Source organism: Lycium barbarum, chromosome 5 (genome assembly GCF_019175385.1).
Source record: "Lycium barbarum isolate Lr01 chromosome 5, ASM1917538v2, whole genome shotgun sequence".
NCBI classification, from domain to species: Eukaryota; Viridiplantae; Streptophyta; class Magnoliopsida; order Solanales; family Solanaceae; genus Lycium; species Lycium barbarum.
The window spans coordinates 8070879-8211657 of record NC_083341.1 but is presented as its reverse complement, the minus strand read 5'-3'; the positions used below and the strand labels follow the sequence as shown (position 1 = coordinate 8211657).

The window sequence follows — 140779 nt, the reverse complement described above, 5'->3', positions numbered from 1 at the left end:
ACTGGATTTAGCAAGAAACCGACAATCAAAAAAGAAAAGGATCTGGAACCAAAAATTCTCTACAAAACACAAGTTTAATCACCAAATATAGCCTGACTCTAAAAAGAACAGCCAACGATTACTCTATTTGTTGGTTGGAAACGTTGTCACTTTAATCAGGTTCTTCGAGTTCGAGTAGATTCGTGACCGTCGACACCCACTTCACTGCACCCACAAAAGGTCAGTACGTTCTTTTTCTTTCAATTCTGAAGTTTCGAATATGTTCGCGTGTTTGTTTCGCTTTGGTTGAATCCCAGTTTATGACTTGTAGTATCGAGCATGTTCATGTTTTAGTTAGTCTAATTTCGATTTAGTAATGAATAATGTTTATATGTTCGTATCTTAATTCGGTTTAATTTCTGTTCAATAGTTGAATAGCATTGTGCATGTTCCTGTTTGATCAATTTGATCTCGGTTAGGTGGTTAACAACATCTATAGGTCGATATATTAATCTGGTTTTAAGTTAATCTTGTCTTATTTGATGTTGTGGTCATTTAGCTTTATATGCGTTTGGAGGATTAGTCATATATAGACTTAAAACTCGTTTGCATATTTTGGTTAAATTATGAGTTAGCTTTAGGTTAGAAATCCTCCATTCTCTTCCATCTTTGCGATTTTACATTCCTCTATTTTTTTTTTGGTTTTGCTACATCTGCTTTTCTGTTGCCTGTCGAATTTGGTTGTCATGTTCTAGAGTAATATTTACCCTCTGCCTAGTTTAATTATCGGTTTAGTATAGTTTAGTTATCAATGTTTGGTGTAATGTGTATGTCCTATTGTCGTAGTATCATAGTCAGTTCGTTTAGCCTAGTTGTCGTATAGCCTAATATGAACTGCCATCTCTGTGTTTAATTTAGTTTTTGGTCGCGATTATGACAATGCTTGTCTCCAATGACTGGTTCAGATTTTCTCTGGATTAAGTTTGGTTCTCAGTTAGTGGGGGTTCTGTGTGGTGCAGCTGTTTAGAAGTATATGTTTTAGTAGTTATTGTTTCCCTTTTATTTTCCAGACCTTTTGACCACCCTCAATCTCAATGCTTATTTGTTGGGTAGTTTGAATTAGAATAGATTAGGGTATTGAAATAGCTAATCAGGAAAACAAAACTGTCGTTTGTACACTAATTCGATATAGCTGTTAGTATAACATGGGCCCAGTTTTGAGCAGCTCGTTAAATGATTGATACAAGTCGGAATACTGAAAGTGTCAATGTAGTTTTAAGTGTCGATTGAGAAATAGTTATTGGCACCATGGTCCTCCTCATTCCCTTTCCTCTTAAGGTGTTTATGTTATCTATACTTGATATATAAGAATACATATGAACTTTGACATAATACTCTTCTGTATTCCAGTTTACTTTGATCACTCTCGAAACTATACTAATGTATAAGTGTTGAGCATGTGTATGGTATTCTTCTGTTTTGAAATGGGATTTTCCCTGTGCAAATCTGTCTCCCTCAAATGCTTGTTCTTTCTATGAATCTGCCAATTTTAAAATCTGTTTAGTGATTCTGTTTGCAAACAAAAATAAAATATGCTGCTTTAGGTCCATCGAATATAAACTGAACATTAGTTTAAATCCTTGATTATCCAAGTTCTTTCGTTTGTTATTTAAAATCCCGAACCTTCATGTCTTTACTGTTTTCTGTTGCTGTTGGTTTGTAACGAAATGTTTCTGTTTAGATAAGATCATGCAGATGCTCGTATGAACATGTTTTACTTCTGATATGCTGATGAATCATGAAAACAGACATTAAACATTCTTTTTTTTGTCGATTCTCGTCGTTCGGGATTTAACCCATCGTTCACTGATACCACCTATTCCTTTCGGCATTTCAACTAGAATGGCATGGGTCGCATGATCTGTTTAAATTCGGTACGATTTTTAAGGCTTGGCAGATTCAGTTTAAATCGGGTTTGAGTTCCTGCAATCATGGTTTGCCTTCTTTGTGTCTAAAAAAATGTGATGGCGGTGTACTGCCCATTTTATCTTTGTTTTACCTATCATCAGTTCAGTTAGCTTCTGTTTTAGACCGAATACCATCCCTTTTCATTTTCACCACAAGTGTTCAGAATTCTATGTGCCTGCTTTATGCTACATCTATCATAGTTGCTTCTTTTCTTGTTGTTTATTTAGAAGACATTAATATACTAATCATATAGTTGAATGCCATTGGCCGGTCTTGAATTTGCATTACATATGTCCTATTTTATTTATTGGGATATACACTAATCCTTCTCTTTTATTTTATGCATGACATCTCGCATACGAGTCCAAGCGACTCGTCATCCTCCTCCGCATTCGATGTTGGGCCAAAGCCCAATAAATCTTCCTCTCTAGTAGCAGCCAATTCGCAGCCAAACAAGGAAATAAAAAATCTGGGCCGAAGCCCAATAGGTGTGACAACAGCAGCAACACATAAAAACTGTTACTGGGCCGAAGCCCAACTGCAAACGGATCTCAGCAATCCAAATGGGCCAAGCCCATTTACATTATATCTATCCCTCTATTTTTATTTCTGTGCACATTTAACATGTATTGTATGACTAACATTTATGCTTGTTAATTGAGATAAACTTTAGTAACATTAAGGGTTTTAGTTTAGTAATGGGTAGTTAATTCCACAAATTACATTCACTTCTATTTATAGTATCTATAACATTTATTTGAGTAATTGATTTTCAAAATAGCATGACTACATCTTTTGGCTAAGGGAATCATAATTTATGCTTACTATTTTAGAAGTTTAAAACGTTACAAATTTTACACTAACGTTAGCTTATATCAAGAAATAAAAAGCAAATTAGTTTCAACGGGTAACTTTTTCACTTCAGTTCCTATCCAACACTTGAAATACATATTTGTTTAAAACAACCTTCGCACAATATACGTTGAACTAATAGTCTTTCTATAAAACTTTATTAAATAACTCTTTTAAATTTGTTAGTCATTTTCTCCAAAACATATAAACATTACACATCCTGTTTCTTTTAGAACTAACTCTTTATGCAACTATTATTTTCTACAAGTTTTACGTTAAATAACTTTAGGAATACTTATAAGATATTTTCTTAAACATTTAACGTCACATTTACACTTAGCCTAACTAAATTTTAAGTCCGGTCGGTTAACCATTGTTAATGGGTCTTAAAGGATGCCTAATACCTTCCCTTTAGACTAATTGAACCCTTACCTAGAATCTTAAGTATCGCAGACCTTAAACAGAGCTAACTTTAAACATAACTTTAATAAACTTTGGGTGTCCTAATTCACCGTTAAATTAATTAGGTGCCGACTCCTTAAAATAAACAAAAGCAGGAATCTCCAATATGTCGTACTTCTAATTTAACCCGGTTAAAATAGGGTAAGACAGCAGTTTCCTTGCATATAATAGTTGATGTTGTTGTTGTTGTGGGCTGTTTTGATAAGGTTTTTGGTGGAAAATATCATGTGATTATATGGCTATTTGAGGTTGTCATTGTTATGGTTAAATTGTAGTTAGGGGTTGTTCTTGAGGAATTGGAGAACTAAGGATAGTTAAGAATTGTATTGTGACGTTATAATGGATGAGGTTGTTTTAGAACTTGTTGTAATGTTACGATAGCTTTCTTGCATATAGAGGTTGATGTTGTTGTTGTGTTGTTGCTGATGTGAATCATCAAACTTGGAGGAAAGAAGCATATAAAATATCGTATGCGAAGTGTGTAGATCTGCTTGGTATATTCTTAGATGTTCGTGAGATTATCGGTCATTGTTATGTGGTAACTAAGGGCTGTTTTGGGGCTGTTTTGTAATGAATTTCGTGGCTGTTTTGTGATGAATTTCATGGCTGTTTTGTGATGAATTTTGTGGCTGTTTTGGGGCTGCTTGTTATAAATTTCGTGGTTGTTTTGTAGTGACATTTTGGGGGCTGTTTGTTGTAATTTTCGTGGCTGCTCTTGTTGAGTCGAAATGCAGGGATTATAGTTATGATTATGTACAATATATGTAGTATATTTGCTGGAGTATGGGCTGTTCTTGATGGCTGGTCTAACATTGTTAAAGGGGCTGGATAAACATAAGGAATTAGTGTATTAATCACTTTGTTGTTGTGGTTGTTGTACTCCATGGATGTAAAGAGAAAGAATGATAGCAATGGTGTATGTAGTGCATATGGGGCTGATTTTGTTATGTCATTGAGTTGTGTCTTGTTATTGATGTTGTTGACCTCGTATGTGAGTTGTGGATGTATGCAAGTAGTGGAAGTGCTGCCCACTTGTTTTTATACAAGAACGAGTTATCGTTTACTAGCAACCACCAATTTGACGGACATGCTACCATTGTTATAGGCTGAAGTGCCAATCGAGACGAGTTTAAATTATTGAATTGGTACAGACGACAAACGGTATGTAAAGCCTACCTTTCTTTCTTTTGGCATGACCTTTATGAAATGAACAAATAACGTATATGTATGCTTCTAAAGAAAATCCTATTCTTAGGGCCACTAGGATGGCTAATATCTTTGACTTCCATAAGCTATTCCATATGGCTTGATACGTATTTATGATGTTCGAAGATTCTAGTTGTTATGTTTCCGAATGTTGTTCGAAAGAGAATCGATATGACTAAAGTCTTTTATGAATATTTTGATACGTAGATATGGTCCTAAAGTCTCTATTTGATTTGACCCATAATGTTATTTGAAAGTTCCCCTAATATGAATGTCACTTGAATTTCCGAAAAGAGCTTCTGAAATGCCTTTAGAAAGTTTTGTACTTCAAAAGTTTGTAACTTCCGTATACTAACTCCGATTGATCCGAAACTGATTTCTGAGCCTTCGGATGCCGTAAATATATTTGTTTATCGAGTTTTGAAATTTATTTATTTATATGCATATGGTTTCCGCACTACTCTGCTCGTGCCTACTACTATGATATCGCTCGCCGGATCCCGGGCCGGTTTTGTGATCGTGCGCACTATGTATATTCGGCAGTACGATGTGTTGCGGTTCCCGAGACCTCGCCATAGGGCCGGGTACCGCTTATATACGGTGTTATGATGTGATATGGCATATGATATGTTCTGATGTTTTGATATGATGTGATGATATGATATGTTCGGGGATTGTACGGAGATTTGAAACCTTCTGGAGTATGATGTGTTGTGGCGCCAGTGTCGGAGTGGCGACCACGTTCCTGAGCCTTGTGCATGATTTTATTTGCATTATTTATGTTTTTAAAACAGGTTTGATATACTAATTTTGTAACCGCTTTCCATACTCCCTATTTCAGTTCTGATTTGGATTACTGTACTTCATGCTTTACATACTCAGTACATATTTCGTACTGACCCCCTTTCTTCGGGGGCTGCGTTTCATGCCCGCAGGTACAGACGTTTTTTTCTGGTGACTCGCCCATGTAGGATACATTCTGCTACTTTGGAGTGCTCCTTTGACTCGGAGCCCATACTTTTGGTAAAGACCTTTCATTGTATATGTCTCTGTATATGTATGTATGACTATCTGGGGTACGGCGGGGCCCTGTCCCGTCATATGTTCTGTTATGGTTTGTAGAGGCCTGTAGTCATATATGTGGGTCATGGGTCGTGTTTGTTCGATTATGTCTGTGACTTGTGCCTTAAGCGGTCCCGTTTGATATTATGGCCAAAACGGCCCATATGTTTATATATGTTTGTATATCTGGGCGATGTGTATTCCGCCAACCTTCCGGATTTTATATGATGTTTCTGTACGGGCGACCGCTTAAGATGATATTTGTTTTCAGTATCTGTTTAAAATGACGTATGATAAGTTTGAATAAACCTTTGATATGTCGATATGGTACTTAAGTTCGTTTGGGTGTCCAAATAGGACACCAGTCGCGGCCCACGGGGCTGGGTCGTGACAATTTACTTGTGTTGAACCCTCGGGGATGAAAAATAAAGGCCGCTACGCCAAAGTTCCAGGGCCTGCGATGCTTGGTAGAAGAAGAAAAGCTTATATCTCATATTTTGAGACCAAAGCTAGTTGATGGTTGGGGTAAGGCTGGTATTGGCACTGTTGGGTTTTGGATTTCAAGGGGTTGATTGACGCTCTTAGAAGCCTTTTTGGAGAGCGTCTTTGAACTGCTCAAAAATAATTGTCCCGGTTTTTTATTCTGGTGAATTATTCTGAAACCTATGAGATTCTAGATAAGGGTTTTATTTACCCTGAGGGGAAGGTATTAAGCATCCCTCAGAGCCTGTCCGAAGACAATCCTTAAACTTAGTTTAACTGAACACTAGAGGGGGGTTATCTATCCGTTTATCATTATTATTACATGTTTTCAAAATGTTATAACTTCATGAAAAGCTACACTAGGTGATAATATACTAATTATATACAGTGTATAAAAATGTATTTATATCAAGTATCAAATATATATAAAGAATGTATATAAAAAAAAGGTAATGTATAAAGGAGTATAAAAATGTACCTTGTAAGTATAAAAGTGTATTTGTTGGTATAGAGAGTGTACATCTATTGGTATAATGTTAGTGTAAAGAATATAAACAACTATATAAAGAATGTATAAAAGAGTATAATAGAATATGAAAGAATGTCTGTATATTAAACATACAAAGAATGTAATGTATATTAAACATATATATATAAAAAAATGTGTAAAAGGTTGTATAATAAGTATATAAGAAGTGTATATTGTTAGTATAAAGAATGTATATTATAACAAAAGTAAAAAGTTTATGTAGAGTAATGTATCAAAGTATATAAAGATATAAAAAGTTGAATATGAGCGAATATAAATCGTATAGTGTAAAGAACTGTATTTAAGGAAAGTGTTTGAAAAATGACGAAGTTAATCGAGTTGTATCTTCCTTCATGTAAAGGGATGATTTTGTTTTAAAGGATGATCAAAGAATAGAAAAAACGTATTTGAGAATTAAAGAACACTTATGAAAGAATTACTTGTAAAAAAAAGTTAAATATTTAAGGAAAAACCAAAGATATATGTATGAAAAGTATATTGATAACGAATGGGCTTTGAAATAAAGAATGAACTAATGTTTTTGTCAGTGAGTTAATTAACCGAGTGTTTATATCGAGTCAATCTAATCAATTTATGAAAGCGTGGACGGCCTAAGTCTTGCCTAAAGCGAATAACAAACTTTAACTTAAACATGGAAGTGACAAGTAATTAAATATCCCCGCCCAACATTAAAGCAAAGTTTTCACTACTCCGTGTTTATGTTTTGTACAATTTTAAATAATGCGCGAAAGTAAATACAAACAAGGATTCGATGAAGTCTTCGGGTTCCTTCCGAGTGTCGTCTTCGGGATGCGTCTCCGGATACCTGTATAAACACTTAGTAAAAGTGTTAGTAAGAGAATAAATAACTATCGATTGAAATAAAAGAAATAATGAATAAACTTAAAAGAAAAACCCGTCTTTTGTACATGGGAGGCCTTGGAAATCGACGGAAATTTCTTCATCGGCCATTTTGGTGTAGTATTCGCCCAAATAAATTAAATAAATGTGACAAAAATGTAACAGTATAGTTGGCCGCCGGAAGTATTTTCCAGGCGCAAAACCAACAATGGTATTTGTAAAAATAATGTAAAATGTGTATAATCAATCCAAACAATTAGCAACAATGCGGCAGTAGATGAACCATTGGAAAAATGACAGAGGTTGTCCGGAAAGTGTCACAAAATAGTCAACGGAAAATAAAATCAATCCATTGTGGAGCAACCAGCAATCAAACAGAACAACAACAACCCAACATTAACACCAATAAGCAAAAACATAAATAATAGCGAAAACGAGAATGACAATGGTAATGATCGGAACAAGATAATCCCAAACAGAGCTAGAAATGAATTTTGTTGGGATTCTGGTCATTTTTTGAGATAGAACAACGCTGGGAGAGGTGGCACAGGGTGTTCGTGGTGGTGGCTGGTGGCGTGACTGATGGAGAAGAGTGGAAGGGGAAGGGTTGTACGGTGCAAAATGGGGTCGTGGTTAAGGTCAGGTCGGAGTTTATGTGGCGGCTGCTCCGGTTCACCGGAGTAGCAAAATGAAGACGAAGGGGGGACTGTTTTGGTGGCATCGTGGTGGTGAGGTTAGCGGATTTCGTCGGAGTTGGAGTTGGAGTTGGAGGGGAAGAGGGTTGGTTTTGTTGTTTGGTGGTGATGTTGTCAAGATGGAGCAGTGGTGGTTCGTATTGCTCCAATGTCGTGAGTTTGCCGGAGTTGGGCAGTGAGGGCGGTGGTCGGCGTTAATGGAGAGAAGGGTGTGAATGGTGGTGGTGGAGCTTAGTGCGTCGGCGTTAATGGAGAGAGAAAGAGGAGACGAAGTGGGGCAGTGGGGGTGGTTTGGAGCGTCGCCGGAGCTCCGAGCTTCGGCGTGGAGGCGGCGGATGTGTGGAGAAATAAGGAGAAGGAGAAAAATGTTTAGAGTTCTTGCAAAAATCTAAAAATACAAGTGTGTAAAAAAAATGAGTTCATGAAAACTAACCCCTTCTATTGTCCAAAAAATAAAAGAACTCCCCCTTTGTCCGCTTTACCCTTTTAACCCATGTTTAAAAATGTATTGACCAATGGATGAAGAACTCAACCCATCACCTCAAATGTCAACTTTTTAAAAGGTGAAGGGACCTTGACTTGATCGAATTTTTGCTCTGCGTTTAAAAATTAATTGCTCTGATTTTCTCTGTACTAACGGACTGTACTAAAATATAGTTAACTAATACATGTATAAATAATGATGTAAGTATAAAAATATAAATATTAATGTATAAGAAATAAAAATGTACTGCTATAAAATAAAGAGACGATTATTAATTACGCAAAATGTGGTAGTATTTGCTGTACATGTGCAAAAATAGTGATTCTTGAAAAAAGACAATAAATTGATAAAACTCCTAAAATGAGGACAATTATCAATAAATTGTCAAAAATGTAAATAATGTGTAAAAAGTGTACTTCGTGCTCTTTTAACGATCAGGGCTCCCCGAAACGTTAATTTTAAGCACAACGAGCCAAAATTAGGTGTCAACACATACGTCTATACATGAGAAGAGAATAAATATTCAGCAAGAACGTGAAAAGTCAAAAGTGAACAAGTAAAAGTGCATAGAGGAAATAAATATGTCGGAGAATTAAAATTGAAGTGCATACGTGTATATATGAGAAGAGAATACATATTCAGTACTATGACATATGTCCACGTGGGATAAAGAAGTAGTTGATTAAAGTGTATAATTTATATAACTTTTGGTACAAGTATTCATTGCTGTGTTAAAGTGTACAATTTTTAAAGCTTACGGTACAACTTTTCAATGTTGTGTTAGTCCTCTTAAGACACTAATATATAATAGAAAAGAATGTGAAAAGTCAAAAGTGAACAAGTAAAAGTGTACGGAAGAAATAAATTTGTGTAGGAGGATTAAAATTGAACTGCATACGTCTATACATGAGAAGATAATAAATATTCAGCAAGAACGTGAAACGTCAAAAGTGAACAAGTAAAAGTGTACAAAGAAAATAAATGTGTCGGAGAATTAAAATTGAAGTGCATACGTGTATACATGAAAAGAGAATACATATTCAGTACTATGAAATATGTCCACGTGGATAAAGAAGTAATTGATTAAAGTGTACAATTTATGTAACTTTTGGTACAATTATTCATTGTCGTGTTAAAGTGTACAATTTGTAATGCTTATGGTACAACTTTTGTATACATGAGAAGAGAATACATATTCAGTGCTATGACATATGTCCACGTGGAATAAAGAAGTAATTGATTAAAGTGTACAATTTATGTAACTTTTGGTACAAGTATTCATTGTTGTGTTAAAGTGTACAATTTGTAATGCTTATGATACAACTTTTTAATGCTGTGTTAGTCCTCATGTGACACTTATACATAATAGAAAAGTGTATGTATGTAAATATTGAATTTTAGTATTTTTCTGATTTCAATTTATTTGTCTTAGTTTAACGATATAGAGTTTAAGAACATTAAAAAAACTTTTGAATTTTGTAATTTTAAACTAAAGATATATGTGGTGTACTAAAATACACTTTAAAACTTGTGATATTAAATCAATATATATTATAAAGTTAGGCATACACGATATGACAACCTTTTATGGCCAAAAAAACCTATTTATCTTTTTTCTCCTCTTTGGCCTTTCCTCTAAATTTAAAACGAAAAACTCTAATTATATCTTAATAAGGGATAGCTGAAAAGACAGCTTATTGAATTTAAGCTTGACATCTTCCGTGTGAAAATAGGAGAGTGCGAAGGAGTACTACTTATGAATAATGTATACCTTTGAATACAATCACTAATAGATATCGTTATCTACAATAATTAATGCTACTCTGTATTATTTATGAATAACATTTTACCTGATTCGAAGGCTTACGTTACTTTTCTTCCTCTATAAAATGAGCCTGAACTTCTCAATCACCTTGAGAGCAGTGACGGAACCAAGATTTTTACTAAGAGGTTTAAAATATAAAAAAGTAACACGAAGAAACTGAAGGAGGTTCAACGTCTACTATATATACATAAAAAAAATATATAAATAGTGTAATTTTTTACCAAACCTCGAACCCCCTTGCCCTTCCTCCCTCCGCCCCTGATTGAGAAAATGACTCTTCAAAAACCATTTTATTATCAGTTTTGAAAAAAGGTGATGTGATGTTTTCATTTTTTCCATATGTATGTATTACATTAACTTTTAAATTTTTTGTTGGTGTTACAATTTATTTTCATCTCTTTTACCTCAATAGTTAAAAAAGATATATTAAAACCACTTCGTAATGCATTGATCTCTAACTGCGCGAAGCGCGGACTATTTGACTAGTGACTAATTATTTTAACGTCTTTGATAAGAGAGTAATGACAAACTTAAAGATGATAATTACGGAGAAAAATTCTCTCGAGACCAACCAACAATGATTTAATTGGAAAAAGAAGAGCACAAATGCACAAGGATTTCTTAGTCACTGATTGACAATGAATGTGAAAAGATCTTCAAATTAACCTATTTGCCCTTTGTTATATATTGTCTACTTGTGTAATTTTCTTATTTTTCATGTTTCTTAGTCATCGATTTTGTCATTGTTAGAAATCATTAACGGGGCAGAACAACGAATTATGTACCTTTCGATTGCAGCGGAAATTATTGAACTCGTCATCAAATAAAAAAATAAAAAAAAATTACCCCAAGTCGAACTTTGATTCACCAGGAAGTAAAGTTTAGTTACCACAAACTAGATGTCTTTACTTGTGTGTGTTTTGTGGGGATAATTTGAGATTGCTGGAGCAAGAAGTTTTTGGAAGAACTTCCAAAATTAATGCAGCACTCAATTGCACGTTCACACTCTAAAATAATGTAGTGGTAGTTTTTCTTTAGGAGTTAAGAAAATAACTGCCCTAGGTAACTCCCTACATATTTATCTTCTTTAAATGGGCCGGGTCAGTCCACATGGGCGACCCGCCCTAAATAAATAGCCAACATCTCCCACTTCGCACATGGTGGACTAGACCCAAGCCAACACCATGTTAGCAACACACACAATTCATACGACAAATAGTTCGTGCGACCTACGAGCATCAAGAGTTATACAAGAGTTCTTTGTAGGAATCCAATCACATGCGGAAAGAATTCACTACTAACATGAGGATCTTATTACTCGCAATACCCCAGACATCATCCGCTACACCAGTAGCTAGTTATATCCACGATTACACTTGACACCTTATGGTAAGTGTATTGGACGGCCTATGAATACAAGTTAAATTAATAATATCAATTGTCTTCCCTTTCTACTCGAATCTGTCTGTTCCAAATCAACTGCTTTTCTAGACATGCACTGCATTGCCGAATCACTCATGGCTATTAGTAACATGCTAAAGTAGCAACACTGATTGAAACTTCAAGAAACAGTCAAAGGTCAAAAGGTATTCCATTGAAAAGTTAATGTAACTTTTCGGGGTCTCACACAATGAAGAAGTAGGGATCCATTCTTCCATTAACCCATTGGCCGCTTAGCACACGTAGTATGAAACACGTGCTACAATGTTCTCACCTTATAGTGGCGTGTGCGTCTCATTCATTTACTTATTCAACACCATACAGATCTTGATCTAGACACATCCAGATGTCTAACCCGAACTTCTCTTTTCAATGATCCTCAAATCCATCTTATTAGAGAAACTCATAGCTGGCTTGCAAAACAATTCATAACATGGTGGTGGAACTCATCTCTTCATGTTACTCAGCGTAAGAGGCGATTGCTCGTGTGAGAGAGTCAATCTCGCGACTTGTTCGACACACTTTATCAATAAAATTACATCATCACATGCATATAAGATATGAACACAAATTAAAGAGTCGAATATTAATGAAAAAATTATAACAACCAAGTCATTTTACAATACAGAAATATAATCGTGTCCTATGCAAATCTAGAGCCATAATATGTTTCTCAAACAGGTCTCTAGATATCGCTTTTGTAAAAGGATCAGCTATCATTTCTCATGTAGGTATGTATTGTCAATTTACTTCTCCACTTGCTACTTTGTCTCTTACAAAGTTATAATTGATGTCAATATATTTGGTTTTGCTGTGATACTTAGGATCCTTTGTGTATGCAATAGCCTTTTGACTATCACAATGTAAAATCATTGATCCATGAGAATTCTTTGCTACGTCTAAATGCTCAAAGAATCTTTTTAACCAAACAGCTTCTTGTACTGCAGACGCACGAGCCACGAACTCAGCTTCCATAGTTGAAAGAGCCGTGCAAGTTTGTTTCTTACTTTTCCACGAAATAGCACCACTACTAAGTAAGAAAGCATAGCCGGATGTCGATTTTCTATCGTTCCGATCACCACCCCGATCAGCATCTTTATACCCTTTCAGGTGTAAGTCATTTCCACTATAACATAGTGAATAATCAACGGTTCCTTTCAGATATTGATTCTGATAAATATATGCACTATTAAGAATTTGTCAACATTTATTCTGGTAAATATATACATTGTTACGAATTCAGCAATATTGGTTCTAGTAAATTGGACTTGAGTTTTTTTATTTTATTTTATAAAATGGGGGTCACGTGCTGTTCACGTGCATCTTTTGTTACTTTTATCATTAATTCTCATATGTAAAGTTAACTTTAGACTAAACTTATAATTTATGAATGTGTTAGAATTTTTTGTTCTCGTATTAACATCTTGTTCCTTTTAATTTTCGTGAACATTGTGCCCCTCTTTAATAGTTAGCTTACCTGATAGATAATGAAAACATGAAGCTCTGGAAGAAGCTGCTAGTCCAGTACCAACTGATATACATGACCCAAACTGAAGGACCATGACGGGCACCTGACCGTACTAGTCCAGTACCAACTGACATACATCTGTGATAACAAAATAAGCATAAGTGGGCCAATAAGGTCGTCATATGACTTCCAATAAACTCATCGAAACATCATGTATCAACTGTCCTAAAAGACCCACGTGTGACAATACTGGACATACTGTATGAGCCGGTAAGGCTATCATAATCATCTGTAATGACATATGAAATCTCAAAACCTAGACCTCATCTGACTATACATAACTGTCGAGAAGCCTCTACTGGAAACATGACATACGTGGCTGGGACACGGCCCTGCCATACCCATAAACATATGCGTGTACATATCTATATGTACATAAGACCATGCTGACTCCTGGCATCTCCGAAACAAACGGAGTGCATTAACTTCATCCGCTGAGTTGACATCCTAATAGATGGATCACCAACCTGTATCTGCAAACCTGCGGGCAAGAAACGCAGCCCCCTGAACAATAGGGGAGTCAGTGCGGATAATGTACTGAGTATGTAAAGCATAAGAGTAACATATACATAAGAATCATGAAGAGAATCTGAAACTCATAAGCTCAACTGCTGTCTGAATGCATCTGTATGACTGAATATCTGAACGTATCTGTATAACTCTGTTTAGCTGAAGATGCCTCTGAGGCCGTATGATATGCATAGGTCATAATATAACTGTTAGTGTTGTGGAACGTACAGCCTGATCCATATACCATATGTTAGTGCCGAGAAACGTACGGCCCGATCTATATATCATATAATAATGTCGAGGAACGTACGACCCGATCCATATATTATAATCATCATCACTGTGCACCAGCTGATCAGGTGGTAATGCGTATATAATGTCTATCCCTTTTCCCATACCCCATATACATATAATGTACGCGTATATAACGCCTTCTGATCAAGGGTCAATATGCATATGTATAATAAATACAATGCATATGCATAATGAGTAACTAGAACTCTCAGAGTGACATAAGGTCGTACTACCTCTGATAGACATCTTTTGAGCTAACATCATCAATGTATGAAATCTTAGGACCCAAGAACAGAAGGAACAATCATAAAAAGGGTATAGGATCATCAAAGACTAAAGTACTCCTAATGTTTCTAAGAGTAGAGTAATATAGAAGCTCGCTCATTCGTTTGTTCATTCATATCATAAGGATCATGCCAAAATGAAAGAAGAGACAACCTTAACATACCTGGTCTTAGCTTAACGGCTCAAGAACTCAACTTGTATCTGCTCCACTATCTATATCTAACAACAATGATACTATTGTTAATTATACAAACGATTCTCTTAATTGTATAATGAAAATTTTAACTTATCCTAAAACAAAACGGGTAGTATCTCCCCCGTTCTTCTCATTTTCCTAAACTCCATATATCAACAACAATAACAACCAGAACAATCCAGCAAGTATATACATCAATAATGAGATACCATGTAGTAACAACAAGTCATAAACATTTCACGACGAGCGACAAGCCTAGATACGATTATCAAACATACTTCTCCAATCTTTTCTTTCCTTCAAAATACTTATCAATGACAAAACAACAATATACTCAAGTTACTCCAACAATTTCCAGCCACAACACAACTTAGAATATTACTAAACAGTCGATACAACAGTAACAACGTCAAAATATGATTTCCCTCTATTAACTCTATATATCTCATCCCACAATTTAGCTATGACCTGGATAAATTTAAATGTATTCCAAGAACTACTATTCTTACCTTATATTCCAAGAACTACTCTTCTTCCACCTTACTTTACTTTGAAGAAATCCTGAATTCAATAACGCGACAAAATGTAACAACGAGATCGAGCGGTGAGAAAAACCCGTATGTTGTATTTGTGAATTCCACTTCGATCTCCGTTTGACATGAAAGGAATGTTGCTACTGATCCCATTAATAATAATTTATGTTAAAAATGGGCCCTATCTATTTCACATTACAATACTAGGACAAGAGACACTTCCTCCTAAAAGCATTTTTCACGATAGAAACTATTTTGGTGGAAACAAATTAGTTTCGGCCCTGAAGGCCATTTTTTGGAATTCTCGGCTAAGCCCCCATTTGGAGAAGTCGAATAAACATATATGGTAAGAGACCATTAATTGTTGTCTAGTACGGGAGTTTTAGAGTTCAACGAACAAGTTCTATATATATATACATCTTTTCACACTACATCAAACTCCCGACAGCACTTGAATATGGAACTCGAGACATGTCTTCTTTTTCTTTTTTAGTCTCTGGACACATTTCAAGGCTTAAAGTCTCACCTCTTGATATAGGAGTATCCATGGGTTTGCAACTATTCATTCGAAAGCGTTTCAAAATTTTCTTTATATAAGTTTCTTGACACAGACTCAAAACTTTCTTGGAACGATCTCTTTGGATCTTAACACCTAATATATAGTCTGCTTCATCCATGTCTTTCATGTCAAATGACTTTGAAAGCCATGCCTTGATAGTTTTGACATACTTCAAATTATTTCCTGCTAATAAAATATCATCCACGTAAAGGGAGAGAATTACAAATATTCCTTTGGACTTCTTCACATAGATGCAATGGTATTCATCGATCATGGTGAAATCATATGAAATCACCTCTTTGTGAAATCTCAAATACCACTGCCTTGAAGATTGCTTCAGGCCATAAATAGATCTTTTTAATTTGTAACCTTTTTTTTCTTGGCCTTTAACGATGAAACCTACATGTTGTTCCATGTATATCTCCTAATTTAATTCTCCATTGAGAAAAGCTGTCTTCACATCCATTTGGTGTAATTCTAGATCCAAACGTGCAAAAATAGCCAAAAGTAACCGAATTGAGGTAAACTTCATAATTGGTGAAAAGGTTTCCTCATAATGTATTCCAGCTTGTTGGGTAAAACCTTTTGTGACCAATCGTACCTTGTATCTTTCTATTGACCTGTCCGCTTTGCGTTTAACTTTGAGAACCCATTTGTTCCCAATAACTCTACACCCAGAAGGAAGGTCATTCAGATCCTAGACTTTGTTGGTTCTCACGGACTCCAATTCTTTTTTCATTGCTTTCATCCATTCATCTTTTCCAGGGCTTGCCAAAGCCTCAGTAATAGAATTAGGCGTATCTAATTATGTGGGAGATACCAAGAAAACATCATCCTCAATCTCGCATGATCGTTTAGGAATACCTTTTCTAGTACTCTTACGCAATTGAAGTTCAGATTCCTCAATAGGATTTTGGGATGCAAAACTCCCACTTGGATTAGGAACCGATCATTGATCTATTTGACTATCAAATATGTCTGAAGACATTGTCTAATCATCTGAATTCAACATTTCGTAAAGAGACTCTCCTTCCTTTATTTTGCTCTTTTCGGGAAAATCATTTTCTTGAAATGTGACATCTCGTGATTCAATTTCAGTCATACTTCCATCTTCTAATTCACCAATGAACACATACCCTTTGGAGTGTTCTGAGTATCTTATAAAGTTACATTTCTTCCCTTTTGGACTCAGTTTTCCAAACTTACCAAAACGATCTTTTACATATGCAACACAACCCCAAGGTCATAGATCATCCAGGTTCGATTTATGACCAGTTCATAGCTCATAGGAAGTGGAAGTAACTGATTTAGAAGGCACTTTATTTAGTATGTTGGCCGCAGTCAATAACGCATCTCCCCAAAAGGAGATAAGTAAATTTGCATGCGGCATCATGGATCTTGTCATGTCCAATAATGTTTTATTCCTCCTTTCTGCTACACCATTCTGTTGAGGTGTGTAAGGAGTAGTTAACTTTCTCGTAATGCCTTTTTCATACATAATTCTTCGAACTATTTTGATAAATATTCACAACCTCTATGGGTTCTTAAAGTCTTTATACTTTTATCTAATTGATTCTCAACTTCATTCATATATCTTCTAAAGCATTCAAGTGCTTCAGATTTGTGAGAAATCAAATAGATGTAACTGAAGCATATGAAATCATCAATAAACGTAATGAAATACATAGCATCAGACCATACCCCCACATTCATTGGACCACAGATATCAGAATGGATTAATTGCAATGGGGAATCTGCTCTCTTAGCCTTCCCAAATGGTTTACGTGTAATCATTCCGGGAAGACAATTTTTCCAAGTTGGCATTTCGATTTTGGAGAAAGGACCTAAATGCCCTTCATTTGCCAATCTATTCATCCGATATTGCCCTATGTGACCTGATCTTGCATGCCATGTAATAACATCAACATCACTGTTACTAGAATAACATGTCATTACACAAGGGTTAACATAATAGTCATAAGTTGAAGGATTACAATATAAAATGATAAAACCATCATAACGAAGTTCAAAACCATAAAACATATTGTCTTAAGTAATTCTAACACCATTGCGACTAAACTTTAAATCGAAACCAAGTTCTAGAAGAATAGACACAGATACTAAGTTACGTCGGATCTTTGGAGCATATAGGACGTCATGCAACATCAAAGATCGGCCACCACACAAGTCTATTTTACAAGTGCTTATCCCTTTGACTTCAAGCTTTGCATTATTTCCTACATATATCCACCTTGATCCAAGTGAGACTCAATGAAACTCCACAAACCCTTCTCGATCATGACTCACATGGTCAATGGCCCCTCCACACGTGATAAGATTCAGTTAGTAAAACAGTGCTAGAAACATATGTAGCACTTAGAGATGCGTTTTGAAATGCTACAATTTCAACTCGGGACACTTATGAGCAAAATGCCCTGGAACATGGTAGTTGTAGCATTTCATCTTACTTTTGTCTTTCTTCTTGAAAAACCCATTTTCCATTCTTAGGATTTGGCTTGTTCCTTTTCTTGGAGGGTCCTTCTCCGATCTCCTAACCTTTTTCGTCATTTTTCCAATTCTTCTTGCATTTGAAGCTTGAAGACCTTGTGCTACTGGATTCTACCACATAGGCATTAGATACAGTTTTAGCAGCACCAAGTCGCTCCTCTTCAAGCTCGACATGATGGACAATATCAGAAAAAGTTTTGATGCTATCATTATGGGTTAAGTTAACCTTCAAATGTTTCCAATTATTGGGAAGAGACCGGATCACTGCCTAAACCTGCTGCTCATCAGAGAGAACATGACCAACACTTTTGAGTTGAGCAATCATATTAGACATCACCCTAAGGTGTTGCTTGACATTGTGATCATGACACTTCTTGTAAGTGTCAAGTTTGATAGTTAGTTGTCTAAGGCGAGTCACAGTGGTGCCCCTATAAGTCTCTCATAAGTGTTCCCACATAGCATGAGTAGTTGGGTATTCTTCACATTCGTGAATGAGATCATCAATAACAGAATTCACAATAATTCCACGTGCAGTAGAATCTTTATTTTTTCATGCATTGTAAGTTTTCAGATCTCTTCTGTGTTGGGCAGTGTTACCCTCTTCTGGGTGAACCAAAACATGGTTAATACCTTCCAGAGCATCTTGCTCTTCCAGTACATACCACATTTTACAACTCCAGATGTCGTAATTTTCACCGTTTAGTTTCTCACCCTTGTTTAAATCAACAATGATGCTCTTAGATGTCATATCTGTTGATTGAGACAATTAAGCAAGTTTTTACTCATCAATATTTTTCCTTAAAATAAAAGCATGTGATATACACATTCAAGTAAATCAATTTTCATAAAAGGTTTCACATCTAGTGTAAAATCGAAAGGTCACAAAAGTTTCCAATCATCATCAACGAACTAAATGTTTAACCAAAATTAAAATCATTTCTTAATGTGTATTTAATTATATTCGTGACTAGAATCACACAATTCTTTTAGTCGTATGCCCTTACAACATTCTGTTATACATATCAATTAACAATAAATAAATACTTATATGCATATATAACAGAAGAGATAAACAAACATATGTTCATAAAAGGAATTTACACAATTACAAGTCACTTACTACTCGTCTATGACTTTCTTCTCATTACACGGGTGACTAAGATCTAAAATACTTTCAGCCACGTATTTAGCCAATTTATCTATGGGAGAAAGTCTAGAAAGCTGAGATTTAGGAACTATCGGACTCAATCTGGGTCTAGAACAAGTCTTTAGTAGCCAAGATTTCTTAATCTTAGTTGTTATTTCCTTTTCCTTCCACTTGGATTCAAGTTCTATAGTGTATATGGACCAAACTTGTGAATTGACCCTTCCAATAATTGACCCTTTCAATAATCTGGTAAATATTGCTCCAATATTCCCAAGGCATCCCAATTCGAAACAATTTTAAAATGTTGAAACATTAGTTTTGATAGCTTCCCTCCCAAAAAGACGAAGATGACTTGGTATAGATCGATGCAGATGGGTCCATTTTGAATTTTTGAAATTCTAGAAATTTTCTTTCTCCTTCCCTTCGCACGACTCTATCCTCCCTAAAGATATTTTGTGTCATTCTTGAGACACTCTTGATGACTTAAGGCTCAGAGTCTGAATCATTACTGAATATAGTCCTTGGACGACGCATTCTTCTACGTTGTCCTTTTGCTCAACTTTTACCACCACTCCCACTTGGAGCATTTCGAGCATGTCCCCGTCCTGCCATGTCTGAAATGGGAACAAGGAAACAAAATGATTGCCACCATTCAATGTGACAACATATGCCATAATTACTGGTAGAAGATAAAATTACATTTAAGGGTCATCAGGACTAAACAAATACACTAAGGAGAGAGAGGTTATTCGAAAACTAAATTGCTCACGGTCAATAAAAAAAATGAAGGTCACGATTTCACAAAAAAAAAAAAAAATGGAAAACTTCTCTGCCCTCAACCTTGACACAGCACCAAAGTTTTATACCAAGAGTATAATATTTCATAAGCCAAAAGTAGTATATTTGACATGTCTAAAATAGTGGTTTCACAATTCCACTCTACAAATTTTAAAAAAGTTATAAGATATCTACTATCATGCTACAGTTATTAAAAACTGTAAACGAAAAAAAAATCTTGGTATAAACCAAAACCGTGACTTCATTTCAAAAGAAATCTATACCTCATCACATTGATAAAAGCATCCATGACTCAAATCATGATGTGTGGGTCCACTAGTTTAACAACTGTAATATATTACTGCAATGTTGTGTGAATTCTTGCACTAAAATAGCTTTAAAGATCAAAGTCACACCGGAGATAGAAGAAAAAAGAAAAAAGAAAAAAAAAGATCAACTTAATCTTAAATAGATTCTCAACCGTATGGGTGATGGCAACGTGTGCCTTTAAATGCCACAAAAATTCTTTCAACGGCGGAATATATTCTTACTATGACCAAGTGACATCATCCAGTATGAAAACATACAAAATTTCTTTTTCCACTACAAAGAAAATTTCAATTATCCTTAGTTCTCTCTTCTATCAATTCACAAAAAAAAAATTTTAAAAAAAATTGCAATTACTTTATGCAATTCGGTTCACATAAATTCAGCCAAACAATAATTCTTCCCATACTTTTCAACACATACAAGAGAAAAAATTAATTAAAACACGAACAACAGCACATATGATTGCTCTGTTTTTCACGTTACACAACATACAAGACTCACAATTGTGGTTTTCAAGAAGAAAGATCAAGACTAGGAGTCACATAACCTGGCTCCGATACCATTGTTAGACATCATTAACGGGGCAAAACAACAAATTGTGTATCTTTCGATTGCAGCAGAAATTGTTGAACTCGCCACAAAAAAAAAAAAAGTTACCCCAAGTCGAACTTTGATTCACTAGGAAACAAAGTTTATTTACCACACACTAGATGTCTTTACTTGTGTGTGTTTTGTGTGGAGAATTTGAGATTGCTGGAGCAAGAAGTTTTTGGAAGAACTTTCAAAATTAGTGCAGCACTCAATTGCACGTTCACACCCTAAAATAATTTAGTGGTAGTTTTTCTTTAGGAGTTAAAAAAATAACTGCCCTAGGTAACTCCCTACATGTTTATCTCCTTTAAATCGGCCGGATCAGTCCACATGGGCAATCCGCCCAAAAATAAATAGCCAACAGTCATGAAGATCAAGACCATCATTTAGCAAGGAGGTTTTCAATTTATTTAATTATTTGGTCGAGAAGAGATTTTCAATTGCTGTCTAATTACAAGATCCACATTATTTTCCAGATTTTTTTTTTCTCATTTTTGGATTCTTAGATTTGAAATCCTCAACATATAATATTGCTTTATTCCATTTTTTTTTTTTTTTTTTTTTTTGCAGAGGTGCGTGTGCTTGAATTACTCCATTAAGTTTGCATAGTAAGTTTTACATTCAATTGGCTCAGTTATGACAAGATTAATTTGAAGAAACACTCATACTTCAGTTAAGAAGTCTAGGACTTTTACAACATATCAACACCATCAACCATAGTGTTAATCAAGGTATGGTTTCTTAAACTGTGAAAATATTATTCTCCTATTTTTTCTGTTTTTAGGGTTACGTAAGTTATTACATGTAATTTTTAATGTTTGATGGTGAAAGAAGTATGTCATGTCCCTTGAAATGGCAGACGAACAACGAACAAAGCAGCAGAGAAGTCAAAATCAATAACCTTAACAAGTCTCAAAAGAGAGAGTCGAGGCTATGTTACTAATGATAATCAAATTTGAGGCATCTCATGAAAAATTACCTTTATTCTTTCTATTGAATGCCTTTGTATGTTTAATCATCACGAGAACACGTCACGGTTATTTAGTGAATGTAATCAATCTGTCTTTTTTATGATCTATTTTTTGATTATGTTATTCTCTTCTCTTTTTTTACTTTTAGTGATTCTTCATTAATTAGAGAACAAATGCTAAGATTCTAATGATGATCTCAAGAGTGAAAATGTTATGTTCTTATGGATAATAATAAAAATCACATCTTTAATCATTACTGGAGTAGTAGTACTGGTTTTATATGACCATTTATTTTTCCTTTTCGTTTGGTAATTGCCAGGTAATTTTCATTATTTTTATTAAATTTATTTATTTTGTCCTTGGGTTGTAATTGTTTTGGAATTTTAATTTTATTTATTTTTGTATCAAGCTGATGCTCGAGAGAGGTTTAGGCTAACAAACACTTGCCATTTTCTTTTTCACATTTTTCATTTTTCTCCATATCTTTTTCTTTCATTTTGTAAATTTACAACTTCTATACTTATTAACATGTTAGTTCTACTTTTTGATCATTTATATTGTTAAATTTCATCTCCTTGATGGAAACCAATACATGAACTATACCTTTATTCTACTTATCTACAATAATTTTTATTGTAATTTTGCTTATTCTTCCATCAAAATTTTGGAAAAAAAAAAGAAAAAAAAGTATTGTAACCGTGCGAAGCGCGGAGATATTCACCAATATAGGGAATAAGCTTAAATATCGCCTATCGAATTATTCGAAATGGCTCATTCATGTCACTCGTTAATAGTTAAGTCTATTTATGTCATCATCGTGGTCTATTTATTGAAGGTTTATGTTAAAACCCAACTTCTCAGCAACCTCATTTTCCACGATCTTTCTTCTTCTTTTATGGAAATGGAGAATTCTCCTTCGTCCTTCATTGGTGGTTCAGCTTTGGAGGAGGGAAAATTAAAGCTTCGAGGGCACGAAAATTGGGTTAAATGGGAATAGGTCGGCTTAATTTAATTTGGGTGGACCGAAAATTGATGTGGATCAATGTAATACTCCCTCCCTCGTCTGAAATCATTTGTAGTTTTAAAAGTCAAAGAACAATTAAATATTTTTCTTCATTTTATCTTTAATAGAATTTTTTCAGATGACGATCTATTTAAGCATTTAATGAAGAGCGATTATAATTTAGACATAAATAAAGATAAATATTTATTAATCTGCATATTCTCTTTCTTCCATTTTTATAGCCCTACATACTATAGTGAGATGACAAAGAAAATCAATATTAATGTCGAAACAAAGAAGTTCTACGTGCAGCGTCCCAATGACAGAGAAGTTGTAATTTTTAAGTCATATATATATGTTGGCAAAGATAAGTCAATCAAGAAGAAAGAAGTTCACAGGCAGTGGAAGATTCACCGTGAGATGGTCATATCACATATCACATATGCGTTTGATAAGTGTAAGTATTGCATTGAGTAAGTTTCCAGTTTTTATGATTTACAAATATATAGTCTATTTTTATTTATTTTTTGTTGCTTAGTTTAGTGTTTATCCAAATAGAAGATATGCACCCTCCAAGAACAATAATCCAGCACTAAAAGGTTAGAATTTTTTCTTCAAGGAAATAGGAAGTCTTCTTCTAATGATAATTTAGTTTCTAATAAAAATTAATATTTCATGATATAAATTCTTATTCTCAAGTAATAACAGATTAAGTTTTTTTTTTTTTTTTTTTGTGTACTACTCCGTAGTAGTTTTAAGATGACATTTCTTTTTGTGTACTACTCCGTAGTAGTTTTTTTTTGTGTACTACTCCGTAGTAGTTTCTTTCTCACATAAAAGAGGGATCATAAGTCCTTTGTCTAAATTAATATTGTTTACAACAACAATTACTCTTAACTTTCCTTTCAAGTAAGCTTGTAATTTGCTTTACGTTTACTTGGGCTCTTTTGCGTCTTTGGCTTAAATTTGTACCATTAATGTATTTTTGGTTGTTACATGTCAATGGTGTCGTTTCGGCTTGACTCATTTGAATTGCAAATTATTGTTGTCTATTGTGTATTATTGCTATTTTATATACAATATCCGATCAAGTAGTTCTATGCTTTCTCTACCTTCTATTATCGTCACAATCTAAATTTCTTTTGTTGTTGTTATATACAATATTGCTATACTTTTAATACTTGAATAGTCTAAAAACCTCTTAGCCTTCTTATCTTTCTGCATTTTACAAGGTAAATAAGAAGATATATCTTTGTATACACTGTACAGTTGATGTTCGGCTTAAAATGCATATATTTATTCATTAGTACCTCACATTTTAATTTTTTAATCATCTTTTGAGTACTATTATATTGCTTTGTGCTTAATATTATGTTTTTATTATGTAGTAATAATGCGGTGTAGATGAGAAATTTGGAGCAAAAATTGGATTGAAATTACAAAAGAAAAAAATGAAAGAAAAGAAAAGAAAGAAACAAGAAGTGGCAGACATCATGATGCCTAATCATTGGCTATTTATATCGCAACAGTGAATGCGGCAATGTATGCACTGGCCTGATTTCGGAATTAAAATATTTCCCAATTCACTTTGGAGTCAAGTTATTTTATTTGTGCTTTTTCTTACATCTATAAATATTCCATAAGCCACAATTTTTATATAACTTTGGATGACTTGAAACCCGTACTGCAGAACTTTGGACCTAAAGAGAGCTTGAAACCTTCGTTGAGGCCGTAGTTACAGGGTTTTAACTTCTCTTCTCTGTAATACTTATTTTTACATTTTTTTATTCGGATGATTTGTTGTTTTTCCTCCATGTCTATGTGGAGCTAAACTTTATAGTTCTAGAGTTTTGACACTAGCATGAAAGTTGACGTTTGATTATCGTTTATCTATTAAATTTCCATCTTTGGGTTATTTATTTGTTCTTAGTCTTAATTGTCTGATTACCTGATCATTAGTTAGACACTATCTGTGGTGCGTGAATTGGACTTGAGAGAGAGAATTCACGTACGTAATAAGAATAAATACAGTTTGTTCGATTTAATCGTTTCGCTACTGAGGATAGAGATATACCTTTTAGCCCTACTTAGTTGATTACGGAGAAAATACATGCGTTCTTGTTACCTCTGGCGACCATAGAGATATAGGCGTTATAGTGGCATCTACAGGCTTGTGAGTAGTTAGAGAGAATATCATAATAGTACAATTAACCCGTCAACTAGTAACCCATAGGTAGAACGATTTGAAAACTCAACTGGATTGTTAGTGGTCATAGCCCTAGATCTATCTCTTCTCCGATAAAAATTCGCTCTTTCTTGGTTGAAGTTCATTATTTGTTTTCCTCTTATTTTTAGTTAGTTGATAATTATATCTTTGGATTTTAATTCTTGTTTAGATAATTAGGATCGTTTAATTTAGTAAATAGTTAATCATAAGTCTTTGTGGGTACGATATCTAGACTTAACATTCCTATATTACTTGTACGACCGCGTATACTTGCGTGTGCGTTTGAGAGCAACAAGTTTTTGACGCCGTTGTCGGGGACTTAGAAATTAATTGTTTATCTAGATTAGACTTTTCTTTTGTCTATTCAAGTTTTATTTTTTTATGTTTATTTTTTGTTTAATATTCTGGTATTCTTCTTGACATGGCATCTTGGAACGAAAATTTATCGAATGTTGGGTGTTTTAATGATTTTTGTGCACTTTGTGGAGGATCCCACTTATGGGAAAATTGTTCTAAAATTTGGATCATACGGGATGTGATGTGTGACCCTTCGAAATTCTATGATTGGAACTTTTGTAACTAGTGTGTTGGTCTGTGGAAAGAGTGTCCTAAGTGTTGTCCTAGTCTCTCAAGTGATTTTCACAAAGTGGATATTGTGAGTGATACTTGGCTATTGATTCGATCTCAACGATTAGAGGTATGGGGGGAATATCTTGATGAAATTACAAGTGACATGACATACTTTATGGAAGAAAGAACAAAGCTCGAACATTAGGGTATTACGTTTTGTTTTTGCAGATTAGGGTAAGTTTGAGTACCCGAAGTTGACGCTGAGGAGCATGTTTGGGCTAAAGTGTGGGGTCGTCCCAACCCTTAATGTTGAGGATTATACTGCTAGCTAGGCCTTACAGGGTCTCGGGGAGTATTTCTCACCCTTGTTTTAATTTTTTTCTCTACTATACGTGCATTGAGGACAATGCATATTTTTAAGTGTGGGGTAGGTACTTCTGATTTTTAAGGTCAAGGATGATTATGCCATAGGATTTTTTTTATTTCTTAGCCTTATATATTTATAAAAAATAAAAAAAATAATGAAGGTCATGGGGCTTTCATAATGAAGGTCTCAGGTTCGAAACCCCCTGCCAACGACAGCAGAGGATTTGCCTTCTGGGTCGAGCTCGTCGCACGGGGCTTGCCTAGTGCGGGTTACCTCTCCTGTGTGGTTTGCGAGCTATTGCACAGGAGCTGGGTTTACCCTGTGCGCACCCAAACGGTAGCGGCTGCGGGTTCCCATGTCATAAAATAAAAATGAAAACCAAGATAAATTCAAAAAGATGTTGCTTTGTACTTTCTTTTATTTCTCTTATAGCTTTTTTGTCCCTCATTAGCAACATAGATCATCCACCCCTTGGGTTTTCTTATGGCTTCTTGCCCCGGCGGGAGGAGGGGGCCTTTGAACCGGATAATTTTTTTATCTTTTTTAGGATTAGTTTTTTTAGGAGTAGTAAAGGAGAGAGTAGAAATACCCTTTTTGACTTGTTTGATACTAGCATATTCGGGCCTGAGCGTGAGTAGTACTTTCCTATGAGTGCTTAAGTAATGAAAAAGACAACAGACTTTCTGACACCTAGGCTCAAAATAATGACTCTGTATATAGCTTATTCTTACTTTTAGTTTGTCATGATCCTCTTTGTCTTAGAGTAGAATTGATCCATCTTGATTGATGCTTGTGCCATGTGTGGTGAGAATTTCTACATCTAATCCATGTTTTGCATCTTAGTCTAGAACTTGTCCTACATGTTATTGAAGCGAAATAAAAAGTGCTGCTCTTTTTAGAAGATGATAATAGGCTTTCTTTGATACGTCTTATGAATGTTTAGCCTTTTCAGAAATTGTACCACTAGTTAGCCCTTTGAGCATGTAGCCTTTTATTTGTGAGCCATACTTTTGCCATGATCCTTGTTTGCATCCCTAGTTTTTGCACCCTGCTTCCTTGAGCACTGTAGCTTAGATTGTGATATAATTGTGAAATCTGAAGAAAAGGGATGGTCAAGTGAAAAAATGGTGACGAATGATAGCTGCAAAGTGATGAAAAGACCTTCTTAGAAAGAATGTGATATGAAAGAAAAGAAAAAAGAAAATACAGAAAGGAAAAATTGCCTAAAAATGATTGAAACGTTCCTAATATGAGGGAAATACTTGTGAAACAATTGATGAGGAGAGGGCTGAAAAATAAAAGCTAAGAGATGAAAATAATGGGTGATGAAGTCTAAAAGTGCAAAGTGCATAGGGAAGTGTAAGTCACTATTATATAGTTTTCCGACCTGTCCCCTAGCCAACATTACAACCCGTTAAAGTCTTATTTGATTCTATTCGAGCACACTTGATTAGTAGAGATTTACATAATGGGCAAGCCTATGGTTCTTTGTGCATACCTATGAATTTCTTTTGAGAGCGAGAGTTATGCTTTGATGCCAAGTCCTTAATTTACATTCATCCCTTAAATTGAGTGTGTGGACTATTTCTTCTTGTGAGAGCACTTGTGCCATGATAGAGAGGTGATGTTATTAGTTTTATTTGACAGAGTAGGTGAGCGAGCTTAAATTTGATGAGTTAGAGTCTGTCTCTGAGTATAGGGGGTTAGGAGTTTGTTGTTTGTCTTGGCTTGTATACCTTGCATGATGATCAGGAAGTGTATGTTTGATAATTTGAGTTGCTATAGGGCTTAATTGTTGGTATCAACAAAAGTGGTGGTGTTTCTAGGCTTGATTTATTGAGAGTGGTTTTAATGCTTGCTCGAGGTCGAGCAAGAGTTTTTAAGTGTGGGGTGGTGATGTTCGACCTAAAATGTGTATATTTATTCATTAGTTACCTCATATTTTAATATTTTTAATATCTTTTGAGTACTATTATATTAATTTGTGCGTAATATTATATTTTTATTATGTAGGAATAAAACGGTGTGTAAAGGAGAAATTTGGAGCAAAAATTGGATTGAAATTACAAAAGGAAAAAATGAAGAAAAGAAAAGATAGAAACAAGAAGTGGCAGACATCATGATGCCTAATCATTGCCTATTTATGGTGTAATGATTGGGAGTTTTAAAGAAAAAAAAAAAGAGAAAAGAAGCAGGAATTCTCTATGTCGCAACAGTGAATGCGGCAATTTACGCACTGGCCTGATTTTGGAATTAAAATATTTCCCAATTCACTTTGGATTCAGTTATTTTATTTGTGTTTTTTCCTACACCTATAAATATTTCATAAGCTACAATTTTTACATAACTTTGGATACTTGAAACTCTTAGTTCAGAACTTTGGACCTAGAGAGAGCTTGGAACCGTCTTTGAAGCCGTAGTTATAGGGTTTTACCTTTTCTTCTCTGTAATACTTATTTTTACGTTTTTTTATTCGGATGATTTGTTGTTTTTCCTCCATGTATATGTGGAGCTAAACTTTATAATTCTAGGGTTTTGACACTAGTATGAAAGTTGACGTTTGATTATCGTTTATCTATTAAATTTTCATCTTTGGGTTATTTATTTATTCTTGGTCTTAATTGTCTGATTACTTGATCAATAGTTAGACACTCTCTGTAGTGCGTGAATTGGACTTGAGAGAGAGAATTCACGTACGTAATAAGAATAAATAGAGTTTGTTCGATTTAATCGTTTCGCTACTGAGGATAGAGATATATCATTTAGCCCTACTTAATTGATTACGGAGAAATAAATGCATTCTTATTACCTCTGGCGACCATAGAGATATAGGCGTTATAGTGGCATCTACAGGCTTGTGAGTAATTAGAGAGAATATCATAATAGTACAATTAACCCGTCAACTAGTAACCCATAGGTAGAACGATTTGAAAACTCAACTGGATTGTTAGTGGTCATAGCCCTAGATCTATCTCTTCTCCGATAAAAATTCGCTCTTTCTTGGTTGAAGTTCATTATTTGTTTTCCTCATATTTTTAGTTAGTTGATAATTATATCTTTGGATTTTAATTATTGTTTAGATAATTATGATCGTTTAATTTAGTAAATAGTTAATCATAAGTCTCTGTGGGTACGATATCTGAACTTAACAATCCTATATTACTTGTACGACTGCGTATACTTGCATGTGCGTTTGGGAGCAACAACAGTATATTGTTTAAAGGACAAATGAAAAAAGAAAAAAAAAAACAGAATACATGTTGATATCTCTCTCTTTATCTTGCTAAAATCTTTTTTCCCTGAATCCTTCGAGACCTTGAATATAATCACTTTCACTTTCGTAAAGATCGTCTATCTGTGTGTGTAATTATATATAAGTTGAAAAACGGTAATATATTTTTCTGTGAGTTTTTTCTACCACCTCTGCTAGGCCAAAATAATAGTAGAAATTTATTTCAAAAATTGACCTTTTTTTTCTTTTCAAATTTCATATTTTTTGTCACACACTTAACTTTGTTTTCTCCATGCGTTTATTACTTTCAGGGATTTGAAAATGAGTTCTGAAATGAAGAATATTCCTTGAGACGAGGGATGGATACATGATGGTTTTTAGGTGCTATTTAATTCTAATTACTATACTAATAAATATTACTTCATAATTTACAATAATAGATATTGCATGTAAGTGAGCAACATCAATTTAACTAGGCAGGGAAGGCAAGAGTTTGTATTACAGTACATATTTTTTTCTGTGAAAGGGGCTAATCAGAACATTGTCTATATATAGATTTATCTGCTACTGTTCATTTTCGATTTGTAAATTTTAACTATATATATGTTTTTATTTTGCTTGAAACTGCAATATAATTATTGTATGACTTACATTACAGAATTTATTTTTTATTTTAATATTAACCTTTTTACCTAAATTTATAAAAATAGATGTTTCACCACGCGAAGCGCGGGTTGATACAAGTAATATATAAAAGCACTATTTCAGATAATTTTAGATATATGAGCTATTTCGGATAAGTATTTTCTCCTGAAATGATATTTGCCCTTTTAAATTAAAGATTCGTTGACACCTGGTACACTTTTGTCACAAGTGGAAAAATAATCATAGTGACCGTGACACTTTTTTCGCTTTTTTATTACTTCCTGTAAAGACCTGGACCGTTGAAGTGTTGAACATTTGCAGTCAATAGTACATTTCTGTCTTTTTCTGTTCTGCCCACTTCTTTGACCAGAATTGCAGGTAAATTCTTCTCTGTTTATCATTTCTTAACACAGACAAATAATCTTGTGCATACTCGTAAACCACGTCTATCTATTTTGAAAATACAGAGACATATATAGCTTATTTGCTATGTTTTTTCTTGAGAATTCATCCACCAAGATTTCAGCTCTCTGTTTGAATTTGATTCCTTTACACTCTTCAAGTACAAACAACAAGTATTTCTGGATTTCCAGCAGGTATATGTAAATTATACACATATTACTTATGGATTATACATATATTATGTATCTGCTAGCTATTTTTAATTTAAGTGGTTGGGTGGTGGATATCTAGGTGAATTTTTTTTTTTTTTTTTTTTTTTGTGGAAGATAAAAAAGTTTGTCTTTTGCTGAATTGATAGTCAATTGACTTATGGTGATGTAGCTTAAACTTTAATTAATTTTCATTTCTTTCATGTATTACTAGCATGCTGATAAGTGTTCCTTTATCGCTACTTTTATCATTGAAAAAGGATTTTATTTGGTGGTGACACTTTTGGGTTTTGAATACTTGATTTTTGCTGAATAAATTGATAGTCACTTTAATTCTGGTGATGTAGGTTAAACTTTAATATTTCATGTTGTTAGCGCAAAAACGATAAAAACACAATAATTAACGTGGTCCAGATTGAAGTGATCATAGTCCACGGAGAATGGCCGGCACTTTTATTAATGTCAAGAGAGAAAGTAAGTTACAAGATTGAATATTCTTAGGTTCTATATTCTGTCCTTAATAAATCCTAACTAACATGTATTTATACTACTAGGTCTAATCCTTCCAACAAAGAAAAAAAGTTTCCGCTTTTGAATAGGAATTGGCTTGAATATCTTCTCAACTTCACAATCTCCACCTTGAGATGAATTTTGAGCTTCCATATGAACGTCATTCAGTCTAATGTCTTTAAGCCTACGTGAGCTAACTCCGTGTAGGAAACAAGAGACACTAACTGAAACCTTGTACATACTAGTAGCTCTACCTTGCCCTGCCGTTCTCCATCCTGACACATCAATTAATGCGAACTCCTGCCAAATTCATACAATGACTGAACTTGACAAGAGGAATCACTTTGGTCAAGATATCCGCTGCGTTGTCCTTTGTGTCAACCTTCAAGACCTTAACTGTGCCTTGTTCAACAACATCACAAATAAAATGGAATCTGATATCAATGTGTTTTGTGCTATCATGAAATCTCTGATTTTTTTTGTCAGGTGAATAGTACTCTGGCTATCACATTTTATAGTTGGTTCATGTTGAACCCTACTCAATTCTGACACCAAATCTTTCAACCCTATAGCCTCCTTTACTGCTTCTGCTGCTGCCATATATTCAGTTTATGTTGTGGACAAAGCAACTATAGACTAGAGAGTTGCCTTCCAACTTATGGCACTACCTGTAAGAGTAAAGATATAGCCCGTTGTTGATCTCCTTCTATCAAGATCACCTGCAAAATCAGAATCCACATAACCAAGGGCTGAGAAGCCTTCATTTCTCATCCTACAAAAAGTTAGACCAACATTTGAAGAACCTTTAAGATATCTCAATATCCACTTAATTGCTTCCCAATGTGTCTTACCCGGATTAGACATGAATCGACTTATGATACTCACTGTTTGAGCAATATCAGGCCGAGTGCAAACCACATCACACCTAATTCTACCAACTGCACTAGAATAAGGAACTTTTGACATATACTCCACTCTTCCTTTGATTGCGGTGTCATCAAAGAAGAAAGTCTGAAATGTTTTGCTAACGAAGAAGAAAGTTTGAAATGTTTTGCTAACGGTAAATTAACCGGTTTACATTTATTCATGCCAAACCTCTGAACTACCTTCTCAATATACATTTTCTGTGAGAGATGTACCTCACTGTTCTTCCTGTGAATTTCCATTCCAAGGATTTTCTTAGCTTCACCTAAATCTTTCATATCAAATTTCTTACTTAGCAGTTTCTTCAAATCATTTATCTCTGTCATACTATTAGCAGCAATAAGCATATCATCAACATATAACAGTAAATAAATATTTGAATTACCATATACTGACATGTGATACACGCAGCTATCAAATACACTTCTCAAGAGACCTTTAGTAATCATGAGCGCACCAAATCTCTTGTACCACTGTCGTGGTGACTGTTTCAAACCATACAAAAATTTCTTCAATTAACAAATCTGGTCTTCTTTTCCTTCAATAAGGAAACCCTCGGGTTGATTCATGAAGATCATCTCTTCAAGTTCACCATGTAAGAATGCAGTCTTGATATCAAGCTGATGAAGCTTCAAGTCATAAGTGGCAACCAAAGCTAGTAACAAACGAATTGAGCTACGCTTCACGACTAGTGAGAAAATCTCATTGTAGTCGATTCCCTCTTGACAAAATCCCTTAGCAACCAATCTCTCTTTGTATCTAGCATCTTCTACACCCGGAATCTAAGTTGCGCGGACTCTTCACTTTCGTTGCCGCACTCGTGTCGGATTCTCAAAAAATGCACTACTTTTGGAGTATCCGACACGCACCCGATGATATTTTTGAAGAGTCCGTGCAACATAGCCCGGAATGCCATCTTTTTTTCTGAAGACACATTTGCAACCAAAAATTATCTTCCCCTTTAGTAGACTCACCAAATTCCATGTCTGGTTCTTGTGCAGAGACTCCATCTCTTCGGTCATGACTAAACGCCATTGATCAGCTTCACCACACATAGTAGCTTCTGTATAGCTTGAGGGTTCCAGATCCCTTTTTTCCTCCTCGACAGTAGCTAACGCATAGGCCACAAGATTAGTTTGCGAAGGCTGAGGATAGTATTTTGCATTAGGTTTCGGGGTTCGTTTGTCCCTTCCAATAGCTATACTGTATGTTTTACCTTCAGGTACTAATGTGTGAGATTTTACATTATCTGACTCCACCTGAGTCACTTGATCCTCCTGCTCGGTGAGTTTCACATTTTCCTCCATCGTTTCTGTTGTAAGAACTTTCTGTCCTGCAAACCCAATAGAAGCCTTATCAAAAGTAGCGTCTCTACTGATTACAAACTTAAGAGGGTCTAAACTCCATATTCTATATCCTTTTACCCCTTCAGCATATCCCATAAATAAACCTTTTCGAGCTCTAGATTTAGTTTTCCATCACTTACATGATAATATGCGGTGTTATACCCCATTTTAAACGGGTTAAAGTAAAGTACAACATATTGGAGATTCCTATTTTTGCTATTTTAAGGAGTCGCCACCTAATTGATTTTAAGGTGAATTAGGGCACCTAATTATTAACTAAGGTAAAGCTGACTAAACCCCGTTAATGGTCTGCTTAACTTTCAATTCTAGGTAAGGGTTCTAATTATCCTAAAGGGAAGGGGTTAGGCATCCTCTAAGATCCGTAACTACGGTTATCCGGCCAAACTTAGGTTAATTAATTAAGATTAAATATAATGCTTAAATTTTAAGAAAATAGCTTGTAGATTTTACTAAGGTTTTAAAGGAAATATAATAATGCCATTTAAACTATCTCGTAGAAAAAATATAGTAATTTGCATAAAGGAAACACTTTTAAAAATGGGATCTATAAATGCTGTTAAAACTTGAAATGAAAATAGTAATGTTATCTTAAAATAAGACTTGTAGAAAATATAATATTTTGCATAAAAGAATACTTTAGATGATATTTTGAAATAGGACTTACAAATATTGTTAAGGCTTTTAAATATAATGACACTATCTAAAATAAAGACTTATAGGAAATACAGTAATTTATACGAAAAGGGGTTAAATAAAACTTATAAATGTTGCTAAGATTTTGAAAAATATAATAATACTATTGAAAACAAGGTTCGTAAAATATAATAACTTGCTTATAATTAGTAGCTTTTAGCAAATATGGATTATATGTAAAATTTATATCAATATGGTGATGTAGAAATTCCTAGACTTATTTCTTTAAAACATGGTGTAAAGGGCATAAGTTTCTTTTCCTCTTATTACTTTTATTTAACTATATTCGGCTAAAATATGTAATTCGATAAATCTTAAAGGAAGTATATATAAGATATATTTGGACTCATATTTGCACGTTCTAAATTTCTAAAGTATCAAAATGACTCATGATTCCCTTTAGCTCAAACATATAGTCATGCCTAATTATTCTAATGAAGATAAAATATTATAGATATTATAGACAGTTTTTAACGTAAAATAAAGGTGATGGAATTAATTGGTCTTCCTTAAATTAACTACCCTTTACCAAAACTAGTTCCTTACTAATCCCCCTATAATTCATCTAAACTAAGTAAAAAAAAACACAAAATGAAGTAGCAATCAGACAATATAACTTAAATGCATAAAATAACGGAGCAAGTATGATCAAATGGGCTCAGCCCATTTTCTAGAGCTGCTGTAATTTATTGGCTACTGAGCTTCGGCCCAGAACTGCTCTTTTCTTTAATATAGGCTGCGGATGGCTGCTGCTGTTGGGCTTCGGCCCAAATTTTTTATTTTTTAGGTACCGCGGACTGGACTGGACAGAGACGACTTGAGCGAGATTACGTTGGGCTTTTAGCCCAACTCCGAATGCGGGAGAAGAACGAGTCTCTCGGACTCGTATGCAGTAGTTGATGTGCCGTGAATTTCGGCACATTTTATGCCTTTGTAACTAGAAGTGTTGCTTGTTTTTAAGTGTTTTTACATTTTTTCTTATGTTATTTTTGTGTTTTATAGGGTTGGTTAACTAAGAATCGGAAATGAGATGAAATGCTGAAAAAACGGACAAATTGGAGCTAAATGACGGTCCGTAACTCATGTTACGGACTGTAACTGGGTCCGTAACTCATGTTATGGTTCGTAACTCATGTTACGGTCCGTAACATTGAACCGTAACAGGAGCCAAATTTCCAGAAAGTTTTCATGGAAACCTCAGTGTTACGATGTCGTGTTACGGTCCGTAACTCATGTTACGGTCCGTAACATCTCACCGTAACATCAGCCAAAATTCCAGAGAGTTGCCAAGTAATTGTCACAAGTTACGCTTCAGAAGGACGGACCGTAACACAGGTTACGGTCCGTCGCATGGTGGCCGTAACAACAAGTGGACAAATGACGAAATGAAGGACGGACCGTAACCTGTGTTACGGTCCGTAACGATGCGGCGTAAGGGCATTTTTGTCCAGAAACTTGGCGCGATTTTTGGCTCTATAAATACTTAATGTAGGGTTTTAATTCAGCAGCCAGATATATTTTTGAGAGCATAAACTCTAGGTTTTTCATATTAGAAGTTTTTGGAGCATTTAAAGTAAACTACTTTACTTCCATTCCACCTTGTAATTGCATTGTAAGTATATAATGTCAACTTTTAAGCTTTCTTTGCTAGTCAAGATTATGAGTAGCTAATTTTAAAGCTAAGGTTGTGAGTCCCATGATGGATATTATGTGAATGGGTTTCTATTATTGATATATGCATAATGGTTGTTGGTATTCATTCAGTTTTTGTGATTTAGCGTTGGGTGATGATTGCAAGCATTATCCTAAGCCATTATATTAACTTTTCTTGGGAAAGAAAGTTAGTATTGGTAAGATTGAATGACAATGACTCGAGGCGTTAACCCTCGTTTAATAGACTAACTTAGGGATGAGAACAAGTCTAAATTGGCATTTTTGGTCATTCTTCGATTGCAACTCTTTTACATTCGGAAGAATCATAAAGAGGAAATACGACTTAACTGTTGGAAAACATTAAGAAGTTCTTAACAGACCAAGTGCATATTCATAGAACAACCATTAGAAGTATATCACATTGAAACCTGAAGCATAATATCTAATCAAATTGGGGAACACAACCTTAGTCTCTATTTCGCATTAAATACAATTTCAGTCAAAATACTTAATTACATTATTCAACAACTATTTCAAACTATCAGAAATAGGATTAAAGCTTTTAAAGACTAGTATTGCATACGATTAGTACTCTTTTCTCTCCATATTCCCTGTGGGATTCGACCCCAACCTTGTTGGGTTACTATATTTGACAACGTCCGCTTTACATCATTAATAGGTGTAATTTGAGCGTATCAGTAGTCATGCATAAAAGAAAGATAAGGATTAGTATATAATAAAAGACTAAAGCATATGCAATTCACATTCCAAAGTCATGCGTGTATACAGAAACAGACAGCAGGATAATAAGGCCTTAGGCCTAAATGAAAAAGGGAAATCATACCCAAACACAATGAAGCCACACCAGTCCAATTGGATACATAAGAGGCAAAAACACAACAGTGAATAAATGTAAGCAAACCCGAGGACTAACAGAAATTCTATATCAGCACACATTTAGAGATTCATACGAATGATATACCCTTGTATCCTAACACATCAAATAACGCATGCTCGTGTATATACACAGAATACATCTCACATATCAAGGTGTATTCATGAAATATACTTAATCACACAAAGGGGCAGATAACAACCAGGGGACATGGAATCTGTGGCAGGCCTTAGGCATTTCCCTTTTTAATAGGTTAACTGGTCGTAGTAATCTCAACACCCAAACAAACATCATACAAAGACACATATCTTTTAATTCCACAATCTTCTTAAGTAACCTTAAGCAGGTTCGAATTTAAAATAGAAATGACCACATGGTACGCAACTAGCAACTTTTGTCAATCAAGAACAGCATTACAGGACTCGATAGGGTGTTGGTACAGATTTGCGGATACTAAAGTTAGATTCAAAATCTTTTAAATCCTTTTGAACACATTCTGAGACTTGCGATACTACCTACGACAAACCAATTGGCAAAGACCTCCTGTTTGAAATAGATTTCATTAAGGGAGCATGCGAATGGTCTGATTCTTTTGTTAAGCCGAGTAAATGTCATTTCTAGCTTCAACAGGTACAAATCCAGTAGGCCTAAGGATTCCATTTTATCACTAGTAACATGTTTTGAGAATAATACTATGCCCAAGCAACATACCACGAGAAAAACTATGTTTAGTATATCAAACATACAGGTCATAAATTACTTTAAACTTAACTTAAACAGTTATGGGCAGGTCTCGGCTTATTCAAAATCAAGTTACACACTAGTTTTCTTTTTTTTTTCTTTTAAAAAAAAGACAGAGTTGAGTACACTAATCATGGTGTCAAACAAGAAAGTATATTTAACCATGTTGATTGAATCCAACGCCCATTTATCTCGATTTGACACCAACAGTTAATAGGGTGACTAGTCATAACAAATTTTGAACATGTTAGCAGATTTCTAGATCATAACTGAACATACATCATTAGGTGTCATAGCAGTGATCCAACAAATCCAGGTTTCGGAGAATAAGTAAGGATTAACGTCATTCTTCTAAATAATACAAAGAAGCAAGCAGCATAGGCATGCTAATAATCCTTATCAGACTTTAAACAGATCAGATTCAGACTAATTAATCATAGAAAAAGAGCTAAAGCACACAAACACGATTAATAGGTTACCTAATTTGAACTAACATATGATTAACCCAGTGACATACAAGCAAACCAAGGCCCACTTAAAGCACAAGATTAATCTAAACTTGCATATGAATCCAAAACAGTACGAAAACTAAACTAAACGGGATTAAACCTGCTTAACGCAACTAGAATAACTACAACAGGACTGAAATACAACTAAGCAAACGAAGTCACGTAGACAGTTTCAAGCGTTCAAACAAATACCAAAAATAACTTAAAGGAAGGAAATTACCTTCTTCGGGTGCAGCGAAATGGGGCTCGAGCTTCCGATTTACCTCGAAACACTTCGAAATTCGGACTTGCGTATGCCCGAATTCAAATAAACACCCAAAGCAAAAAAAACAGAACAGGATTTAATATTTTGTGACTTGCCACTGAACAATATTGCAACTGCTAACAGAAACTAATATTTTAGGGAATTCTAGGCGACTAAAAGACTTATATTTTCTAGAGATTTTCGGGGTTTCAAAACTTGTTATTTTTTAGGGATCTTATGGCGGGTAAAACCACTTTTTCTCTCTTTTTCACTTAAAAATGAACCCAGCAACGATTATTTATAGGGGAAAATCTAGGGTTTCTCTATGGTTTGAAAACTGAAAAATTGGGTGGGATCTTTTCAAGGTCAACTCTCCGTTCAAAATACCAAAAAACGTGAGAGTACTTTATGTTGCTGATCAGAAAGCCAGAAGAAGGAGACAAATTTTATTTAAAGTCTGTACTCGAAAATCAACGAAACAGACGAATGAGATGATTTTTTAATTCACAAATGGACAAAACTCATTAAATCATTTTCAGATCCAAAAGAGACAACGGAGGAAGACGACGACTCTTACCTACGGCTTAACACTGATGAACATTAATTCTTTTCCCCAAATGGCCATGCATGGACTGTAGAATCGAAAGAAGCTCTGCGATTTACTATATGTGTTGAACGGAAAATGACGGGTCTGTTAGAGTTCACAAATAGACGAGTTTTACACGGGAAGGGGAAGGGACAATCTTTGTCCATGGCTAAAGGGGAGGCTAGGGTTTGCCATTTTTGTGGATGAAGGGAAAGAGAGAGAAGAGAGGGACAATGCGTGGGGGGGGGGGGGGGGTATGCGGTGTGAAGAGGGGGAATGAACCCTAAAGGTTCATTTGTTAAAAGAGAGGGGCGGGTCGGGTCGAATTAGTGGATCGGGTGTTGGGCTTGTGGCTTATGGGCTGGTTGTTTAAAATAAGTAGTAGGCTGGTCGAATTAGTTTTAAAAATGGGCCAGCCGGGTTGCTGATTAAAAATATGGGCTGGTCATTAATGGACTGGTCTAAAAGGTTTTGTGGATTAAAATATGGGCTTCCTAGATTTGAATAAACGACCTTCCGCGAACGTGTGCCAAAACATTATTTAATATAGAAACACGTAATTATTAGTGCTCAGATAAAGACAAAATTATATGACGTTGTAATAGCCGTGCCATAATATTTTTTGAAAGTCAACAATAAACAAATGTTGTTATTTAATTATGCGAAGATGAATGCAATGCACGTGCATAGGCTGGTAAAAACGCTGAAATGATAAGAAATGCTAATTATAATAATACTGGTGACAACAATAAATAACAATAATGATAGTAATAATAATAAAAAATACTAATAATAATAATAATAATAGTAATGATAATAATAACAATAATAGTGGCGGTAATAACGGTAATAAAATAAAAGGAAATAACAGATGTGACTATAACAGGATAATGAAGTACCGGTATTTAAGAAGTGAATAATTATAGCAAACTATCAATAGTTATTTAAATTTTCCAAAATCTAGAAATGTAAATAAATATTTAGGGAAGGCAGGACAAAATTGGGTGTCAATATGCGGGACATCCAAAGATTCTTAAGTACGAGTGATCAGATGTTTTACCTGACCATACCTCCTTTGGAGTTTTGAAGTCAATCGCCGATGCTGGAGAATGATTAACAACATAACAAACATTATTTACTGCTTCCGCCCAGAACTCCTTAGGCACTTTGGCATTAGAGAGCATACATCGTGCTTTCTCAAGAAGAGTCCGGTTCATCCTTTCAGCTACTCCATTCTGTTGTGGTGTATGTCTAACAGTTCTATGTCTTAATACACCGTGAATCTTGCAGAAATTGTCAAATTCTTTATTGCAAAACTCCAAGCCATTATCTGTTCGAAGACTCTTAATCTTTCTATCACACTGATTTTCAATTAATGATTTTCAATTAATGTCTTCCAGTTTATGAAATTCTCAATGACATCACTTTTAGCCTTTAAGAAGTATACCCAAACCTTGCGTGAAAAATCATCAATGAAAATAAGAAGATACCTCTTCCACCCTTGGATGGAACCTGAGATAGACTTCATAAATCTGAATGAATGTAGTCAAGTACTCCTTCAGTTTTGTGCTTGCCCATGCTAAATCTGACCCGTTTATGCTTTCTAAGGACACAATGCTCACAAAATCAAGTGTACTAATCTTCTCACCTTTCAAAAGATTTCGGTTGCTCAAAATTACTAACCCCCTCTCGCTCATGTGACCTAATCTCATGTGCCACATCTTAGCCTTGTCATCATCTGATAACTATGAGGTTGCAGCATTCGCAGTACCTAGAATGATGTTGTCCATAAGTACATAAAGACTACCCTCCAGTTTGGCCTTTAACATGACCATGGAACCCTTGGTCACCTTGCAGATTTCACCTTCACCCGCATGCTTATATCCGAGCTTATCAAGAGTACCAAGAGAGATCAGATTCTTTTTCATATCAGGAACATGTCGAACATTAGACAATGTTCTTATGATGCTGTCATGACACCGTATATGGGCTGAACTAATGCCTGCTATTTCACATACTGCATCGTTACCCATAAGTACAGTCCCACTCGTCTGCTCGTAGCTAGTAAACCAATCTTTCCTGAAGCACATGTGAAAGGTACAAGCTGAATCTAAAATCCACTTGTGTGTCTGAATGTCATCTGTTGAAGCAGTTAGCACATAATATTCTCCAGATGTCTGAGCTACCTGAACCGTAGATGTATTGGCTGTGGTTTTGTCAATCTTCTTATTCGGTCAATCCCTCTCAAAGTGACCCCTGTTATATCTTGTATTTTCGTACGTCGGAAAGCGTGCGAGTTAAATGATATTAGTAACGGACATGAGGTTATCCCCCAAGCTTATAGGTGGTTAAAGTGATGGTACACATGTACCGTAAGGATTTGAGGTTGAACAAATTGAAGAAAATTAAATTAGTAGTATTATGTATTCATATTATAATGAGTCATATTCCTTGGAATGCAAAGTTGCACGTGAAAGCTGAAAGAGCAACATGTCAAGTGGTGGGGATTTATTATTATATGGATATAAAAGAAAGGGGAGGACAATATTAAAATCTAGCCTATATGCATCAAATTGGTGCCACATTATTGTACAAGGCTTATTCTATTAAAACGAGCATTTGCAAACCATTGTAATATTCCTTACTTTGACATAAAGCTCGTTGGAAGAGCAAAAACGTACCAGCACCCTTTTATTCATTCTAAATCTCATTTCATTCTTATGAACGACTTCAATTTAAGAGCTAAGAAAAGGAGAAAGAAAGGCACAACCATGGCTGCCATGCTCTCAGCCAGCCATGGTTGAAAGGAAAAAAATATTTTGTTGCTAATTTGATTAAGTTCCAAGTAATTTGCAAGTTCAAGTAGGTGATAGCAATATTGGATTTTGAGTTGAAGAAGAAGAAATTGCGAAATCGGAGCAATTAAATGTAGAAATTCCTCCGAGAAAAATTTGGTAAGATTTTCTTATTTTGTGGTGTAATTATGTTAATAGTATTGGAATGGAATTATTAAAATTGGATTGGACGAAACTGGAAGTAAGAAAATGCATAAAATTGATGTTATGTGAAATCGTGGGTTGAAATGGATTCAGAAAGGTTGTTGGATTGCTAGAATTGTTATGGGCTGAATTGTAGAAATTTTGTATATCTCTGTTGTTGGTATTTCTGTGATGACAGAAGAGTAATTGAATATTCGGGTTAGGCGAACATATAGGGGAAATGCTGCCCGATTTTCGTTAAGTCCTTAAATATTGAAAAACCCTTAACGAGAAAGTATAAGCCAAAGAATAAATTCTACAAGCGATGGGCTACGGATTTATGGACTAGAAAGTGTAGTTACTAACGATGACGTTACTTTATATAAATAGGCTAAAAGAGCGACGAGGCGAAAAAGATTCATGAATAGTCGCTAACAGGTATGTAAAGCGCAACCCTTCTTTCTTTTGGCATGCCTTAGTTTTCAATAGGCTAGATTATAAGCCTTGAGGAAAATTCTAAGATTCGAAATCCGAGCATGTTATGAGCCTTATAAATATTCCTTGGCACTCTTTGTATGATTTGATGAAATATGAACCATTATGTCTTTGAAATAATCGCTTTCCGAACTTTGCATAAAAAGGTTTCACTTTAAGAATTTCGTAATTTGTGAACGCCATATCTTTCACCGAAAGGCTCGGATTGCTTCAATATTTTTGTAAAAGTTTATATGGCATATAATGAGTATATTTTCCATAGGCGGGCCCTATTCGGGTCAATACCCGTCCGTGGGTCCCGCGACTTTCCTTTATGTAATTCAGACGACTTTTGAAAGAATTTGGTATGATTGTCATTTCGAATTTCAAGTATGGTCATTTACTTATATTTGAGTCTATGATAATGATTTTATGCATATGGTTACTCATGACTCTGCTCGTGCGTTCTGTTATATCTTTCGCCGGTTCTGTTATCGTGCGCACTTTGATATACTCCGGAGTTATGCTGTGTTATGGTTCACCGAGCTACTCGCAAAAGAGGGTCGGGTTCCACTTATATTTGGTGTTATGCTGTGTATGGCGTTATGCGGTGATGTGATATGTGACGGGGATACGGAGATTTGAAACTTTCTGGTGTTATGCTGTGTTATGGCGCCATCGACGGGCGGGCGACCATATTCTTCTGTACCCTATGCATGACTTACATGTTTGAAACTAAACATTTTGATATGATTGGATTTGCACTTATGTTCGGCACTTCTGTTTCGTTTATGTCTCAGGTTTGATTTCTGTATATTCTGTTTTGCATACTCAGTACATATTTCGTACTGACCCCCTTTCTTCGGGGGGTTGCGTTTCATGCCCGCAGGTACAGACGCACAGTTTTGTGATTCACCAGTTTAGGACACCTTCTTCTGCTGTTTGGAGTGCTCCTCTTATTTCGGAGCCTACATTTTGGTATATATACTTGTTCGATGCATATGTATATATTTGTTCAGGGGTACGGCGGGGCCCTGTTCTGCCATATGATTCGTTTGGTCTGTTTAGAGGTCTGTAGACGTATTTGTGGGTGTGTGTGCCTACTTCTGTTCAGATGTGTTTGTATGATCCTATTCGCTATGGCAGCCTTGTCGGCGTGCATTTGTACATGTTTTGGGCCGTTGTGCCATTTGATAGCCTTGTCGGCTTTTAATACATTCGATAGCCTTGTCGGCTTTTTGATATATGTATCTGCATATGGTTGTGTTTGAAATATGTCTAAGACAGTTTGATATAATTTGAGGCAGCGTGTGATATTTGTGCCTAAATACGTTATCTGTATGTGATTAGATTTGGATAAGTGTGTTACGTTTGATATGTTTGTCTGTCTGGGTGTCCAAGTAGGGCACCAGTCGCGGCCCACGGGGTTGGGTCGTGACAACCCCTTTGATGACAACCCTAACATTCAGCATCCTTCCTACTCACCATTTTCCTAGACTTTGACCTTGCTACTGATTTGCCTCTCCCTCTTTGGCTCGAGCAACCTCTAACCGTCAAACCCTCACCATAGTCCTCTTTCTCACCATTGTTGATATGGTTTCTTAATTCATCTGAATTCAATGCATGTCTTACCACCTGTAACGTGACCACCTCCTTACTGTATATCATTGAATTAACTACGTCTTTGTACGCTGGTGATAATGAAAACAGTAGAGTGCACGCTATTTCTTCATCTCCCACTTTAATATCAGCATGAGTAAGATCCATAGCTAATTTATTAAAAGCATCAAGATGATCCTATAAAGTTGTACCTGTCTTCATCTTGAAGGTGTGTAAACATTGCCTTAACAACATTCTAGTTTTTACTGATTTCTTCTGGTAGAGATCTTCAAGTTTCTTCCGTAAACTCGCAACTGTTTTCTCGGTACTAACTTCATATAACACGTTGTCTGATAAAGATTATTGAATTGCGCTAAACGAATCCATCTCAATCTTCTGTTTCTCGGCCTCTTTCGTATTTTCGGGATACGAGTCATCCAAAGCATAGACTGATCCTTCTCTCCATAACAACGCCATGATCTTGATCTTCCAGATGTTGAAGTTATTACTTCGCCCATCAAAATTCGCTACCTCAAACTTCATAGATGCCATAGTCTCCTCATCTCCTAGATCTCACGGCCTGTAGGTTCTGATATCAATTATTAGCGTGAAAATGATAAAAACACAGTAACTAACGTGGTTCGGATCGATGTGATCATAGTCCACGGAGAACGGCCGGCACTTCTATTAATATCAAGGGAGAAAGTAAGTTACAAGATTGAATACTCTTAGGTTCTATGTTCTGTCCTTAATTAATCCTAGCTAGCATGCATTTATACTACTAGGTCTAATTTTTTCCTAGAAAGGATCTAAATCCCAATAACACTCAAAAACCAACAAAGAAAAAAAGTTTCCTTTTATTTCTTTCCGCTTTCGAATAGGAATTAGCTTGAATATCTTCTCAACTTCACACATGTATTATTAGCATGCTGATCTGAAAAATTCTTCTTTTTTATCGCTACTTTTATCATTGACAAGGATTTTATTGCAAGTTGACTTTTTGGGGTTTTGAATACTTGATTCTTGCAGACTAGATGAAAAATGATAAAGGTTTCATGGGGCTATATGATTACGAGGCAGGACCAACAATTAAACTAGAGGATGACATTAGTACATTTCAATCTGTTGTGGAACCATGTACCGAGGACCGTTCATTTTTCCCTGATGATAATCTCAGAGTTAGTGATAATTTAGTCAACAGGAATGTTGACATTAGTCCATTTCAATCTGTTATGGAACCAAATACTGAAGCCCGTTCATTTTTCCCTGATCCGAATCTGATTAATAATCTCCGAGTTAGTGATAGTTTAGTCAACAGCAATGTTGGCATCAGTCAATTTCAATCGGATGTGGAACCAAATACGTTAGTCCCATCAACTGCAGATGACTTTCACGAGGATTATGATTTCAGTGATGTGGTGCTTAAGTGTATAAATCAAATGCTTATGGAAGAGGACATCGAAGAGAAGAATTGCATGTTTCAAGAGTCTGCAGCTCTTCAAGCTGCAGAAAAATCGTTTTATGATGTTATCGGAGAGCAGTATCCTCCTCCCCTAGATCATGAGAAACCATCCGGGTTAGGTCATTATACTACGGAACATAGCAGCTTTTACTGTAGTGGAAATGATGGTAGTGATCGCTTATTATGCCCGAATTGGATTCATGATCTCAGTGAGGATGATGTGTCACATGTGCCTCGTGTTCCCAAGGATGTGTACAGTTTGTCAAGCACTGTCACGGATGTGCCTGTGGATTCTCCTGTGAGCACACTTCCCGAAATATTTACTGACAGAGAGTCTATTATGCAGTTTAAGAAAGGGGTGGAGGAGGCTAGTAAGTTCCTTCCAACGGGCTATAGCTTGCTTGCTGATGTGAGGTATAATGTAGTGGGAAAGGAGCAGTATGAAGAGAGAAAAGACGCAGTAGTAAAGTATGGGGAAAAACAATCTCCTGAAAGGTCGAGAGGGAAGAAAAACGCCTTTCATGAATATGCAGTAGATTCAACAGGGCAGGTTGTTGTTGCAGTAGATTCAACGGAAGGGAGAAATAACAAGCAGTCTGCAGTTTCTGCTGAATCAACTGTTCGATCAGAGATGTTTGACAGGGTGCTGTTATGCAGTGCAGGAAAAAATGAATCTGCTCTTCGTGAGACCTTGCAGGCTATATCAAGGCAAAAAAATGCATTAGAGAATAGCCCTTTAAAGGGATCTAATGGTAAGAAGAAGTTACAAGGAAAGAAAAAAGGGGTTAAAAGAGATGTAGTAGACTTGACAACACTCCTGACAAATTGTGCACAAGCTGTTGCTGCAGGTAATCAAAGGATAGCAAATGAGCTTCTGAAGCAGATCAGGCAATGTTCTTCTCCTTTGGGTGATGGGATGCAGAGGCTGGCCCATTATTTCGCAGATGGACTTGAAGCCCGGATGGCTGGTTCCGGTACTCATATTTATAAAGCCCTTATTACACGGCCCGTATCAGCATCTGATGTATTGAAAGCTTACCAGCTACCGCTTGCTGCCTGCCCGTTTCGGACGATGGCTAGCTTTTTCTCGAATAAGACAATTATGAATCTAGCTGAAAAGGCTTCGACAGTACATATTATAGACATTGGCATTATGTATGGTTTTCAATGGCCTGGCCTCATACAACGTCTCTCTTCTAGATCAGGTGGACCTCCAAAGCTTCGTATAACCGGGATTGATTTTCCAAATCCTGGTTTCCGACCAGCAGAAAGGGTTGAGGAAACGGGGAGACGGTTAGCTAATTATGCTGAGAGCTTCAATGTTCCTTTCGAGTTCAATGCTATAGCGCAGAAGTGGGAAACGGTTAAACTCGAGGATCTTAAGATCAATAAGGGCGAGGTTCTTGTTGTAAACTGTCTGTACCGTTTTAAAAATCTACTTGATGAGACCGTGGTGGTAAATAGTCCAAGAGATGTTGTTCTGAATCTTATCAGGAGGTTGAATCCAGATGTTTTCATACTGGGGATTGTAAGTGGTGGTTATAATATCCCATTCTTTATCTCACGATTCCGCGAGGCTATTTTTCACTACTCGTCGTTGTTTGATATGCTTGATGCTATTATTCCCCGGGAAGTACACGAGAGAATGCTGATTGAAAAGAATATACTTGGGTGGGAGGCAATGAATGCCATCGCATGCGAAGGTGCTGAGAGAATTGACAGGCCAGAAACATACAAGCAGTGGCAAGTACGAATTCTGAAGGCTGGTTTTCGGCAGCTTCCTTTGGATGAGGAGATCATGAGAATGACAACAGAACGGTTCAAGGTGTATGACAAGAATTTTATGATTGGTGTAGATAGTGAATGGCTACTGCAGGGATGGAAGGGTCGTATCGGATTTGCACTTTCAACATGGAAGGCAGCTTATTAAATTTGTTCAGCAGCCATGATATCCCTCTGCCAAGGCCCCTTGTAAATGATGAGCTGATCAATGGTAATCACTTCTCCAAGTGCTAATTATTCATTTATCTGGCCACTTTTTTTCTAGTGCCCTGCAAACAAATTGTCACTTTTCTAGTGTTAATTCGACAAGTACAATGGTGAATGCTATGTTTATAAGACTGCTTTGCTTATAGAGGAATGACAAAAGAATTTTGAAGCAGCATCTGTTTCTGGTACCATTTGTACTGTTCGACTATCAGCACTTTTCGTTATTCAATGTTTGCATCATAGCTTTTTATTCTTGCATTTATTTCAAACCATTTTCTGAAAAACAATTTTCCTGAGTCGAGTTTCTATCAGAAACAACCTCTCTTCTCTACCCCACAAAGGTACAACCCACCTTCTCCAGACCCCACTTGCGGGACTACACTGGGTATGTTGTTGTTATAGGTATCTCTACTAATAAAAAGGCGATTGAGTTTCAACTTGCTTATTGTCCATTTACATCTTCTTTTCAATCCTGGTTAGATTTCATAAGTAGGATTTGGCATTGATGTTGATTGTTGAATTTTGCCAAAACGCTGATGGTTTTCTTATTCCTCGGAGCAGATTTTCTTGTTGAGGCTTAATTGGACAGGTGCACTAAATGTTTTTACTAGATACCCAATGTTTACTTCTATGTTGATTTCTTTTTTTATGACCAAGTACATTAAACAAGATTTGTGGCTGTATTCTCGTGAGCTAAGGAATGGGATTGTAATTACTGATCAATTCCATACTAGTACCAATATTGTTGTATTCTAGAATCTTTAGATGATGATAGAGTCAAAGGAGAATTCCGCTTCACAAAATAAAAACTCTTTTTTTAAAATCGACTGTCTTTCGTTCTACTTTTGATACTTCTCAAAAGTCTTGTATTTTCGAAAACTTTTCATTCTTTAGTACGATATGGCTTCACACTTCGCAATAGTATGCCTGGTTCACAAGGTTCCATAAGGGCTGAATTAATGAAGTCTTACAGTTTCTTTTCCTCTGCTAAGCTCATGGACTTTGTGCACTTTGTGATCTTTCAGCCGCTAAACTATTAATTTCATCATAAATAAGTATATTTTCTCATGTCAGCTGCTACGTAACAGGTACTTGATAAAATAGTCGAATTACGCGCAAGTTGGTCTGGACACAACAATCATTACAAAAATTTATAGATGGTTTTTCTAACGTAAACGATAGGTCACACTGCTTACATATTCATTGACGCAAATGAATTCTTTAATCTTTAGTCTTCAGAAATGCATGAAAACTCTGCGAATCACATGCCAAAGTCTAGTTTCTACAGCAACGGGGCCTGACTTCATGTTTTTTTTTTCTTAATTAATTATATATTTTGAAGGCTCTTTTTATGTTCGAGTTTGATCTGTGACAGATGGTACAAAGCTTTTGGTACAGTATTTTTTAAATTGGAAGTAAGAGAATTATTTTGGCAAACTTTTTGTTACATTGTTGTTTCGGCAAATAGCAAATCCTGACTCAATTTAACTAACAACAATTCATCCGGTTAAACTAAATGAAAGTCAAAAGAAGTTAGTTTGGCAAACTTTTTGTTGCATTGCTGTTTCAGCAAATAGTCAATCCTGACTAGGGTGATTAACATTAATGGATAGTTTAAATAAACAGCAATTCAGCTCATACAAATTAAATGAAAGTCAAAAGAAGTCCCTATGGAATAACCCAATAACCAAGAAGTCAAATTGTATTGTAACGTCATCAAGACTTCGAATTTCACTGGCCTCTTGATCATAATTCCCCAATTAAATCTTCAACATTTCCAATTTGAAAACTATATGTAAAAGTCGAAAGATAAGAGAATTAGAATGATCAAATGGTCAAGTACGCTTTTATAGGGTGGCTAATTCGATAACCATTGTTTAGCTAATTTAGCCTTTAGTCAAGAGTCTCATTTTGACTGATATGCACTTGCGCCTTCTAGTATTTCTTTGCGTGTTATGAGAGATGTTGATATAGTTTCATGTCATTGCCAAATTTCGAGCTAGTTTTTTTGTTGTTTTCTTTCTCTTCCAAAAGAAAAAAAAATGATAATTCCATTCCTTTTTGCTTTATGGATGAAATGGAAAGTGGACTATAAAATCATGGTTAACCAGTTTTGAATAATTTCAGCCCCAGGGATATTTTTGAAAGATTCCCCATAATAATGGGTTTAACTAATTCAATGTTCTAAAAAGTCATTAAAATTTCAATAAAAATCAAATGTTGAACACATATTTCTAAAAGTTTAATGAGTTTAGCAGTAAACACATAAATGTTGAACCATCAAATGCCAGGAATATAGGCTCAAAGTTGAGACTTAGGCAGCAGAGCATGGAGAATACAAGAACTCGATTTATATGAAACCAATATTCTCGAATAATAGGAATAATCGATTCTTACTCATAATTTTAAAAGTATAATGAGTTCAAAAGAATCTTTAAATTGGACCGCTCAATTCAAAATTTATAATCAGCCTGTCGACTTATGACTTAGAAGTAGCAATAGGACTTCAAAATAGTACCAAAATGGCTGAAGTTTGCATTGCAGAAGGATTTCAGTTGTTCAAGTTATACATATGTAAGAGACATATATTCAATTTTCTTCCTAGCCTGTCTTCTAAAAGAGGAACGCAACCTAAATAAAAGAATTATTAATTATTATGCTTCTATAACTTCAACATCTAACTCAACTTTTCTCTCCATGTACGTTTTGGAAGTTTGCAGTTTGAGTTTGACTGATATTAACAATGTTATTTATCTATCTTTAGCATTTTGCATTCACCAACATTGAAATTAATTATGCTCAAGTTTTCTTTTTTCATATTTGGAGACACATTAGCTGAGAACAGATAAAAAATTAAAAGAGAGAATAAAATATGAATATCTTGCAATGTCTATTTATGAAGAATCAAATGATCATATTATTTCACCATACAACATAATCCCATAAACAGCAAAAACAAAAGAATCAATAGAATAATGGTACTCCAATTATAATAAACTCCCAAATCAAATCCAAATCATCCAAGCAAATTTAAAAAAAAAAAAAAAAAAAAACCTTTTAGGCCTTAGTACAGCAAAGAGGGTCATGATCAAAGAAGTTCCGATCAAAGCACCGGAAACGGGCAATGAGAACCCGGCTCCGGTGCAAGACTAGGCTCCTGCCCCTGAGACGGCTTTGAGCCTGACACCGAGATATTAAAGAAGATGTCATATTTTATGTAGTTAACTTAATTACCTAATAGACGAATAAAAACATATGCAAAAAAAAATTCAATATTTCAGCCGAAAATGTCTAATTGAAATATTTTAATAGGAGGAGAGGTGTTCAATTGGAACAAGGCTTAGTACGCATGTCTAAATGAAATATTCTAACAAATCTAAGGATATGCAGGTCTGAAAAAAATTATTATGAAGGTGATCAACTTAGAAGAAATCGAGAAAAATAATGACCAAATCTTAATTAGTAAAGTTCAAGGAGCAAATATGGACTATTTTTTTTGTTTAGTTCACGTGGAAAACTTTGCTCTTCGTAAAAAAAGGTCTACGTGTTAGATTTAAAAAAATAAGAGCATTTTGTAATGATAAGAATAGTTCAGACTTCAGACCCGATTATTAACTGCGGACAAGTTTAAATCATTTCGCCCAAAATGCACCTGACAAATTTAGATATTTTGAAAAGAAAAAAAATAAACCGCAAGGTGGACTTTAGTTGCATGCCACGTCAGCATTGTTATCCACTGGACTTATCTCCATTATTATCTCACTGTCTGAATATCCATAGCATTAGTTTCAGTATCACGAACTCAGAATTGACACATAAAATATAATCTTAGATAAATTACAAGTGAATGTTCGGACTATAATTATATTCTGAATTACAAAATTCATTTTAAAATGCATTCATCATCATCTACGTCTCTATCTCTTCCTCCTACAAATTGTTCAATACTTAAAAGATCACATAAAAATCATGTCCAGCAAATATCTGTTAAGCCTTTGAATGTTCCATTTTGTGGATTACGAAAGGAGGTTTTATCGTTTTCTTTTTCGCAGCTTAAAATTCGATGTGAGACTCAGAGAGTGAGGAGTTTTTTCAGAAATAACATTGTATCAGCTTCAGTGGTTGATAATGGCAGTGCTCCTACGTCGTTTGATTATGATTTAGTTATAATTGGTGCTGGTGTTGGTGGTCATGGTGCTGCATTGCATGCTGTGGAGAAGGTATATATAAGTGCTATATATTGTTACAACTTGATCTTATCTTATACTCCTGAAGTAATTACTGAGATTAAAAAATTTGCTACTTTTCGTTTCATTTCATGTGATTCAAACCAAGTAACTTTAAGTGACTATTAAAATAATTACTCCCTCAGCTCCATATTAAGTGATGTTTTAGCTTAGGTACGCCCCTTAAGAAATCTACTCACTCCTACTAAGTACTAAGAAGTAATTTTTACTAACTTATTCTTAATTAGATAGACTCCTACCTATTTAATACTCCCTCTGTTTCAATTTGTTTGAACCTATTTTCTTTTTAGTCCGTGTCAAAATGAATAACCTCTTTCCTAATTTAGAAACAAATTCACTCTATGAATGATTTACAGCCACACAAATTTTCAAGACTTATTTTGAACCACAAGTTTCAAAAGTCTTCCTTCTTTCTTAAATATCGTGTTCAATCAAATGGGTTCATATAAATTGAAACGGAGGGAGTATAAATTTCTTGGTTACATAGAAAATCACTTATCTAAATAGGGGTAAATATGAAAGAAAACAATTAATACCTACATGAAACATCACTTATTTTGGACCAAAATGAAAAGATAAAACCATCCCTTAATATGGACAGGAGAAAGTACTTTTTTTGCTATTTGATACTAAGAGCATTGCAACTCTGCTTTGTGTAGTTTCTGAATATCTATCTTTTATTTTTTAAGAAATTAAGTTGATCTAGTTTGATTTAGCTCCGAAAGTTAGTTATTTCAAATTTCAAAATTGAGACAGACGTCGTAACAAGGTTTTCGTAGGTGAACCTACGAAAGGATCATTGTTGAAACCTGTAAAGCAGAACGACCCGCGAACTTGTCTAACCACTGGGGAGTGGCGGCTTTCCTTTGGCTCCCTTCATGCATTTCCCTCCTATCCCCGGCTAAGTTGCACGGACTCGGGTGCGGGTATCCGATACGGGTGCAGGGATCCGAGTGTCGGATTCGACAAAATCTAAATTTTAAGATTCGGGGGTGCGTATCTAGTTATGGATACGAGTGCGGGGATTCGGCTAAGAAAATTCAAAATTATATAAAAAATAGAGCTATAAAGATATTACAAATTTTGAGAGATATTCTTATGAAAAAATTACATGCATATTGTAGAATTCAATCTTTCCAAGATGGGCATTATTCTTAATTATCTTAAATATGTTTTATTACAAATCTGTCATTTTCCTTAAAATCTGTTTTATTTTTAATTTTGAGAAATCAAAATCTCAAATTCTTTCCCCAAATTTGCCGACGGACTCCGGTCAAAGTATCCGGAGTTAGTTGACCGTATCCCGGACGTTTGCTGTCCCAGCACTCGCACCCGACCCGTGTCGAGACGAGGACGGCACCTAAACTGGTGAGTCCGTGCAACTTAGATCCCCGGCGTGTCCTCATGCGCGTGCTGGGTGATTAACGAACCCCGGCGCAGAAAGCGCTAAGGAAAACTAAATTGATAGGCTCCTTCTCGCATCCCATCTAGACCTTGAGGGTGCAAGTTCTTTCCATCTCATTTTGCGTTTTCTAGATTTTTCTCACATTTGTAGAACTTTGTTCTTTGTGTATCACCAATCTTCTGCGAAGTAAATTCTTAGTAATATCCTATTTGGCATTAGGATTCTTTGGACTAGTACGGTTCATCTCATATTCTCATTAAAGCATGGCTTTCTACAGGCTAAAAGGACTGTTTTTAGGCCCTTTCAAATTGATTGTACCAACATAATCCTAACAACAATGACTTACTGTGCACTTTTTGGGTTTCAGGGTGGAGGGAATAGGAAGGGAACTAACTGGTAGAAGAAAGAGAAAAATTCTATGGATTAAAATCCACAGTGCACTTCTGTAGTTAATTTCGACAACCTCATGTCTTCGTCACTTAACATGCATTAATAGCATTATTGACCTTTGAGCATGTTGGCAATCCGCAGTTACTTGTTAATTCTATCGTAGTTCTGATGACTGGAAATTTACAACATTATTTCAGGGTCTTAAAACGGCTATCATTGAAGGAGACGTAATTGGCGGAACTTGTGTAAACAGAGGTTGTGTTCCTTCTAAAGCACTTCTTGCAGTTAGTGGTAGGATGAGGGAACTTAAGAATGAGCACCATTTGAAGGCTTTGGGTTTACAGGTGATTCCATCTGTTATGCTAAATATCTCTGCTTGACTAGGGATGTATCTGCTGCAATAAGCAGTTAAATATTTAACCTGGCTTATGTACTTTGGACAAAAATTTAATCTTTCCATTGCATTTCATATTATGGTGTTTGAATACAAACATTAATTAAGTTACTAATTTGACTTATGTGTTAGATTAGTGGTAGCAGAAGAAAATATTATAGTGGCCGAAAAAATTGATAGAGAAACATCATATCTCGTTTTAAATTTGAATATTTAGATGATATGACTTCTTGAAAGTTGTGAAGTTGTATGGAGTAAGTAATATTACTAGTGGAATGATGTCAAACTTTTTTATATGTCCCAAAATGAAAAAGTGTCATATAAATTGGAACCGGGGGAATATACACAGTTGGTCACTTATGTTTCTATGACATCCTACATGTCATTTGGCTGTCATCTTGGAGAACTTGGTATGCCATTTAAACAACTAATCTGAAAATTGGCAAATATTGTCTGTTCGCGCCTACACTTCCAACCCAACTTTTTCAGTTTGTTTAAATACCTTATTTCCCTTTTTTATAAAGAAAATCGACTTTGATTCTTGAATAATCCACATCACTTTGAGAGTACCTCATAAATGTGGCCGAGTCTGTTGATTGATGAGTGTGTGCTGATTGACCAATCTCTTCCGTGTCTAATGACAGGTTTCAGCTGCTGGCTATGACAGACAAGCAGTGGCTGATCATGCTAATAATCTTGCCTCGAAAATTCGCAATAACTTGACAAACTCACTAAAGGCACTTGGTGTGGACATTTTGACAGGAGTGGGCACTATAGTGGTAAGTCAACCTGTGCTGTGAAAACGAATATCCATTAAGAACTTATTCTAGGTTTAATCTTAATCTACATGCTGATGGTTTCAGTCTTTGAACTCCATAAATATTTCAGGGTCCTCAAAGAGTGAAGTATGGAAAAGTTGGTTTTTCTGACAATGAAGTTACTGCAAGGGATATAATCATCGCTACTGGTTCTGTCCCTTTTGTTCCTAGAGGCATTGAGGTTGATGGTACATTTTCTTCATTATTTCCCTTCTTGCTAAATTGCTGTCAAGATTCCTTGCAAATTGCCTGTGGTCTGATATTAGTCATACAATTCATATCCATTTTCAGGGAAGACTGTGATTACCAGTGACCATGCTCTTAAACTGGAGTTTGTCCCTGAATGGATAGCTATAGTAGGAAGTGGTTATATTGGACTTGAATTCAGTGATGTGTATACCGCACTTGGTAGTGAGGTAGTTTCACCTCTTGTTCATCTCTTCTCTGCAATTCATTTTCTTAAGACCGCTGTTCCTTTTCTTTTTCTTTTTTATCTGTTTTCCTTCTCTATAATTCTTTTTGCTTTCGAATGTTGTAGTTAGGAAAACTTGGCTAAATCAAACTACTAGCAATGAAAAACTCACACAAGTGGTGGAGTTTTTGTTTCTTTTTATAACTATAAACACTATTTGAGCACTAATAGTTATTTAGCCTTGAACTTTGCCTGTTTAAAATGTCCGTAGAGCTTAAATACCTCAACGATTCTGAAATTCTCTTTAAAAAGTCAGCAGCCTAAGAGTCATTTTTTCACAGGTTACCTTTATTGAAGCTCTAGATCAACTTATGCCGGGATTTGATCCTGAGATTAGTAAGTTAGCTCAAAGGATTCTGGTAAATCCAAGGAAAATTGATTATCATACTGGAGTGTTTGCAACAAAGGTATTGTTCACTCTTTTTTATGTAAGTACCACTACAAGTTTCCAAATATCTAAACTATCTTCCCTAATAATTTGTACAGATCACCCCAGCAAAGGATGGGAAACCAGTTGTTATTGAGCTAACTGATGCCAAGACAAAAGAACTAAAGGAGACTTTGGAGGTAACACAATATTGTTATGGTTGCTTTTTTGGTTTTTAATAAAACAGGTACAGGTATTTCACAGAATTTTGTCTGGAGGACATTGCTATAGGTTTATAATTGTTCGTTACAAAAAGCTAAGTAATGCAGTGACAAAATTTTCGCCTTACCACAGACAACTCTCTTCACACCTTACCATGAAAAGCATTACTGCTTGGGAGCTTGTTCTATCAATGGGTGGCTCAATTATTATTGAATGTAAGCCTAGAAGTGTAGTATGTATGTTAAAGTGTAGTCTTCGTATTCATGTATCTGACATATGGTTTCAGAAATTGGTACGTCATAGAACTAGAGGCATCCTTCCAGCATGTTCAAACTTCAAAAGAAAATATAGCATTTCAGAGATTGTGCCTCCTAACTATAGAGAGCTGAGGAGTGCAAAAGTTGGTATGCATGCCAGAGATCCTACGCTAATAAATATGACTAGTATCATTGGATGAAATGAGTTACCTACATTGCACCCCCACCCCCCCTTCTCCTGGGATGCGGCGGAGCCAGGATTCGAAGCTTGTGGGTTCGGCATGCTAATTCGTTTAAGTTATTGGGTTCGAAAGTAACAATTTATACCTATTCAATGAAGTTTTTAAGACAAATACAGGATTTGAACCAAAGTTACTGGGTTCGGCCGAACCCGCAAGCCATATGTTGTGCGGCCCCTCCCCAGTCCCTGTATGAATGCAGGATGCTTCATGTACCGGACTGCCGTTTTTATCATTGGTTGAAATGGTAACTACTAGGGCCTACTTATTTAGGGAAACAAAATGACTAACCCCAAGATTAAATGTATCTAAGCACCATATTTTCAGCAGCCTAACTCCTTCCATATCTGAGTCCAAATCACTGTTTAGAAACTCCAAGGGCACGTCCACTTGTATGGCTCACTTATTCTTATCTTAAATCATCACATCTAAACAAGAATGGTTTAGAGCTTAAAAGTGCACTCTGTGCTTAGGATTTGACCGACCTATTGCCCCTTAACTTGGCCAGAGTAGGAATCTTGCCTGTTGACCTCTGCGTGACAGACCTAGTGTTAATGGCTCATCCTTAAATCCGAAATCATTCATTTGGTTTGGGCTGTTTTCAATCATTTGGTGACCACTGTTCTTCATAAATCCTGAGGACCTAAATGGAATTTGATATTTTATTAATCTGCAGTTTGTGAATTCAAGAGTGAGTGACCACTGTTTTCTTTTTATAGGTTGATGCAGCTCTGATTGCAACTGGTAGAGCTCCCTTCACGGAAGGTCTAGGCCTGGAAAATGTATGTATTTGCATAAAAACATGTACAATAGTCTACATCTTATGTCAGGATTTTGTGCATTCTAATGGTCAACTTTTGCAGATTAACGTGTTGACACAGCGAGGTTTTATTCCTATCGATGAGCGCATGAGAGTTCTTGATGCTGATGGAAAATTGGTCTGTTGGAACGACCCTATTGTCATATGCTTCATGGCTGTTAATGTTGTTCTAATAATATTTTTACCACTAGGTCCCTCACCTTTACTGCATTGGTGATGCAAATGGTAAAATGATGCTTGCTCATGCAGCCAGTGCTCAGGGAATATCTGGTGCGTATGGAATTAGTTTGCTAGTATCTTCTATACAAGTCAAACGTTTTCCTTCAAAATCAATATCATGTTACAACTCACTATGACCTTTTCTTATGAAATAGTTGTCGAACAAGTCTCTGGAAGAGATCACGTGCTTAACCATTTGAGCATTCCTGCTGCTTGTTTTACTCATCCTGAAATCAGCATGGTGGGCTTGACAGAGGTGAAAACTAAACTTCTTTCTGGACCGCTTTACACTGAGGGACATTATTTCTAATACTCATTTCATATCAAATGCTTGTGATATTGAGTAGACATATAGGAGTCCATTTTTCTCCATTGGGGGGATTCAATGTGAATTCAAGCCATTTAAATGGGAAAAGTGTTCTTTTGAAAAGGTAAGAATTTTGTTGATGTATCACTACGGCTGTGCTGTGCAAGTATTACATGTCAAAAAGGAATAGTATGTCCCTTCCTATCCTTACAGGGATTCTGTGAGATCTATCACAGATTTTGCATCATTTACATGTTCTTCTTTACACCAAAAATGGATCACATGAATACAGTTTAGCTTGATTTTTTAGAGAAAAGTGCATTTTATACTTGCATATATGCTGCACAAATAGTTGCTATGTCATTACAGGTAAACGAAACACCATAACTTGAACCTTTCTTCTTCAGGATGTGGTTTTTCAATTTACCAAAAAATACTTTTCTCGTTTGTTAGCTCGTTGCGTCGACATTTAATTCTCTGACCACTTAGATATTGCGGTCTGTCTGTTGATAATACTCTCATTATGTTCAAGTTCCTTCACAAACTTGCCTTCATGAATTGCTTCTATTTCGTCTATGGGTGTTTAGTAATAATTATAGGATATTAAATACCTCAGCATGCTCACAAATCATTCTTTCCATGGTCGATGGGGTGAATTATGGTAACAAACTGCTTTTAATTAGTTTTTTCTTTAACTGAATTCTGCTTTTTTGCAGCCACAAGCTCGAGAGAAAGCTGAAAATGAGGGATTTGTGATAAGCATTGCAAAAACAAGCTTTAAGGCAAACACAAAGGCGCTGGCAGAAAATGAAGGGGAAGGACTTGCAAAGGTTCTACTTCTCTTGTACCTCTTTTTTGAAGTAAAACAATCTTCTAGCTCCCAATGGATTCTCTCTGTAGATGGCCAATTTATGATTCTAATTTCCTACTTATCTTGCTCCTTTTTCCTTTTACATCATATCACTAAGCAAAATTCTGCAGGCTCTTGGATAGTGTTTTCATTTCATCAGTTATCTAATAGCCTAATACTAATCAATCAATTGCATTTCAAACATCAGAAACCAAAATGCTTGAGATTCATGCATTCATCAAATGTTGAGTTCATATGGCTGGATATCTGGTTATATATACAATCTGACTTGTGGATTAATATGTCATTAATCTGTCATATACAATTGTGTTTGGGTCAAGATGTCCTAAATACTTCACTGCTTCTTTGGTACAGTTGATATACAGACCAGACAACGGGGAGATTCTTGGAGTTCATATCTTTGGTTTGCATGCTGCTGACCTCATTCATGAAGCATCTAACGCCATGGCATTGGGAACGACCATTCAGGTTATTCATTATGCAATGCTATTTATCTCAAGTTTATCAAATTTCTTCCTCGTTCAAACTCAACATAATAACATACTTTAGTTTTCTCTTTTCCCGAGAGGAAGAGATACTGTTGAAGTGTTAAGAGAGAAAAAACAGCAGAGCATTCATTATTTTTTGTTCTGATACCTGACAGGATATCAAGTTTGCGGTGCATGCACATCCAACATTGTCTGAAGTCCTTGATGAACTATTCAAATCAGCTAAGGTAACCCGTCTTAAAATCTGATCTCTTTGTTCCTGGGAACTACCGCCTTGGCACGTCTAAAATGATGCCCTTTCCCAAGCCTTTCATTCTCCATAAAAACTCTGGTAATTTAGGCACTTAAGATTTGCTTGCTCTTGCTTCCAACACCCATACTCCCCCACATAATATGTGTGACATTATAGGACAGACTAGGCAAAGAAGTAAATCAGACTAGTTGTGAATTTGCTAATTTTACAACTAAAGGAATTGGTAACATTTTCCACCAGGTAACAAGTCACGACCATCATCCACTTAGTGAACCGGTTGCTGTCTAGAATTCTGAAGCGTAGAAGTTCTGAGGGAACTACTGCATTACTGGTTTAGCTAGAGCTCATCTTCAATAAATCATTGAGATGTCACAAGGATAGATTCGGATGACTTGCTGCATATCAAGGAAGTTGCAAATTGCTTTCCATACTGATCCCAGGGTATTTTATTGAGGCCTTGGGATGATAGTGTGGTGAAGTGCAAATCAACATTCGGACTATTGCTGCACCCAGAAGCCTTTCCTCTCATATAAATTTAACGCTACATATGAAGATGAATTGTATTGTGATTACTGAATAGAGGAGGCTCATTGGCTCTGAGTGTATTTGGTTTATGCTTTGTATTGATAGTCGTGTGTAAGTGGGGATTGCTTTCCCATTCTCCCCTCTCAAGTGAAGCTCCAATAAATTACTGAAAGATTGGCACCAATTTGCAATGTGTCTACCGAAACTCTTTAGCATCATTTTATTTAGTGTAAGAGTGCAATGAAATGTTTAAAACAACATCAGCAAATACTTTTGAATCTTTCTTTCTTAAGCAAAACATGTACGACGGAGATATTCTTACCCTACTCTGTTTTCTTTTTTCCTTGTTTTTTAAGGAAGAGAAAAAAAAACACTTTGAAATGTCTAGATTACATTACAAACTTCACTTCATGAATAACTTCATCGAACTTAAAGGGGTATTGACTAATTAAAGCTAGTATTGTACCTTTTCTCCTGGCTATTAGCATTCATTTGGTTGAGAATTAGCAGAATTGTTACTCATGAAACAAGTAAATTAATATTAGAACTTATTAAGCAAAAATTGTTAGGTCAACATCTCCATTGGTGATTGAGGAGAAACCATACATAAACTAACATAACTAGGGTTGGAACATGGCCTGCTTTTGGTCACACAGTATTTAAGCAACTGCAATGCAGTAAGCGTTTCAGAATGCACTATGACACATACATCTCACAAGTATAGCAACATAAAGTAGATACAAGCTGTAATAAGGTTGTACCAGCAAACAATCAACAGGAACAATCCCATCTTCATTTCTTCATATTAGATATCTAAGTGAACATGGAGGCTTTCAACCAACAGGAAAAGCAACGGAATAAAAAACATACCGGAATAGGAGGGTAACAGGAAGCCCTAACATTAGAGTTGATTAATGCTTCCACATTAACATTTATTTAAACATACCATCTCATGCAAATTATGATCCACCTGCATCTTTTGCCTAAGCAAAGAAATGTTTGAACCTCAATATACAGCAACCAGCATGTACATAGTAGTACTACTAAAAGGCTCACAGAACTTGAGTCAGCAAATATTCACAATATAAACTGCACAGCTGACACAGGCTGGAACTCAATCAGCACACACATACATCTGATCCCGTCGCGCACAGTCACAGGCTGGAACTCAATCAGCACACATAACCCTACACAGATTCACACAACTAATCACTCGAGGAGTTCACTAATCTCACAGGGATTCAGATTTTACACAGGCAACAGCCTGGAGTGGTGGATTCTTTATTGATTCACAGCATTAGTCACCTCTCACACAGAAAAACTCGACAAATAATCACTGGCACACAATTTCACCTGACGGACAGCAATTCTCTCAGTAACTCACCTCATCTCCCTTTGTTCTCTGCACAAAGCCAATACTCGCATCACATCTCCATCTTCATCCGATAAATTACCAGCTAGTGTGTTTTTCTTTGTTTTTGCCAATTAGGCAGTTCATCACTGTGATATAACTAAGCAAAACACATCCAAATAAAGATAACCAGATTGAAAACGGGAGAAAATAGGACTAGGTGAATAATAATAAAATGAATCGAAAAGAGGTGTTCATTAAACAGTAAAACTGGTTTCCATAGTAGTAGCCACTATATCCGCAATAACAAACAAAATTAAAAAACCCAAATTTGGATAACAGTGCCAGCAACAAACAGAAAGCTAGAAATCCCTATTACTGCTAGAACATTCTACTCTTCCTTAGCAGATCCCCCACCCTGCTTGTTGTGCTTCCTAGCATACCTCTGGTTCCTCAAGAATTTGGGATCCATCTGCATTTTACCCGAATAATAACAAACTTAGAATACAAAAAAGAAAAGAAAAAAGCACTTAACATACCCATAAGATCATAACAAATCCCAAAATTATTCAACATCATAAACTATATCTTTCACTATTTTATGCTACATAATAAGTCCCAAAATTATTCAACATCTTATACTGTATTTTTCCATATTTTGAGCTACATATCCATACATCATAATAAGTCCCAAAATTATTCAAAATCTTAAACTGTATTTTTCACTATTTTGTTATGAAGACACTTCCATCTTATAGTACTTCTGGTATAATTTTCGAATATCTAAATGGGAAAATTACGCTCTATGCTTACTGGGGAAAAATATTTCTGCCACGTAGCCCATGTTTTGAGTTTGTAGCCCGATTTAGCACATATCTCCTTTTATACACTACTATTGTAACTATACACTTTTATACAAGGTTGATGCATTATGTATATTGCTACATGGCGTAATATTTTATGTTGGGCTATATATTTTTGAAAATCTCCCTAAGCAACAATAACAACAACAACATACACAGTGAAAATTTCAGTAAAGCAAAATAAGTGCGTTTTTTTTTTACCCCTTTGGTGGAGCTGTGACGGTGTGACTTGGGTTTCTTGATCCCATTTCTATGGGCCTTGTAACTCTGATTGTGTGCTGTGTGATTCTTTGACTTTGCCATTTTTCTTCTTCCTTCTCACAAACAACTGCAAACAACTAAAACAAGAATTTAGTACCTAAATAACAAATTTTCAGTCGATAAAATGCGCCAAGGTAACAAAAGAACAACATTCAACAAATTTAGAACAGAAATTACGGTTTTTTTTTTGTTAAAATATGTATGGGATACCTGGTGACGGCGTTAGGGTTTTCTGAAGTGATTATCAGAATGGATATAGGGTTTGTAGTTCGGTTTATATAAGGCATGAATTGGAAAGGAAGGCCAAGATTTCTCTCTCTGATTCGGCCTTTGGGCTTTAAATGATAGAGCCCAATCATAAAAATATGGGGGGAAATGGGCAACTTGCCACTTTTTATATCCCTAATAAAAAATTGGTAAACTTACATGAATAGCTATCTTTAGTAGATTCTTACCTTTAGTAGCTACCTTTTCAATATTACCAATCATAGCTACTATTTAATGAACTTATGTATTTTAACGGGTGTATTTGTTTGTTTTCAAATGCACATTTATGGGTTTTCGTTGTATTTGATGTCATTTCAACAAAATTTCAAATATATTGTGTACATTCAAACTACATATGAAGCCAAAAACATTTAAAAATCCATGGATTTGAAAACACTGTTCATATATTCAATGTATTTAAATGAATTTCAACAAAATGTCAAATACATTGTGTACATTCAAGCTACATATGAAGCTAAATACATTTAAATTTTTGTGTATTTGAAAACACTGTTCATATATTCAGCCAAATACACTGTTCATATATTCAGCCAAATACACTGCTAACAAAGACACTCAAAAAATACAAAAAACACTTAAATCCGCAGATCTGAGCCATTTTCTGGCCATATCTAAGCCAAATACATTGTTCATATATTCAGCCAAATACACTGTTAACAAAAAATACAAAAAACACTCAAATCCGCAGATCTGAGCCAGCTAGACTTGAGCCATTTTGCGGCCATATCTGAAACACGACGGCGACACCACCGTCGCCTTCGTTGTCACCATACAAGTCGCCGCTGCAGTAAAATTGACGGCAATAAAGTCGTCGCCGCAATCCAAGCTGTCACCACAAATCTGATCGTCATCATCTACATCAAAATCGTACAACTACAAATACTATCACAAAAAAAATCATCTAAACCCTAGTTTTATTAATCATCATCACATCATCTTCTATAAGAAAACCCTAAAATTTTCATTCTTTTAGGTTTTTTTATGGGTAAATCTGGTATAATCTGAATGAAATATTGTTATGGTGGGGGTAGCGACGGCGGCGCAGGCCGTGGCGGTGGTGGTTATGGCGGCGCAGATGAGAGAAGGGGAGAGAGAAAGTATTTTAGGGTTTTGAGAAGATGAAAAATCTAAAATGGGTAGTGCGTGGGAATAGAGAAAGATAAATGTATTTGGGTATGTATTTTTGATATAGCTACCAATTGTAATTTAAAAAAGTTAATTAGCTATTAATAATATTTAAATGAAAAGGCAGTTATTATGAATAAACAGATACTAAAAGAAGCTACAACCAGTAAATTTTCCTAAAATTTTTTGTCACAATTCCAAATTAACTAATATTTAGTCATATTTTAATGAATGATTTGCACAAATAAGATTTTTCAATGTCATTGTTTAACTTTTTGGCCTCATTAATAAAAACATGATGTCTCAATAATCATTTCGTCTGAATGAAAGGCCTGATTGTCTTTAGTTCGGTTTATTATAAGCGGGCATTCGCCCCCTTATTCGGGGTGTTCTTTCATTTTTGCCCTTCGCTTAGAATATTCTGAGGTCCTGGTTCGAATCTCAGCTCAGGCATAAAAGAAAAATCGCAAGGCAAGACTTTTAGAAAAGTCTACCTTATGCGACATAGGTTGCCTTAAGGTATAACTAAAGTTCTGTCGGATCCGACAGAGGTTGCCTTGTAAGGCAGACTTTTAGTTATGCCAAGGCAACCTCTGCCGGAGACGGCATAAGTTGTCTTAAGGCATAACTAATTGTCTTATAAGGCAGACTTTTAGTTATGCCTTACGACAACTTATGCCGCATAAGACAGACTTTTCTCAAAGTCTTGCCTTGCCAATTTTTTTTTTTAATTGAGCTGGGTTCGAACCCAAAACCTCGAGGTATTTTCAATCACTTTTTTAAGCAAATGGCAAAAAATTAAAGAATAGCAATTTGAGGGTCAATAATTAAAGACCACCTCAAAAGAAGAACAATCCGCGCAAAAAAATGATTATTAGCATTGAGTCAACATGAAAGGCCTTGATTTTTTGTCTCTGATTGGGCCTCTGTTGGGCATTTTAATACATGACAGAGCCCAATCGTAAAAAATTGGGGGTAATTTGCAGGTTGTCTTTCGCTTGGGTGGTCTATAATTTTTATCCCTCAAAATAGTGATATTTAAATTTTGTCCTTCAGGCAGAATTTGCATAGGCATAGGCAGAATTTTTGCCCACGCAAATTCTGCCATTTGCATGGACCATGGACAGATTTGCAAAATTCTGTCTTACGATTTTTTTTTTAACTGAACTGAGGTTCGAACCCACAATCTCAGGTATTTGCCGAAGGGCAACTTAAAGACCACCAATTTGAAGGGAAAAAATTAAAGACCACCCTAAATGAAGGACAATCCGCGCAAAAAAAAAAATGGGGGGAAATTGCACGCTTTGGCCTTCAAATGGGTTGTTGTTTAATTTTTGTGCTTCAAAATCGTACTTATAAGCAAGAGTTCTTTAAGAACGCAGATCATAATTTGTGAGATATTATGATGTGAAAATATAAATTTATGGCCCGCGAAAAAGTTATTATTATAAAGGGAAATAATTAAAGACCAGCATAATAGTGACAAAAGTGCAATGAACCTTTCAAAATTAATCAATATCTAGTCATATTTTAATGGAAGAGTTTTAGAGCACGCGCAAATATATTAATAGGTATACAATTCAAAAAATAAAAGAAATATTATTAAATAATTTATTCGAGTTATACAATAGTTTTTTTATATTAAGTCCTTTGAATTGATTAATGTTGAATATATTTAGCAAAATCAACAATAGAAAAGCTTCCATCACACACGAATTCTCATACAAATAATGCAAAAGAGATGTTATAAAATTCAAAAATAAAATGTTGATGAATAGCATAAATTCAGACTTTACAGACATTTAACTCTGATTCTGTTCACGATAGCTTCTTCCTTCAGGTCTCACAAGAATGACATAATTTAATTTTAATACCAATAAATATAGTCCATCAATGATTCGTCAAATATTTAAGTGGGCATGACTTTTTTCAAGGTTCACTGTGAGCTAAAATTTTATTGTGAGTACAATTAATACTCCCTCCGGATAAAAAAAAAAAAAGTCTACTTAGCCATTTGCACACCCCTTAAGAAAATACTAACTCTTAAATAAAAATAGGTGATTTGACTAAATTATCCCTAATCAAATAGGCATTGTGATTTGATCATATACCACTTAATAGGGGCAAATCTGGAAAAACAAAGTTAATTCTTTCTTGATTTGATTAGTGACATTTTTTTTTACCCAAGAAAAAAGGCTAAGTGGATAATTTTTTTAATCCGGAGGAGTATAAGATAATCTTAATTGGAGAAAAGACATCATTTCCCCTCCGAATTTGACACGAAAACTTACTTTAGCAACTAAACTTAAATTGTATTTATATACCCCCCTTAACAACTTTCATTTCAATTATTTTCACCCTGAAAAAATAATACCACTCTCACAATGTGAGGTGTATTACAATTGCGCCACGTCATTGCCACGTCGTTGCCACGTCATTGTCATGTCAAAAATTACTAACCCTTCATTTTTTGTTTTTCTTTTATTATTTTTTTCTCTTTCTTCTTCTTTCTCCTCAACCACCCCTGCCGCCGCCGCCACCGCCGCCGCCATGATTGAACATAGCCCAGTTCGTGAAATCATGGGTAGTTCGTGCAATTTCTACATTGTTGTTAAATTCCATTCCCTATGAATTTTCATGAAATTTAACAAATGGCAAGAAGAGCGGGTTGGACAATTTCCATGAAATTTAACAAACAACAATTTCCATTGTTGTTAAATTCCAGTCCATGAACATAGCCTAGAAAGGAAAAAATTGCACAGTTTGTCCTTCAAATGACAATTTCTTCAAATGGGCGGGGCAAGAGGAGCTGGGTTTTTTTTTTGGTGGGGGGGGGGGGGGGGGGGGCAACAACACGAAAATGAAGAAATTGTATGGCACAGTTTGTCCTTCAAATGGATGTCAATGGCAATTTCTTCAAATGGGTGGGGCAAGAGGAGCTGGTTTTGGTTGGGTGGGTGGGTGGGGGGGGGGGGGGGGGGCAGCAGCAACAACACAAAAATGAAGAAATTGTACGGCACAATTTGTCCTTCAAATGGGTGTTAATGGCAATTTCTTCAAATAGGTGGGGCAAGAGGAGCGGGTTTGGGGTGGGGGGGAGCAGCAACAACAACACAAAAATGAAGAAATTGCACAGCACAATTTGTCCTTCAAATGACAATTTCTTCAAATGGGTGGGGAAAGAGGAGCGGGCGGGGAGGGAGGGGTGCATTTTTTTTTAATTGTATATTATTTTTTAATTATATATATATATATATATATATATATATATATATATATATATATATATATATATATATCAGCAGGTCCACCTTTTTGTGTGTTTTACTCTCTTAATTTTTTTTGTTGCCACGTCAGCATTTGGGGTTGTATTTAATTAAGATGAAAGTTGTTAAGGAGGGGTATATAAATACAATTTAAATTTAGTTGCTAAAGTGAGTTTTCGTATCAATTTTGGGGGGAAAATGATGTCTTTTCTCTCTTAATTATTTGCCCCTCCTAATAATTACATTGAGCTTTTCGAAGACACCCTTTTATTAGTTGTGATTAATGAATTTTTATCGTCATTCACGAAAGGATTCTAACTCTGATATATATTTGAGCTAGTAGCCTATTTCTCAACCAAACTTTAAAGATTATTTCATATTCAAATTTTCGGTCTTGGACTAAACTTTTCTTTTTATAGCATCTTTTTTCTATTAATTACTATTAAATTTTTCCCCAAGTCTTCTCTTCAAATATTGAAAGTTCCCAAAAAAAATACATTTTCTTTTTCTGAAAAATACAATTTTTTTTTTTGCGTTCTTGGTTACTAAGTATTACAATAAATTTTAAAATGTTGGAGCTAATAATAATAGCGTTTAAAAAAGATTTAATTTATTTTTTGCATTACGATGTATAGGAAATTTCAATAGTTTTATACTATTTAAATCTGATCTTTTATTAGTAAATTCAAATGTACATATACACTTATTTACGGCGGGATTTTTTAGACTTTAAATCTTTTAAGTTATTTGTTGTGAAGTAGGCAGTGAATACCCTTTGAAATATTCACACCAAAAGAGTACTAATTCTACAGAATACTAAAATAGTAAAATTATAAAATAATCTAGAAAAAAAATTTAATGGGCTATAATTCTACAACAGAGAAAGGACTCCTAAACCTAAAAGGAGTATGCACGTTAGTTTCCTACTTTGATTTTGCTGCTACTTCTTTTATAAATATGGTATATCACAGTTAAGAAAAATATTAATAGAAAAAATTTAGTTGATTTTGCAGTACTAAATATTACGGAAATAGCTAAATCACTATTTTGCCTAGTGTGAAATCTATTTTAAAGGGTGAAAAAGGTGAATGACATTTCGCTAAGGGCCTTCGTGAAAATGAAAAGATACCATACATACGAAGTGTCTGCTCTCTCGACGGGTATCTTGAAATGGAGGATGATATTCCAAAGAAGGAAAATAGAAAACGAGAAACAATGTATGTTCACGAATATTATTGTTACATACTGCAAATGATAGATGATGAGGAAGATGAAATCTTACACACTGGAATAATATTTCAGCAATATACGGTTGGCGAATATATAAAACTTGAAGATTGAATTTTTATTCATTTAATCAGGATTTATTCATAATAGATGTACTACAAGGACTCATTGATATTTTGAGATTGGGTGAGAGAGATGCTTCAAATATTGGGAAGAGAATATTTCTTTCAAATTCTTTTATTGGTGGGCCTAATGATGTGCGTCAATTATACATCAAAGGAGATGATTCTTATCCAACTTATAGAAGACGAAATATAGGAGTAACAGTAAAAATAAGAGCACCACTTGGACAATTTGTGGGTTGTCCCATACAACCCTTGCTTGAAAAAATTAATTTTTCATCTGAATGTTGAAGAGTGCTTTGACATTAAAGTTGTTAAGTATCTATACAAATATATAAATAAAAGACACGATAATTTTTTATTTTTTTTGTACATGCTAATGAGAGAAATGTAGAAATAGACTAAATAAAAAAATATGAATCTGCTAGATGGGTATTACCACCGAAAGCTACATGGCGCTTCTTTGGTTTCTCTATCAGTGAAAGGTCATTAAGTGTATGTGCCCTTCAAATTCATCTTGAAGGACAACAATATGTTTCGTTTAGAAACAATGTTGATATATATGCGGTGTAAATAATATTTTGAGTAAACAAACCATGCTAACTGAATTTTTTCACATGAATAGAATTAACAAAGATGCTATAGAACTTAATTTGTTATATAGGAAATTTCCTAAATATTTTGTATGGTCTACCAAGGACAGAATGTGGACACGCCGGAGAAAAGGGCGTACTATCGCCATCCAACAGAAGGTGAACGCTATTATCTAACATTGTTGTTAATGAATGTTAAAGGACCAAAATCATGCAAAGATTTAGGAATTTTTAATGGAGAAACATGTAGTACCTTCAGAGAATTTGTTGAAAAACTAGATCTTCTACATTGTGATAACAATTTGATTGAATATACGTTAGAAGCAACAAATTATCAAATGTCACATAATTTAAGATGTTTGTTTGCTACATTATTAGTGTATTGCAATCCAGTGAACCCAAGAGAATTGTGGGAACAATTTGAACAAGCCATGTCTGAAGATTACAAGCTACTACCTAATATTGGAAGAAGCGAAATCCAATTCAAGTTTTGAATCATACTAATGATATACTGTATTTGATGACAGCTGATGTAAATGAATATAAACTATTTCAAGAAACAATCAAGCCGTCCAAAACAGCAAAAGAGCAAAGGAAGTTCATTTGAGAGAGCAATCATTGTTAGTGAAAAAAACATGTCACTGTACAAGAAGCTAAATAGAAATCAACTTAAAGCTTATAATATAATTATTGAGAGAATATTCTCACATAGTGCAGGAGCATTTTTTATTGATGGTCCAGGAGGAACAGGAAAAACATTCTTATATCGTGCTTTACTCGCAACAATACAGTCTAAAGGATATATAGCATGGGCAACATATACTTCTGGTGTAGCTGCTTCCATTCTTCCTGGTTGACGAATTGCACATTCACGCTTTAAAATTCCAATAAATGATGGTGATACTTTCAGTTGCAATATGTCACAACCCAAATTAGAGGCCATGAGGGGGACCCGGGCCCTACTTGTCGAGCACCGCTAAACATACTTTCCTATCATAATCATGAACAGAAGTGGACCTCAGGGGTCACCAGGTGAAAATCTGCTAAACATATTAGAAATATACTGAGAAATTGATGAGCCCAAGAAGACATACTATACAACTATACTGATTAAAAACTAAGCAAGCCGACAAAGCTACTGAGAAGTACTATACAACGAAAATATAGGCCAAAGGGACCATACAAAATCAAGCTAAACCATGACTGTCTACGAGCCTCTACTGGAGTACCTTACATAAAGAGGTCGGGACAGGGCCCTGCCATACCCGTATATACACAAAAGAATATCGTACCAAAACTAGACTGCAACTCCGACACTAGAGGAGTGCTCTAATGTCGGCTGGTCAGCAACCTACAGGGGCGGATTGTCAACCTGCCTACCTGAACTTGCGGGCATGAATCGCAGCGCCCCAGGAAAGGGGCGTCAGTATGGACAAAGTACTGAGTATGTAAGGCATGAAAAACAACATAATAAAGACATAAAAATAACTTGAGATAAAAGAGAGTCAACTAGTACATCTGAATGCCAATGGGGGGCGTATGACATGCATGCTTTCTTTTAAAAAAACATATACATATATATATATATATATATATATATATATATATAATAAAGACATAAAAATAACTTGAGATAAAAGAGAGTCAACTAGTACATCTGAATGCCAATGGGGGGCGTATGACATGCATGCTTTCTTTTAAAAAAAACATATACATACATATATATATATATACACACACACACATATAAGCCACAATATGGGGCTGTATCATCATCATTAAGCCACTTTTTGGGGCTATCATCATCATACCATACCCAACTGCAGTGGTGTATACAATAGGTGCCGTACCCGGCCGACTATAGCGTGGCTCGGTGTCATAATATATATATATATATATATATATATAATGCATGCATGAGAGCACAAAGAAGTGTTACGACTCTATCGGAGTGACGTAAGGTCGTTGCACCTCCGATTATCATTATGGAACCGCCATCATCAACAAAACTTTCTTTGACGAACAAAAGCTTCTAACATATCTATGAGTAGAGTCGTTATGGAATGACTTTCGTTTACGCTTTGTTTCGTTATAGATCATGTCAAAATGAAAGAAGAGTTAGCCTTAACATCCCTCAAGTCGTCCAAATAATCCAACAACAAGCTTATCACCACTAGAGCACCACTCCTATAACAAAGGAATACATATATGACTTAGATGGCGCTTGTATATCACTTATATCAATGATAACTTGATTCTAAAGTGAAATGGAAAGTCTTTCCCCTATTTCTTAATCATCACCACAAAATCCACAACCAACAATTAACATAACAACCTCATATGATCTCCTTGACCTCATATTCACAACATGTAAAGATATACCATTGAGCACCCCATATACACTTGTACACAGCACTTCCTCGACATTAACTATTATCCCTCGTAACAAGATTTTTCTTAAAACACACTAACAATCATAGCCAAGTTAAATTACAACTCAAAATATCCTCAAGTTCATGTTTGCACCTTTCCTCCAATTTCTTTCCCTCAAACCTTAGCATATGTCACACCCCGATCCTACTAGAGTGTGATGGGCACCCGACCCCATATTCGGAGCCGAGCGAACCCGCTGACTCTTATTACACATATAAACTTGTGAATCAATTAAGAAACAAATACACAGCAAACTCTCCATTTTTTTTTATAAGTAAAATCTATCATCATGTGGGACCCGTGACATGAAACATAATAACATATCGACTGGCGAAGAAGTCTACAAAGCTGACACTCTATACCCACGACTCTGTCTGCAAAGTCTCTAACCTCGAACATAGCGTCATAGTACATATACTCTGACTTGGCAGCACTCCAGGACAAATGGAGCCTACCAACTCCGCTGGAACATCTTCTATGCTAACTTCGCATCCTTTGGGTGTACCTGCGCGGCATGAACGCAGCCCCCGAAGAAGAGGGGTCAGTACGAGTAATGTACTGAGTATGTAAGGCATAAATAGGAACATAGTAAGAAATATGCGTATGAATAATAACTGCATGGAAACGTAGAACATATCATAGGATAAAAGAGTGACATGTACATATGAGTGCCGCTGAGGGCGAGTACCATGCATGCTTGTCTTTCCTTTTGTAAAAATATTTCTTTTTCATAGACATAGAAAATAGAACTTATATCATATCATGTCTTATCATATCGTATCGTATCGTATCATATCATATCATATCGTGTCATGTCATAGCATATCATGACATATCATGTCGTGTCATATCATAGCATATCATGTCATATCATAGCACCGAACAATGTCGGCTCGCCCACATAGCGCCGAAATACGTCAGCTCGCCCATATATCCCGCGTCCGGGCATCTCGCGTCCGGGATGATAAGCCAGCTGACCAGGTGGCAATGAAACATGTTTCCCTTCCCATTCCCCCATGTATCCCTTCCCCCCATCCCAGGTTCATATACATATCTTATATATATATATATATATATCTCATATACATGTGTCATATAAACATGCAGGAGAGCCCAAAGGAAATCATATATCCATCGGAGTGACGTAAGATCGATGACCTCCGATTGACATTATGGACTAATCGTGATCGCTTTGTTTCACCTTGAAGGGATGAGTATTTTAAGGTGAGACTATCAACGGAAAATAGTATTAAAAGTAAACATAGAACGAAATCATGGGCATCATAGACGTTAATTCATAGGCCTTGAAATCCTTAGAAAATAGTGTCATAGCTAAGAAATAGAAATAAGGTTCAAGAACTAGTTTATCGCCCTCATGTTCACATTGAATCCTTAGTTTAAAAATCTTAGTCATGGAATCATTATGGTCGTATTTGTCATAGGCATATTCTCTTTTCTAACATCGTCGTTATCATTATCGTCATAGAAATATTCTCGTTAGAGTAATTATAGTACTTGTCATTTGGTAACGAAATCAGGATCAAAGGTTTCCTTTGGATTCAACCTCAAGTAAGTCAAATAGAACTATAAGGAAAAATCCGGGAGCAACGGGCCCACCTCGGGCCGAATGAGGTAGCGTATACGATTTGCATATGTTACATGTCATGGCGTTACTTGTGAGGGTTTTAGGGTAGTCGGGTCCTATTTGTGCAAGTTCTAGATGTTTAGGCAATTTTTCAACATTTCATACAATATTTAATTCAATTCTACTGAATGAAAAAGGGGAAACTTTGGGTGCGGATTCCGGAGAATAGAATTGTCCCCGAGGCTTGTATCCAACTTATTACGTCTAAGACATGCCATAGAAGGAAGGGTGAAGCCTTACATACCTTTTCCGCTTCATACACGTCTCCAAAATCAAGTTTCAAGTTCGCCAAATCTACAATTTGGTCACAATTACCAAATGTTAATTGTAAGGCTTTAAGATTTCAATCTTAACCAATACTTGTCTACAAAAATTTGGGCAGCATCTCCCCTATAAATACACCATCCCCAAAATTCAACTTAGCCAATTTTTTTATCAACAACAATCCGGGAATTCAACCCGGCCAAACTATCAACACAATGACAACAACCATGACTACAAAACACAATATAACACAACTAGTCTTCTTTCCAACATAATGCAATAGCTTTCATTCCAACTTCACATTTCCAAACCAATCTCAATGTTTTTACATCCATTACTAATCAAGATCATTACAATATAATTCGGAAGCATTTCATATCATTTCTACAAAATATTCACAAGATATACAAAATATACAAACTTTCCACCAAAACCATAATCCATCCAAAACTTCTAATCTTCAATCTACATATTCATAACATATTTCCATCTTCCAATTTCATCAACCATAATCATAATTTGCACCTTAACAATTTCATTTTCATAATTACATAAATCTACCATAAAATCACAAAACTTCTCATAACCACTTAACAACCAATCTTTCATGCCAATATGGACTATTATCCTTCCAAATTCACCAACTAACATAATAATTCACATTTAAAACTCCACTTCCATAATTACATAAAAACTTCAATAAAATCACATAATTTCCTATAACTATTTCCAATAATTTTCCATGCCAACTTGAACCATTTTCTTCCATTTCCAATATAAGGTCCACCACAACTACAACTAGAATACAACATAAAATTCAACTCATCTTATTCATACAACCTTACATACACATGTACACATGCAAACCCATTTTGTAAACTTCCATATTTCCATAAATTCTACTCATTTCTACATACTACAACATAAACCAACCTTCATAACATAATAAAAAGGAATTAATTCTTACCTTTTTCTACAATCTTCTTCACTTGACCAAGTTGTCAACTTGAAGAAACAAGTGCTCTTTCTTCCAAAATAATTACACCAAGTTGTAAAGGACCCTTGAATTAGTAGGAATACCACAAGAAAATAATTTTTGGGAGAAGATTTCAAAGGGACAAAAATTGGAGAGCATGGCCTTATGCCATGTCTCCTTTGCTCTTCATTTTTTTGTTTTTCTCCTCTTCTAGTGTTCTTGAAACTTCTATATGTTTCAAGACAACTAAATGACCCCTTTTATTTAATTATCACATGGAAATTAATTAGAATCCATGGGCTTGGGCCATTGTATGGCCGGCCACCCCTCTTTTGGGCCTAATTTTTCTCTTCATTTTTTTTTTGGGCCAACCCGGTTGGTCCCGAGTTGAGCCTAGCCCACTGACCTTTCGACCTTAAAACGTCCATATCTCCTTGTACCGACGTCACCTGGGAACCCACGACCTATGGTTGGAAAGCTAATTCAATTATCTACAACCTCTATTTCTTGGTATTTTTCCAAATTCCAAACTTATAATACCGTTTTTGCCCCTAGAAGTCAGATCACCCGAAAACGTTTTCTTAAAAATATTCGTTTGGAGGGCTTCCACTTTGATTTGGCCCAAGGGTCCTTCTTGAGTTGTGTTTAACTTCACATATGTGATTCATATGACTTGTCACATGTTCCAAAAAAAATCTTGACGTGTGGGCCTCACCCCATCTTACAAATAATCCGACGTTCAAAATACGGGATGTAACAGCATAATTACCACATAAACTCATAAACATGGAAATAAGATGAAATCTTTCCTTAAGAACTCAAGAACACTTCAATTCCAAGATCACTTCACCTTGAAATATTCTTCAAAGCTTCTACAAGAAGAAGAGACAAGTTTCAACAATACTTTAAAAATCTTAGGCACTTGATTCTCACTTTGATCTTTGATTTTATGGTTGGGGAAGTGATTGAATATAACAGGAGAGGTTTCTAGAGCATATATGAACTTGGGTTGGGATTAAAATGACTTAAGAATGAAGGGAGGTCTTAATATATAAAATTAGAAAAATCCACCGCCATAAAAATACGGTCCGTAATACTGGCCATATAAAATTATACGGACTGTATTTCTCCACCTCCCAAACTGCCTTCTCTAGAAATTTCCAAATCCTTAAATACGGTCCGTATCACAGAATACGGACCATATCTTATAACATACGGTCCGTATTTTATATTTTCCAAAATCAACTTTTAACAATCTTTCTGCTTGAATTCCCTTATTCTCTAATCCTTCTGTAACTTACCAAACATGAACTTACACCCTTATAAATATAAGATAGGCATGTCCAACCTCGTATCATCTTAGAAACAACTCCGGTGTCCAAGACTATGACAACTAACATATGACGAATCTCAATGTATAAAGCTACGAGATGTAACACAATATTAACAAACAAAGCGCACTAGCATGCTCAATGAGAGATGCAAAATTAATCGAAAGGATCAATGGCAAAAAAAATTAATTGATGCTTTTAATTTACTCTTGAAAGACCTCATGGATACAAATATACGTTTTGGAGGTGATTTCAGGCAAATGCTTTCGGTTGCTCGAAACGGTAAAAAAGAAGAAGATTTCATTAATGAATGTTTATTATATTCTGACATTTGAGAAGCTTGAAAGATTGCCCTTATCCGAAAACATGAGAGCAAAAGTAGATCTTCCATCCTATGGTTATTTAATGAGAATTGGAAATGGATAGGAAAAAGCAATTCTACAAATAACATTAAAATTCTAGGTTATTTCATTATTGCCTTTACAACTGAAAGAGAATCTTTAGATAAATTGTTTACAATAACATATCCAAATATGCACACATTTTTCTCAGTATTATCCTCCACAAATTCTCGTGTCATTCTGACAAAAAAAGATGATTTCGTAAACCAGCTCATTGCAAAATTTCCAGGAATGGTGCAACAAATTCTAGTTTAGGGCTAAAAAATTTGAATTTTTTGCTTAAAGAAGATACAACGTTAATCATGAATCTTTCTGGTTCAAAATGGAGTCCCTATATATTGAGGGTCATTCTTTTTCTACTTATTCATCTTTCTTCTTCGATCTCAAAAGCATCTCCAAAACAGAATTTCTTCCATTTCAATATATAGACATTAAAAGTGATAATCTACATGGACATTGAAAGTGGCAATTCTAACATAGACACTGAAAGTGGTAATTCTACACAAAGTGAAAGCCTTAACACACTCACCTCACACTCACCTTTCATACTCCTGAAACAATACTTCTGTTGCCTCAACTTGATCAAGAAAACAATCTTCCTCCTAATTTCATCCTCAGTGATGAACCTGGTATATTAACTCTCTTTTCCTTACTTTTTTCCTCTCTCATTTTGATTGTTATTTAATTCATTTTGTTTATTTTTTTAGCTAACCCATTTGTTCACCAAATAATTGCTATCAGGCTACGTAATTTGGAGATTAAGGCTATAGAGCTCTTGAAAAAGTTTATAGCTTTGGAGAAAAGAGCCGAAGAGTTTTCAAATTCCTTGTATAACAATTCAAACTCGTTTTTAATTCTTGGAGCCATTTCTTTTTTCAACTTCAAAAATTTAACATGTGGTTTAGCATGAAAAATCTTCGGAATGTCCTATTTTTTATCAACTTTTGTAGTTCACCAAAATTAATAAAAGCAAGATTTGTTATGCTAGATAGGAGAAACGATGCTCTATTGACAACTCATGAGAATTTGGTTTATGAGGCAGGGGTACTTAGAGAAGTTGAATTAATGAAGTCAATTGTTAATATTGATCACGCGATTGGAGTTGGGCTTCATGTTGATGTTGAGGTTGCGTATGCGAGTGAGAAGTGTGCTGATGAGACGAAATGTATTTTTTCGTCGAACTCATGCTATTGTAGACTCAAAGTCTCCTACGGGATTTGATGAAAAACGACAAAAATGCAAGTGACTTGTCATATTTTGCTATGAGATTTATTTACTTTTGCATTTTGTTCATTTTACCGGGTGCTGTACTATGACATGTTTTTATTTTTTAAAATTTATTGGCAATTTTATGTTTTAGTTCTATATATTAATTAAGTGAAGATTCCAACTCTGAATATTGTTGTTTTGGTCAAGGGAGAAATGAATGTGTAACATGGAAGGATCAATGTGGCATTCTGAAATGAGTTTAACATTTTGTTTGAGGCACATCCAAAAAATTATGCTATGTCTAGTTTAAGTTTTTTGCGGTTGTTGGGGCTACTTTTGTTTGCTGGATGTAATTGTATTTCAATTTAATGAAAGTTATGTTTGGGTTGCAATTGTTTTATTAACTTCTTATAGTTTCCTAGATATATTATTTTAAATATTTTGTTATATAATAGTAGAATGCTAAATAAATAGAACATAAAATAAAGAATTAACGTGTGGTGTACCTTATTTGTACTAAATAATTATGCTCGAGAATTTCTAATGGTGAACTTTTTCATGTTTGGTTATTTGGTCACTATTAGACGTTATGCTTGAGAATTATAGGTCAACTATTTTTCATGCACTCAATATTTAAGCAAATTACAACGATACGTTTACGGTAAAGATTACCATTTTGCGTTAAGCCTAACAATGGGTTGGGTCAACCCGACCCCCTAAAAGTAAACTCCTACCGATTTTGGTTCGGCCGGTCTCATCCTTAGGGGGTCAGGTTGGGTTAGAAAAAGGTTCAGTTCATTCCCCTATCCATTAAGAATCTTATTTGGATTTTTTTCAACAACTTAAGGATTTGATTCAACGAAATGATCTAATACATAGGTATATTTAGCATACACAAGTAAATTCAACTCAAGGACATTAGATTTTCGTAGTGGATTTGTTAGCAGCTATAAAATTTATTGGTCTAACAGTAAATTTCAGTTGCACAACTTGCAATAAGTCCATTATGGAAACGATTGCCAATACGGGAGGAATTGATTCAGTCAAAGATGAACTCTGTGCAAATTAGGTTAACGGTGACTGGGATAATACCTCCAAAGATACTTCTAAAGAAAGTTAAAAAGCTTGACAGGGCTGCATTGATTGTGGAAGTTAGTCCTAGTACACACACAACTTGCAAAAAGTCTATTATGAAAGCGATTGCCAATATGGAAGGAATTGATTCAGTCAAGATGAACTCTGTGCAAAATAGGTTAACAATGACTAAGAGTATACCTCCAGAGATACTTCTAGAGAAATTTAAAAACGCTGACAGGGTCGCGTCGATTGAGGAAGTTAGTCTTAGTACACACACAACTTGCAAAAGGTCTATTATGAAAGCAATTGCCAATACGGAAGGAATTGATTCAGTCAAGATGAACTCTGTGCATAATAGGTTAACAGTAGCTGGGACGATACCTAGATATTTCTAGAGAAAGTTAAAAAGGTTGACAGGGCGGCATCGATTGTGAAAGTTAGAGATGCAACACCAACTGAAAATGCAGAACCACAACTGCCAGTGAGATGCAACCAGTGCCACAATCGAGCGCGTATATGTGGTTATTGGCCTTAGTCCTAGTTTAGACACACACACACACATGTCAAGAGCCGACCCTCTGACTTGTTAACATCTCTTTTTATTTATTTTGTTGTTTGAATACTTGTTATCGAAACTCTTTTCTCTTTACCTTACTTTTTTTCCCTCTCATTTTGATTTTTATTAATTCATTTTGTTTATTTTTTCAGCTCTTGAAAAAGTTTATAGCTTTGGAGAAAAGAGCCGAAGAATTTTTAAATTCCTTGAATAACAATTCAAACTCTTTTTTAATCCTTGGAGCCTTTTCTTTTTTCAACTTGAAAAATTTAACATGCGGTTTAGCATGAAAAATCTTCGGAATGTCCTATTTTTATCAACTTTTGTTGTTCACTAAAATTAATAAAAGCAAGATTTGTTATGTTAGATAGGAGAAACAATGCTCTATTGACAACTCCTGAGAATTTGGTTTATGAGGCAGGGGTACTTAGAGAAGTTGAATTAATGAAGGCAATTGTTAATATTGATCATGCGGTTGGAGTTGGGCTTCATGTTGATGTTGAGGTTGTGTATGCGAGTGAGAAATATGTTGATGAGACGAAATGTATTTTTTAGTCAAACTCATACTATTGTGGACTCAGAGTCTCCTACGGGATTTGATGAAAAACGACAAAAATGCAAGTGACTTGTCATATTTTGCTATGAGATTTATTTACTTTTGCATTTTGTTCATTCTTACCGGGGTGTTGTACTATGACATTTTTTTATTTTTTAAAATTTATTGGCAATTTTTATGTTTTAGTTCTATACATTAATTAATTGAAGATTCTAACTCTAAACATTGTTGTTTTGGTCAAGATTTTTGTGATGGAGAAATGAATGTGTAACATGGAAGGATCAATGCGGCATTCTGGAATGAGTTTAACATTTTGTTTGAGGCACATCCAAAAAAATTATGCTATGTCTAGTTTAAATTTTTTTGCGGCTGTTGGGGCTACTGTTGTTTGCTGGATGTAATTGTATTTCAATTTAATGAAAGTTATGTTTGGGTTACAATTGTTCTATTAACTTCTTATAGTCACCTAAATATATTATTTTAAATATTTTGTTAGTGTTGATATATTGTTATATAATAGTAGCATGTTAAATAAATAAAGCATAAAATAAAGAATTAACGTGTGGTGTACCTTATTTGTACTAAATAATTATGCTCGAGAATTCTAATGGTGAACTTTTTCATGTTTGATTATTTGGTCACTATTAGATGTTATGCTTGAGAATTCAATAGGTCAACTATTTTTCATGCACTCAATATTTAAGCAAATTACAACGATACGTTTACGGTAAAGATTACCATTTTGCGTTAAGCCTAACAATGGGGCCTGGTTGGGTCAACCCGATCCCCTAAAAGTAAACTTCTACTGATTTCGGTTGGGTCGGTCTCATCCTTAGGGGGTAAGGTTAGGGTAGAAAAAGGTTGTCCAGTTCATTCCTCTATCCGTTAAAAAATTTATTTGGATTATTTTCAACAACTAAAGGATTTGATTCAACGAAACGATCTAATACACATGGTTTCAAATTGCAATCTAATACATAGGTATATTCAGCATACACAATTTAAATCCAACTCAAGGACAATAGGTGTTCTTAGTGGATTTGTTAGCGGCTATGTCAAAATTTATTGGTCTGATAGTATAAATTTACCTGCACAACTTGCAAAAAGTCTATTATGGAAGCGATTGCCAATACAGAAGTAATTGATTCAGTCAAGATGAACTCTGTGCAAAATTGGTTAACGGTAACTGGGACAAATACACACTTTGTATTCTTCAACAAACAATCTAATAAAACCCAATAATGATATTTTTCGCATCTTATTTACTAAAACCATCAACAATAATCACAAATACGCTATAGGTCTTTAATTATTGACTACACATCTGAAGGAGAGGGAGGATGATGAGAAGGAGGAAGAGAATGGAAAATTCATGACAAATTTATCTATTTGCATAACTTTTCTTAATTGGGATAAAAATTAACACTAGCTTTTTCAAAGGCTGGCCGTGACAATTCATGACCAAAGATTGTCACAATCTCAAAATTAATAATTTAGTCACATTTTAATGAGTAATTTGCACAAATAGGATCTTTTAGTGATACCTTTAAATTTTAACCTTGTTAAAAAATGTGCCAAAAAAAACCTTTTCACCATAATTTGAGGCAAAATCTTGACGGGTCGCCAGAATTAATTCTTAATTGATATTGTGCAAGACTTGCCTTAAATCCCAATGTACCGTTGGATCTTTTCATCTACAAGAGTTGCCTTAATAACAATTCTGGTGATCGTTAATTTTTGGGCCAATTAGGATAGCTGGGATCTTTTTTAGTGTTTGTAGCTGAAATCCCAATCAAAATTGATTACAAAATTCTGATGGGTTATCATAACATGTGGTGTAAAAATTTTGCAACACGCTTTTGCTTCAAAATTGATGTAAACCAACTCCAAATTTGATATACATCCTTCTAATATCAATCCTATCGATATCTGATATACAGCCATTTTGCCATTTTTAACAAGTTTTTTCCAAGCTGAAAAAATTCAACAATGTTGTTCTTCAGTTTCTCCATCCAAACCAAAATACAAATCATTAATAATGTATAATGTAAACTAATGAAACAGTACCCGCACAATTACAATAGCAAATAAGCAATGTGAAAAAACGGGGAAAAAGAGGAGAAGAAGATGGAGAAAGAAGGGGAAGAAAGGAATTTACTTGCTAGAATCCAAATTTGTTAAACTTTTGTTAACAAGATAAAACAATTAATGTGTGTCATGAGATAGAATACCCAAAGCCCAATCAATAACTCTATATTATTGAGAATAGGAATATCTACGGTTCTTTCTACCTCTTCTTCTTTTTTCTATTACTTCCTCTGTTTCAGTTTATGTTGCACACTTGTCATCTTTCTATATTTAAAAATAGTTTAACTTTATGAGATGATTTACGATCACACAAATATTAAAAATTTATTTTGGATCACAAATTTCAAAAAACTTTTTTTTTTCTTAAATTATGTGCCGTATTATTTTACATCAAGAAGAAGATTCTCCTAAAATAAAATATTTGGCGCCTTAGTATCGTTTCCCACAGTTCGTGGGTTCCTCTATAATTAAAGGAAGTAAATAATATATTCCTTAAACCTCCATTAAAACTACATAACCCTCCAAGAACCCAAAGCAAGAACTTTGGACAAATCACTCATTTTTCTCTCTAAAAAACTTGAGAAAATGAGTACTGTGAAATTTTGCCGAGAATGGTTTATTTAATTTCCACTTGATTTCTTCTTAACATTAATTATTATTAACACCATTTTTTCTCATGAATTTGCTTGCAGTAACAACATTTTGTATCCAAAGGAAGATAATGAGCATAAGATCCTGCTTTTTGCCTGCCTTAATTGCAATCATTCTTATTTTATAACATTATGATTGCCGTGTCTTTATCTAGAACTTCTAATTTAAATTATGCATAATGGCAAGTTAAATTGCTTTAAAATGGGTCATAATGCGCCTATGTGATGTCTTAAATTGGTGAGAAAATTCGCTACAATTTAACCAAATTGCCTCAAAAATACAACTTTACAAATTTTTGCATAATTATTGGACCAAATATGCTCTTAAAGTAAGCATTTACGTCCAAAAATATGAACTTATTAGTCTTCTATTAAATTTTGTTCGACATAAAGACATTTTTTACCAATTAAGTAACAATACATATATTATTGAACCAAACTATTAATGAAAGACAAATGCGGTGAATTTCGCATAAAGAAGAAATATATAGATAGTTTTATAGATTTAAAGAAGAAATTCTTGAAAAGTCAAAAATTGGGCCCTTAGTATAATTTCCCACAGTTCATGGGTTCCTCTATAATTAAAAGAAAGTAAAGAATACATTCCTTAAACCTCCATAAAAAACCCATGAGCTTTCAAGAACCCAAAATCAAGAACTTGGAACAAATCCTCATTTTTCTCTCTAAAAAAATACAAAATTCAAAAGAAAAAAAAAAACTTGGAAAAATGAGTACTATGAAATTTTGCCGAGAATGGTTTGTTTATTTTCCACTTAATTTCTTCATTACATTAATTATTGTTAACTTAAAAAAAAAATGGTAACCATTTTTTTATATTCTTGAATTTGTTTTGCAGTAACAACATTTTGTATCCCAAAGAAGATAAGGAGCAAAAGATCCTCCTTTATGCTTGCAGAAATTGTGACCATCAGGTTTTACCCTTTATTCTTCTTTAGTTTTTTTTTTTTTTAAATTTTTTTGGTAGCTTGTGGTACCTCCTGCATGATATGGGGTACCTTGGATTTCCCACTTAGGCAATGAGAAAAAATGGCTTAGTTTTTTTGTGAGTGAAGATTGTTTATTTGATAGTGCTACAAAATAGGGCTTAGGGGTTAGTGAAGGAAATCCTAAATGTGGTGAGTTTTCTTTTGGCATTTGGACTTATTAGTAGAAATTGCAAGGAAGCTTAGGGTGTGTTTGGTACGAACGAAAATGTTTTCCTAGAAAATGTTTTCTTGGAAAACAAGTCTATTTCTTATTTATTTTCTAGTGTTTTGTAAGTAAGCAAATTTTTTTATCCCAAGAGCATTTATATGTAATTACAGTTACCAATTTTTTTTTTTTTAAAAAGAGCATTGATATGTAATCTAGCAAAACACGGGGTGGGATGGGGTGGGGAGTGGGGTTCAGGGTGGGGGTTGGGAGCGTTGAGTGGGTGGGGAGGAGACAATGAACTTGGAATTCACTTATGAACCGGAATTCACTTGGAATACGCGGGGTGGGATGGTCAAGGGGTGGGGGTGTTGGGTGGGTGAGGAGGAGACAATGAACTTGGAATTCACTTATGAATCGGAATTCACTTGGAATATGCGGGGTGGGATGGTCAAGGCGTGGGGGCGTTGGGTGGGTGGGGAGGAGACAATGAACTTGGAATTCACTTATGAACCGGAATTCACTTGGAATACGCGGGGTGGGATGGTCAAGGCGTGGGGGCTGGGGGAATTGGGTGGGTAGGGAGGAGACAATGAACTTGGAATTCAAGAACCGGAATTCACTTGGAATACTGATTAAATAATTTGAAAAAATAAATATAGCTTATTTTTTTTAGTTTTTTTACATGGTGTATTATGGTAGCTTGTGGTACCTCCAGCATTATATGGGGTACTTGCATTTCCCAAATTAGGTAATGAGAAAGAAATACGTTAGCATTTTCTGAGGGAATTTTGTATATTTGTAAATTGTATAGTAGTACAAATAGGGTTTAGGGTTGAGTGAGTTTTCTTTTTGGCATTTGGGCTTATTAGTAGAAATTGAAAGGAAGCTTTGTGGGTTTTCTTTCTAGAAAGATTGAATCTTTTGTAACAATTTCAGTTAACAACTTTTGAAATAAGTATGTAGGGGAGATTTTTTTCTTTCTATTTTATTGTTATATTTGTGGTGTTTGGGACAGCTTGCGTGCTCTAATTCATCGAGCAGCCTGTCCAACACACAAGCACAAGTTGCCATGGTAATATTTGGCCAGCAAGTGTGTGTTATAGATGGGATTCGAGTTTGGGATCTCCAAGTTGTTATTCTCATACTTAGACTACTAGGACAAGACCTTTTTTGGTTCTATTTATATGTTTTGTAGAGTTTCCAAATTGTTGGATGTATGAACTTTTAGTTGCAATGTACATGTCCTAGTGCATTTAACCAGAAATTAAAGTATGCTCCTGCAGATTTGTTTTACTCGTTAACGAACGTTATGTGTCAAAATGTGAAATAAATTTATTGCTTTAAAGTCATCAGTCTTATCCATGCATATATTAATCCAAACATCCGAAACTCTTCCCTCTTCGCACTTGGATTTCCTGAATTTTATGGTTAAGCTATTTTGTTGAAGTCGTCTTTGTAACCAATCCTTTTGGTCCTTGAGCCTCATTTGCGCAAGTCTGTGTTGGCTTAGCAAATACGTGTCTACTGTATTCCTTCGAAATCCGAGCTCAAGTCAGTGTTGTCAAAGGCATGCTTAAAGCGCGCTTAAGCCCTGAAGCGAGGCTCAAAACTCGTTGAGCGCTTCGCCTCGATTTATGTGCGCTTCAGTGTCGTCATCAAGGCTCTAAGACATACTTTTCCTTGCCATTGAGTCTCTCTTGAAGAGGTGATGCTAGATGATTGATAGTTCACTTTATCGTAATGTTTCTAGAGTTTCTTTGTCCATATATTTGTTATTCATGCTTACTATTATTAGTCTTGGACTAAACATACATATATTTGTAATTTTGCACCATTGCGCTTTTTTTCACTAAAGCTCATGCTTTATTTGCGCTTTGCGCTTAAAGCCCCAGCTAACCTTAGAGCTTTTTTGCGCTTTTCGCTTTTGATAACACTGACTCAAGTGACATAAAGAGCAAAGTGAAAAAAGGAATCAACTCATAACTATCATCTGATCGCCAAGGCCAATCTTTAGTTTTCTACACGCTATTACATTTCTCCTTTTATTTTCTTGAACTTTTTCATCTGATCGCTTGTTAGATGGGTATTGAATAAGATATTTTCTTCACCTCTAAGTCACGGGTGTGCCCTAGTGCGCAGTGAAGTGGGTGCAAACCTTATAGACCAAGGTTCAAATCTCATTAGAGACAAAACACTAGTGATTTCATCCCGCCTGCCTAAGCCTTGGTGGGCAGAGTTATCCGGTACCTATGCTGGTGGGAGGTAGCAGATACTCGGTAGAATAGTCGAGGTGTGCGCAAGCTAGCCCAAACACCATTTATCTACTATGTGAGTCGTATATTTTGAGCTGATGAACCTAATACTTAGGTTACACAAACTCTCTTTATAAAAAAAAAAAAAGAAAAGAAAAGAAAAGAAAACAAATACTTATGTTGCATGGACTCTTTATGGGAAAAAAGAAGAAATACTATGAACCCGTTTGGCTTAGCTTATAAGTTGCTGAAAACAGCTCATAAGCTGTTTTCAGCTTTTTTGAGTGTTTGGCTGGCCAACTTATAAGCCATTTTGTGCTTAAAGTAAGCCCAAAAAAATAAGTTGGGGTAGCCCAATTTTTTTTTTGGCTTATAAGCTGAAATTTTCAGCTTGTAAGCTGCTTTTTTAAAGCTAATCCAAATTGGCCCTATATGAGGAGCTTGACTCTTATGCTGAATGTTGTCAACTAAGTGTATCAGGTCCATATGTGTCCAGATTGGATTTAAATAGCTTGCAACTGTCCTTCCATTACTAGCCCGTATATCTTGTTCCTTCAATGGGGGCACCTATGTGGATATACGCAATATATGCATCATGTTTTCTTTCCCTTTGTGCTTCTTAATTTACCAAGCTTTTGCCAGCAAAGGCCGTTTCTTTCCTGATGAATACTCGTTCTCACCTAATGCTGCATAATGATTGCTCCATATAGCAGTCTATTTATCTTTACTAGATCTTTCAAGCTGCCTTGAATCGTGTTTACTAATAAAGGAAAAATTTAGTGATTATATTCCATTTCCTAATTTCGCCTGTTGAGTTCCCTTCATTCTTTAAGCTAATTAAGTATAAGATTACCTTGCTGTCCAGCTATCTTTTGTCCAAGTAGACTTCTCTATCTAATTATTAATAATTAATCATTTGATTGGAGGTTATCCAGTAGAACTTTTGCTCCTTTGCTTTCTTTACTGTACTGAAATTTTGTTTGTTCGAACTGGAATCCTTTGTCCAAGAGCGAGTGCTTCTACACATTAAATTTTTTAAATCACCTATGTTTTGACAAATAAATTTCTAATTCAAAATGGAATTCGGGTGACTTGTCTAAAAATCCTTTTACTTTGTCTGTCTTATTTGCCTCTCTTTACTTGTGCTGCTGATTCTAGCTATAGAAGTTAAATTGCTAAGGGCTAGAAACAGTACCCTAACTTTTTGACACTCATGAGTATGTTCTTCGCGTTATATTTATTTTTATCACTATATGATGTCAACTTTGAGTCCCATCTAAATACTTATTATCATACTTTTCAGGAGCCTGCTGAAAACAATTGTGTGTACAGAAATGAGATACATCATTCTGCTGCAGAACGCACACAAGTATTGCAGGATGTAGCAGCAGACCCAACTTTGCCTCGTACAAAATCTGTTCGATGTGCTCAATGTGGTCATGGAGAAGCAGTTTTCTTCCAGGTCATTGTCATTTGTCTGTGCTTTCTTTTGTATTTAAGCCACAACTTCTTGCATATTACTGCTTTCATGATTTACAAATATGCTAGAGTTTCTGGTTTCAGTGGCTGGGGAATTAAAGCTTCATATGGGGATCTTTTATCGATCTATGGTGAAAGTAAATAATTGTGGAGTTTCCCTGGCATTGGCAATTAATTGTGACTATATCCTGCTGTGTTTTGTTGAGATTTCCACTTGTATATTTTAAAGAAAACGAACTGATTGTGGTGGAAAAGTAACTTGTTGCCACAGATAAGTTAACCTGTAACCGGAGGAGCTTGGTCTATCTGTATATGTGCTTTGAGAATTTCATTGTCCTCACCTACTAGAAATTTTTTTATTGTTCCCCAACAGAATCGTCCTACAAGCTTTCTGGTCCAGTAAATCGTTCCTTCAAAAAAGTTTCGGAAGAAATCTTGAACCTCATTGGGTTGGGAATTAGGGTATCGGAACTTCCTTTTTTGGAGTTTACAGTTCTGCTACCTGAATGATATAGAAGTGAACATTCTGAGTACCTTCTAGCTTCTCTAGATAACATCATCCTTTCTGTTGTATTATTTCCTCTCATACCTCATTAGATTGTGGTCTGTCAGGAGCTTCCATTTGCTTATTTATTTGGAAGACAAATTATGACCGATGATCAAGGCTCTTATCTTCCTTTTTTGGATAAATCAGCTGAAGGCACTTATCTATGCAATGATCCGTATTTGCTTGCTCGTTATGCAGTATCTGTTTGGTGGATATTGTTATACAGTGATCTGAAATAGTTTATATATGTGCAGGCAACTGCAAGGGGAGAAGAAGGTATGACACTCTTCTTTGTTTGCTGCAACCCGAACTGTGGGCACCGGTGGAGGGATTGAGATCACATTTGAGTTATGGTGGGTGCACTGTTAGTTCTTGATGTCTTCAAAAAACTAATTCTGAACAAAAGGAAAATACTGCAACTGTTCGTCATGTAGTGCGTGTACACTGTAATGAATCCTTTCCTGTGTTGGATTGGAACACATGTTAATTATTTAGGCGAAATTCTGAAACTTGCGCAAAGTTTCTGTTATCCAATAGCCATACTGTGAGTAGTACTAATGTTTCTGGCTTTAAAACATAACTCAACTATGTTGTTTCTATATTTTGAAGAACTTAACCTGTTAATTCATTTGGTTATTTTGCATTATTAGTTGTATATCCAGATATGCCCCTGCCAAAAGACTTGTCGGTGATTGAAAACTGAACCAACACATTATGGGGTAAACTTCAATGGTTACCACTTAATTATATGCCTTGATAATAAATTTAGTTGCAAACTGCAATGGTGTAAATGGTACGAAATAACCAGTTACAATTTGAATGGAAAAAAATGACCTTGCAATGATGGTCTTACATTTTATGTTACCAATCGTCTACGTCTTAATATAAATAATCGTTTGAAATGAACTGGTATATAATTAAAAGAACATTTCTAACGAGTCATATAACTAACGAACCACTTGGACATCATCAACTTTCTTGTTTTCCTTCATCAACTTAAACATGAAACAAAATGATCTCATATGGTTGCAATACAGTTTGAATAGAAAGAAAATAAACCTACAAAGATTGTTCGGCATCAATTGCCAAATATTATTGGTAGTGTCGCTAGAAAGACACCAACTTTTCTTTACTCCTTTTTGATGAACAATCGACTTGAGTATGCTACACTTTTCCCTGATCGATTGTGTAAGGATTTTATAGGAACTTAAAGAGTCCTAGGCTTAAGTTTTTCGGTTGGATGCTCAGGTTCTTTTAAGGCCAAACCCATCGATAAATACATGTGGTCGTTCACTTCTTTCCACTTAGACACTTTTTGCACCGTTATCGGAACAAAACCAACACCAGTCCTCTCCTATGTGAATTAAGTGGCCAATTAAATTGTGCCAGCTCATTTAAATTGTGTCAACTCATTTTAATTGTAAATTCACTAATTTATAAATTCGTGGAGTTTTGACTATTAAAAATTGGGGCTTTTGGGCTTGTTGGATGTGCAATGAGGTGGCGCCTCCTTTGGTGTTGGTTTTACTCCGATAACGGTGCAAAAAGTCTCTAAGTGGAATAGGAATGACCCACCTAAAGTGTCTAAATGAAATAAGGGTCACTTTAGGTGCTCAAGTGAAAAAAGTGCACGACCACAGGTGTCTGTCGATGGGCTTGACTTCTTTTAAATAATCAAACTTTTGTGAGCCTGTTGATCTTCTCTATGCACATACATACAGTTCAGTACATCGTGCCACTAACACTGCTCTGCGTGACTGCGTCCACTCACAAGCTTGTTGAGTCTTAACATGTCTCTCTCTGCTCCAGACCCACTCCTATTGAGCTTCCTCTTTCTCTAGTCTCGAAGGAAAAAATGGCAACAAAGAGAAAAAAAAAAGAATCAACTTGACCTGTAAACCTTAAAATCGGGTTCCACGCACGTGCATGTTGAGAATACTGCACTAATAGCTTTAGATTTTGGGTTGAATGCTTGGATTCTTTTACAGAATATTAACGTTATAACATTCATAAAACAAGTTATTACATGTCAAGAGAATTTCCATGCAGAAACTGAATTGAGAGGGGTTCCTTTCCATCCAATGAGTAGACAATTGTTGTTCATTTCCAATGTGCAAGAACTCCCACGAGCAAAATTCTTTTGCACCAGGTTTGCCTGATACAACGATGACATGCTCAGCTCCACTTCCTCCATCCCATATCGCGTGAAAAATACCCTCCATACGTCAATTTTTACGTGTCTGATGGTCCTTTCCTCACCCTCATTTGCCACAATGCTCCTAATCCCTTGGTTCAAGTGTTCTGATTCTGTAGCTGTCCTGCTTCGTTCATCGTCCTTCATGCAATCCTCCAACGAGTCAAAAAATGCACCGTAGAAAAAAAGAGCTTCCACAAACCGGTCCACGAATACTGGTGAATTATGGTTTGCTTCAACCTCTATAACGATCATTACTCGAGGATTAATACCTTTAATCACTCTCATCAAAGAATCTAGCTTGTCTTGTCGCGCTAACATTCTCATGAGGATGTATCGCGCGAAGATAGCAATTGATTCCTCATCATCTAGCTCGAAATCTTCTTGCTTTAGTTCCATGATATCTTCAACCATCACAATATTGAAGGAAAAGGACAAGTTCAAGGATTCTGCAAAGCTCGTTAATCGCTCACATGTTTCATCGATTTTGTGCCTTAATTTGGTGCATAAAGCAGTTATCTTGATATGTTTAAGTGATGATTCAGATTCACATTGATGTGTTGCAAGAGCTTGCATCAAGATTGTCCATTGCATCCCACTTCCAATCTCGAGATCGATTATATGAACCTTGTCCGATTTTGCTACATGATCTATGATGGCTTGAACAGCAGCAAATTGAGTCACCTGAGACAGAGGTATTCTTTGATGTGCTGCAATCAAAAAGGGGTCTAAGCTCATCAGTGAATGCTCGATATGTTCTAGTCGCTTCATTTCAATTCCTTTCGATGAATCTCTTCCGGTTTCATAGTTAATTCTGTCATGAAGTGCTTGAGAAAAATAGTATACCAATCTCTGAATTGGATTTCCAGTGTTGGAACAAGACTTGTCACACTCATTAAGAAGCCTTCTCGCGCGATCAAACTGCTTCTGCTCTACTTTCTCAGCAGAAGCAAGAAGATTTTCGACGAGAGCCACACTTCTGGTGTCTTCCACCAAAAGGCCAAGAAACGAGCTAGCAAACAGATGGCTAAACGGATATGCTTCTTGATCACCTGCTATAGTAAACGATTGAATGAACTTCTCAGCACCCAAACGAAGGATTTCATCGGTAGATAGCTTGCATTCATTATTTGTTTGCATATTAATGATGTTTTTCTTTTCTGTCTTTGATCTTCTGAACTTTGTTGTGTCATAATCATTCAGGATCTTAAGTGCTGAAGGCAATTGAGATCCAACTTTCTTCTTTGGTTCAGTAATCTCATGTGATTTCGATGTTTCTTCCACATCGGATTGATGTTGTAGAGGAATAACATCAAAATCCCAGTCATCAAGACTAACAAAATCAAAGTCAGGTTGATCAAAATGGAACATTTTACTCAAAATCATAGAAGTATTGAAAGGCAACCCTGACTGTCTTCCCAACATATGCTAACTAGTGAAATCCATGTTTATAATTTTATATGAGAATGTTTTGGAGATTTTGATGGTATTGTCTTCTATATCCAACACTTTGATATTGACTATGATATGAACCTTAAAGCAACCAAAATAAACGTATTCAAGTACGTAATCACTTGAAAAAACAATAGCCTTGATACCAACGTCTTCGATATTTTCTGTTCAAAGTGTTTCATTGCAGTCAATTTTTACAATAGAACTACATGTATGCGAAAATAATTTGGAATTCACTAAGTCACGACTGAGGAAGCAGCTTTCTGCTTTACTGTAAAATTTTAAGTAAGAAATAAGAAATATGATAAGTCCAAATGTATCTTTGCCGTCCTATGTAGTTTAGTATTATGATTCTAATATAAAATTATTAAATAGGAGTCCCTAGATAATCTATGTGAAGATTATATTTAATACCAAGTTCACAACAAGAGTCACTTATGGTGCCACGTAGCAACAAAACAAACGATATGCTATACAACTAACAATACTTAATTTGTCTATTTCAGGGGGAAAATTGAAAAAGAGAAAGGAAACAGAATAAGATGAAAGACAAAATGTTCAAATGAAAGAAAATAGATTGCATATAAGATTGGAAAAGGTTAGGAGTCAACACAAACACAGCACTTTGAATGGTGTTTTTTTTTTTTTTTTTTGCCAGATTTGAAACCAAGGTGAGTGCAGATTCAGGATTTTCACTAAGAGAATTTAAAATAAAAAAAAAGTATCTATTGGAAGAAGCAAAGCGATTCAACATCTGCTATATGTACCTAAAAAATAATTTTGACCTTGTATATACAGTAGAATCCTCAGATGAACATCATTACAATCAGGGGTGGAGGCAGAGGGGTGCAAGCTAAGGGGGTTCAATTGAATCCCCTTGTTGAAAAATCATACTATGTGAATAGGTAATAAAAACAATTTTTTTTTCCGCATATATATAAGTTGTTGAATTCCTCTGGCATAAGTTTTTCTGAATTCCCTTGTTTGAATTTCTAGCTCTGTCACTGCTTGCAGTACCCTGACTCCACCCCTGGCAGTGAAAATGATGTGCATTAGCTTGAGTGAGTAGAATTCTCAGATGAACATCTGTTTGCTTGTCTTCCTAAAAGTTGGTATTATACTGACTGTCTTGAACAGGTCTCGACTTCCATTATGCCAATTCAAAAGAACTTGGTGACATAATTGTGCAAATAAGAATGATCATTCAAACTTCAACAACAAACTGTTTTCTTATCCAAGTTACCCGCAAACGTGAAATACAACAACATACCCAATGTAATCCCACAAGTAGGTTCTGGAGAGGGTAAAGTGTATGTAGACCTTACCCTTACCTTTGAGAGGTAGAGAGACTGTTTTCGATAGACCCGCGACTCAAGGAAACACGCTAACCTGAAAAATGTAACAAAATTTAAGTACTCAGTGTTTCCAATCAGATTTTACTTCACTAGACATACAATTATTTGGCTGGCGAACAACTATTATATGGTTTTACATGGCCCGTATATACTGCCTATAGGCTCGTCTAGCTAAACGGATCAAAAACCATAAAAATTCAAATTCTCTGCTAGTATGCTGCACTGTCTTGTAGCCCCGTTTGGTTAAACTTTCAAAATCTGCTTATTTTGAAAAGTGCTTTTCAAAAAAGTACATTTGAAAAGTAGCAGTTTGTGTTTGGCTAATCAATTTGAGAAACACTTTTGCTAATATTAGAGTAGTAATTTTTCTTGGCCAAAATTCCAAAAGTGCTTATAGGGAACCACTGCTTTTTTCAAGCAAATACTACTACTACTCAAAAGCGGATATTTTAGCTTGACCAAACACCTCGAAACTCTAAAATACGTACTTCTGATTTTGTGAAGTTCAAATTGCAGATGTTATTCTCAGTTTTCTTCTTTTTTCGCTATTGTTTCTTAACATCAGTCATAAATTCCACTGTTAGGACAAACAATGTGAAAGCCAAGTAGAAAGAAAGAAAAAGTTACAGTGGAATCCCATAGTTGAATAAATTGTTGCTCTGACGACTTTCACAGAAGGATCGGGAAAACCAATATAAGGATTAAGGCCTGCTTGGAAAATATCAAAAAATAATTTAATACAGAGATACATGAAGGCTAAGATCAACCAACGATGAAGCTTTGTACGTACCTTCAGATCTTTCTCCCATGGTGATTTCTTCTCTTCCTTGAATGCAACTGGAATTGAAGTTTTTATTTCATATGGGTAACTGGGTTGAATTTGTTTCCTTTGTTGATTGTTGGTTGTTGATGTATTCTCAGATTTTAGCGCCATTGTAACTGAAGCGGTGAAGATTTTTGTTTGAAGCAGGTGTAGAGAATATTGGGAGACGGTGCGATTGACTTGTAACTAAACAATAACTTGTTATGAAATAAAAAACTATAAAGTAAATACACCAATACAAGTATATAGAGAGAGACTGATATATTATTCAACTTTTTTAACTGATATCCAAATGTATAAGTGAGCCTCTTATTTATAGAAGGGAAAAGAGAACAGCTTGGTGGCCAAGCCAATTAGGGAAAGGCTTGGAGGCCACGTTCCCTTAGTGGCCAAGCCACGTGATGGCCAAAAGACTTAATGGCCAAGTAAATTGATAGACATCTATCAGAATTCACAATACTCCTCCTTGGGTGTCCATTAATTAGATAATGTGCCTCGTTAAAACCTTATTAGGAAAAACTCTGTGGGAAAAAGTCCCAATGAAGAAAAAAGAGTACACATATCTAGTAATACGCTTTGAGAGATGCCTCATTAAAAACCTTACCAAGAAAACCCAATGGGACAAAACCTTGGTTAAGGAAAAAATAGTACAACACGTATTTCACTCCCCCTGACGAAGACCAAAATTCAGATGTCGGAGTCTTCGCATTCCAATCTTGAATATCATCTTCTCAAAAGTTGAAGTTGGTAAAGATTTGGTGAACAAATCTGCAGGATTGTCACTTGAATGGATTTGTTGCACATCAATATCACCATTCTTCTGAAGATCATGTGTGAAGAATAACTTTGGTGAAATGTGCTTCGTTCTATCTCCTTTTATGAAACCTCCTTTTAATTGAGCTATGCATGCAACATTATCTTCATATAATACTGTGGGTATTTTTGTATCACACTTCAAGCCACATCTTTAACTCCGCCTGTGTGAGCTCGCTCACATTGCCGGTCCCAAGCCCGGATAAAGGAGAAGGGTTGCCGAGGGTCAATCGGAAACAGCCTCCCTACCCTGGTAGGGGTAAGGCTGCATACATCTTACCCTCCCCAGACCGCACTATTGTGGGATTACACTGGGTAGTGACCAACCGACCAACCAACTTCAAGCCACATCTTTCTTTGATGAAATGTATCACTGATCTCAACCACACACATTCTCTACTTGCTTCATGAATAGCTATTATCTCAGCATGATTCGAAGATGTAGCAACAATGGACTGCTTTGTGGATCGCCATGATATAGCAGTACCTCCGCACGTAAACATATAGCTTGTTTGAGATCGAGCTTTATGTGGATCAGATAAATAACCTGCATCTGCATAACCAACTAGATCTGTACTACCATTGTTAGCATAAAACAGACCAATATCGCTAGTTCCTTTCAGATATCGCAATATATGCTTAACTCCGTTCCAATGTCTTCGTGTAGGAGAAGAGCTATATATTGCTCGTAAATTAACAGAAAACGCTATGTCAGGTCTTGTAGAATTAGCAAGATACATAAGTGCACCTATTGCACTAAGATATGGTACTTCAGGACCAAGTAGCTTTTCGTTTTTTTCCTGAGGTCGGAACGGATCTTTGCTTACTTCAAGTGAGCGAAAAACCATAGGAGTACTTAAAGGATGCGCATTGTCCATGTAAAACCGTTTTAAAACTTTCTCAGTATAGGCAGATTGATGGATAAAGATCCCTTTTGCGAAATGTTCAATTTGCAGACCAAGACAAAGTTTTGTCTTTCCAAGATCTTTCATCTCAAATTCTTCCTTCAAATATTCAATCGCCTTTTGGAGCTCTTCTGGAGTTCCAATCAGGTTTATGTCATCAACATAAACAATAAGTATAATGAACCCTGATTTTGTTTTCTTAATAAAAACATATGGACAAATGGCATCATTTATATATCCTTCATTTATCAAGTACTCACTTAGGCGATTATACCACATGCGCCCTGATTGTTTTAAACCATATAATGATCTTTGTAATCTGATTGAATACATTTCCCGAGACTTTAAACCAAATGCTTCAGGCATTTTATATCCTTCAGGAATTTTCATATAAATTTCATTATCAAGTGAGCCATAAAGATAAGCTGTAACCACATCCATCAGATGTATTTCAAGGGTTTCATATACAGCTAAACCGATGAGATATCGAAATGTTATAGCATCCATAACTGGTGAATACATTTCTTCATAGTCGACGCCGAGTCTTTGAGAGAATCCTTGTGCAACAAGGCGTGCTTTGTATCGCACAATTTCATTTCTCTCATTTCTTTTCAGTACAAAGACCCATTTGTGGCCAACTGGTTTTACACCATTAGGCGTTTGGACTACAGGTCCAAAAACCTCACGCTTAGCAAGTGAATTTAATTCTGATTGAACTGCTTCTTGCCATTTTGGCCAATCATATCTTGGTCGACATTGTTCGACAGATTGAGGTTCCTGATCCTCACTGCCTTTCATAATATTAAGTGCAATATTATATGCAAAACACTATTCACCACAATTTTCGAACGATTAAAATTTACCTCATCACCAGTAGAACTTAATGACAGTTCTTTAATCACTGGAGTTTCGGGTTTGCTGATTTCTTCAGGAATATCAGGATTAATCAGATCTTGAATCTCTTCATGAGATCCTTTCATAGTGTCATTCTGATCATTGTTTGTATTTCTTTTTCTAGGATTTTTATCCTTGGAGCCCAATGGCGTACCACGCTTCAGGCGTGGATAAGATTCAGAGGCTATGACACTAGTAGATTGTCCCTTTGGAACATCAATTCGAATAGGCACATTCTTTGCAGGGATATGCGACTTAGTTATTCTTTTCAAATCAGTAAATCCGTCTGGCATTTGATTTGCTATTTTCTGCAAGTGGATGATCTTCTGGATCTCCTGCTCACATATAGGGGCACGTGGATCAAAATGAGATAGTGATGAAACTTTCCACGCAATTTCTCTTTTGGTTTTTTCTTTTTTCTCTCCCCCTAATTGTGGGAAATTTGTTTCATCAAATCGACAATCTGCAAATCGTGCAGTGAATAAATCTCCCATTAATGGTTCAAAGTAGCGAATAATAGAGGGTGATTCAAACCCAACACATATTCCTAACCTTCTTTGGGGGATCATCTTAGTGCGTTGTGGTGGTGCTACTGGCACATACACAACACAACCAAAGATTTGAAGATGAGAAATATTTGGTTCATGACCAAATACTAATTGTGACGGGGAGTATTTATTATAATGAGTCGGTCTGAGACGAATAAGGGATGCTGCATGTAAGATAGCATGACTCCAAACAGTTGTAGGCAACCGTGTTTTCATAAGTAATGGTCTTGCTATCAATTGCAAACGCTTAATAAATGACTCAGCAAGGCCATTTTGGGTATGAACATGAGCTACAGAATGTTCAACCTTTATCTCAACTGATAAACAATAATCATCAAAAGTTTGGGATGTAAATTCTCCAGCATTATCAAGACGTATAGCCTTTATAGGATAATCTGGGAACTGTGCCCTTAAGCGTATTATTTGTGCCAATAATTTTGCAAACGCTAGGCTGTGAGACGATATGAGGCACACATGAGACCATCTCGAAGACGCATCTATTAGAACCATAAAATATTTGAATAATCCACAAGATGGGTGAATAGGTCCACATATATCCCCATGTATACGCTCTAGAAAAGCAGGGGATTCAACGTCAACTTTCATTGGTGATGGCCTGGTTATCAATTTGCCCTGATGATAAGCGACACATGAAAATTCACTACTTTCAAGAATCTTCAGGTTCTTAAGTGGATGCCCATTTGAATTTTCAATAATTCATCTCATCATTATTGATCCAGGATGACCCATTCGGTCATGCCAAAGCACAAAAGTTCCTGAATCGTTAAACTTCTAGTTTACGATTAAGTGTGCTTCAATTGTACTAATTTCTGTATAGTACAGGCCAGAAGACAAAGTTGGTAATTTCTCCAAAACATATTTCTGGCCGGAGACATTCTTTGTAATAATAAGATATTCATCATTTGTTTCATTTAATGTCTCGACGTGATACCTATTACGGCGGATATCTTTGAAACTCAACAAGTTTCTTGGGGATCTAGAAGAGAATAATGCATCTTCTATAACAAGTTTCATCCCCTTAGGTAGAAATATAGTAGCTCTTCCGGAGCCTTCAATTAATTTCGAATTTCCAGAAATTGTACTAACATTTCCCTTTTTCTTAAGTAAGTGAGAAAAGTATTTCTCATCTTTGAATATGGCATGCGTTGTTCCACTATAAATTACACAAATATCTTCATGATTGGTCACTGATCCAAATAATATTTGAGGATTTTCCATATATTCTTCAAAACGAAAGAATAGACAAAGTAAACATCGAAGTAGATATTATGATTAGATAAAGCATTACACACGCTTTATTACATATATTACTATTAAACAAAGCATTACACACACCTCATTTACATAACTATGAAAACATAACCACATTAGCTAATACAAACGACATGTATGAAATATCTAAGTTATTACAGATCCATCACCGATCAGATGATCTATTTTCCCTTCAGGGTGTTCAAAGAAATCTGCCACATCTAGATGCATGAGTTCAACATTATCTTCAGAAATGAAATTTGCTTCGGCATTATTTTCGGCCTTTTTGAGGGAGGCTTGATACAACTCAACTAGGTGCTTTGGCGTACGACAGGTACGTGACCAATGCCCCTTCCCTCCACATCAGAAGCATTTATTTTCTGAATTTTTCTTTTGCACAGCTTCATGCTTTTCCTACTTCTTTTTACACTGCTGGTGATGAAGGGTATTATTTGGTGCAATACGAGAATCATGATTAAAATTCCTTCCTCGACCACGGCCATGACCACAGCTGGGGCTACGACCTCTTCCACGCCTAAAATTGTGAAAGTTGCCTCATTCACTTCAGGGAATGGAGCAGTACCAGTAGGTCGACTTTCATGATTTTTCATTAATAATTTGTTATGTTATTCAGCAACTAAAAGATGTGCAATGAGTTCACAATATTTCTTGAACCTCATTTCTCGGTATTGCTGCTGCAGGAGCATACTGGAGGCGGGAAAAGTGGAGAATGTTTTCTCCAGCATATCATGCTCAGTAACATTTTGACCATATAATTTTAACTGAGAAATAATTTTAAACATTGCAGAATTATATGCCTTAATAGATTTAAAATCTTGTAGCCTTAAATGGAGCCAATCATAATTTGCTTGTGGTAGTATGACCATCTTCAGGTGATCATATCTATCTCTCATATCATTCCACAGCGTAAGAGGATCTTTAACCGTGAGATATTTCATTTTCAAATTCTCATCAAGATGATGGCGGAGGAATATCATTGCCTTGGCACGGTCTTGGTCTGATGCCACATTTTTATTTTTGATGGTGTCTGCCAGACCCATCGCATTAAGGTGAATCTCGACATCAAGAATCCAAGACATATAGCTATTGCCGGATATATCTAAGGCTACAAATTCACGTTTAGTAAGATTTTCCATTAGTTAAAGGAAAAAGAAAGTCAATACCTTCGAGGCTTTTAAAGTATTTGCTCGAGATAACAGAGTCTCGTGCTGATAACGTGTTATGAAATAAAAAACTATAAAGTAAATACACCAAAACAAGTATATAGAGAGAGACCGATATATTATTCAACTTTTTAAACTGATATCCAAATGTATAAGTGAGCCTCCTATTTATAGAAGGGAAAAGAGAACAGCTTGGTGGCCAAGCCAATCAGGGAAAGGCTTGGAGGCCACGTTCCCTTAGTGGCCAAGCCAAGTGATGGCCAAAATACTTAATGGCCAAGTAAATTGTCCATCCTTTAGTGGCCAAGCCACGTGATGCCCAAAAGACTTAATGTCCAAGTAAATTGATGGACATCCATCAGAATTCACAATATAACTCCTTTTCTCCATATAATAATTGATTTTATTGTGTTAAAAATAGAGTCAAACCCCAAAAAATTGATAAAAAAGATAAATACATTTCCTGATTAATGAGAGGTGCCATGTGGCAAGTCTAGTGCCCTGCTTTATATTATTATATAGATTTTGAAACCCCAAATTATGCCTTTTTGGATAATTTGGGATTTCAAACCATGGTTTGAAATGCATGTCCAAACGCTGATTTCATCTCATGGTTTCAAACTATGATTTCAAATCGCATGTCCAAACCCCTACTTAGGCCCCATTTGGAGACGGTTTGAAACTATGTTTGGACATGCAATTTGGATATTTTAAGTTGTATTTTCTCTTACAGACATAAAAACCCTACAAATTGTGAAAACTATCAAAACATTCTCAATTCTTATACAATCTTACCAAATGAGCAAGTCATAGTTCATAACAAAATTAGTACACTACTAGAAGGCCTTTCTAAAAAATACAACATCAATTAATCAAACTTTAGTTCAATAAAAACGAAAATTTAACATTAATAGTAATGTAACTACTCTTTAATATAATCCTCCCACATAAATTAAAGGTTGGCAGACATAAATAAAGGTTAGTGGAAGTTAATGAGATTGGTAAATGATTGATGGGGGTAACTGTTAAAAATATCTATCAACTTATGAGTCTTTTTTTATAAAATATAAATTTATGAGTTAAATTTTATATTTAAAAAAGTTGAAACCATGGTTTCAAACCCCAAATCATGCCTTTTTGGATGATTTGGAGTTTGAAGCCATGAGTGAAAACGCATGTCCAAACGTTGGTTTGGGGTCATGATTTCAAATCATGGTTTGAAAACGCATGGGCAAACACCTACTTAATAAGTTTTTTGGTTGGATGCTCAGGTTCTTTTAAAGAATCAAACTTTTGTGAGCCTGTTGATATTCTCTATACACACACATACAGTTCAGTACATCGTGCCACTAACAATGCTCTGCGTCCACTCATAAGCTTGTTGAGTCTAACATGTCTCTCTCTGCTCTAGACCCACTCCTATTGAGCTTCCTCTTTCTCTAGTCTCGAAGGAAAAAATGGCAACAAAGAGAAAAAAGAAAAAAAAAAACAACTTCACCTGTCAACTATATAAGCGGGTTACACGCACGTGCATGTTGAGAATACTGCACTAATAGCTTATAGATTTTGGGTTGAATGCTTGGATTCTTTTACAAAATATAAAGGTTATAACATTCATAAAACAAGTTATTACATGTGTTTACCCCGAATTTAGATAATCAATTGAATTTGTGAGTGGGTATAAAATATGTGGTTAAGTCTTAATCTACTTGATAAAAGAAAGATACAAATGTGGATATAAGACGCCGAGAGCAATGATAATCAGTGGTTTGCTATATGCTTTTATGTTCGCTAATATATGGATGTTACTCGATTGAAGTAATGCAAGAATTGAACACAACAAATATGATTATTGTCTTGTTCGTGGATTCCGCTTGTCCATTTGCACATGGGTGATACGGAGTTGATACAATTTTCTTGATCTTCAACCCTTCGAGAAATTTGCTGACTTTGCCGCCCACAAACTGGGGCCCGTTGTCACAAGTTATCTCGGCGGGGATGCCAAAGCGACAAATGATGTGATCCCATATGAAGTCGATGACCTCCTTTTCTCTGATTTTTTCAAAGGCCTGCGCTTCAACCCATTTGGAGAAATAATCAGTCATAAACAAAATGAAACGGTCTTTACCTGGTGTCCATGGTAACGGGCCGACGATGTCCATTCCCCACTTCATGAAAGGCTAGGGTGACACCACCAAATGCAACAGTTCTCCGGGCTGATGAATCATCAGAGCATGCCTTTGACACCCATCGCATTTACGGATAAAAGTTTTTGAGTCTTCGTCCATTTGGTTCCAATAGTAACCGGCCCTGGTAATCTTTCGGACCAGAGCATCGGCACCGGAGTGATTGCCGCATGTTCCTTCGTGGACCTCTCTCATCACGTACTCCGTCTCCCCGGGGCCCAAACACTTGGCCAGCAGTCCGAAGAAAGACCGCCGAGATAAATGGCCGTCTACCAAGCAAAAACGGGCAGCCTTGGTCCTTAGCGACCGTGATTCCTTTGGGTCGTTTGGGAGCTTACCATCACGCAAATAGTCGATGTATTTGTTGCGCCAATCCCAAGTTAAACCCATAGTGTTTATTTCAGCGTGTCCATTTTCTATGGCTGTGTTCGACAAGTGCACCGTCGCCCCGGGGTTGATTTCCTCCCCTTCGACCGAGGATCCCAAATTTGCCAATGCATCGGCCTCTCTGTTCTGCTCCCTCGGTATGTGCTGCATGGTCCATTCTTTAAATCGATGAAATACCACTTGGGTTTTTTCAAGATACCTCTACATCCGTTCGTCTTTGACCTCGAAGACGCCGTTCACCTGGTTCACGACCAAAAGCGAATTGCATTTTGTCTCGATTATTTCGGCCCCCATACTTTGAGCCAATTCCAAATCTGCAATCATAGCCTCATACTCGGCTTAATTGTTAGTCAATTTAGCAGTTCTAATGGACTGTCGAATGGCATCCCCGGCAGGGGTCCTAAGGACGATCCCTAGCCCGGAACCTTTGAGGTTCAAAGCTCCGTCCGTATGTAGAGACCAAATGCTCGAGGCCTTTCCCGAGGTCAGCAGAATCTCTCTCTCGACCTTGGGGACCATAGCCGAGGTAAAATCTGCCACGAAGTCGGCCAAGATCTGGGATTTGATGGCCGTTCGAGGTTTATACTCGATATCATAACCGCTAATTTCTACAGCCCATTTGGTTAACCTACCCGACAATTTCGGTTTATGCATGATATTTTTCAGAGGGTAAGTAGTTACTACACATATTGGATGGCATTGAAAATAGGGTTTGAGCTTTCTAGAAGCGCTTACTAGTGCCAATGCCAATTTTTCCAAATGGGGATAACGGGTCTCCGCATCCCCCAAAGTTCTACTCACGTAATAGATAGGGAATTGCGTACCTGATTCTTCTCGGATCAAAACGCCACTTACCGCTATCTCGGAGACAGCAAGGTAGAGAAAAATCATCTCGTCCGCCTTCGGTGTGTGCAGCAATAGGGGGCTAGACAAGTACCTCTTCAATTCTTGTAGAGCTTCTTGGCACTCTGGTGTCCAAACGAAGTCGTTCTTCTTTCTCAGTAAGGAGAAGAAACGATGACTCTTGTTCGATGACCTCGATATGAAGCGACTCGACGCCGCTATCCTTCCGGTGAGCCTCTGTACTCCTTTGACATTATTCACTACCTCGATATCCTCGATGGCCTTGATTTTATCCAGGTTGATTTCAATACCCCTGTTTGACACCATGAAACCCAAAAATTTACCGGATCGGACACCGAAGGCGCATTTTTTCCGGGTTAAGCTTCATGTTATACTTGCGGAGCACGTCGAAGGTTTCCTGCAAATGCTTCAAATGGTTCTCTGTTTCCAGGGACTTAACAACCATATCGTAAATGTAAACTTCTATAGTTTTTCCTATTTGTTCTTCGAACATCTCAATAACTAGGCGTTGGTAAGTTGCACCGGCATTTTTTAGGCCGAAAGGCATCACATTATAGCAGTAAGTCCCGTACCGGGTGATGAAGGGCGTTTTCTCTTGATCCCCCGGGTGCATCCGAATTTGGTTATACCCGGAGTAAGCATCAAGAAAACTTAACATCTCATGTCCGGCCGTCGCATCGATCATTCTATCGATACGAGGAAACGGAACTGAGTCCTTCAGGCATGGTTTGTTTAAATCCTTGTAATCGACACATATTTGAAATTTATTACCTTTTTTGGGCACCACTACCACATTAGCAAGCCAATCCGGGTATTTCACCTCCCGGATAGAACCTATTTTGAAAAGCTTTGTTACCTCGTCTTTTACGAAGGCGTGTTTTGCTTCCGCCATAGGCCTTCTTTTCTGCTTCACCGGGGAAAACTTCCCGTCCAAGCTGAGCTTGCGAGTTGCTATTTTCGGTGATATACCTGTCATATCTATATACGACCATGCAAAGCAATCAGCGTTAGCTCGAAGAAATTCAATTAACTTGCTCCTGAGCTCCGGGGTAAGCCCCGTGCTCAGGTATACCTTTCTGTCCGGTAGGTACTCGAACAGGATGATCTGCTCCAGCTCCTCTACAGTTGACCTGGTTGCATCCGAGTCATCCGGCATGACGAACGATCAGGGTACCTCGAAATCATCCTCTTCATGCACTGGATCTGACCCGACGTGCTTTGATTGCTATTGGGCGTGCTCTCCTCCGGTTACATCCTTTTCCTTCTGAACATTTTCGGGGATTGTTACGTCTACTGCGAACATTTCCCTTGCAGCGGGCTATTCACCTCGGATGGTTTTTACCCCTTCCGGGGTGGGGAATTTCAGCAATTGATGCAGTGTTGAGGGCACGACCCTCATACTATGTATCCAAGGTCTGCCCAGTAATGCATTATACTTCATGTCCCCTTCGATCACGTAGAACACCGTTTGTTGAATGGTACCATCGACGTTTACAGGAAATGAGATCTCCCCCTTTGTGGTTTCACTTGCCATGTTGAACCCGCTGAGTATCCGGGCTACCGGCACGATCTGATTAAGCAGCCCTAGCTGTTCGACCACTCTCCATCGGATGATGTTGGCCGAGCTACCTGGGTCATCAAAATACGTTTAACCTTAGTTTTAAAGACAAGTACAGAAATTACCAATGCATCATTGTGCGGTTGAATGATGCCCTCTGCGTCCTCGTCGTCGAAGGAGATAGATCCCCCGGATAAGTGATCTCGGATGCACTTTTCACGAACAATAAAAACCTTGGTCCGTTTCATTACCGGCCCCCGAGGGGCATTGATACCCCCAACTATCATGTTGATTGTATGCTGGGGATCGACCGGCTCGGCCCTTCGATGAGCTTCCCTTTACTTGTAATGACTTTTGGTTCGCTCACTCAGCAGATCTCGGAGATGACCGTTCTTCAATAACCAGGCTACCTCTTCTCTCAACTGGCGACAGTCCTCAGTTCTGTGACCATGGGTTCCGTGATATTCACACACCAAGCTCGGGTCCCGTTGGCCCGGATATTACCTTAGAGGTTTCAGCCATCTTACATCCGGGACACGACCGATGGCCGAGACGAGGCCCGAAGTACTAACGTTGAAGTTGTACTCCGATATCTTTGGCAAACCCTTATTACCGGTGGAACTCCCGGCATCGCTCCTGAGTGAGAGACCCCGGCTGTTGGACGGGCGTTCGACCCGCTTATTACCCCGACCTAAGAAACAGCTTGGGCTCACCCTTAATCTTTCCGACCTAAAACTTTGCCTCTCCGAATGGGAATATGGCCGATACCTTTCCTTCGATGATTTGGCCTTTGATTCGTAACCCTTCCCTGGTTTCCCAAAACTTCTATCCACATTTACTGGGCCCGGGGGGAGCTCAAATTGATCATTCTCCACCCGAATCTTCGACTCATACTGATTATGGACATCAGCCCATGTTACAGCCTCATATTCCAGCAAGCTTTCTTTTAATTTGAACGAAGTTGTTGAACTTAGAACATTGAGCCCCTTTGTGAAAGCTTGCGCGACCCATTCTTCCGGAACCGGGAGGAGGTCTATCCGTTCCCTTTGAAACCGGTTGACGAACTCATGCAGTAACTCGTCGTCTCTTTGGGTTATACGGAAAATATCGGCCTTGCGAGCCAGTACCTTTTTGGCACCGGCGTGGACCTTGATGAAGGCATCGGCGAGCATTTCGAAGGAGGTGATCGAATGCTCGGGTAGATGGTCGTACCACGTCAATGCTCCTTTTGTCAAAGTTTCCCCAAACTTGTTCAGCAGTACTGATTCAATTTCGTCCTCCTCCATATCATTACCCTTTATGGCACATGTGTACGAGGTCACGTGCTCATGCGGGTCCGTTGTGCCATCATATTTCTGGATATCCGGCATTTTAAACCTCTTCGGGATTAATTTCGCGGCCGCACTCGGAGGAAAAGGCCTTTGGATGTACCTCTTCGAGTCCGGTCCCTTCAGTAAAGACGGAGCCCCCGAGATTTGATCCACCCTAGAGTTGTATGTTTCGACCCTCTTCTCGGTCAAGTCTACCCATTTTGCCAAAGTTTTGAGCATTTTTAGAACCCCGGTGGAGGATCCAGCTCCGAATCCATTGCTCTCAATAACGCGTGCCTCCTCCCTTCTGGGTTCAGCAATACCGCTCGTTTTTCCTGGGGTCGCTGTTTCCCCTCTGTTTTGCAACCCGGGTATTGCGATTCCCTGCTCGGCAATCTCCGTTCTTTGTTCCTGCAACATTTCAAAAATCAAACGTAAGTCAATATTATCATTTGGCGTACTCGGTTCTCTCCGGTCCTGTGCCCGGGACAAAGTGACAGAATTGTGGGTATTTAGAGGGTCAGTGGCCGGTAAGGCGGCATTCTCCTGATCGACGATGTTTTGTCGATTGAGGCCCTCCCTCGAATCAATGGGGTTAGGGTCAATGGGGTTTGGTGGTCCTCGTGGACCACTTCCATCGTTTTTGGCCACGATTTCATTGTTGTTGACGTGACTGGATTGCCCGCTATCAGCCATTTAGTCCGTTTTTTCAAATACGAACATAAAGTGCTTTTGATTTAGATGGGTAAGGTAGAGATCAAGGCAAAAGGCCACTATTATCTTAGCCCCACGGTGGGCGCCAAACTGTTTACCCCGAATTTGGATAATCAATTGAATTTGTGAGTGGGTATAAAATATCTGGTTAAGTCTTAATCTACTTGATAAAAGAAAGATACAAATGTGGATATAAGACGACGAGAGCAATGATAATCGGTGGTTTGCTATATGCTTGTATGTTCGCTAATATATGGATGTTACTCGATTGAAGTAATGCAAGAATTGAACACAACAAATATGACCGAAATCAGGTGCTTGAGAGAGACATTTTGTATATATATTGCTATTACAAAGTGTTCTTGATGTATGGAAGCTAACCCCCATAAAGGAGAGGGGTGAGCTCTATTTATAGTGTTGCCTTTTTGGGCCTCATACAATACAAATCATTAAAAAATAAGAGGAAGGACAACTCTGAGTGGGTTAGGTTGATCGTACTGTCTAACACACGCATGGTTGGTGGTTGACCATGATAGGACGCTACCGATGCGTAGCTCACGCGCAACGGCTTTACCGGACCAATGACAACGGATAACCGGACTAACGGCCCCGACTGACCCGGTGATGAGGAAACCGGACCAAACGACGACCCTACTCAGCTCCGGTCCGAGCGTTTCTCCGATTCAGAATGAAAGTCTTCACCGATGTTCTTGTAACCTTCTCCCTTCGGTCCCTCGTCTCACCGGTTTGACTTATATCCGGTTTTTACAGTATACAACATGTCAAGAGAATTTCCAAGCAGAAACTGAATTGAGAGGGGTTCCTTTCCATCCAATGAGTAGACAATTGTTGTTCATTTCCAATGTGCAAGAACTCCCACGAGCAAAATTCTTTTGCACCAGGTTTTCCTGATACAACGATGACATGCTCAGCTCCACTTCCTCCATCCCATATCGCGTGAAAAACACCCTCAATACGTTAATTTTTACGTGTCTGATGGTCCTTTCCTCACCCTCATTTGCCACAATGGTCCTAATCCCTTGGTTCAAGTGTTCTAATTCTGTAGCTGTCCTGCTTCGTTCATCGTCCTTCATGCAATCCTCCAACGAGTCAAAAAATGCACCGTAGAAAAAAAGAGCTTCCACAAACCAGTCCACGAATACTGGTTTGCTTCAACCTCTATAACAATCATTACTCGAGGATTAATACCTTTAATCACTCTCATCAAAGAATCTAGCTTGTCTTGTAGAGCTAACATTCTCATGAGGATGTATCGCGCGAAGATAGCAATCGATTATTCATCATCTAGCTCAAAATCTTCTTGCTTTAGTTCCATGATATCTTCGACCATCACAATATTGAAGGAGAAGGACAAGTTCAAGGATTCTGCAAAGCTCGTTAATCGCTCACATGTTTCATCGATTTTATGCCTTAATTTGGTGCATAAAGCAGTTATCTTGATATGCTTAAGTGATGATTCAGATTCCCATTGATGCGTTGCAAGAGCTTGCATCAAGATTGTCCATTGCATCCCACTTCCAATCTCGAGATCGATTATATGAACCTTGTCCGATTTTGCTACATGATCTATGATGGCTTGAACAACGGCAAATTGAGTCACCTGAGACAGAGGTACTCTTTGATGTGCTGCAATCATAAAGGGGTCTAAGCTTATCAGTGAATGCTCGATATGTTCTAATCGCTTCATTCCAATTCCTTTCAATGAATCTCTTCCTGTTTCACAGTTAATTCTGACATGAAGTGCTTGAGAAAAATAGTATACCAATCTCTGAATTGGATTTCCAGTGTTGGAACAAAACTTGTCACACTCATTAAGAAGCCTTCTCGCGCGATCAAACTGCTTCTGCTCTACTTTCTCAGCAGAAGCAAGAAGATTTTCCACGAGTGCCACACTTCTGGTGTCTTCCACCAAAAGGCCAAGAAATGAGCTAGCAAACGGATGGCTAAACGGATATGCTTCTTGATCACCTGCTATAGTAAACGATTGAATGAACTTCTCAGCACCCAAACGAAGGATTTCATCGGTAGATAGCTTGCATTCATTATTTGTTTGCATATTAATGATGTTTTTCTTTTCTGTCTTTGATCTTCTGAACTTTGTTGTGTCATAATCATTCAGCATCTTGAGTGCTGAAGGCAATTGAGATCCAATTTTATTCTTTGGTTCAGTAATCTCTTGTGATTTCGATGTTTCTTCCACATCAGATTGATGTTGTAGAGGAATAACATCAAAATCTCAGTCATCAAGACTAACAAAATCAAAGTCAGGTTGACATAACCCTCTGTTTGGATGGTTGTTTCCCGTGGTTCATTAATGTACAGTATGGTATGGTACAATATAGTGTTGTATTGTATTGTATTAATGAACACAATGTTTGGATAGATTGTATCGTTTGTTGTGGTTTAATAACATTTGTATTGTTTAGTTTGACTGTACGGTACTACTGTATAATAACTTGTAAGTTTACTAAATACCCTTAACTCTTAATTAGAAATTAATTTATATATATTAATAAAACTCAGGTAAAGAATAAAATAAGGACTTTAAAAAATAAGTAGGTAGTGGGTGGGGGTGGTGTGGGTGGTGTCGGGTGAGTGGTTATGGGATGAGAGTGGGCGTAGTGGGTGGTAGGGTGGGGGTGAGTGGTTGTGGGGGTGGGGTTGGGTGGTGGTGAGGAGTAGTGGAGCGGTGGGCGGTGTGAGGTGGGTGGTGTGGGATGAGGGTGGGGGTGAGTTGCTGTGGAGTGGGGTTGGACGGTGGTGAAGGGTAGTGTGTGGTGGTTGGGTGGTGGGTGGCAAATGAGTGAGGTAGTGGGGGTGGGTGGTAGGGCGGGGTGGGGTGGGGGTGAGTGGCGGGGGGTGGGGTGGGAGTGAGTGGTAGGGTGGGGCAGGGGTGGGGTGGATGGTGGAGGGTGGGGTATAATGGAGAATGAAATACGTAACTACGGAAAACCACCAAATCTGTGGTTTTGAAAATAGGGACTTTTCATGGTTATATAATCATGAAATGAATCGCGGGTTTACAACACCATACCACATAATTTTAAGAATAATGAAAACAAACATAATTTCATAGAAACCATACATTAATGAACCACGGAAACCACCATCCAAACAGCGGGTAAAAGTATTGAAAGGCAACCCTGGCTGTCTTCCCAACAAATGCTAACTAGTGAAATCCATGTTTATAATTTTATATGAGAATGTTTTGGAGATTTTGATGGTATTGTCTTCTATATCCAACACTTCGATATGAACCTCAAAGAAACCAAAATAAACGTATTCAAGTACGTAATCACTTGAAAAAACAATAGCCTTGATACCAACGTCATCGATATTTTCTGTTCAAAGTGTTTCATTGAGGTCAATTTTTACAATAGAACTACATTTTATAAACTTATTTCTATGCGAAAATAATTTAAGGAATTCACTAAGTCACGACCGAAGAAGCAGCTTTCTGCTCACTGTAAAGTTTTAAGTAATAAGAAATATATAATAAGTCCAAATGTAGCTTTGCCGTCCTATGTAATTTAGTATTAGGATTTTAGTATAATTTTTTTTAAATAGGAGTCCTAAGATAATCTATGTGAAGATTAAATTTAATACCAAGTTCACAACAAGAGACACAAAATGGTGCCGCGTAGCAACAAAACAAACGATATATACAATTAACAATACTTAATTTATTAAGGGATGAAGACAATATTCAAATGAAAGAAAATAGACTGCATATAAGATTGAAAAAGCTTAGGAGTCAACACAAACACAATACTTTGAATGGTGCTTTGTTTTCCAGATTTTAAACTGAGGCTAGTGAGTGTGGAGCCAGATTTTTCACCAAGGGTTTCAAAATATAAAGAAGTATATTGAAGAAGTCATAGGGATTCAATATCTATTATATATACACAAAAATAATTTTGACCTTAGATATACAGTAGAATTCTCCGATGAACATCCCTCAGAGGCAGAGGGGTGCAAGGGAGTTCAATTGAATCCCCTTTGTTGAAAATATACTATTTAAATACATAAGAATGATTTTTTTGCGCATATATATAAGTTATTGAATCCCCTTTGACATAAGTTTTTATGAATTCCTTCATTTGAATTTCTAGCTCCGTCACTGCTTGCATACCCTAGCTCCGCCCCCGGCAGTGACAATGATGTGCATTAGCCTGAGTGAAGGTTTTGTAACAAGAGTTTACAGTGAACATCCCATTGTTGTGTGGCTTCCAAACTATAATATCATTACTGTTGTTAAGGCTATGAAATGGTTCCAGAACAGTTAATAAAGCAGCCACTCACTTCACTTCCCAATCATTGAGATTCCTAATTACTGTATGAAGGAAGACAAATTAACTCGAACTGTTAACATGAAATATTTATCTGTAATAGCCTCTAAAGAACATTAGTTGTACTATTTTTCAGCATTATACCACTTTTAGTGTCTTTTATGTCGGTCTTTATTCATCTGTTTGCTTGTGTCTTCCTAAAAGTTGGTATTATACTGACTGTCTTGTACAGGTCTTGATTCAAAAGAACATGGTGACATAATTGTGCAACTAAGAATGATCATTCAAACTCAATAACAAACCTGTTTTCTTATCCATGTTACACGCTAACCTGAAATACAACAACATACCCAGTGTAATCCCACAAGTAGGGTCTGGAGCAGTGGCGGAGCCAGGATTTCCGTCGAGGGGGTTCAAAATATAAAAAAGTAAACATACGAAGAAGCCTAAGGGGGTTCAACATCTATTATATATACATAAAAAATAATTTTAATAATTTTAACCTTGTAAAAACAGTATTTTTTTCCGACGAGGGGGTTCGGATGAACACCCTCGGCATAGTCCGGCTCCGCCACTGGTCTGGAGAGGGTAAAGTGTATGCAGACCTTACCCCTACCTTTGAGAGGTAGAGAGGCTGTTTTCGATAGACCCTCGACTCAAGGAAACACGCTAACCTGAAAAATGTAACAAAATTTAAGTACTCGTGTTTTCAATCAGATTTTACTTCACTAGACATACATTAAAAGGAATAATATAGCTCATCCAATAATTTGGCTGGCGAACATAGCTCTTGTGTGGTTTTACATGGCCCGTATATACTGCCTATAGAATCTCCTAGCTATCGGATCAAAAACCATAAAATTTCAAATTCTCTGCTAGTATGCTGCATTGTCTTATAGCCACGTTTGGTTAAACTTCCAACATTTGCTTATTTTGAAAAGTGCTTTTCGAAAAAGTACATTTGGAAAGTAACCGTTTGTGTTTGACTAATCAATTTGAGAAGCACTTTTGCTAATATTATAGCAGTAATTTTTCTTGGCCAAAGTTCCAAAAGTGCTTATAGGGAAACGGCTTTTTTCAGCTTCTGAAAAGCAACTACTGCTACTACTACTACTCAAAAGCGAATATTTATCCTTGACCAAACACCTCAACTCTCTAAAATAAGTACTTCTGATTTTCCATAAGCTTGTTCAAACAGACTATTAGTCATCTGGAAATTTCCAGGCCGAAAGGGACCTCACAGGGGTTCCTTTCCACTTCAAGATCAGCGATTTCCCGGTAAAATCCAGGGAGCAATAACTCCAGCACGCAGACCTCTGAATCAACAACCTAGCTTGGTACAGCGATGAGTCCCTAAGTTCTGTTTCCATAATTCCATATCTAGCAAAATAATTTCTCCAAAAACCAATCTTTGAATGTCGATGAAACCTCTCTTCTCCTTCACTAACGATCACATTTTGTATTATTTCGCGAAAGTAAACACCCTCAGCGATCCCTCTATTTTGATCTTATGGCTTCATACACGTCCCATGACAATCAAAAAGAGCACTAAAGTACGATAGTAATGCATTGAAACGATCAACGAAAATCGTAGTATCAGTACTTGCCTCAGTTTCACAAACCGCCATTACACATGGCTTGAGGCTTTTAATAACCCTTACTAAACTTTCTAAGTAATTAGGCCATGCTAGCATAGTGCACAAACGAAATTCCGAGTAAACGGCCACCACTTCACCTTCTTCTAAATCGAAATTTTCTTTCTTCAGATCCTTTAGTTCTAAAACCACCATGTTGAACAGGAAGGGGATATTCATTGTCTCAGCAAATGATGATAGCCTCATGCCGTTCTCCTCAATCCTTTGTCTTGATGTTCCTACAGAAGTTATCTTGAGACGCTCAATTGGACAATCATTTCTATTGGCAAGAGCATGCATGATGATTGGCATAGGCAAACCAGTGTCGCGTCCAAAATCAATGATATGGACCCGTCTTACTGACACAATGTTGTCCAAGACGGCCTGTTGGAAGAATAATTCAAAGTTGTAAAAAATCAGAATTGTTTAGAATTTGGTATTTATTTAAGGGCAAGTTACACATTTGGCCGGTTGGCCAAAAATTATGACATTAGCTAGCTAAATATACAAAAAATATACACTATTTTGTATCAAAATGTATATTATGTATATCATATATTATTGTACAAAAAACAAACATCTGATGGCTATTAGTTTGGTTGGAAATTATTTATATCAATTTCTCATTATTTAACTCCTGTCTAAATAGAATTTGTAGTCAAAGTTATATAGGAATATGTTTTCCAATTTCTAGTCAAAGTAGATTTCATACTACTATAAACAGGGACTTTGCTACTTGCTAGCTATTTGCATGTAATGGAGAACTATTGAGTTTATGAATAAATTATTTTCCTTCATCACCTGTATTCCTGCAAATTGGAGAATGTGTGAGAGAGGAGTTTCTTGTCGACATGCAAGAAATGTGAATTTCATAAGCATAAAAGGCTTTTCCACATCAACTGCTTTCTTTCTATTTCTATTCCCTCTTTCTGGAGTTACTCCTGTTTCCTTATCAATCCTATTTCGAAGAGCTTCAGCGAAATAGTACACAACTCGTTGAACAGGATTACCAATGACGGAAGCAGAGTGATCGCACAAGCTAAGAAACTTTCTCTCGCGATCATATTGTTTTTGGACAAACATTTTAGCTGAAGCTTGAAGTAGTAAAGACAGCTCTACATCTTCTGCAACCTCAGGAGGCAAACAGGAATGCAGAATCGAGGGATCAAGAATGATTGAGTAAACAGATGAATTTATTGAAGTAAACTGATGTAATCTTGCTCTAGCTATATTCATAATTTCATCAGTTGAAGGAAGTCTGGAGCTGTTACTGCTCCATGGACTAGCTGAATGTTTCTGATTCTGCTTTTCGCCAGTTAAACGCTTCGTTTTAGTCTTGAATCTCTTCAAAAGTTCTAATGATGCTAAAGTAGGATGATTATTTGTTTTCTTTGTGGCCTCATTGCGGAAAGAATCCATATTTCCCTCTATACCTTTTTGGAATTATGGCCTGATTTAATGACTTATTAAAAAGACAGCAGAAGCAAATTGCTCATTTATATGCCAACCCCCTTGGACTGCAATTATTCCTTATGTGGGTAAGGGACAATAGGCCGTTCATATTTAATTCTCCTTCGTTCTTGAGTAACAACCTTAAAATAGTGATTTAAATTTTACTAGTCATATACTAACAACAACAAAAAGGCTAAAAAAAATAAAATTCTAACTTTTGTCCATCTAAGGCTATATCATGGAACCGGCTCCCCTCCAGTACCCGATCTGTTCATTTCCTCCAGTGAGGTCTTGAATTGTTTACACGTGTCCCTCGTGCAATTTAAGGGACATGATTTTTTAGTTAACTAAATGCTTTAACCCAGGTTAAGTTTATCATCTCTCTTCCCCATCCTCTCCCAAACGCTAATGTTAGATTCACACTAGTTATCCTTTAGGCTTTGTCATTTTCCCCCTCCCTGCTTTCAATTGAGAGAAATTAAGGGAGTTCTAAAACAATTACAATTTCAAGTAGTGCTTGGTAGAATTAAGCTTTTACAAGTGCACCGAAAGGAAAAATTCAAAAAAAAAAAACAAATTAGAAAAATAGAGCAAGGTCTCAGACAGATTCCGTAACCATGGAAGAACAAGCAAAAAAAAAAGCAAAAGCTGCAAAACATAGAGGATATCATAACTCCAAATTTTTCATCCAAAGTGTATCAACCTAGTTTTTCTTTCCCAATTTACAGGTAAGGATGTTTCAACTTGCAAGTAATAATTGTGTTTTACTTCAAAAATGATTTCTTGGTTGTTGCTCCCAAACGCACATGCAAGTATACGTGGTCGTACAAGTAATAAAGACTGTTAAGTCCAGATATCGATACCACAGAGACTTAGATTCTACTGTTAAGCTAATTCAAATTCGAATAAAACTATTCAAGAAAGTGAAAATCAAGATGTTTGTTGTACTAAACTAAAACTGAAAAGTAAACAATTTGTGATGGGTGTTTTTGTGACTGGGAATATCTTGACAAAGATTGTAAGAATTATCAGATGAGAGAAAGATCTAGGGTCATGGCTTTCGACAATCCAGTTGATCTTCAGACAATTCCACCTATTTTATTTCCTAGGTTACTAGTTGACGGGTTAATTATACTTTATGATATTCTCTCGAACTACTCACAAGCCTGCAGATGTTACTATAACACCTATATCTCTATGGTCATCAGAGGTAACAAGAACGCATTTGTTTCTCCGTATTCAACTAAGTAGGGCTAAAGGGTATATCTCTATCCTCAGTAGCGAAACGATTAAATTGAACAAACTCTATTTATTCTTATTACGTACGTGAATTCCCTTTCTCAAGTTCAATTCGCGCACTACAGATAGTGTCTAACTATTGGCCAGATAATCAAACAGTTAAGATCAAGAATAAATAAGCAACCCAAAATATGAAAAATCAATAGGTAATAATTGTCATCAAACCAACTTTCAAGTCTTTCGCCACAACCCTAGAATTAAGAAGTTTAGCTACTCATGATTCGATCATAGACAAAAGAATCCATGAATAATCTAGGGTTGAAAAAGATGAAAAATAAAATAAACCTAGAGAGAGAAAAGAGAACGGTGGCTTACAAGTCTTTGAATAATCCCAGCACACCGTTCTCAGCTCACAAAATGTCTATATATAGTCTAGGGTAAAAATAAAAATAAGTAAACCAAATCCTAGTCGAACCGGGAAAGCTTGTGCAGAACCCCGCTTTCCTTCCGCTTTGCGGAAGGATCACGCAAAGTACTGAGGCTTCCCGCTTTCCTTCCCCGATGCGGAAGGAAAGCCTGATGAAAATGTCTGGGTTGGTTTTGTCCGCTTTCTTCACGCGATGCGGAAGAAAAGCGGACCCTTCAGTCGAATTATTTTCCTTTTAGTTCGTCCTTTGTGGTCTTCGACTCGTCACCTCGTCTACTAGTCATATGTTCCAAAATCAATCACTTTAAGCACAATTTTCCATCATTTGTCATCATCGTACTTATACACATGAAATATAACGACATAAGTTCAAATACAACGATTGCATCATGAATTAAGCGATAAAAGTCATAAGAGTAGAAAATGACACAAAACATGATATTTGTGTTATACCCCGTACATTTATACGACGAATTATCCGCAAGCAAATCGACTCAAGTTAAAGGCGAAATTATTTTCGGACATGAAATAAGAGCTTTTAATTTTCAACTTTGATTATCACAAAAATTGCTTATAAATTTTATTTAGCATAAAAATATTAATATTGGAGATTAGGAATTAATTTAATTATCGAAAGTGGGCCCCCACGACACGTGGCGAGATTTGGTTGGCCTTGAATAAAGATGGACACATGTTATGAAAATTGACACATGTCCACTTTGTAAAGATTATATAAATGAGCATAAGTGGATGACTACACTACAATTAATCTTGCAAATTAGGTTTTAGAGAGAGGGGCTCTCAAGCCTAGAGAGAGAGAGAGGGGTTTTGGGCACTGTTCACGGCGACTGTTCACAGCGGCGCCACTGTTCACGGCGGCGCTACTGTTCACGGGCGGCGCCACTGTTCACGGGCACTGTTCACGGCCAGCCCATTTTTGCCCCCTTCTACACAATTAATTGGAGAGATTTGAAGATCAAGAGGAGGAAAAAGATGGAGCTCATGGTAACCATGGCAACTCACGGCCATGGCTTTCTGGAAGACATTTCATGGTGAAAAATTAGAGCTTGTCTCTAAGGTAAGATTTAATTCTTTTCTACATGTTTTGGAGGTAGTTTAGACTTGTATAGCTTGGTAGATGTGTGTTGAATACAAATGGGTTATGTATGTTGATGTTGAATTATAAATTGAGCCGTGTAAGGGGGGGGGGGTGTTTTGAGTAAGAATGAGGAATTGATTTTAGTAGCATTATGTAGGAATTGAATGGTTAAATTTAAAGTTGTGTTATGGACATATTGCTATCCTTGCTAAATTGAAAGGATTGAGGGTATGATTATGTTCATATGATTATTGTTGTTGTTATCATGGGTTATGTGATGAGAATGAAGGAAATTAATGGTTAGAAACTTTATAGAGGTCGTGTGGGTGTGTGAAGAAGAGTGTGGCCGTGAGCCATAGTAATGAAAGAGAATGGTGAATTAAAATTTATTTAGCTTGTTAGAGGTGTCGTTGTGACATTGATGACGTAGATAAAGGGTTAACGAGTTGAGTTGGTGTTGAAATTGGTTGTATGTTGTTATGAGAAATTATGTGATTTTTATATAATTTTTATGCAATTATGAAAGTAAGATGCTAAATGTGAACTATGGTTGTTATTAATGAATTTGGAAGAAAATAATGCGATTTGGTAGTTTCGTTGCAATTGTAGAAGTTTCGAATGGAATATGGAAATGGGCGGAATGGTTCGAATCCTTGGATATTGTTTAAAATGTTATTGAAATATGTTTGGGTAATCTTGAGTTAGTTAATGAATATGGAAAAATGTTGATATTAGTTGGATGGTGTGAAGTTAGAATGGAAGAGTTACATTATGTGGAAAGGAAGGGAAAATTTTTGGATTGTTGGAAATGTTGTATGAATTGCTTAGAATGTCTTTAAGTATTGTTGGTATGGATTCGGGTTAGTATTTAAATATATAAGCATCGATGTTGGCTTGAAGGTAAGTCATCGAGTTGAATTTATGAAAGTTGTTGAATGATGTAAAAGAGAGTTACTATTATTATTTTGCCTTTCGAATTGGTTATCAATGTTACTAGGTTGGTTATTGTGGTTGTTGTTGTTGATTTTGAGCGAGATAAATTCTCGGGATGTCCTATTTACAGGGGAAGTGCTGCCGAATTTTCTGTAGAATTTAATGATTAGTTTGGAATGAATGGCTTAAGTGCCCTTAACTAATGATTGGTATTCGTTGGCGTAATTGTAGACCTTGGGGAGCCCGAGGCGTAGATTTGGATTAGCTTTAGATTGGCTATCTTGGAAGTGCGTTCGAGGTATGTAAAGTTATCCCGATTCTTCTTTTGGCATGTCCTAGGTGTACTAGGATCGGATTCGAGCCTCGGAAAATATTCTGCTCATCGGAATCCGCATTTGAAAATATCCCTCTTTCATTCAATAGAATTGAACCTTTTTTGTATGCTTTCTTGAAAATTATGCAAACCTTCCCCAAACTTTATGAAAAGTTATAGAATGTCCGTAGAACCTTCGTAGGTGACCCCATAAGCCTAAAATGCGTAATTTGAGCCCACCGCCTTGCTTGTCCCAAGGTGGGCCCACTAGTCCCGATTTTACCCTTATTGTACTTAAGGCTCGTTTTCGAGCAGTTTTTGGAAAGAAGTGTTCTGACTACTCTTTTAACTACTAAACAAAAATTGTTTTAAATAATTCATTAAGTCTTATAAATTGTTTTGGCACTCGGAACGACTTCAGAAAGGTTATGCTTCTGTAATTCATTATGACATCCGAAACTCATTTATTATGATCCCGTCTGACTTCATTGAATTGGTTTGTCATTGATATGCCTCATCGAGTCTCTGAAAATATTTATGATATTTTAACTACATTTAGTTTCTCACTACTCTATTCGTGGATGCCCCAATGTTTCCCATACTGAGCCCGGGCCAGGATATGTTGTCAAGCGTAATCCTCTGCGTTGTTCGCCGTGCCTCGATGTGAGGGGGCAGGTATACGTGTACATGGGTTTGTGGAGTATGCTGTGCCATGTACACATGTTCTGATATGATTTGTCATGGCCATCTGATATGATATACTATGTTACGGGGTTATGCCCCTATTCTGATTCTTCTGTGTTGTGGCACCAGCGTCGGGAGGGTGGGCACGTTCTGTCTGCCGAGTCCCTTGGCAGGGGCCGGATTTGATATGACATATGTTTCTGTACACACTCCGCATGTTTTGAAAATATGTATTTGATACTTTGGATTTTCTACTCACTTTTTCTGTACGTTCTGTACCAATTATGATTTTGTTTCTGTAATTCAGGCTTTACATATTCAGTACATATTTCGTACTGACCCCCTTTCTTTGGGGGCTGCGTTTTCATGCCGCGCAGGTACCGACGACAGGTTTGCTGATCCGTCCGTCTAGGATATCTTTTCTGCCATTTGGAGCGCTCTTTTATTCAGAGCCCATCTTTTGGTACAGTCTGTCACTACTGTATTTATATATTCTCGTTCATGGGTACGGCGGGGCCCTGTCCCGTCATATGATTCTGTCGGTCTGTTTAGAGGTCTGTAGACATGTTTGTGGGTTGGGGTCTTTCTGTACGGATGCGTGTATATGTTGTGTTTGGGCGATCCCATTCGCCGCGGCGGCCGGTCCGCATATGTTTAAATGTTGCTTTGTTCGCCCTGGGTGGTCATTGTTGGTATTATCTGTGCGCAGGGTTAATTTGGATAGTCTGTAAAACAAAGGAAACTCTGCCGAAATTTTTCTGAAAATTATCTAAATTTGAAATATAGCCTTGTCGGCTTCTGCTATATACTTGAATGCGTTTGATAAAATTTGAGATAGCATTTGATAGATGTGTTTGGGTGCCCAGATCGGGCACTAGTCACGGCCTACGGGGTTGGGTCGTGACAATTTGTGCCAACTATCATTGGTAGAAAATGTTTTCTTTGTGGAAAAAACTCTAATGTGTCTATTATTTTCTTGGAGAAAAAGTTTTAGACTTTTATAAATAGAAGACCTTTTCTTCTCATAAACAACATAACATGTTAGAATATTAGCTTTTGGACTGCTTTTGAATAAACTTTGTTTTACTGCTTTTGAATAAACTTTGTTTTACTGTTAGTAATTAGTTAGTTAGAAATATATTCTACAGAGATATTCTAGGTTAGGTTAGTTAGTTAAAGATATACTCTGCAGAGATATTCTAGGCTAGTTTATTGTTATCTTTTTACTGTTTTTTCCCTATAAATGCAGAGCTCATCGTAGCTAATAAAATAATTCTCTTTGACTGCATTGCAGTATATTTTTCTCTCAGTATTTTTTTTCTCTGTTATTTCCTACGTATTTTTGTTAAAAACCAACAATTGGTATCTAGAGCCATTTCTTGAGGGACCTATGAGTGAGATCGATTCACAAAATAGCTTTTCTCAAATAACTCCTTCTGTTTTTTTATGGTGAGAATTACCATCTTTAGGCAGTAAGAATGAAGACTTATCTTGAGGCGTTAGATCTTTGGGAGGCCGTGGAAGAGGATTATGATGTTCTTCCACTGTCAAATAATCTCACGGTGACCCAGATCAAAAGCCAAAAGGAAAAGAAAATCAGAAAATCAAAGGCGAAAGCAACTTTGTTTGCTAGTGTGTCTGCAACAATTTTCACCAGAGTTATGGCTCTCAAAACAGCAAAAGAAATTTGGGATTATCTGAAGGAAGAATACACAAGTGATGAAAGAATACGAGGCATGAAGGTGTTAAATTTAATAAGGGAATTCGAATTGCAAAAGATGAAGGAATCTGAGACCGTCAAAGAGTATTCAGAGTGGCTTCTTGGCATTGTTAACAAGGTAAGGTTGCTTGGAACTAAAGGTAAAGGTTAAAGAATTGTTGATTTTTTTTTGTTACGGTGCCCCAAAGATATGAAGTATCCATAAGTACCTTGGAAAACACAAAAGTTCAAGATTACCTTAGCAGAATTGCTAAATACATTGTAGGCACAAGCACAAATGAGGCTTATGGCTGAAGGAGCCTTGATAGCCAACCATAAAACTAAAAAAAAAAAAGTAATAATTCAAATAAAAATTGCCCACCTTGTCAGCACTGTGGCAAAAAAGGTCATCTTCCATTTAAATGTTGGAAGAGGCCAGATGCATAGTGCAAGATCTGCAACCAACTTGGTCATGAAGCAGTGATTTGCAAAAAGAAATCTCCAAAATATGAAGCAAATGCCCAAGTCACCAATGAAGAATAAGAAGAAGAAGACCACTTGTTTGTGGCAACAAATTTTTCAACCAAAAAATCTGATTTTTTGAAGATTGACTGTGGTTGTACAAACCACATGACTTATGACAAAAATCTTCTTATAGAGTTTATGTCTATGAGAAACAAGAAAGTCAGAATCGGGAATGGTGACTATATTCCTACAAAATGAAAAGGGATTGTTGCAATCAAAACAGGTTCAGCCGTACGGGTGGGCGTTCCGTTCTTCGGTTCGGTTTTTATCAATCTTCGGTTCGACTATTTCGGTTTCGATTTTTTGAAGATGGACACCGAATAACGAACCAAATTAGTTCGATTCGGTTCTTTTGGTTTCGGTTTTTTGAAGTTCGGTTCGGTTCGGTTTTTATTTTTTCAATTCGTTTATTTTGATATGATATTAGAAGAGATTCCATTTGCACTAATTCATATTCTCAAAAGCAATAAAACATAAAATTGATAAATTGAAATCAAAATCAAAATCAAATAAACAGAATAAACAAGAACAGAAAACCATAACCATGATATAGAATTACTAGGTGTTATATACATACAGTAAGAATAACTAAGAAAACACATAAAAGACATACATTAATCCTAAAGACACATCCTAGTCATCTTCCTTTGTTAAGGATATTTGATTTTCTCAACTGAAGTGGAAGATTAGGGATACAAAAGCAAAAGAGGCTTGTTACAATTGGGGTTTTTTTTAGCTTAAACTTAATAGGCCTGGATTATTTTAATTTTTTAGGTAATATATTAAATTTCGGTGGGCGTTCGATTCTTCAGTTCGGTTTTATCAAATTTCGGTTTGGCTATTTCGGTTTCGGTTTTTTGAATGTGGACACCGAACACTAAACCAAACTAGTTCGGTTTCGTTCGGTCCGATTTTTTAATTTTCGGTATTTATGCCCAGCCCTAGGTTCAGGTACAAAAATAATTTCAAATGTTCTTTACGTGCATGATATTGATCAAAGTCTGTTAAGTGTTGGCCAGCTAGTGAAAAAATAATTTAAATTGATATTCGAGGACAAGTACTGTCGAATCTTTGATGCCACTAAGTAAGAGATTTTACGAGTTAAAATGAGAGGTAAAAACTTCTCATTTAATCCAACAGAAGATGAACACGAGAATTTGTTGATAATCAAGAGCTGCAACTTGGAGATATGGATCAAGCTAACTGCAAGACCAAAGATGAATGGGCAGATTCAGTGGCGGAGCCACACTATGCCGATGGTGTTCATCCGAACCCCTTCGGCGGAAAAAAATACTGTTTTTACAAGGTTAAAATTATTTTTTATGTATATATAGTAGATGTTGAACCCCCTTAGGCTTCTTCGTATGTTTACTTTTTTATATTTTGAACCCCCTCGGCGGAAATCCTGGCTCCGCCACTGGGTAGATTTGTTCACGAAGTCAATTCCAGCCAAGTCTAGAATTTGCAGTTCCAAAACCAAGGAGGGTGTTAGAATATTTGCTTTTGGACTGCAGTAACTTTGTTTTACTGCTTTTGAATACATTTGTTTTACTGTTAATAATTAGTTAGTTAGAAATATATTCTGTAGAGATATTCTAGGCTAGGTTAGTTAGTTAAAGATATACTCTGCAGAGATGTTTTTGGCTAGTTTATGATTATGTTTTTATTGTTTTGTTTCCCTATAAATACAGAGCTAAACATAGCTGAATAAAATAATTATCTTTGACTACATTGCCGTATATTTTTCTCTCATTATTTTTTTTCTCTATTATTTCCTACGTTTCTTTGCTAAAAATCAACACAATAGCGTACACAATGTAGTCGTTTAGAGAGTTTTGTTTATGAGATATTTTTCTCTCAAAAGGTTTATGATGTTATATTAGTTTTCCATACGTAGATCAATTGATCAAACCATAGTACAATATCATATCTCTTTTAGTATGTTCTTCTTTGTCGTCTGATTTATCGTCCTTTGAGTTTTGCAATTATTAGCTACTGTATGACGCCCTAATTATTTCAATCCCAACATGTTTTATCAGCAGTGGCGGATCCAGGATTTTCACTCAGGGGGTACGAAAAAAACAACAAAAGGTAAATATAAAAATAATGTTGTTGATGGGAATCGAACCTAGGATGCTAGAGACAATTTTGAACACCCTGGACTACTTGAGCTAACTTTTTGCATATGCTCAGGGTGTTCAAAAGTTAATATATGTACATAAACGCATAAAATATATCCTATATATACACTGTAATTATTTACCGAGGGTGTTCGAACACCCTCACCTCCACTTAAATTCGCCCCTGGTTATCAGAGCCAATGATTCAGCCGAGGTTGAAGATAGGTTCAAGACGGACTCAGATCAAGTTGCAGCCAATTTGACGATAATGAAGATTTTTAGTAAAAAATAGTCTGAATTACTACACATGGAAATAAAATCTCAACTATATTTTCAACAATCCTGCTGCTTCATCTTTAAAAACAAAAATTAATTTTCAACTCATGCTTAATTTTAAAAGCATGGCCTCCAACTTTCAACCCTTGCTTACTTTTGACGCTTGGACTTCAATTTTCAACTCATGTTTACTTTTTAATGAATGGGGTCCACTTTCAACCCTGTTCACTTTTAACACACGGCTCCAATATTATTAACTCGTGCTTACTTTTGAAGCACAGGGCTCCAATATTTAACTCATTTCTACTTTTAATCATGGTAAGCAACAGTGATATATGACGATTATGTAAAGAAGGAAGATAAAGTTTATTTTGCTAGAAAGTTCGTGAAGCAAATATTTGTTAGGGTTTGTAATGAATATCCTACCTTATTTGAATTCTACACCATAATTGTGTTTTACTTAAAAAATATTTTTTGGTAGAAAGGTTTTCTTTGTGGAAAATGACTCTATTATATCTATACTTGGAGGAAAAGTTTTAGACTTCTATAAATAAAAGATCTTTTTTTTCTCATAAACAACACAATAGCATCCACAATGTACTCGTTTAGAAAGTTTTGTTTAGGGGGAGATTTTTCTCTCAAAAGGTTCTATGATTTTATATTAGTTTTTCATATGTAGATCAATTAATCATGCCATATAAGAATATTATGTCTCTTTTCGTATGTTTTTCTTTGTCATATGATTTATCGTCGTTTGAGTTTTGTAATTATTAGCATTGAGGAGATAGATTGCCGATCCAACAAAATCTGAAAACAATGTGAACGGATAACGCCTTAGTTCCAAACAAATTGAGATCAGTTATTTGAATCCTTACTGCGAACAAATAGCACTAGTTAATTAAATCAAGATGAAGCCACTCCAAGATTCATAACTTAACGATTTCTCTGATATATCAAAATTGACGGACAAAAACCATGTTGCAAAGAATTGGGAGTTTTATGAGTAGCAGAAACTATAAAGCTAGTAACAATGTAACATTTACCTATGAATATTTATCCTGTTTAATTTTCCTGGAAGGATGTTAGATATTGATTTGAATACTGTTCAATGAATATAAGCATTTGAATAAGCAATAAGCATCATCACACATTATAAATAACTTTGAGGAATAATTTAAACAAATAAGGCTAAGAAAAATGGAACTTCTCTTGCTTAGACTTATTAGTTTCTCCATGTATTTCCATACACAACTTATACGATGTATAATAAGTGTAATGTGAATATACCATTCTTGCCTTCAACCACCGATAAATTCCTCATTTTGCACCATTACATATTTACGTTGTCTTGTATTACTGGCTAAAACTCTACTTTTCAAATGCGACTAATAATTGGTGAATTGTAACTTATGAGGACACTTTTACATTAATCTGTACTTTTGGGGAGCATTTGTTAGTCTTTTAATTAGGTGACTTTATTTTTATGATCAAGGTTTTGAAGCAACTTTAGACCCTCAAGGCATCAAATATATAGTGTTGAATTGGTTCTTGTATTATTTAGAAATAAGTAAGTTTACAATATTTTAACTTTTGATCTAATATTAACCCCGTAATTTGGAAATAGTCTTGTTTTTGCCATTGGCACCTAAAGGAGCTTCAACCCGAGGATGATCTTAAGTTATAATCAAAAGTAAAGGGTATTTTAGAACCTTACCGTCGAAAAAGTTACTTTAACCAAGCCATTGCTGACGATTCGTCGACTTATTCTTCAACGGACATGCAATTATATTTTGAACACATGGGAGTACATTCATTTGGATGTTGGAAGTCCGTTAATCACAAAGCAGAATACGAGATAATTTACTAACAATAAAATATGATTGGCCAATAGTGTAACATCGGGCAAAATTTGGAACTTCCCCTTTATAATTAGGAAATTTTACCTCATAATCCAATATAAACAGAATTTAACATAATATAATGTTGGTTACCTTTTTTTCAATGAATAACCAAAATAACTTTCAAAAAAAAAAAAATACATATTCATGAATGCTCACATATGTGTGTAATTATTCCGCAATCTCACATTCTAAGGGAATGTGTCCCTATATATATTTAGCTATTAATATAAACATTTACCAATAAGTCCTAACCCGACATGTTGAAAATCTTTTAAGATGATCTAGAGAGATATTCGAAGTAAACTTCTAATTACACACTTAAAGTGGCGATCTATTTTTCACAAACATCATTTCGCACATTTAGGGTCTGGGTCTGTTATCACCCAGTGAATGATGACCATATGGTTGATCAAGCCTCGTATAATATTGCTACATCTAGGAGGAAATATGAGGTTGAAATTTACACATTGAGCACTAATTCTTGGCTTTCTCACGAAGTACATCATACCCATATAGTACATCTTACATCCTATGAACCCTTACACTGTATTTCTCTCATTATATCCACATAGTTTATCTTGATAAAGCCTCAGTTGTTCATTGGTAATGGCTTTCTCACGAAGCAGCTTATGGAACACCGCCGATGTTAGTAGGCTATCCGACCCGGCATGGTGAGAGATGCCGCCGGATCTACTAACTTCGAGAGTTTCGGCGATTGGGTTCAATCCCCCATGCAAACTGTAACGTTTCACTATATACCTTATATCATAGATGTTGCCATTGAAATACACCTTAATCTATCCAGAAACCCTTCCAACGCACTAGGCAGTGACCTATTAACAAATATTTTTAGGAGTAAGGCAAAGTCCTACATGCCTTTAAAGCTTATATAGGCCTCAACCTTATTCTTACAACCAGACCAGACAATACCATTAACTTTGAGAAGATGGACGCTTTGACACCATCGTTTTTAATCACGTAAGAAGTTCAAGGCTCCATCAACCAATTGGTTCACGAGGATCAATTGACCTTCTTCTACAAACATTAATTTGCAAATAAACAAGAGATGATTTTTCTTTTTTGATCAAGTAACAAGACATGAAGTTTGCACTTCAATTTTACACATTATACACAAACAAGGCAGAAAACTGAAAGATGGTAATCAAATTGTTTACATACAACATATACCAAGCTAGGCTCAATAACCTGTCTTCCTTAAGAGACAGAATACAATGAAGTTTGTATCTTTGGTAATGCTTCCTCTTTACTGACATGTAGAACAATTCATTTTAACTTCACATGGTAATATTATTATTTATTATAGCAAGGATCAATTCAAGTAATAAGATGTTGGCCATGTGTTTGCAATACATTATCTTGGATGTTGTTGTAAATTTTTTATTTATTAATTTGAATATTTGGGTAGTTTAATTCAAAGTTCTAAATTATTTCTGTTAAAAAGTAGGTAGTATTTCTTTTTTATTATTATTATATATAACAACAGCAAAAGCAACTTCCTTACATGCATATATGATACAACCTCCTCCATTTCTTTTTAAAGCTTTATACTATTTTGCACAATTTTGTTACCTCAGATCGAAATTAATTGACACATTACAAAATATTATTTTGAAGAAGAATTTAATTTCCATGCACCGAAGATCTAAATTTGTTCTCCAACATTAGTACCATCTGTAATTATAAATATTGCACCAGACTTCTTTTTACATTAATGTTGTTGGAATAGTGTTTGATTGTAAGGACTAAACCGTCACTCAACTTTTAATGGGTAAATTCGTAAATCAACTTTTGATTGATTTTGTTCCCACTTTTAGTATTACTAGTCTCTATGAATATGCCTCGCACATCATTCCCTAGCAACCTCAATCTTTGCAAAAAATGTTAGATAATATTATTTGTAATTACATACATTAACTTAATAACAATACTGTTACTATAGTATAAGATTATATCCACTTAATATTTCTTTGAAAATGGTGTTCATGGTATATATATTTTTCTTCTTTTTCTCCACATGAGAAATATATTACAACTAGTAAACATATTCGTGCTTCGCACGATTATAAATTATATTATTATATCTATGAAATGATCGATAAATAAATAATGAATACAAATTTATACTATTTCTCTTTTCAGTGAGAAAGAAAACCTTTATAAGCAACATACATTTTGAGTTAATTCATACATTAGGGTTATTTAAAGCATATGTGTCTATGTAATATATATATAATTAATTATACATTTTCAAATTAAGCTTGTTTAGGTATTACATAGTTAGGAATAATTTTAAGGTGTATTAAAAACAATAAGGTAAATTTAAACTAAAATACATAAATTTCAAAAAATTACTAATTAACATACATATAAATACATATAATTGTATATTGAGAAAATATAATTTTATATAAATGAATTTAAACTTTTGATTAGCAAAAGTCTTCTTAGGCAATAGAATAGGGTTGAAGAGCTTTCCAAATTTCTCAATATTCCTTACCGCCGAGAGCATATGCATGAAATAATTTTGTTCTCCTTGTAATCAAATTATACATTTAAAATGCGATTCACAACATAACCAAATGAGTTTTTTTTTAGTAAAGTATGCGAACACAATTTTCACGCTTTTTCATTGGGACTAAATCTCAAACACCCAAGTAGACACAATTAAGGTCAATTTTTTTTCTCATTCAATTAATTCTATCCAGATCAAATATAATTTTAATGGTTTATTTTTCAAAAACAAAAACTAAACCTCCAGTATGTAAAACAACAGAAATGAAAGGATCAAATAATTACATACGATGAGACAATTCCTTCTCGACATGTATAGTCTTTAAGAATTTATCAAATCACCGTAATTACCTAGCAATATGAAAAAACAATTAAATCCTTACATAAAATAATAAATAAATAACAAATCAAAGCCTGGAAAATAAAAGGAGAAAATAAACTATCAAGTTAAAATAAAATTAGGCCATCTAACTTTCAAAATGATAAATTAGCAAGACACTCACTGTCAAAATGTAGCAAAAATTGCACTCAGGCATGATATATACCAAGGGAATATGGGAAATAAAATCCTCCATGTAGAGGTATTTTATACTCAGATTGCTCCAAAAAACATATTAAAGGTAGCATTTAAAAATCATGCATGTTTCCCCTTAATGAATGCAAAAATAAATGCACAGTGAACACGTCTCTTAAGCATGATGTGCACTATAATGGTGAAAACAAATAAGTAGTACTCCCTCCCGATAAAAAAAAGAGTCCACTTAGCCATTTGCACACCCCTTAAAAAAATACTAACTCCTAGACAAAAATAGGTAATTTGACTAAACTACCCCTAATTAATAGGCATTGGGATTTGATCATATAACACTTAATAGGGGAAAATATGGAAAAATAAGATTAATTCTTTCTTGATTTGCTACGTGGACTCTTTTTTTTATCCAAGAAAAAAATGCTAAGTGGACTCTTTTTTTTATCCGGAGGGAGTAGTAGTTAAGAGGTCTTTTGTAACTGAGATGGAATAAGTAGGATAGAATAGATCATGATCAATTTCCACTTATTAAACAAATTGAATAAAAAAATAAAAGAAAAAATCCAAAAAAGGAGAAAAAAGATAAATACAATCATTGGCCATAGAGAGGTGTCACATCACATTGTCTATACCTAGCTTTATAATATATATATATATATATATATATATATATATATATATATATATATATATATATATATAACTAGGATACTTCAATATTAGGAAGTAAGTGACCATATATTTATTTATCGTCATTAACAAATATAAAAGTGTTATAAATTGTTGCTAAATAACATTAAATTATAAGAATATCTTTTAGTTTTAGGAATACTTACTTATTATATTAAACAAATTTAAGTTGTTCACAAGAGTGAAATATTATATTTTTAGAAAAAAATGAAGTCCTCCCGTTGCCGTAACTTTTTTTCGACTTCATGGTAGTTTTCATAATGAAACATTTATACAATTTCAATTATTTTATTTTCTTTCGACATAAAAACTTATATCTACCGATCGCGACTTACAAAAATAGTCAATCAATTTTATGATTACTGGTCTTGTTTTTTCTCATCTTCCTATTTTATTTAAGCATATCTGTATTGATCCCACAAAAATAACCTAGCCGATAATCATTCAACTTTTTCACCTGAATTCTTATATTTGTATAAAAAATATGACATGACACTCCAAAATAGCTAGTTAGCTTACTAAAATATATTAAAGGTAATGGATCAATTTCAAAGACTTTCCCCAAGGTTTTTTCTTCGTAACGAAACTTATCTCCCTTGTGGTTTATGTAATTATGTTTATCTTCTTATTTGGATTTGCTTATAATAATTCAAAGCCATGTAACACATCAAGCTCGTAGATTTTGTGTTTGTCAATGAATTGCTTGATGCTCTAACAACAAATCTTCTAATAATTAAAGAAAGGTATTTATAAAATTCACTAAACAAAAGAGTATATTACTAAGGGAAAAATAGTTAAATTATATTTTTTAGGTTAAATACCTTAATCCCCGCACGATGCTTGTTTAGGGTTAGCAGAGTTATTGCCTCACTTTTCACATCTTCAGAAATAAACGATTAACAAAGGCCTCCTTCTCAGAAATATAGATGGAAACAATATTGCAATGACTAATTTACATTTATTAATTCAATAAAACAATTTCTTTCCATTTCCAAAGGCATACACTACTGCAGCTATTGTTTAGCTTTTTAACTTGCGCAGTCATATCGATTGGGATGTGGCATGGCTGGTAATTAAACTCCCTTCTAAGACGGTTCATTAAGCTAGTTGTCTTAAATTTTGATACTATTCTAATTTGGACTCTCAATATTGATACTACTGTATTAGATTCTAATTTGGACTCTTAAAGTAGCTAGCGTAATATTTGGTTATCAAAGTCTTTTATTACTTGGACCCTACAAGTAACTGACGTATTCAGGTTGAAACAACTAACGAAATTCATTGCTATAAGATACCAAAAAATATGATTTTAACTTAAATTTGAATTTTACATTCTGACTTAGACTCCATGTCTTATTAAGGGTATAACAGTCACGTAGAACTTTAGCCTCAATTATTTATATGAAAGAATAATTAAATTAATTGTAAATCAATTTCAGAGAACTTATAATGTTTTGAAGATCGAGGATGATCTTAGTGAGTATTCTTCAATAGCATTAGTGGTATTACCTAACTGGAATTAGTATGACATAGTAAATAATATTACAATTTTATCCTTTTGATTAAAATTTAAAAGATATTAATCTGGTCTTAAAGGGCATAGAAATCGTTCAATATTTGAAGGAATTTTGGACAACCAAAATTTATGTTCAACACTTGCATGTAGATCTTCAATCAATTTATTTAAAAATACAAAACATAAACTTATATAATAAAAATTATATGCATGAAGAGAAAATCATTGTACCACAATTCACATGGTAAAACTTATAGCAACCTTTTACATGTTGAAAAATAATGTTATTAAAGTACAAAAACATAAACTTATATAATAAAAATTACATGCATGAAGAGAAAATCATTGTACCACAATTCACATGGTAAAACTTATAGCAACCCTTTACATGTTGAAAAATAATGTCATTAAAGTAAACTAATCGTTGGTGGAGAAAAAAGTTGCAGAATATTTTGAATTCGAAACTATTGGACATCGTATTAAAAGCCTACTTTAAAAATCATACTTTTCTTAGAAAAAATTATCAAAAACTTTGCAAACCTAACGACACTCTCTCGACTAAGGGTTTGATACTATGGAACTAATTAGAGATTTGAAGAGTTTTATTTCCCAATACTGAACTCACATGTGATGACAATCTTGTAAAAATATAACTTTTTTGCTTTTGATACTTTAAATTTGCCCACTTTTTACGAAAAGTCTGCTAACAGTTAACATAAAATTTTGATGGGTCACGTTACTTTCCATAAAGATATTTTCTAGGGTTAATTTCTTATATGACCACTCAACCTTTCTTTTGATTTCAATTTTTTTCAACACAGAAAGTGACTTTTTGAGATAATAACTATACACGAAATAACACGTACATTGCACGTGCATCACACCATATTGAAGTAATTAAATTTATTAAAATAGTTATCTTGACAAATTAATCTTTGTCATGCTAAATAGAAAAAGCTCTCCAAATTAAAAAACAAAGAACAAACATGTCTAAGAGAAAAAAATTATTGCCGTTCTTTTATTTTTCTTGTTTTTATATAGAAGACTCCTACTATGAGACAAATTAAATATTATTAATCTTTTTTTTTTTGAACATCAATATTATTAATCTTAAGTACAGTTGACTCCTATTATGTTCACAATTCACCAAAATAGAATTAATTTGTACTGATTGTTTGTGTTCTAAAAGAATTCAAACTTTTCAGTTAGGAAAAGTGATAATCCCATTGTAATTTCATAGGGCAATTACGTTATCACGTCGGCTAAACGTCTCTTGACTAATTAAAGTCCAAATTCATCTCACCAAATTTGTTTTAAACTAGTATGTGAATATAGTGTCCATTGAGTGATATTTAAATATAACAATTATATCAATGCATATTGGCGGTGATTCCTAACTATTTCTAAGCTTCTGCTCGTCTTCCAGTGTCCTTCCATCACCCAAATTATCCAAAACCAAAGTAGATAAATTTTAGGTCTCTACACTATTTAAAACTAGTGAATATGGCCGCGCTTAGCGCGGTTAGAAAAGACATTAGTAAATTAAAACTAATACTATTATAAATTTAGTTGGCATAAAAAGAGATAAAATAGTTCAACATACATCCATTTATAAAATCAATTCTTTTATTTCGATAAAACCGTATCTATAATTATCTTTATTAGAATTAGAACTTAGATGAACTCTTATTAGAATCAAAACTCAGATGAACTCTTATTATAATTAAAACTGTTATGAACTCTATTAGAATCAGAATTCGGTTAGCTGCAGTAATTTCCTTGTCGTCGAGATTTCATAGCTAGGTCGTTTTGTCAATCGTGTATCAAAAATGATTATTGCAGTCTCCTAACATAAAAAATAAAAATATAGAACAACAACATATCCAATATAATTCCACAAATTGGGGCCTGGAGAGTGTAGAGTGTACGCAAATCTTACCCTTACCTTGGGAGGTAGAGAGACTGTTTCAGGTAGACCCTCGGCTCAAGAAAAAATAAAAATATAGAGTAGTAACAAATTATAGTCCATATTACTTTCTTTTTTCACATAATTAAGTTTCAGTTTGCACATAAATTATTTTTGAGTCAAATTTAGAATTATGTATCATGACCACTTAACTACTTTTGCTAATGCCATATGCTAAAAACTTATATCAGTCTAATGGATGAAGTGCTCAAGACAAATTGCAATCCACTTCGCAGTGATTTTAGCATGTGCTTGTGAATGTATTACATCATCCATTAGATTGATATAGAATTCTTTTAGTGGAGTATTATTTTGTAGAATGATTAAATTGTTTTAGTATTCGTAAGTTGCCAATTAAAATAATACGCGAACTTTTGAATTAAGTGCATATTTAGATTCTTTCACATATCTAATTTCATATGAATATGAATTATTATTTAATAAAAACGCGGGCAATTTTATGATAACACATAAATGATGTATTTATTTCCAAAAGGAACAACATGAATGACCTCGAACTTATCATGGTAAAATTTCAAATCACGATCTTATAACGAAAATATATATATCGATATAGGAATAGTGAAAATACACCTTGATTAAAAACACACTGAAATAACACTGTCTTTTTCGGTGATTTTAATCTTCCTATTTTCATTAACTCCAAGAATCATGGTTGAAGGACAGAGGAAACTCTGTAACAATTTCACTAGATATAGAAAAGCTCAAGTATATACTTTATCAATGAATACGTTAGAAAGTATCGGCTTGAAGCAAACTGATCAACTTTTGTATCTTGCAAATACTTTTGGTGAGTTACAAATTAAATAAATAAAAGAGATTATAAAAATAATCATGTTTGTGTTTATATTTACCGTGATTTTCACACGACTCTCCTCTTCATCAAAACACAAATATTTTCGTCATCCTTTTACTCCTGCACACCACCGCAGCCGAAACGATAAGCACGGCTATATTTTGCATTTCTACTCCTTCCTGATCATCAGATGGCAACTCCTTATATTCAAGTAGCAACAACAACCAACTCTTGCTCTTTTTGAAGGAGAGATGCTGCACTTATTTCATCAAACGTTACAAACTGACCTTTGGGCTTCTTCAAAAAGATAATGATGGTGGTTTAATTTTTTTTTTAAAGATACCTTTTGATTGAGCAATGAATGTAGACAATCATAGACTTATTGATAGAGGAATTTTTTTTCCAGCAAACATGTAAGGGAAATATAAGAGAAAAATGTCAAAAAATTGACAAAAATGATAAATGCTAATGGAAATATGTAAGGGAAATATAAGGGAAATTTTGTGAGGAAAGAACTTTCCAGCAAACATGTAAGGGAAATATAAGGGAAATTTTGTATTTAGATCCCCTTCAGCATGCCACTTAAGCTATATCCAAGCAACGATATGGCACTCCATGCATGATGTGACGGCCATATCTTATTGACAAACTCCACAATCAAGAAAAGTGACAATACACTTGAATTTTAGTTCCAAAATGACAAAATCCCATGTGATTTTTTCTTTTTCTCTTTTGTCTGGTTTCAATTATGAATCCTTTTCTCTCACTTTTTGGGGCATGACCCTCTCATCTTTATATTTATTCTAGTGGGCATTTGGCCCGTGCCTAAAACTAAGTTTAAAAATTAAATTTATAATTACTTTTTATCTGTTTCCCGCTTTCGTGTGACATTAAGTTATTGAAAGATTAGTTTGAGTTTTTCTGCAAACTCTAACACGGGCCCAAAATCAAGATTAAAAGTTACAATTGTGATCATTTTTTTATTTTTTCCCCATTCTTTATGACATTAAATTATTAAAAGATTAGTTCGATCTTTTCTCCAAACTCTTAAAAACTAAAGGCTTCCCATATATTTAAATTGTATAAAAATATTTAAAAATTGAACAAAAATTCTTTTTTGTCCTTACTTTAGACCTTTTTTTTTTTTAACAAATACATGACATAAAGTCTCTTAATTTTTAACAATAGATATCCAATATAACATTTTCTTTCAAAAAAAAATTGTTTGGTTCTAGAGACATCAATTAGATATGCTATATTTATTTGTTTGTTGAGATTTTAATGAGGTTACTTATAAACAAAAATAACTTTCAAATGAATAAAAATAAAATTTTATACTTTATAAATGTTTGTAGATGTTAAATTAAATTATACAAAGTATATTGAAAAGACGAAGAAAATTAATTAGTTTTTTTTGGGTGAACAATGACTTTTCTTAATATAATTAGACTTTCCTTTTACTTTCTAAAAACTTACGTGAAGAGAAAATGACATTTTTTTCCTTTTGCTAGTTTAAATGGTACATTATTTTATAAAATGTATATTTTAATTATTTTCTCAAACATAAATGAAGATTCAATGCTTCATGATTCATTTAATCATGTTTCCATATGCTAACAAACACTGCCTAACATATTTTTTACCCACGTAAAAAAAATGATACTCAAAAAACATAAAAAGTTTACTCTCTTTTGTCACAAGATGCTGGACATTATACTGCTGGAAAACTAAAAAATGTTTCATAAACTACATATTTTTCAAAGATGTTCTCAACATTTAAACTACTCCATCAAGTTCATATTATAATTTATTTTTATGTAACTTTTAAGCGTAAATATATATTAAGAAATATATTTATGAATTCATACCAAAAATTGAACTGACTAACCACGTAGCACGTCTTGCATTATTTTTTGTAGAGAATGCAGTATAAACTACAACTTATATTGTTCATTCTGCATAGAAAATATAATTAAGTATGCGTGCATCATAGTTAAAAAATAAAATATTATAATACACAAAATAATATCCAAAAAAGAAAATTAATTTTGTTAAGCATGAACGATATGGGTAATCATAATGCAAACCAACAAAACATGCCGATGAAAAGATTCAAATTCCAATATTGTTAACAAATGATTAGATTAAAAAAAAAATTAGGTAAAAATATCTAATCCAAATTAAGACCAACTTTTTCTATTAAATTTTTAAAGTTTCACACTAAACAATTAAAGAGTTGTTAATTAGAGAAAAATCAATTTTTTTTTTGTGCAATACACGTTTTAATTAAGGTAACTGCAAATGTGGTGTATTCTCTCATTCAAATTATGCATAGTGATGTGTTTTTTTTTAATTGACATCATCACAATTCACAATTTCTTAAGCGTAAAAAGAGGACCTTAAAATTTTTTTAATTTACTAAAATTTGGTGTGACACCTTAAATAATAAAGAAATAAAGTAGGAGTAAAAATAAGCCATATGAAGAAGTTATAGGACATGTCATCACCTTTAAAAAGTTAGTCTAAGGGATTTTCTATAATAAAAAAAGGCTTAGAAGTGCCTTAATATTTCTAAAACACCCCATATTAGATAGAGGAAACAATAAAAGACAAATATTGGGGCAAAATTTGGAAGAGAAGACCTTTAGTTGGAAACCTTCGTAGTAATGTAACCAAAAACTCTAACTAAGTACTACAAAAAAATTAGATTGACTCTTATTATATATAGTAATGATTTAGAAGAGTTCAGACTCTAGAGGGCCTCAGGACAAACAACTACTGTATTTTGTTTTTTGAAAAATTAAATAGAAAAAATTGTTTTGCAGAATTAATTCTTTGAACACGAAAAAAAGCAAATCGACCAAACATGTCAATGAATGATCAACTGATTTAGGTGATTTTCCATTAGACATGAAAGGTGTAGCACAATTTATAACCTCCACTGCCGAAGTTTATGGTATGGTGATAATATCCCCTCCATTTTTAAAGACAAGTTATACATGGATTATAGTGTAGGGACTAGTTATGTAGGAATTAGTTATATAGAGATTATTTTTCGTTGGGTGTTTGGGTCATTGCACTAAAATTGGATATACAAGATATCATTTAAAATATTCATTTATTTTTTAAACTAAAAAATAACGAGTTTACAATTACACCCTTGAATACTAGACCTTCATTAGTTTCTATGAAAAAGATAAAGGTAGTTTTGTCCTTTTGCTATTTTATCCATGTAAAAAATTATACACATAGATTAGTTTTTAAAACTAAAAAATAACGAGTTTACAATTACAACCTTGAATACTTGATCTTCATTAGTTTCTAGGAAAAAAATAAAGATAGTTTTGTCCTTTTGCTATTTTATCCATGTAAAAATTATACAGATGGATTAGTTATTCCATGTTGTTATTAGTATAAAATAATACAGCATTTGGTGAATTAAGTTATATATAATTTAAATTACAACCAAACATTGGATAAAGGTACCAAATTATCTATCATGGTTATTTTTCTTATATATACATCATACCAAACGACCCCTTAAAGTCTCGAATCGTAAAAATGAAATTGCCTTTTGTAGAAAGCCTTTACGTGTGATTTTCTTATGTGAATTCGAATTAGCTTAATCCCAACACGAGTACCGAAAGCTGGTTGAAATTAAATAATATGAAACCATACTCATGAATCACGTTTCCGATCCAATGAGTAAGAAATTATTGTACGAAAACAGCTTCCACAATAATTTTTACTTAAAAAACCTCTTTCACTAAGATCAGAGGACCCAAGCAAATCTTCAGAACAGCAATAAGATAAGAAAATCAGACTGTGAAATAATGCAAAGTAAATATGTGACAAGGGATGGATATGTAGTATAATTAGCTGATTCGGTGAAATGCTTTTGTCCAATTCTAACAACAACAACAACAACCAGTGAAATCCGATGTGGGAGTCTTTTAAGTCTTGTGGTCTTAAATTTGCAAGGTAGGATGTCGGAATTGGAAAACTTACTAAATATAAAAAATAAAAAAATAAAAAAAACACTCTTTTTGGGACAAACATAAAAGGAAAGTAAGACATTTATCCCTTTTGCTCCCTTGACGACTCAAAGTTGGAGGTGGAGGGTGCTTACCATCTGAAGTCGAGTAATTTAACATTGTTGTGATATTTTCATAAATTTTAAATTGGGAAATCTACATGGAAACACTAGTAGTTAATTATATTTAGTAGTTATAGTTTAATTTAATTACTTCCCATAGCTAACATTTGTATGTTAATGACAATTATTAACTATAAGGTAAAATACAATGAAAAGAGGAATGTATCCCTAATTCAGCCATTCTCTCACATCTGGTCTCTCTCTCTCCTCCATTTCCTATCACTTTTGTCTCCCATCTAAATCTTCTCTTCCTTTCAGTGAAGATTTGTTTTGTTTCTTCAGTGAAGATTTGTTTTGTTCCTTTCAGTGAATGGTTTAAATCTTAATTTGTTTTGTTTCTTCCTTTCTTATTTTCTCTTTTATTTTAGCTTATTGTACAACTCAGATCTGAGCAAAAATATGGGGGTGTTGTTGTTGTTGTTGGCTGTGGTTGGTGTTGTTGTTGTGCTTCGCCGGAGAAGTAAGCTCCAGCGATGGCTGTTGTTGTTGTTGTTGGCAGTGAAGAGGAGAAGAAGTGGTAATGGTGTTGTTGTGGTGGATGGCGGCGAGGGTTGTTGGTGGCGGTGATGGGAGTGACGGTTGTTGTTACTCGTTGTATTCATGAATACAGCAAGATCGTTTATGAATACAGAGAGTCATTTTAAAAATTGAATAAAATGACTTTTGAGCTAGCCATGTAAATATTGAATACAACCATTTTTTGAGTTGAATGCATCCGACTTGTATACAATGAGGAGAATTTGAATACATTTTTTACTTGTAAATCTTATTTCTTGTATTCAGTTTTTTAGTGTATTCGTTAATTTTTAGTGCAAAATCCAGTGTTTGGGGGTGTATGTTGAAAGATATTTTTTTGTAGACAACCAATTTTAAATATAATAAAGTGAATACAGTGTAAAAGTAGCTACAAATGAATACGGTTGAGTTGAATACAACTTAGTTGAATACATCTGACTTGAATATAACGAAATTTAACTTGAATACACCAAAGTCTGACACATCCGAATTTTGAATACAATCCGAATGTTGAATACAATCTACTGTAGCACACGTCTACTGTAGCTACGAAATGTAATTAGCTAAAGTGTAGCTATGCCTAAAAAATAACCCCCAAAATGTAGTCATTTATGTAAGTTTCCCTTTTAAATTTGAGTCCCCCTCATAATCATTTGTTCTTGTTCTTTCTTAGTTACAGAAGCGGACCCACATGGAAGGGTCAGAATGCACGTGCACTTGTTAGCTTCGAAAAAAATAATGTATATATATGTGTAAATACCTTGAAAATTAGTATATATTTAATTGTGCACTCTAACAAATGAAAGTGTCTTTGTGGCTCGTTGATTGCAACTGTTGCTTCCCTTACATGTCACCCGGGATTGAACACGAATGTCACTTTTAATTATTTTTTTGAGCCTATTTTTTAGGAAAACAATAAGCATTAAATGAGCTCGCCTAGATTCGAATCTGCACATGGATTAGTTATTCCATGTTGTTAGTAGTATAAAATAATACACCATTTGGTGAATTATCTTATATATAATTTAAATTACAACCAAACATTGAATAAAGGTACCAAATTATCTACCATGGTTATTTTTTATATATATACATCATACCAAACGATCCCTTAAAGTCTCGAATCATAAAAATGAAATTGCCTTTTGTAGAAAGCCTTTACGTGTGATTTTCTTATGTGAATTCGAATTAGCTTAATCCCAACACGAGTACCCAAAGCTGGTTGAAATTAAATAATATGAAACCATACTCATGAATCACGTTTCTGATCCAATGAGTAAGAAATTATTGTCCAAAAACAGCTTCCACAATAATTTTTACTTAAAAAACCTCTTTCACTAAGATCAGAGGACCCAAGCAAATCTTCAGAACAGCAATAAGATAAGAAAATCAGACTGTGAAATAATGCAAAGTAAATATGTGACAAGGGATGGATATGTAGTATAATTAGCTGATTCGGTGAAATGCTTTTGTCCAATTCTAACAAATATATTAAAAATTATTAAATAACTCAATTATAGTACTCTCTCCTTCCCAATTTAAGTGTCTTAGTTTGACTGGACACGGCGTATAAAAAATAAAGGAAGACTTTTGAATCTTATGGTCTTAAATTAAAGATGTGTGAGTCTTTTAAGTCTTGTGGTCTTAAATTTGCAAGGTAGGATGTCGGAATTGGAAAACTTACTAAATATATAAAAAAAAAAAAAAAAAAACACTTTTTTGGGACAAACATAAAAGGAAAGTAACACATTTATCCCTTTTGCTCCCTTGACTATTCAAAGTTGGAGGTGGAGGGTGCTTATCATCTGAAGTCGAGTTATTTAATATTGTTGTGATATTTTCATAAATTTGAAATTTGAGTCCCCCTCATAATCATTTGTTCTTGTTCTTTCTTAGTTATAAAGGCGGACCCACATGAAAGGGTCGGAGTGCACGTGCACTGGTTAGCTTCAGAAAAAATAATGTGTGTGTGTATATATATATATATATATATGTCTGTATATACCTTGAGAAATTAGTACATATTTAATTGTGCACTCTAACAAATAAAAGTGTCTTTGTGGCCCGTTGGTTGCAACTGTTGCTTCCCTTACATGTCACTCGGAATCGAACCTGAATGTCACTTTTAATTATTTTTTTGAGCCTATTTTTTAGGAAAATAATAAGCGTTAAATGAGCTCGCCTAGATTCGAACTTGCACTGTTAACACATGTTGCACAGCCTTAGTCACTGAACTACCCCTTTCATTTACTTCACTGTGTTAAATTTATTTATTACTAAAAAAAATCATATTTGACCTATATATTTATATTTTCGCCACTGCCACGCTATTAGTGACCGGTCCGACATGATATTATTCCTCAGTCGTCATTAAAAATTTTGTTGGCGTTTATGTTGAGATAATGATGCCCCCATCGTCTTAAAATCCTGGGCAAAAGACATAAATTGACCCTTAAACTATACCCCAAAAGTCATTTTCACACTTAAATTTTTACACACCTAATATATAAAAAAGTGATATTATTTACCCCCTGGCGCACATATAACTAGTCTCAGATGTGGAAGTGTTCCACACGCGCGCTACACGTCATTATTCTTTCACGATTTTTATTTTATTTAATTTATTCTTTCACAATTTTGCTTTTTTTTTTTAATTTTATTCACAAAATTAAAGTAAACAATGATTTTCCACCTTCTTCTTCATTTCACCCCCCCCCCCCCCCCCCTTCTTTTCTTCTCCACCTTCATGCCACCCCCACTCCCCAACTCCTTCACGCCAGTCACCACCTTCACGCCGCCCCCACCCCTAAATGCTTCACGCCGCCCCCGCCCCCTAAATCCTTCATGCCACCAGCACCACCGTCGCGCCGCCCCCACCACTGCAATTTCAGACCACCACCAACACCATAAAAAGTCACGATATCATTACCATTAATTTCATCTACCATCACCTCCAATGATTTCAATAGCCACCACCAAAATTAAAATACCACTATCAATTCCTCTTTACCATTCCCCACCAACCCATCACCATAAATCACAATAGAAAGTCACCATTGATTTGAGAGCAAAGACATTCATCTTTCATTTGCACTTTTATTTTTTAACTTTTCTTTTCAGTTATTTTGGTCCCTAAAGAATTCTTGAATTCTGATTTTCGTCAATGAACACCAAGAAATACTAATTTTGATTTTCTTATCCTCTGAAAAATTACAGTGAAGGAGATAATGGATATGATAAGAAAAAGGCTTAATACCTAGATGAACCCTTAAACTTGGCATGTTTTGTAAGATAGACATATAAACTTACAAGGTGACCAGATAGACACTTAAACTTACTCAAAGTGTATTTTTCAAGTTTTCCAGTTATTTTGAAAACAAAAACTATATTTTTCAAACACTCATAATTTTCATGGCCAAACAAGCCCTAAATATATCACAAAATATTTTTTTTTTAAATGCAAAAATAAGGCAATCGCATATACATGAGACTATAAATGTGCACTTAAACCAATAAATACTCGCTAATCGCAATTTTGCAGCTTTCAATTAAATCGGTTTTTTTTTTTACACTTGAATAATTAAAAAACAATAACTTTAACCAATAAAAATCCTTAAAAAAAG

At 35.4% G+C, this 140779-nt stretch overlaps 6 protein-coding genes and 3 long non-coding RNA genes across 10 annotated transcripts; 4 read left to right on the top strand and 5 right to left on the bottom strand.

Moving 5' to 3' along the window:
- The first annotated feature begins 30418 nt into the window (after window positions 1–30418).
- LOC132640333 (scarecrow-like protein 30) lies at window positions 30419–47562 on the top strand. The gene is made up of 2 exons (XM_060356887.1): window positions 30419–30715; window positions 44933–47562. The coding sequence occupies exon 2, from the start codon at window positions 44938–44940 to the stop codon at window positions 47293–47295; it is 2358 nt and encodes a 785-aa protein (XP_060212870.1). The 5' UTR covers window positions 30419–30715; window positions 44933–44937; the 3' UTR covers window positions 47296–47562.
- Window positions 36244–39089, bottom strand: LOC132640334 (uncharacterized). Its single transcript, XR_009582201.1, has 2 exons — window positions 38243–39089; window positions 36244–36539 (listed from the first exon to the last, which is right to left on the bottom strand). It is a non-coding gene; the product is annotated as an uncharacterized LOC132640334 (long non-coding RNA).
- A 3567-nt stretch (window positions 47563–51129) lies between the features above and the next one.
- On the top strand, window positions 51130–59963 carry LOC132640331 (dihydrolipoyl dehydrogenase 2, chloroplastic-like). The gene is made up of 15 exons (XM_060356883.1): window positions 51130–51574; window positions 53594–53740; window positions 54435–54569; window positions 54679–54796; window positions 54900–55024; window positions 55362–55487; window positions 55567–55647; window positions 56885–56947; window positions 57029–57103; window positions 57177–57255; window positions 57360–57460; window positions 58228–58341; window positions 58737–58850; window positions 59026–59097; window positions 59364–59963. The coding sequence occupies exons 1-15, from the start codon at window positions 51248–51250 to the stop codon at window positions 59409–59411; spliced, it is 1725 nt and encodes a 574-aa protein (XP_060212866.1). The 5' UTR covers window positions 51130–51247; the 3' UTR covers window positions 59412–59963.
- A 1272-nt stretch (window positions 59964–61235) lies between these two features.
- Window positions 61236–62490, bottom strand: LOC132640332 (large ribosomal subunit protein eL29z-like). Of its 2 annotated transcripts, none has more exons than XM_060356886.1 (3): window positions 62334–62490; window positions 62064–62190; window positions 61236–61471 (listed from the first exon to the last, which is right to left on the bottom strand). In XM_060356886.1, exons 2-3 carry the CDS (start codon window positions 62163–62165, stop codon window positions 61391–61393), a joined length of 183 nt encoding a protein of 60 aa, XP_060212869.1. In that variant the 5' UTR covers window positions 62166–62190; window positions 62334–62490; the 3' UTR covers window positions 61236–61390. The 2 variants fall into 2 exon arrangements, with proteins under 2 accessions (XP_060212869.1, XP_060212868.1); XM_060356885.1 differs by having other exon boundaries at window positions 62064–62200; window positions 62334–62484.
- Window positions 62491–68836: 6346 nt separating this feature from the next.
- Window positions 68837–69238, top strand: LOC132639153 (uncharacterized). The gene has a single exon (XM_060355635.1). The coding sequence runs from the start codon at window positions 68837–68839 to the stop codon at window positions 69236–69238; it is 402 nt and encodes a 133-aa protein (XP_060211618.1).
- Window positions 69239–70715: 1477 nt separating this feature from the next.
- On the bottom strand, window positions 70716–74249 carry LOC132642259 (uncharacterized). Its single transcript, XR_009583076.1, has 3 exons — window positions 74054–74249; window positions 73067–73116; window positions 70716–71682 (listed from the first exon to the last, which is right to left on the bottom strand). It is a non-coding gene; the product is annotated as an uncharacterized LOC132642259 (long non-coding RNA).
- Window positions 74250–82529: 8280 nt separating this feature from the next.
- Window positions 82530–88009, top strand: LOC132640330 (DNA-directed RNA polymerases II, IV and V subunit 9B). Its single transcript, XM_060356882.1, has 4 exons — window positions 82530–82686; window positions 82787–82862; window positions 86641–86799; window positions 87618–88009. The coding sequence occupies exons 1-4, from the start codon at window positions 82559–82561 to the stop codon at window positions 87696–87698; spliced, it is 444 nt and encodes a 147-aa protein (XP_060212865.1). The 5' UTR covers window positions 82530–82558; the 3' UTR covers window positions 87699–88009.
- A 1341-nt stretch (window positions 88010–89350) lies between these two features.
- On the bottom strand, window positions 89351–90928 carry LOC132639152 (DELLA protein RGL2-like). Its single transcript, XM_060355634.1, has one exon. The coding sequence runs from the start codon at window positions 90926–90928 to the stop codon at window positions 89393–89395; it is 1536 nt and encodes a 511-aa protein (XP_060211617.1). The 3' UTR covers window positions 89351–89392.
- An 859-nt stretch (window positions 90929–91787) lies between these two features.
- Window positions 91788–93441, bottom strand: LOC132642258 (uncharacterized). Its single transcript, XR_009583075.1, has 3 exons — window positions 93155–93441; window positions 92992–93072; window positions 91788–92398 (listed from the first exon to the last, which is right to left on the bottom strand). It is a non-coding gene; the product is annotated as an uncharacterized LOC132642258 (long non-coding RNA).
- Between the last annotated feature and the right edge of the window lie 47338 nt (window positions 93442–140779).

Coding starts and splice junctions, on each gene's coding strand:
- LOC132640333 (XM_060356887.1), top strand. CDS start 44,938: ATGAAAAATGATAAAGGTTTCATGGGGCTATATGATTACGAGGCAGGA.
- LOC132640331 (XM_060356883.1), top strand. CDS start 51,248: ATGCATTCATCATCATCTACGTCTCTATCTCTTCCTCCTACAAATTGT. Junction 51,575..53,593: donor CATTGCATGCTGTGGAGAAG/GTATATATAAGT, acceptor ACATTATTTCAG/GGTCTTAAAACGGCTATCAT. Junction 55,648..56,884: donor AACTAAAGGAGACTTTGGAG/GTAACACAATAT, acceptor TTCTTTTTATAG/GTTGATGCAGCTCTGATTGC.
- LOC132640332 (XM_060356886.1), bottom strand. CDS start 62,165: ATGGCAAAGTCAAAGAATCACACAGCACACAATCAGAGTTACAAGGCC. Junction 61,472..62,063: donor GTCACAGCTCCACCAAAGGG/GTAAAAAAAAAA, acceptor GGTAAAATGCAG/ATGGATCCCAAATTCTTGAG.
- LOC132639153 (XM_060355635.1), top strand. CDS start 68,837: ATGGTCTACCAAGGACAGAATGTGGACACGCCGGAGAAAAGGGCGTAC.
- LOC132640330 (XM_060356882.1), top strand. CDS start 82,559: ATGAGCTTTCAAGAACCCAAAATCAAGAACTTGGAACAAATCCTCATT. Junction 82,687..82,786: donor ATGAAATTTTGCCGAGAATG/GTTTGTTTATTT, acceptor TTTGTTTTGCAG/TAACAACATTTTGTATCCCA. Junction 86,800..87,617: donor GAGAAGCAGTTTTCTTCCAG/GTCATTGTCATT, acceptor ATATATGTGCAG/GCAACTGCAAGGGGAGAAGA.
- LOC132639152 (XM_060355634.1), bottom strand. CDS start 90,928: ATGTTCCATTTTGATCAACCTGACTTTGATTTTGTTAGTCTTGATGAC.